Source organism: Elephas maximus, chromosome 6 (genome assembly GCF_024166365.1).
Source record: "Elephas maximus indicus isolate mEleMax1 chromosome 6, mEleMax1 primary haplotype, whole genome shotgun sequence".
Taxonomy (NCBI): domain Eukaryota; kingdom Metazoa; phylum Chordata; class Mammalia; order Proboscidea; family Elephantidae; genus Elephas; species Elephas maximus.
Window position 1 is genome coordinate 17,759,486 of NC_064824.1, and position 144,179 is coordinate 17,903,664.

The following is a 144,179-nucleotide window of genomic DNA, read 5'->3' on the forward strand; positions in this document are numbered from 1 at the left end:
CCTAATGTTGAACCATCCTTACATATCTGGTATGAATCCCACTTGGTCATGGTATATTATTTTCTTTATATCTCACTGAATTCTGTTGGCTAGAATTTTGTTGAGAAGAGCTCGGTTGCTAACCAAAAGGTCAGCCATTCAAACTCACCAGCCCCTCCTTGGAAATCCTGCAGTACATTTCTACTCTGTCCTATAGAGTTGCTATGAGTCAGAACTGACTGAATGGCAATGGGTTTGTTGTTATATTCATGAGTTATTGGTCGATAATTTTTTTGTGGTGTCTTTGCCTGGTTTTGGTACCAGGGTTATGCAGGCTTCATGGAGTGAATTTGCAAATATCCATTCCTTTTCTATGTTCTAAAATAGTTTGAGTAGTACTGGTGCGAGGTCTTCTCTGAATGTTTGGTAGAATTCTCCAGTGAAGCCATGTGGGCCTAGACTTTTTTTGTTGTTGCTGGGAGTTTTTTCTGTTGTTGTTGTTTTGTATTTTTACCTTTTCAATTTCTTCTCTTGTTATGGGTTCAGATTTTCTGCCTCAGTTTGTGTTAGTTTAGGTACATAGTGTGTTTTCAGAAATTTGTCCATTTCCTCTAGGTTTTCAAATTTGTTGGAGTGCAGTTCTTCACAGTACTTTATGATCCATTTCATTTCAGTTGGGTCTGTTTTAACATCCCCCATTTCATTTCTTATTTGAGTCATTTGCTTCCTCAGCTGTTTTTCTTTTGTCAATTTGGGCAATGGTTTGTCAATTTTGTCAATCCTTTCAAAGAACCAACTTTTGGTTTTGTTGATTTTTTTCTATTGTTTTTCTATTCTCTATTTCTGCTCTGATCTTTATTACTTCCTTTCTTATGGTAGCTGTAGGCTACTTTGCTGTTCTCTATTTGCATTGTGTAGCTAATGGTTTGATTTCATCCCTTTCTTTTTTTGATGTTTGCATCTATTGCTATAAATTGACGTAGGAGCACTGCCTTTTCTGTGTCTCAAAGGTTTTGGTATGATGGGTTTTCAATCCCATTTGATTCTAGGAATTTTTTTATTCTATCTTTGAATTCCTTTAATATCTAGTGGTGTTTAAACAAGGTGTTATTTAGCTTCCACATTTTTTATTTTTTCCTTGTTCTACCTGTTATTAATTTCTACTTTTGTGGCATTGTGATGGGCAACCCTGGTGGCGTAGTGGTTAAGTGCTACGGCTGCTAACCAAAGGGTCGGCAGTTCGAATCCACCAGGTGCTCCTTGGAAACTCTATAGGGCAGTTCTACTCTGTCCTATAGGGTCGCTATGAGTCGGAATCGACTCGATGGCACTGGGTTTCTGGGATGGCATTGTGATAAGGAAGATGCTCTCAATGTTTAGGATTTTGGTCAGGGTTGTTTTTTGGCCTAAGATGTGATCTATTCTGTGGAATGTTCCATGTTTGTTTTAAAAAAATGTACACTTTGCTGCTATTGGGTGGCGTGTTTTATATACGCCTATGAAATCAACCATATTGACCTCATAAAAAATAAATAAATAATTAATTAAAAAAAAATTTTATGAGGTCAATATGGTTGATTTCGGTCTTTAGATCTTCTGTATCTTTGCTGAGTTTGTTTCTACATGTTCTGTCCTTTACTGAGAGTAGTGTGTTGAAGTCACCTACTGTTATTATGGAACTGTCAATTTCTCTTTTCAATGCTGTTAGAGTTCATGTATTTTGGAGCCTTGTCGTTGGGTGCATAGATATTATGGTTATGTCATCATGGTGGTTGTCCCTATAATTATATAATGTCCTTGTCTTTTATGGAGAATTTTGTCTTGAAGTCTATTTTATCTGAGATTAATATTGCCACTACTGCTCTATTTTTGGTTGCTGCTCATTTTTTCCACCCTTTGATTTTTAATATACTTATGTCTTTGTGTCTAAGGTGTGTCCTTGTAGGCAGCCATTTATATTCAGTGTGATTATTGACAGGTGTGAGTTTATTGCACTCTTTTTGTGGTTCTGACTTTTCTTTGTTCTTCTTACTCTCCTATGTCGCGTTCCTTTTGTTTGTGAAATTTCTTTTAGGTTCTTTCGTTATTGTAGGTTTTGTGTTTACTGAGACTTTACACCAGGCACTCCTTGGAAACTCTATGGGGCACTTCCACTCTGTCCTATAGTGTCACTGAGTCGGAATCGACTCGATGGCACTGGGTTTTTTTTTTTTTTTTTTAGGTTTGTTAACTTTCTTTGTGGTTAACTTGAAATTTACCCTCATCTTCCTAAGTATGAACCAGTCTTTTATTACTTGATATGACCTTGACTTTTGCTCCATTTGAGCACTGTATACCTATACCATGTATTCCTACCTTCATTGTTCTGATGCCATCATTCACAGATTGACCTCCCGGGTTCCCTGTTCTAAGCCTTTTAGTTTCATTTTATCCTGGAGAGTTCATTACCTAGGTGAGTATCTGGCTGATGCTCTCTTATGTCCTAGACTCAGGTTGCTGTCTGATGTTTCATTCTCCAAACTACTCTCTTTAATAATTCTTTTAAGTTTGGCTTTGACAAATTCCCTTAACTTCTGTTTATCTGGAAATGTCCTAATTTCACCATCATATCTGAGACAGAATTCTGCAGGATATATTATTCCTGGTTGGCAATTTTTTCCTTTCAAAGTTTAATATATGTCATCCCATTGCCTTCTTGCCGGCATGGTTTCTGCTGAGTAATCAGTTTAGTCTTATTGTTTTCCCTTTGTATGTGAATTTCATTTTTCTTGAGCTGCTCTCAGGATTCTTTGTTTTTGGTTTTGGCAAGTGTGATTATGGAAATAATAAATGTTATACTAGAGATAAATGAAATAGAGACTAGAAAAACAGAATTATCAAAACCAAAAGTTGGCTCTTTGAAAATATCAATAAAATTGACAAACCTTTAGCTAGACTGACAATGAAAATGATAGAGAAGACACAAATAGTTAAAAATACAAATGAAAATGTGGACATTATAACTGACCCTACATAAATAAAAAGGATACTACAAAGTTACTCAGGTGGGATATGCTCGAGGTCATATTTTGGCTCTCGTGGACTTGCTCTGATTTTCTTCAGTTTCAGCTTGAACTTGCATATGAGCAATTGATGGTCTGTTCCACAATCAGCCCCTGGCCTTGTTCTGACTGATGATATTGAGCTTGTCCATTGTCTCTTTCCATAGATGTAGTCAATTTGATGCCTGTGTGCTTCATCTGGTGAGGTCCATGTATATAGTCATTGTTTATGTTGGTGAAAGAAGGAATCTGAAGTGAAAAAGCTGTTGGTCTTGCAAAATTCTATCATTCAATCTCTGGCATTGTTTCTATCACCAAGGCCATATTTTCCAACTACTGATTCCTCTTCTTTGTTTCCAACTTTCACATTCCAATCACCAGTAGTTATCAATGCATCCTGATTGCATGTTTGATCAATTTCAGACTGCAGCAGCTGATAAAATCAATTCATCAATTGCTCATATGCAAGTCGAAGCTGAAACTGAAGAAAATCAGAGCAAGTCCACAAGAGCCAAAATATGACCTTGAGTATATCCCACCTGAATTTAGAGACCATCTCAAGAATAGATTTGACCAAAGACCAGAGAAGCTGAGGAATGACATCAAGGACATCATACATGAAGAACTAAGAGGTCACTGAAAAGACAGGAAAGAAAAAAAAGGACCAAGATGGATGTCAAAGGAGACTCTGAAACTTGCTCACGAATGCCGAGCACCTAAAGCAAAAGGAAGAAATGATGAAGTAAAAAAACTGAACAGAAGATTTCAAAGGGCGGCTTGAGAAGACAAAGTAAAGTGTTATAATGACACGTGCAAAGAACTGGAGATAGAAAACCAAAAGGGAAGAACACGCTCGGCATTTCTCAAGCTGAAAGAACTGAAGATAAAATTCAAGGCTTGAGTTGCGATAGTGAAAGATTCTATGGGGAAAATATTAAACGATGCAGGAAGCATCAAAAGAAGATGGAAGGAATACCCAGAGTCATTACACCAAAAAGAATTAGTCAATGTTCAACTATTTCAAGAGGTAGCATATGATCAGGAACTGATGGTACTGAAGGAAGAAGTCCAAGCTTCTCTGAAGGCACTGGTGAGAAACAAGGCTCCAGAATTGACAGAATATCAACTGCAATGTTTCAACAAACAGATGCAGCACTGGAGGTGCTTGCTTGTCTATGCCAAAAAACATGGAGGACAGCTTCCTGGCCAACTGATTGGAAAAGATCCATATTTGTGCCTATTCCCAAGAAAGGTGATCAAACTGAATGTGGAAATTATAGGACAATATCATTAACATCACATGTAAGCAAAATTTTGCTGAACATCATTCAAAAACAGCTGCAACTGCCAGAAATTCAAGCTGGTTTCAGAAGAGGACATGGAACCAGGGATATCATTGCTGATGTCAGATGGATCCTGGATGAAAGCAGAGAATACCAGAGGATGTTTACCTGTTTTATTGACTATGCAAAGGCATTCGATTGTGTGGATCATGACAAATTATGGATAACATTGTGAAGAATGGGAATTCCAGAACACTTAATTGTGCTTGTGAGGAACCTTTACATAGATCAAGAGGCAGTTGTTTGGACAGAACAAGGGAATACCGATTGGTTTAAAATCAGGAAAGGTATGCATCAGGGTTGTATCCTTTCACCATACCTATTCACTCTGTATGCTGAGCAAATAATACCAGAAGCTGGACTATACAAAGAAGAACGGGACATCAGGATTGGAAGAAGACTCATTAACCTGCGTTATGCCGATGATACGACCTTGCTTGCTGAAAGTGAAAACGACTTGAAGCACTTACTAAGGAAGATCAAAGACCTTCAGTATGGATTGCATCTCAACATAAAGAAAACAAAAATTCTCACAACTGGACCAATGAGCAACATCATGATAAATGGAGAAAAGATTGAAGTTGTCAAGGATTTCATTTTATTTGGATCCACAATCAACAGCCATGGAAGCAGCAATCAAGAAATCAAACAATGCACTGCATTGGGCAAATGTGCTGCAAAGGACCTCTTTAAAGTGTTGAAAAGCAAAGATGTCACCTTGAAGACTAAGGTGTGCCTGACCCAAGCCATGGTATTTACAATCACATCATATGCATGTGAAAGCTGGACAATGAATAAGGAAGACTGAAGAATTGAAACCTTTGAATTGTGGTGCTGGTGAAGAATATTGAATATACCATGAACTGCCAAAAGAATGAAGAAATCTGTCTTGGAAGAAGTACAACCAGAATGCTCCTTTGAAGCAAGGATGGCGAGACTGCATCTTACATACTTTGGACATGTTGTCATGAGGGATCAGTCGCTTGGCAAAGGACAGGGTCAGCGGAAAAGAGGAAGACCCTCAACAAGGTGGACTGACAAAGTGGCTGCAATAATGAGCTCAAGCCTAACAACGATGGTAGTGATGGTGCAGGACTGGGCAGTGTTTCATTCTATTATGCATAGGGTCACTATGAGTTGGAACTGACTTGACAGCATCTAACAGTAACAACAACAAAGTTACAAAAGGAAACTACAAACCAACATTCCTTATGCATAGTGATGCAAAAACCTTCCACAAAATATTAGCATAACAAATTCAGTGACATATTAAAACAATTATACACCATAACCAAATTGGATTTACCCCTAGAATGCAAGAAAGTTTGAACATATGAAAATGTAATACACCATATTAATAGGATAAAAAACAAAAATATGATCACCTCCATTGATGTAAAACATCTGACAAAATTCAACATACTTTTATGATTAAAAAAAAAAAAGACTCAATGGTCAACAATTACTTTAAAACAAAGATGAGGAATGAAAGGGAGCAGGAAATCAACTGAATGGAAATGGAACAACCAGAACTGAAATAATGAGAATGTTCATGCATCGTGATGAATGTAACCAATGTCACTGAACAATTTGTGTAGAAACTGTTGAATGAGAACCTAAACTGCTGTGTAAACCTTCACCAAAAACACATTAAAAAAAAAAAAAAATACCTCAGTAAACTAGGAAAGGGAATTTCCTCAACAAGATAAAGACCACATATAAAAAACCTACAGCTAACTTAGTGCTTGAAAGCTTTCCCCCTAAAATCAGAAACATGATAAAGATGCCCATTTTCACCCCTTCTATTTTTTTTTTTTAATTCAACATAGTACCAGAAATTCTAGCCAGGGCCAATTAGGCAAGAAAAAGGAATAAAAGGTATCCAAATTGGAATGGAAGAAGTAAAATTATTTTTTTCAGAGATGACATAATTTTATATGTAGAAATCTCTTAAGAATATATTTTTAAAAAAAACAAAAATGATACTGTTAGAGCTAGTAAATGACTTCAGAAAATTGCAGGACAAAAAATCAGTTGTATTCTAGCACTGAACAATCCAAAAGTGAAATTAGGAAAACAATTGCTTTCCTAATTTTGAAAAATTATAAAATACTTAGAAATAAATTTATCCAAGGAAATAGAGGACTTGTACACTAAAAACTATAAAACACTGATGAAAAAAATTAAAGACCTAAGTAAATGGAAAGGTATCCCATGTTCATGGGTTGGAAGTCTTAATACTGTTAAAATGACAATAGTACCCAAAGTGATCTACGTGTTTGATGTAATCTCTATCAAAATCCCAATGGCATTTTTAAAAGAAATATATAAACCCATCCTAAAATTCATATGGAATTTCATAAGACTCAGAACAACCAAAACAATCTTTAAAAGGAACAAAATTGGAGGACCCACACACCCCAACTTAAAAACTTACTACAAAGCTACAGTAATCAAAACAGTCTCTTAGACCGTGAAATAGAACTAAATAAAGAGCCCAGAAATAAACCCTAACATGTATGTCAATTGATTTTCAACAAGTGTGCCAAGACTATTCAGTAAGGACAGTCTTTTCAACATATGGTCCAGTGTGCAAGAGAATGAAGTCAGATCCTTACCTTATACCATATACAAAAAACAAAAAAAACTAGAGGGGTCAATAATCTAAATTTAAGAAGTAAAATTATAAAATTCTTAGAACAAATGAAAATCTTCATGACCTTATATTTAGCAATGGATTCTTAAACATGACACCAAAAACTTCTTTTATGGGAATGAATATTGTACCTGATTGGGGAATTTCCCCATCTAGCATTATGAAGTAGAAAGCATGTAAGCCCATTCTCAAGCCAATTCTTGACTGGACATGCTAAATGGGAATCACTTGAGTTGCTGAACCCACAGATTATTAATTTCAAACAGCCTGGTACATAAAAATTATCCACATAATAGTCCTGTGTGGAGCATAGACTTTGCCTTATGCCAAAAGCCTGTGAGCACTACCCAGGCACAACCGCTGGGATTTGGGATCAGAAAAATTCCATTTGAGAGACAATTACCAGCAGATGGAAAGACTCTGAGGAAGGTAAAAACCAATGAGCTCAGTGGACTGAATTGTATACTGATTGCCCCTACATTTGGATTTTTACTGACTCATGGGCAACAGCCAAGAGCTGGGCTGTAGGTAGTATCAAGACAATGAAAATCTGGCCTATTCATGAGATCCCTGTGTGAAACACAGCCCTGTGGAAATCTGAAGAATGCATTAAAATAGGACATGTCAGTGCTCCTCAGAAGAGCTATTTTCCAGGATCGGGATTTATTGAGGCCAGCAAGTAGATACCCTGGTATGCTTGCTTGAGGTGACTCTCTGGATCCTCCATGGGAAGAATGGAAATCGGGGGACATAAAGCAATGCAGAGATGGGCCAAATCTAGACATATTCCTGTAGCATCCTCTAAGGCATGAAAGGCCAGTACAAGCTGTGCTATATGCCAACAAGAAAGAGACTACAGATACTTATGGGGCAGATTCCCAGGGGAAAGGCCCTGCACATTAACTGGCAAGTCACACTGATGCTAGTAGGCTCAGGCGGCTACACTTATTCCGGACTAGGCTTTGCTTGCCCAGTGGTGGTAGATGCTCAGGGTTCTATAAAAGGGGCTGAACGAAAGATCCTCCATCAATTTGGACTTAGTAGTATCTATTCAGATCAGGGAACATTCTTATTCTCAAACAGGCAATTGACACACTGGCTGTCTAAATGGGGAGATAAAGAAATGAAGGGGTGGCTTACATGACTTCTCAAGCATGTACTTGAGAACATGAGGGGGTACAAGGGAGGATCCCTACTAGATTCCTCTCTTCCTGGTGGATCTGGGGAAGAGGGAGTGGGGAAGAATGCTGGGATGGCTGTACAGTTCTTCCCCGTATCATTTCAGATTTTTTTTGTTTTTCCTACCTGGTACAGTGGTCCTAAGACCAGGGTTGAAACTGTAATTGAAGCAGGGACTATTCCTAAGGAACCATAATTACTGATGAGTGAACTGAGGGGAAGGCACTTACCGGACTGACATTGCTGCTGGGAATCTAGGTCAGTGCAGTGGCTGAACCTAACGTCCTTCCAAAGGTGCGAAACTTTTCACAACGGGATGAACAGGTAAGTTACGCGATGAGGGAAATCAACAGAAATACTTCCAGAGGCTCAGGGCAAGAGAATATCGTCTCTTAGCTCCTTACACCAGATGCCTGAAAAGGTGAAGCTGACTTCTGCTTGGGCAACCTAACACGATCAGATGGAAGCCTGCAGTAGACTAGAGCGTCCTTGCCCTAGAAAGAATTTTTGCCATATGATATGACAGACTGATGTTAATCGCTAATGACTGGTTGTGGACGCTAGTAATATGCCAGTAGTTTTTGACTTTTTTACAGGTTATGGTATAACGCTGGCACTGTTAAATACTGACGTTGATGGTCAAATGTATGGGGAGGAGACGGGAGAGTAACCCTCCCAATGTTAGGTACGTGTAAGAAAACCATAGTCAAAGGCCTGAGGTAGACTGTGGGGTAAAGGATCTAGTTTTACCCTAAGTTAGCCTTTGTCCCTGGTTCCTGAGAAATTGGAGTAATTGGGGTGTTTGATCTGGGACTTCCAGACCATACCTGAAGATTTGTGCTGGCGAGTAGGCAGTGACCAAAACAGAAAAGACTCCACTGGGAGGCTCTTATCAACTAGCCTCAGGAGGCATGATGACAGCCTATCATACAAGGCTGGCCGGTAAACATCCTAAAAACTCTGAACACGGAAGCTAAGAGCTTCCTGGTTGGTGACAGTATCTGCTCTCAGGAGGGTAGCGGGTCACTTGGAACATGGAAGCCCCACATTGGGAACCCTCCCAGGCCTTGCTCTATGCATCTCTTCACCTGAATCTTTTGGCTATAATGAATCTGTAGTCATAAGTATGGTATGCTCTCCATGAGTTCTGTGAGATGTTCCTGCAAATCATCAAACCCAAAAGGATAGAGGGAGTCAACAGGCCAAAAAGTAAAGGTGTCCCATGGACTCACAAGCTTGCAGCTGGCATCTTGAAGTAGTAGTGGGAAACCATCCCCAAATTTGTGGCCAGCAGATCCAAAGGCTGGGGTGTCATGTGGGCTCCCCAAACTTGTGGCTGGCATCTGCAGGCAGTCTGAAGGTCGGTATCCTTTTAAACTTGGGAGCTCTGACCTGGCTCCGGGTGGCTAGAGTCAGAGGGTGCCAAAGGGGTAGCTGGTGATAAGAATGAACACATGGGAAGGGGGGGACCAGGTCAATTCCCAAATTTTGGGAATTGGATTCATGCTGATCCTTACCACATATTACCCAAAATAACTGAAAACAGGAACTCAAATAGATACTTGTATAACAATGTTCATTGCAGCACTATTCACAACAGCCAAAAAGGGAAACAAGCCAAGTACCCATAAACAGAATAAACAAAATATAGGTCTATCCATACAATGGAATCTTATTCAGTCAAAAAAAGTTTTGATACATGCTACTGCATGGATGAACCTTGAAAACATTATGCTATGTGAAATAAGCCAAAAACATACAAGTACAAATATTGTATGATATTTAGAGATAGGTACCATTGACTCCAACTCATGGTGACCTTATGCACAACAGAATGAAACGCTTTCCTTCTGTGCCATTCACAATCACCAGCATGTTTGAGCTCACTGTTAAAGGAACTGTGCCAATCCGTTTCACCAGGGGTCTCCCTTGCCCTCGTTGGACCTCTCCTTCACCAAACATGAAGTCCTCCTCCAGGGATTGATCCCTCCTGATGATGTGTCTAAAGCAAGCAAATTAGATCAATAACATTTTCATTAGCTAATCTTCAGATGTACACCACCAGGTCTTCCTAGTCTTAGTTTGGAAGCTCTGTTGCAACTTGTCCACCACGTGATCCTACTGGTACATGAAATACTGATGGCACAGCTTCCAGCTTCACAGCAACATGTGAGCCACCTCAGGATGACAGACTGACAGACGGGTGGTGGATGAGGCATTTAGAATAGGCAGATTAGGTTGCCAGGGGCTGGGGGAAGGCAGGAATGAGGAGTGATTGTTCAAGGACTATAGAGTTTCTGTTTGGAATGATGAAAAAATTTTAATAGGTGGTGGCATTTACATAATATTGTGAATGTACTTCATGTCACTGAATTGTACACTTAAAAATGGTTAACATGGTAATTTGCATGTTAAGTTTTTTTGTTACAATAAAACAAAACAAGAAGGTTCTCCTAAAAAATAAAGCTTGAAATAAAATTGTCAAAGACAGAAACAAAATACAAATTCAGGTTCCCAAAGATACCGGAGAAGTTACTGGACCCAAACTGCCAAGTAGAACTGGTCGAGGAAAATACTGTTAGTTTCCTAAGAGTAATCATAGAAGTCTGACGACCACATGCGACCCACATGTTCTCATGGAAACTGTAACTATTACATACACATGGCATAAGAAAAATACAATGTTTTTTGATATCAGATATAAACCCAAGTTTCACTTACTACCTGTGTGCTCTTGAGTAAACCATTTAGCTTCTGAGCCTCAGTTCCACCAAGTGTAACTTGTGATGATAATGCTTACCTTTTACAGAGCCATTGTAAGAATTTAAAGAGTGATTTTTTTCTGATGTGATAATACATCCCCTAACACTTAACAGGTCCTCAATAAATGTATTCTTACTGTCTATAATACAGTAGAAAAGGTTGGTGGTGTGTTACTACAAAAGACAACAGAAGTCACAATGAAACATGCCTTAAAGTTAACAATTATTTAATATATTAACATTGTCACTTATAAACATAAAATTTACATATAGAGGAAAAAGACAGGTTCTGTGGACACAAGAGAATACTAAAGATAGGCAAGCAATCACCAAAAAAAAAAAAAAATCTCTGGGGTCAAAATAGAACTACTTTCCATGCCTGTGTCTACATAAACTAGGGAAGGAAAAAGAAAAATTACATAGAATCAAAATTGACATCAAAAATAAACTTGGATCATTTTATAGGAATTTCTCTCTATGATCCAGATGGCCATCTTGGGCCCTGGACAGCATAAAATAGAAAGATCTAGCCTGTTTCATGAATGATGATCTAAGACATAGCCATAGGTCTCCCCGTTTTTCTTTAACATCCAAGATCCTGAAGTCAATGCAAGGAATTGAAAGAACAGAACTTTAAAAAAAAAAAAAATCAGCTCCAGATGTGTAAAATATCAATGGCCAACTTCTTCCAGGCACAGATTATTTAAAAGTATACATGGAAGTAAAATGCTACTGAAACCCTGGCAAAAAGTTTCTTTCAACTCACTCATGTTTTGATTTGGGATTACCTAAGTGAAGCAATGTAAACTAAGGAAGTCATTAGAAACTGATGTTATCAAAATATTGGCCAGGAAAATAAAATATCTGAACCTATGTATTGTATCAAGTATGAATTTCATACTAGGATCCAATCACGAACTGCTGACCTATTGGTTAGCAGCCGTAGCACTTTAACCACTACACCACCACGGTTTCCATCAAATCGCTAGTGACAGTGAATTTCCAGGCTCCAGCGTGGTTGGCTGATGGGACTGGCCCCACTGGGGACAATGACTGGGGTCGGGGTCACACACATGTATACAAAGCTCCAGTCCACAGCTCCCCGCTTCAGTCAAGAGGGCAGCCAGGGGAACCCAGGGAGCCTGCCTTCTTCACTAGAGAATCTCAGTAGTCTAACTCAGCATTCTGTAATTCACAGCAACTCCCACCCAGTAACTCCAAATTCAAAATTAACACTTTGCTGTAACATTAAAAACTGTTCAATATTTTGTAAGTAAAGCATATAACTTAATAATGCTTGTACAATCTGAACAAAGCATTCTTATTGCATAGTATCTAAAATCCTAAAAACAACCATAAGCAGCATTTCCACTTATTAGATCTGGCAATTTTCTACATCAATTATCCAAAGAAGTTTACAGTTAGGTATACTTCCTTTCAGCTGGAAATAGACTCTCCAGGGTCAATAAGTCCACAAGAATTGGCTAGGAAAACAGATCTGTGGTCACCAGTAGGTTCACTTAGTGTCTGGTTTCATACGGGGTTCCGTTTAAGTCTGCCTCAGACATGGAGCCAGCTGACCAGTATGAACTAAAAAGCATATTAACTAGCTAGGCAAAATAAAAATAGAATTTGTGCTCGCTGGAGTGTATCTTATGGAAAATAGGACTGTATAGAGGGTACAAGCAGGAAAGTTCACTGTGCTAAAATGTAAACCTACATGTTCTAAAGTATGCAGGACGAGAAACTGGGACCATTAGGAAGCTTTAGAAAGCCACATGGATTAAGAGATAAAGAGCAGGATGTGGGTTCTCCAGAGGATCACACAAGTCAGGGCTCAAAATTAAATGTTTGAAGCATCTCTGTCACATCTGAAGGGAAACCAAGTGCTACAGCTGCTAACCAAAAGGTCGGCAGTTCGAATCCACCAGGTGCTCCTTGAAAACTCTATGGGGCAGTCCTACTCTGTCCTACAGGGTCGCTATGAGTCAGAATCGACTCGATGGCAACGGGTTTTTTTGTTTTAATTACATTTGAGTCAGGAACAAAGACAATGCTGGCAAAGTGTCTGAAGTTTAGTGTCCTGGTCAGGTTGAAAGAGATCTTGAGTAGGTCACTCATGTCCCTAGACTGCATTTCCCATCTATAAAAGGAGATGCTTGAGCGTGACCACAGGGGTTCCCCAGGCAAGTTTGCGTGTTCTCCCCGGGGCCCCCAACACTCTACATTTTCACACACAGCCACATTTTCACACACTTGCACAGGACAGGGAATCCACTCTTTCGGCATCTTCAGAAGGGCTGAAAATAGCACCCAGTGCTTAGTACAATCCCTCAGAGACAGCTGAAATAGTAATACTATAACTACGACTCTCGTTCCATCTTACTCGTCACTCTTTTAATATTGTTCTCTCAACAAGTAGAAAAATAAACTGTAAGTCAGCTTAAAAACCAACCAAACCAGCTGCTGTCGCATCCATTCCAACTGACAGGTGACCCCATAGGATAGAGTAGAACTGCCCCACACTGATTTCAAAAAGCAGCTGGTGGATTTGAAACGCCAACCTTCTGGTTAGCAGCCGAGCTCTCTTAGCCACTCTGCCACCAGGGCTCCTAAGTAGGCTTAAACCAAAAACCGAACCAAACCCACTGCTGTCAAGTTTATTCTGAATCATAACGACCCAATAAGACAGAGCAGAACTGCCTCATAGAGTTTCCAAGTGCCTCGTGGATTTAAATTGCCAACCTTTTCGTTAGCAGCCACCCTCTTAACCACTATGCTACCAGGGTTTCCCAAGTAGGCTTAAGTATCAATAAAAACACCCAAAAACAGGCACTAAAAACATTTAATGTCTCTGAAGGAAGCAAATCTACCTCCACACACTTAATGGCTATTTTGCATTCTTCAAGTTTTATATGATAAAGCCCTAAAACTGTGAGGTTCAAATCAATTCCTAATTTGAAATGTTTTCCAATGATCACTACCAAAAACAAACAAAAAGAATAAAGTAAGGTAAATAACAGGCTTTTGGGTTAGCCAGTTTTTTAAGCATCATTTAAAAAAAGAGGGGGTTCCCCCAATAACATGTCTTCAAATTAGAGCCCAGTCATTCTGAAGCAGTCAACCTTGTTGGAGGCCTGTCGAGCTCAGGGGGTAGGTCATGAGGGTATCACACCACTGCCTTGGGGAGCTACCTGGAAACCACTGGTACCTTGCTTACCAGCCCACAACTCCTAAAGTACCATGCGGTCAGTTGGGGTGTGAATCTAAAAGAAGCTGCAGTTTTCTGTGCCCCATCATCCACTTACTCACATCACCGTATTACTAGCGTAACATTAAAGCACTACACTTAACTCTAAAAAAGAAACGTCTTTCAAAACAGGTAAGACGAAATAAGGTATTCCAATCTAAGAGTCCCATAAGGAAACTCCTGGAATGGGTAAGTGCCCCCAGTGGGTCCATGTTTTAACTAAACAGCATATTTCAAACCCTTTTCTGTGGTACTTACATGGATTAGTTACAAATATGATGTCACTATTTTCTAAGGAACTATTAAAAATATTTATCACAAACAGAAATGGCCTGCAAATTATTATTGCACACAGAGTATCAGAAGCTATGCACATAAAGATCTCAAGGACTCTAGAAGACCCAGAACAGAGACCCTAAGGCCATGCCTGTGGCTGCTCCAGCCAGCATGCCCAGGGCCACATCACTGTCGTCAGCTCTGTAGCGCTCACGGATGATGACTTGGTTGCCCAACTGTGGACCATAAAGCCCTAAAAAAGAAGGAAAACAAAAGATTTCAGAGAATCAGTTTGTGAAGCTCAACATTTACCCAAAAAGATAATTCACACAACGGAGAACACTAAGATGCCTGAATATTTTGTTTCCTTTCTGTGAGTAATCAGAATCATTTCCCCATTGCATTTACATCCTTCCACCTATAGCTTTGCTCAGCTGTTACCTATCTACCTCTGAAGGGTGGCAGGATGACTGTAGTGGGTACTCCCCACTCTCCTCTACCACAGGCTAAGGTCTCAGTATTTGGCCTTGTAAGGAGAACACCTCCATTTACAGGACCACACTAAGAGAAAATCAAGATTCTCTGCTCTCCAAGGTCCAAAGTCCTTAACACCGCAAAGAGCAGAATCCTAATGAAGCTGCAAAAACTCCAGACTCCAATCTCCACTTCAGCCCTCCACAACTACCTTTTTAGAGTGGACAGAGATGGTAAGAGCATGGGAGATACAGAGACTGCGGACAATGGGAAAGTCAAGAGTTCCCATCGAAGGCCTAAAAATCAAAAACTCTTTTAAGAAACTAATTAGTGTCTTTGTATTTATTCAAATCAATTTTTTAATTAAACCAAAAATCTGCTAATATAACTTGCTCTTCATTTTCAATCACTACGTGTCTTTATAGAGTAACTATGTTAAAGGAGAAAACGTCTAAAAGAGCATATTTCAAAATAATTTAATATTTAATTTGCATGCTAAAGTTTTTGTTTAAAGTTCATACCTACCAAGGAAGAAATATTAAGTAAATAAAAGCTGGAAATTTATTAAGTTTGTTCTCATCTGTGTTTCTGAGCTATACTGACTAGTAGCTAATTAGCTTTCAAATTGCTCATATATTAATAGTGTTAACTTTCCTCCTTGATTCCCTATTCCTTTATCAGTTCAACCCTAGAAGAGCTGGAAACTAATCCAGTAGGAATGTGTACATGTAGATGAAGAATGGAAGTGACATCAAAAGTGATAACATTTTTAAGTGCTTTCCACCAATCTAAGCATTTAAAGCATTATATGAATTTACATGTATTGAATCACTTCACAATAACCCTATGAGGTGAGTACATATCCCCATTTTACAGATGGGCACACTGAGGCACAGAAAGGTGAGGTAACTTGCCCTAGGTCATACAGCTGGTTAAGGACAATACAGGCATTCAAACCCAGGACTCTAAATACAGAGTCGGTTCATAACCACTGGAAAAAAAAAAAGCAAACCCATTGCCACTGAGTCGATTCCAACTCATAGCGACCCTATGAGACAGAGTAGAAGTACCCCATACAGTTTCCAAGGAGCACCTGGTGGATTTGAACTGCTGACTTTGTGGTTAAACAGCTGTAGCTCTTAACCACTGTGCCACCAGGGTTTCCCCTTAGTGTAACAGTAATTATTACATAAATGGTGAAAATCTGAATGCAAAAACGGAAGATACTGTTTCTATGACAATTCGGTTAGCTACTCTGGGCAAGACTAAATAAAGGCAGGTCACTTACTAATTACTATCAAACCAGGCTGAGGAGCCCTGGTGGCACAGTGGTTAAAGCACTTGGCTGCTAACTGAAAGATCGGCGGTTTGAACCTACCAGCATCTCCATGAGAAAAAGATGTCGCAGTCTGCGTCTATAAAGATTTACAGCCTTGAAAACCCGGTAGGGCAGTTCTACTCTGTCCTGTAGGGCCACTAAGAGTTGAATCAACTCAATGGCAGCAGGTTTATCAAACCAGGGAATTGAGAAAACTGTAAAAGACGGAGATAGGAGGAACTAGACAAAATCTAGACATCTGCTCGTGAACTGCTTCACAAGTGTTACTAAATTCTCACCGTACTTTTTAGGAAACCAGCCCTGGAAACTGCAATGCAATGATGTGTCATGAGTATGGTCTCTACATGACAGACATAAAGGACTCCAAATGATCCAACTCAAGGCAAAGACCTCAATTCCACAGCAAAAGACAGGTGAATGGATGTCTGCCTACATACACACATTAGAACAGGATACTTAAGATGAATTGACACAGGAGCCACGACAATGACCTCAAACATACCAATGATCACAAAGATGACACAGGCCCAGGAGACATTTTGTTCTGTTATACACAAGGTCGCTATGAGTCAGAGCCAAGTCGGCAGCAACAACCACAACACTCTTTATACTCTTTAAACTGGCTGACCAACCACTGGTCACAATCATACTGAAGAGAAGGCTTTCAGCACCAGCTCCATGCATGAGGAGGACCTCTATGAACAGCAACAGACAGGAAAACAACAATACATGAAGGGAGGACACCATGAAGTTGGCAAAGCACTATGATATGGTAGCTTAGGAATCTTAAGCAAAGCACCAACCTGGTTGTCAACACAATGCTGCTGTGGGACAACCACTAACTGACTCAGCCCTTCCCACTGCAAGCATTATCTGCTGCCTGGTCATCACACTAGGGCTGGACAACCACTGACTCGGCCCCTTCAGTAGTTAGTACACCTGCTGTTCAGTCACAACACTGACCAGGACAACCACAGACTCAGCCTCTTCTGCATAAGTACATCTGCTGGTCAATCACAAAACAGACTAGGACAGCCACCAACTCAGCCCCTCCCGCAGTAAGTACACTGGCCGGTCAGTCACAACACGGACTGGGACAACCACCAACTCAGCCCCTCCCGCAGTAAGTACACCGGCCGGTCAGTCACAACACGGACTGGGACAACCACCAACTCAGCCCCTCCCGCAGTAAGTACACCAGCCGGTCAGTCACAACACGGACTGGGACAGCCACCAACTCAGTCCCTCCCACAGTAAGTACACTGGCCGGTCAGTCACAACACGGACTGGGACAGCCACCAACTCAGCCCCTCCCACAGTAAGTACACCGGCCGGTCAGTCACAACACGGACCGGGACAACCACCAACTCAGCCCCTCCCGCAGTAAGTACACCGGCCGGTCAGTCACAACACGGACTGGGACAGCCACCAACTCAGTCCCTCCCACAGTAAGTACACTGGCTGGTCAGTCACAACACGGACTGGGACAGCCACCAACTCAGCCCCTCCCACAGTAAGTACACCGGCCGGTCAGTCACAACATGGACTAGGACAGCCACCAACTCAGCCACTTCTGTAGTTAGTACACCTGCTGTTCAGTCGCAACACTGACCAGGACAACCACCGACTCAGCCACTTCTGTAGTTAGTACACCTGCTGTTCAGTCACAACACTGACCAGGACAGCCACCGACTCAGCCACTTCTGTAGTTAGTACACCTGCTGTTCAGTCGCAACACTGACCAGGACAACCACCGACTCAGCCACTTCTGTAGTTAGTACACCTGCTGTTCAGTCGCAACACTGACCAGGACAACCACCGACTCAGCCACTTCTGTAGTTAGTACACCTGCTGTTCAGTCACAACACTGACCAGGACAGCCACCGACTCAGCCACTTCTGTAGTTAGTACATCTGCTGTTCAGTCGCAATACTGACCAGGACAGCCACCGACTCAGCCACTTCTGTAGTTAGTACACCTGCTGTTCAGTCGCAACACTGACCAGGACAGCCACCGACTCAGCCACTTCTGTAGTTAGTACACCTGCTGTTCAGTCGCAACACTGACCAGGACAGCCACCGACTCAGCCACTTCTGTAGTTAGTACACCTGCTGTTCAGTCACAACACTGACCAGGACAGCCACCGACTCAGCCACTTCTGTAGTTAGTACACCTGCTGTTCAGTCACAACACTGACCAGGACAGCCACCGACTCAGCCACTCGTTCAGTAAGTATTCCAAGGTGCTTCCCATGAGAGTGCTATCTCTTCTTTTACAAGGAATGTCATGGGCAAGGATGGAATTTGATTTACAGAAACTCCCTTTACAATCCTCATGTAATACTTCTGCTCTTCTAGGCAATAAGGAACTGCTGTGAGTCCCACATCTCAATTCAATAGATTGGGGGCTGAAAAGAGGGTCATTTCTGCAATTTGGTAAGGCTAGGGCTTAAAATTCACCACCAAATCACGGTCGCAAAGATAAGTAGGCGAATGAAAATGATTCATACAGGGGAAATATAACTAGTAAAGAATTATACAGAAGATGCTTATCCTTGTCAGTAATAATAGACATGTAAACTAAAGCAACTCTGATTCCACATTAGGCCTAATAAATTTATCAAGACTTTTAGAGCAGAACAACAATCAATCTTTATGAGACTACAGAGAAACCAGCCAAAACAGACAAGAGTAACTACAAAGACAGCCATCTAACAGTGTGACTCTGGGGAAAGCCAAATCCAAAGCCCTATGGCAGCCTCCCTGGCTTCCCTGCGGCAGTAGTTATCAGCCACGATCCCACCTTTCTGGTAGGTAACAGGTTCTTCTTCCACAGCTTCTGTGTTAAGGCACTGCACTAGTTTTGCTCACAGCCCCTGGACAATTCCTCTTCTTCCAGGTCCTCCTCAAATCCTCAATCTCTCCATTGACTTTGGGTCTCTTGTACCCTCCAGAACTGTCCTGATCCCAGTCTGTTCACCAGTTCATTCCACTGTATGGCTCTGCTCTTTAATCCATGAGTCACATGGCTCCAGTCCTCCTAGCTCTAGCTGCCAGCTCCTACCCTAAGGCCATCATTCTCCCACACCTTCCACGCAGACCTCCCCTTGCCCAGCGAAGCAAGTTACACAGTCCCTGTTACTCACACCTATAATTTGTTCCATATGAGGCGAAGAATGGGAAAAGCATGCATCAAAAACCTGGAATAAATGTAAGCCCTTTTCAGACCTCTACTCACTTGTGAAATAAGAACATTACCTCTGCAGTGAAAATTTTTGAAGGATGTTACCAAAAGGAAAAAACAGAAGAAAGGTTACCTCTTTTCCCTTAAAATTGGCCTTTTATTTTGGTTGCTTCTTAATACAAGTGAATCTCAGCAAGCATAAATTATCTTCTTCTGGGGAACTAATCTGTATACAATGTTGAAATTTTAAGAAATCAAGCCTACTCTAGGTTTGTAAAGCAATGTGAATTAAAAATGCTTTTAAGAATAAAAACACAATAGCAGAATGACTTGTAGTCTATAACCGGAAAACTTAACTAACTTATCCTTACCCAAAAAATACAAATTCTTAAAAGTCCCACTGGTCTACACACTAAATGAAAACAAACAAATGAGCAGAAGCTAGGCTTGAGTTACCTGCATATGGATACTGGTAGGGTGCAGCATAAGCCTGCCCGTTAGCAGCATAGACAAAGTGAGTTCCTGGAGGGTACACACCATTATACGGTCCATACCCATATGCCTGCTGAAAAGAAACATGCCCATTAGAAATACAATTTTGAAACCTCTGGTAATGTATTAATACCTGCTGTCTAAGTTTGAGTCAATAAATTTTTACAGCTAATAAGAAAAATAAAATAAAGAACATGAGACAGTGCAGTTATGGTTTCTGTCATTTGTTTTTATTCTTTGTTTTGTCTTAAGATTTAAAAAGAAATCCTATAATTCAAGTCTACTTTCAGGCTGTGAAATGAAGAAGGCAGAAAGGTACAACAAAAATACCAGTGGCAAAATTCCAGTATCACAGCAACATGCAAGCCACCACAGTATGACAAACTGACAGACTAAACACTAAAAAATAATACAAAGCAGCAGACTCAAAAACATTATAGATAAATCAAAAAGGAATTCTAAAACATGTTCTCACAGAAAGGCAAGTAAAAGAACACACAGAGATGGAAAATAGGAAAGAAAACAAAAAATAAAATGGCAGACTTAAGCTTAACATATGAAAAATTACATTAAATGTAAATGATGTAAATATACCAATTACAAGAGATTGGTAGAATGGAAGGAAAAAAAACCACAGTCTAACTATATCCTCTCCACAAGAAACTCACCTAAAATGCAATGATATATGTAGACTGAAAGAAAAGCATGAAAACAGATATTTTATGCAAACATTAATAAAAAGAAAGTAGGAGGGCTATCGGAGTAGACTTCAGAACAAAGAAAAGTACCAGAGACAGAGAGTGACATTACATAAAGATAAAAGGGTCAATCCCCCAAGAAAACATAAATGTGCATATACCAAATGACAGAGCTACAAAATATGTGAAGCAAAAACTGATAAAACTGAAAAGAGAAATAACAGACAAATCTACAATTATGCAGGAGATGTCAACACTCTCATCATAACAACTAGACAGGATATCAGCAAGGATATAGATGAACTCAACATCTGTAGAACACTCGAGACAACAAAAGCAGAATACAGATACTTTCAAGCATCCACAGTACATATTCCAATATACAAAGTATTATGGGCCATAAAACAAACTTTAACAACTGAAAAGGACTGAAATCTTGTAGAGTATGTTCTCTGACCACAATGGAATCACACTAGAAATCAGTAACAGAAAGATAATGGTACAATCTTCTAACATCTGGAAGCTTAACAACATCCTTTTAATAATCCACGGGACAAAAGAGTAAGCCTCAAAGGAAATTAAAAAAAAAAAAATTGAACTAAATGAAAATAAAAATCCAACATGTCAAAATTTGTGGGATCCAGCTAAAGCAGTAATGAGATGGAATATTATAGGACAAGATGCTTATATTAGAAAGGAGGAAGATTCTCAAATCAATAATCTAAGCTCCCACACCTCAGGAAATCAGAAAAAGAACAAATTGAACCCAAAGCAAGCAGAAGGAAAGAGAACCAGAAATCGAATGAAACTGAACAACAGAAAACAGCCCCCAAAAAATGAATGAAATAAAAACCTGTTCGAAAAGATCAATAAAATTGACAAACCCCTGGCAAAACTTTCAAAAAAAAAAAAAGGCAAAATACATTTCAGGCACTTCCTGGGTTACAAGCATGATTTGTATCTAAGTGTGTCTTAAAGCTGAGTTAGTAGGTAAGTCAGAATAAAAGAAAAAAAAAATTCTTATTTAGCCTTACTTCAGTGCAAGAAAAGGCTCGAAGCCTTTTCAAGGATTTAAAAGGTGCACAGGCAGCAACTGAAGGTGATTGTGATGAAGAATTTGTTGCAAGTAAGGGTTGGTTTAGCTGTTTCAAAGTAAGGGGCAAATTTACATGTGAGTTGTCCGTAAGTCAGACACCCGTCCGTAGCCCAGGGACTACCTGTACCAGTATCAGGAATGAATGAAATACGGGATATCACCATAGACCCTGTAGACATCACAAGGATAATAAGGGAAAACTAAGAACAATTCTACAAACACAAATTTGATAACTTATATGAAAAGGACCAATCCCTCAAGAAGTACAAACTAATACCTGACACTCGATATGAAATAGATAATTTAAATAGTCCTCTATTAAGAAAACTGAATTTGCAATTAAAATTTTCTCCAAAAAGAAAATCTCCAGGCCCAGACAGTTTCACTGGAGAACTCTACTAAATGTTTAAGAATTAACCCCAAAATTCTACAATCTCTTACAGAAAACAGAAGACCAAGGAACATTTCCCAACTATAACGCCAATCTTACCTAATATCTAAACCAGAACAAGATATCACCAAAAAAAAAAAAACAACTATAGAACAATATTCCTCATTAGTACTGATGCAAAAATTCTCAACAAATATTAGCAAATAGAATTCAGTAATGTACATCAACATCATTGGCCATAAGGAAAATGAAAATCAAAACCACAAAGAGATACCACTGCATGCCCACCATGATGGGTGAAATTGGAACCCACATAGACTGCTGGTGGAAATGTAAAATGTTACAAAAAAAAAAAAAGAATTCAGCAATTTGTAAAAATAATTATATGCCATAACTAAGTAAGATTTTATTTCAGTAATACAAGGCTGGTTCAATGTTTGAAGACCAATCAATGTAATCCATCATACAAAGAGGCTAAATAAAAAAATCACAATCATATCAACTGATGCAGAAAAAATATTTGACAAAATCCAACATCTATTCATGATTTAAAAAAAAAAAAAGGCCTCTCAGAAAACTAGGAATACAGTTAACTGATAAAGAATATCTACAAAAACCGTGAAGCTAGCGTCTTACTTAATGCCACACTTAATGCTGAAAGACTAAATGCTTTTCCTTTAAGATCAGGAAAAAGGCAAGGATGTCCACTCTCTCTACTGCTATGCTATTCAACATAGTACTGCAAATTCAAGCTAGGGCATTAAGGAAAAGGAATTAGAAGGCATACAGACAAGAAATGAAGGAATGCCCCTGTTTGCAGATGACATGACTGCCTACATAGAAAATTCCAAGGAATCTACTTGAGTTTATCAAGTTTGCATGATACAAGATTAACATAAAGTTAGAATTTTGTTCTACATATTTCTCCAGCTCTGTCCAGGACCCTCTATTGTGATCCCTGTCACAGCAGTTGGTGGTGGTAGCTGGGCACCATCTAGTTAAGTTGGACTCAGTCTGGTGGAGGCTGTGGTAGTTATGCTCCATTACTTAATTTATTTCACCCAAGATCCATCTGACATCAGCAGTGGTATCCCTGGTTCCTCCTCCTCTTCTACTCTAACTCACAAAAAAGGTCAGACTTACTGGTCTGACAGAGACTGGAGAAACGCTGAGAGTATGGTCCCTGGATACCCTTTTAACTCAGTACTGAAGACACTCCTGAGGTTCACCCTTCAGCCAAAGATTAGACAGGCCCATAAAACAAGTAATAATACAATAATACGAAACTAAATGGGCACACCAGTCCCAGAGCAAAGACCAGAAGGCAGGACGGGACAAGAAAGCTGGACCAACGGACAAGGTCGAGAAGGGGAAAGTGTTGACACATTGTTGCACTGGCAACCAATGTCACAAAACAATATGTGTAAAAATGAAAGCAATATAAAAATACATAAGTTATATTTCATTTTCAATAGCCTCATATGCATGCAAAAGCTGGACGATAAATAAGGAAGACTGAAGAAGAACTGACACCTTTGAATTACAGTGTTGGCGAAGAATATTGGATACTGAATTGAATTTTGTAGTTTTCATTATATAGGTCCTGTGTAAGTTTTGTTAGATTTATACCTATTTTTTTTTTGAGTGATTGTAAAGGGTGTTGAATTTTTAGTTTGTGTTCATTGCTGGGATTATTGTTGTTAGGTGCTGTTGAGTCGGTTCCGACTCACAGAGACCTTGTGTACAACAAAAGGAAGCACTGCCTGGTCCTGAGCCATGCCTATAATTGTTGTTATGCTTGAGCCCATTGTTGCAGCCACTGTGTCAATCCACCTCGTTGAGGATCTTCCTCTTTTCAGCTGACCCTGTACTCTGCCAAGCGTGATGTCTTTCTCCAGGGACCTATCCCTCCTGACAACATGTCCAAAGTATGTAAGATGCAGTCTCACCATCCTTGCTTCTAAGGAGCATTCTGGTTGTGCTTCTCCCAACACAGATTTATTCATTCTTTTGGCAGTCCATGGTATATTCAATATTCTTCGCCAACACCAGAGTTCAAAGGCATCAACTCCTCTTCAGTCTTCCCTATTCACTGTCCAGCTTTCACATGGACATGATGCAACTGAAAACACCATGGCTTCAGTCAGGAACACTTTAGTCTTCAAGGTGACATCTTAGCTTTTCAACACTTCAAAGAGGTCCTTTTGCAGCAGATTTGCCCAATGCAACGCGTCTTTTGATTTCTTGACTGTTGCTTCCGTGGCTGTTGATTGTGGATCCAAGTAAAATGAAATCCTTGACAACTTCAGCCTTTTCTCCGTTTATCATGGTTGCTTATTGGTCCAGTTGTGAGGATTTTTGTTTTCTTTATGTTGAGGCGCAATCCACACTGAAAGCTGTGCTCTTTGATCTTCATCAGTAAGTGCTTCAAGTCCTCTCCACTTTCAGCAAGCAAGGTTGTGTCATCTGCATAATACAGGTTGTTAATGAGTCTTCCTCCAATCCTGATGCCCTGTTCTTCTTCATATAGTCCAGCTTCTTGGGTTATTTGCTCAGCATACAGATTGAATAGGTATGGTCAAAGGATACAACCCTGAAACACACCTTTCCTGACTTTAAACCAATTGATATCCCCTTGTTATGTCCAAACAACTACCTCTTGATCTATGTAAAGGTTCCTCATGAGCACAATTAAGTAATCCCATTCTTCACAATGTTATCCATAATTTGTATGATCCACACAGTCAAATGCCTTTGCACAGTCAATAAAACACAGGTAAAAATCTTTCTGGTATTCTCTGCTTTCAGCCAGGATCCATCTGACATCAGCAATGATATCCCTGGTTCCTCCTCCTCTTCTGAATCTGGCCTGGATTTCTGGCAGTTTCCTGTCGATATATTACTACAGCTGCTTTTGAATGATCTTCAGCAAAATTTTGCTTGCACGTGATAATAATGATATTAACTTCCACGTTTGGATGGATCACCTTTCTTGGGAACAGGCATAAATATGGATCTCTTCCAATCCACTGGCCAGGTATCTGTTCCAAATTTCTTGGCATAGACAAGTGAGCACTTCCAACACTGCATCCATTTGTTCAAACATCTCAATTGGTATTCTATCAATTCCTGAAGCCTTGTTTTTCGCCAGTGCCTTCAGAGCAGCTTGGACTTCTTCCTTCAGTACCACTAGTTCCTAATCATATGCTACCTCTTAAAATGGTTAAGCGTCAACAAATTCTTTTTAGTATAATGACTGTGTATTCCTTCCATCTTCTTCCAATGCTTCCTGAGTCATTTAATATTTCCCCATAAAATCCTTCACTATTGCAACTTGAGACCTGAGTTTTTTCTTTAGTTCTTTCAGCTTGAGAAATGCTAAGTGTGTTCTTCCCTTTTGGTTTTCTATCTCCAGCTCTTTGCACATGTCATTATAATACTCTACTTTGTCTTCTCAAGCCACCTTTTGAAATCTTCTGTTCAGTGCTTTTACTTTACCATTTCTTCTTTTTGCTTTAGCTGCTCAATATTCAAGAGCAAGTTTCAGAGTCTCTTCTGACATCCATTTTGGTCTTTTCTTCCTTTCTTGTTTTTTTTTAATGATCTCTTGCTTTCTTCATAGATGATGTCCTTGATGTCATTCCACAACTCGTCTAGTCTTTGGTCATTAGCGTTCAACACATCAAATCTATTCTCGAGATGGTCTCTAAATTCAGGTGGGATATACTCAAGGTCATGCTTTGGCTCTTGTAAACTTGCTCTAATTTTCTTCAGCTTCAATTTGAGCTTGCATATGAGCAACTGATGGTCTGTTCCACAGTCGGCCCCTGGTCTTGTTCTGACTAATATTGACCTTCCCCATCATCTCTTTCCACAGATGTAGTCAATTTGATTCCTGTGAATTCCATCTGGCGAGGTCCATGTGTATAGTTGCCATTTATGTTGGTGAAAAAAGGTTATTTGCAATGAAGAAATTGTTGGTCTTGCAAAATTCGATCATGCGATCTCCAGCGTTGTTTCTATCACCAAGACCATATTTTTCAACTACCAAGCCTATTTCTTTGTTTCCAACTTTCGCAATCCAATCACCAGTAATTATCAATGCACCCTGATTGCATGTTCAATCAATTTCAGACTGCGGAAGCTGGTAAAAAATCTTCAATTTCTTCATCTTTGGTGTGGTTGGTGTGTAAATTTGAATAATAGTCATATTAACTGGTCTTCCTTGTAGGCGTATGGATATTATCCTATCACTGACAGCGCTGTACTTCAGGGCAGATCTTGAAACGATCTTTTTGACTATGAATACAATGCTATTCCTCTTCAAGTTGTCACCCCTGGCATAACAGAGCATATGATTGCTCGATTCAAAATGGTCAATACCAGTTCATTTCAGCTCACTAATGCCTAGGATATCAATGTTTATGCATTCCATTTCATTTTTTATGATTTCTAATTTTCCTAGATTCATACTTCGTACATTCCAGGTTCCAATTATTAATGGATATTTGAAGCTGTTTCTTCTCATTTTGAGTCGTCCCACATCAGCAAATGGAGGTCCCGAAAGCTTGACTCCATCCATGTCATTAAAGTCGACTCTACTTTGAGGAGGCAGCTCTTCCCCAGCTGTCTTTTGAGTACCTTCCAATCTGGGGGGGTCATCTTCCAACGCTATATCAGACAATGTTCCGCTGCTATTCATAGGGTTTTCACCAGTTAATTCTTTTCAGAAGTACACTGCCAGGTCCTACCTCCTAGTCTGTCTTAATCTAGAAGCTCAGCTGAAACCTGTCCGTCATGGATAATCCTCCTAGTGTCTGAACACTGGTGGCATAGCTTCCAGCATCATAGCAACACACAAGCCCCCACAGTACGACAAACTGATGGACACATGGGGGCAGTAGCCATTAGGAAAATGCAAATTAAGACCACAATGAGATATCACTATATACCTATTAAAGCAACTAAAATAAAAAATAAGGATACCACCAAACATTATTGAGGATGCAATGAAACTGGGTGACTCACACACTACTGGCAGCAAAGTAAAATGGTAGTCACTCTAGTAAGTTTTTTTTGTCAGCTTTTTAAAAATATAAACATACCCTTACCATAACCAAAAAAGCCAAACCCACTGCCGTTGAGTCAATTCTGACTCCTAGTGACCCTACAGGACAGAGGAGAACTGCTCCACAGGGTTTCCAAGGAACGCCTGGTGGATTCAAACTGCTGAACTTTTGGTCAGCAGCCATAGCACTTAACCACTACGCCACCAGGGTTTCTTACCATAAAAAAAAAAAAAAAAAAAAAAAATTTTTTTTTTTTTTTTACCATACCACCCAGTAATTACACTTTCAGACACTTATTCCAGGGAAACAAAACCTTATGTTTGTCCAACAACCTGAATATAATTTTCATAGAAGATTTATTGGTAATAGCCCAAAACTGGAAACAACCAAAATATCCCTCAAAAAGTGAATGCATAAACATAGCGCAATACATCTATAGCATGGCATACTTACTACTCAGCAATAAAAAGAAACAGACCTATTGATACTTGAAACAACTTGGATGAATCTCAAAGGCGTTAAAACCAAAAAAAAAAAAAGAACAAAGCCGGTGCCGTCGAGTCGATTCCGACTCATAGCGACCCTATAGGACAGAGTAGAACTGCCCCACAGAGTTTCCAAGGAGCACCTGGCGGATTCAAACTGCCAACCCTTTGGTTAGCAGCCGTAGCACTTAACCACTACACCACCAGGGTTTCCTCTACGGCATTATGATGGGTGAAAACGGGCCAAACTCAAAATGTCACATGCTGTTAGATTCCATTTATACAACATTGTTGAAATGATAAAATTATAAGATGGAGCACAGATTAGTGGTTCGCAGAGGTTAGGGATAGGGATAGAGGGTGAGCCTATAAAAGCTCTTAGTAGGAGGGAAGTCTCGATGAAACAATTCTATGTCATAATTGCGGTGAGTACACACAGATGTACTCATGTGATAAAATGACACAGAACTAAACACAAACGTGTTACCAATTTCAAATTCCTGCTTTGGATATTATCTAAGATGCAACAATTGAGGAAACTGGGTGAAGAGTACATGGGATCTTCCTACGCTATCTTTACTTCCTGTGAATATATAATTATTTCAAAATTAAACGTTAAAAACAAAGCAGGAAGCCTCACATAACAGAGACTTTTCTACACGGCACTGGATAACTGGCACCTCTAAGTAGAAGCCACTCCAAGATATATGGTATATAAATTTTTAAATAATTGCTCAAGTCCATGCATATGATTCTTAAAATAATCTTTTGAGGTAAGTTGGGCAGATAACCCTATTTTACAATGTGTAGACTGGGACTCAGAGAACTTCAGCGACTTGCCCAAGGCAAGGACTTGAAATCAAGGTCTCTTGGCTCCAAGTTCATTAACGTCATAATTGATCACTTATACACCCATGAAAAGGGTGGCCCTGACAACTTTTTAACCTTAGGCTTTTAGACTGGATTTAATTTCATGGCCATTTTCTGGTACCTTTTTTTGTTTGTTTTTATTGTGCTTTAGGGGAAAGTTTACAGAGCAACTTAGCTTCCTATTCCATAGTCTGTACATAAAGTACTGCATGTCATTGGCTTCATTCCCCACAACATGTCAGCACTCTCCCCATTTCGGTCCTACGTTCCCTGTTTCCTTTCATCCTGGTTTTTTACCCCTTCCTGCCTTCTCATCTTTGCTTTTGGACAAATGTTGCCCTTCTAATCTCATATAATTGATTGTTCTAAGAAGCATGTCCCTCTTGAGTGTTATTGTTTATTTTACTGTTTGGTTGAATATGGCATATAATTTTTTAAAGGTTGATTTTCTGCAATAAAAACTGCATTTTTTCTGATTATAAAGAGAATTCAAAAAGTATAAACTATAAATCATCAAAATCTCATTATCCAAAGCAATTATCATTAACATGATTCATTTTTAAGTCTATCTTAAAAGTAAAATGTGCTGAACATAAACAAGAGTATAAAACAGTTTATTTCATTAAAGCAAAAGATTATAAGGAAAAAATCTCTAAAGAAGAAAGGGCTTTAGAGAACACTGCTAATTTCTGATGCTGGCTCAAGGTAAAAAGAACAGCAGCAGCAGAAAGGCCTCAATTTTCCCTCATGTGGATCGGGACACCCAGATGTCTTCCCTACCTCAGGGGTTGGTGCAGCACAGGCTGTGTAAGGAGGTGGAGATGAAGTCACAGACATTTCATTGTATATGACTTCTGAGCCAGCATAAGCCTGTATGAGACAGGAGAGAAATTATGAGAGGTGAGCTGCCACACAGCAACTATAGGTTCAAAGACGTGATGTATACTTCCTTTTTATTTAGCAAATAAAAAATTAAAGAACATAGAGCTTAATCTTCCAACAGCAAATATAACAGCTCTCTTAGAAGTAGTGAAAGGTGGAAGAAAAACTCCCACTAATACAATGAAGCCTCTAATACCACTCTGGTGTCCTCTGAATTCAGGGTTGCTTTGGACCCCAGGATGGCTAGAACTCTCGCTGCCCAGGATTGCCTGTCTTGCTACCACTGTTACTCAACGTCTTTTAAAGGATGTTAGACCACTCTCAACAACAGTTCTGTTCACAAATGAAAATCCTACAATCTGAAATGGAGCAGTCAGGGATATGTTCTAGACAGTCTTGTTATTTACATTACAGAAAAAAAATGTTGAACATATTTAATGTCACTGAACTGTACATGTATTGTTGAAATGGCACATGTTTGTTACCTATATGTCCACCACAATTAAAAAAAAATAGACAAGGTAACGTCTTGCAGAAGAGAATATTTTAACTAACAAAAGCTGATTAAATAAAAGGTAAAAAAATCCCTTCAATAAATTACTAACCAATGGAAAAGAAGCACACTTAATGTCTTTTTTAAAAAAATCTCCATTAAAAAAAAAGTCTTGGGAGCTCACCTCTAACTATATGGATCATTAATACCAATTTCATCCAAGAAGGGGATCTGCATGAAAGAAAAGGTCACTGGAGCTGGAGAGTAATAAGTCTTGGTCTACCGAGTGGGAAACACTGGCATTTGAGTATTATGCTTTTTTACTTTCTTTTCTCAAAAATGCAAATTCTTTTGTTGCTACAATTTTTTTCTTTTCCTACCAAAGATATAAAGGGAAAAATAATTCTGAAGAATGAAAATGTTGACCACGGAGGCAATTCTGCCTTGATTCCCTGAAAGCCGCAAAGAAATCATTATTAGCCTCTGCAACTGGGGTTTACTGTCTCAGTGACCTGAAGTCAAAAGCAGGACTAGAGAGAATAAAAAAAAAAAAAAATTTTTACAAGTCTCAAAAATATTTATTTCACAAGAATAAGATGCTACGCATACAAAAAACCCTGGAGTCCTTTTCTAAGAGCCCAGGTAGCACAATGGTCAAGCACTCAGCTGCTAGCCAAAAAGTCAACAGTTCAAACCTACCAGCCACTCCTCAGGAGAAAGATGTGGCAATCTACTTCCGTAAAGGTTATGGCCTTTAAATCCCTATGGGGCAGTTCTACTCTGTCCTTTAGGGTCACTATGAGTCAGAATACACTCAATGGCAATTTTTTTTTTTTTTTTTTTTAGTTAGCCCTTTTTCTGAGCCTTCACTACAAACCACAGCAGAATTCAAAGTGTTGCAAAGTTTAGTGAGATACAAACACTTCTAGAACACAACACTGGAACCAGCATACCTGTGTGAGAATGGCTCCTCCCGACAAACTGTTTGGCAAATCCAGCTTGGTACTGTCAGTGAAGGGTTCTCTGCTCAGCTCTGCCTAACCATCCATGGCTGGATGAACAAAAACCACAGATCTTTCCCAGTTCCCTGTCCCAAATTCCTATTCTGTTACATGAAGACTACATGAAAACATTATTGATTGCCATTAGCATATCACCAACATGCAACTAACTTACTGTATTTGTCCTGGAATCCTGGAGTGTAAATTTCCAGGCCCTAGAGGAATGAAAAAGCAAAAGGTATTTTACTCGAGGCAATCTACCATCCATCTCAATGATTCTCAAACCTGGATTGGCATCAGAATTCCTGAAAAACCTTTTTTGAAGAACAGGTCTTCAGGTCTCTTCCCAAGACCTATTCAATTCAACACATTTGATACACGTACTATGAATAAATTATACATATATACTACATACATATATAGTATAAACCCGTTGCCATAGAGTCAGTTCTGACTCATACTGACCCTATGTATCATATAACACACAATAATTAAAATAATTAAAAATATTTAAAATAACTGAAAAATATAAAATGTACTGCACTTAACTGTACACAACTTGCTTTGTCAGTTCATGCCAAGCACGCAGCTCTCTTTCATTCTTTTTAAGGGCTACATAACGCTCCACGACATGAGATTTATACTGTCAGCAATTTTTTGCAATTAAAAATAATGTGGCTAAACCACTTAATGGAAGGACCCAGGAAGAGAATTGAATCAATGGGAGGAAGAATCAGCAAAATAGAAGACAACACCTTTGAAATAACTCAGTATGAGAAAAAACAGAAAAAAAGACTGAAGAAAGAAGAAAGCCTACAAGTTCAAAGAAAACAACAAAACACTACTGCAAGAAAACAGGAGACCTACGTCAATTCTACCCGAAGTGATCTACACAGACAATGCAATCCCATTCCAAATTCTAAGAGCATTCTTAACAAGAGGGAGAAAAAAATCATCAACTTTATACAGAAACGGAAAAGCACCCAGAAAAGTAAAGCATTACTGATGAAGAACAACAAAGTGGGAGGTCTCACACTACCTGGTTTCAGAGCCTATTATGTAGCCAAAGTAGCATGGTACTGGTCAACAACAAACACACCAGTGGAACAGAATTGAGAACCCAAACATAAATTCATCCACCATGAGCAGTTGCTGTTTGATAAAGGCCCAAAGTCCGTTAAATGGGGAAAAGACAGTCTCTTTAACAAATGGCGCTGGCATAACTGGATATCCATCTGTAAAACAATGAAATAAGATCCATACCTCATACCATACACAAAAACTAACAGACTTAAATATAAAATCTAAAATGATAATGATCATGGAATAAAAAATAGGAGGCCTAAGACATGGCATAAATAGGATACAAACCATAAGTAACAATGTACAAACGCCAGAAGAGAAAGTAGAACTGCCCCATAGGATTTCCAAGGAGCAGCTGGTGATTAGGAGTACAGATCTTCTGGTTAGCAGCTGTAGCTCTTAAACAATAAATCACCAGGACTCTAGATATCTGGAAGCTACTAAAAATTAAACACTTATGTTCATCAAAAAACTTCATCAAAAGAGTAAAAATATTGGGGAAAAAAATTGGCTATGACATACCTGACAAGAGTCTAATCTCTAAAATCTGCAAGATACTGTAATACCTCAATAACAAAAAGACAAATAATTAAAAAGTGGGCAAAGAAATGGATCAAAGGCCTAAATATAAAGCCCAAAACTATGAAGTTCACAGAAGAAAAAATAGGATCAACGCTAGAGGCCCTAATACCTGGTACTAACAGGATACAAATCATAACCAACAACACACAAGCTCTAGAGGATAAGCTAGGTAACTGGGATCTTCTAAAAATTAAATGCTTATGCTCATCAAAAGACTTCACCAAAAAAGTAAGAAGACTGGGGAAAAAAATTTTGGCTATTACAAATCAGAGAAAGGTCTAATCTCTAAAATCTACAAGAAAATCCAATACCTCTACAACAAAAAAACAAATAATCCAATTAAAAAATGGGCAAAGGAAATGAACAGACACTTCACCAAAGAAGACATTCAAGTAGCCGACAGACACATGAGGTAATGCTCACAATCTCTAGCCATTAGAGAAATGCAAATCAAAACCACAATGAGCTACCACCTCATCCTGGCATTACTGGCACAAATCAATAAAACAGAAAATAAAAAATGTTGGAAAGGCTGCAGGGAGATCAGGACTCACACGCACTGCTGGTGGGGATGCAAAATGATACAATCATTTTAGAGAATGAAACGGTGCTTCCTTAGAAAGCTGGAAATAGAAATACCATATGATCCAGCAATCCCACTCCTAGGAATATATCCTAGAGAAATGAGCCATCACACGAATAGATATATGTACACCCATGTTCACTGCAGCATTGTTCACAATAGCAAAAAGGTGGAAACAACCTAGATGCCCATCAACAGATGAATGGATAACTGTGGTACATACACACAATGGACTATTACACAATGATAAAGAACAACGATGAATCTGTGAAGCATCACATAACACGGATGCACCTGGAGGACATTATGCTGAGTGAAATAAGTCAACCACAAAAGGACAAATATTGTATGAGACAACTACTATAAAACTCATGAAAATGTTTACATACAAAAAGAAATAATCTTTGATGGTTACAGGAAGGCGTGGGGATGGAAAAACACTTAATAGACAATAGATAAGTAGTAACTGAGATGAAGAGTAAGACAGTACAAAATACTGGGGAAGCCAGCATAGCCTATACAAGGCAGGGCCATGGTAGCTCCATAGACACACCCAAACTCCCTGATGGACTGAACTGCTGGGTTAAGGGCTGTGGGGACCATGGTCTCAGGGAACATCTAGCTCAATTGGCATAGCAGAGTTTATAAAGAAAATGTTCTACATTCTACTTTGGTGAGGGGCGTCTGGTGTCTTAAAAGCCTGTGAGTGGCCATCTAGGACATTCCATTGGTCTCACCCCTTCGCGAGCAAGGATGAATGAAGAAAGCTAAAGACATAAGGGAAAGATTAGTCCAAAGGACTAATGGAGCACATCTGCCACGGCCTCCACCAGGCTGAGTCCAGTACAATGAGATGGTGTCTGGCTACCATCACTGACTGCCCTGACGGGGATCACAATACAGGGTCCCTGACAGAGCCGGAGAAAAATGTAGAACAAAATTCTGACTCAAAAAGAAAGGCCAGACTTGCTGGCCTGACAGAGTCTGGAGAAACCCTGGGAGTATGGACCCCGGACACCCTTTCGGCTCAGTAATGAGGCCACTCCTGAGGTTCACCCTTCAGCCAAAGATTGAACAGACCCATGGAACAAAACAAGACTAAAGGGGCGAACAAGCCCTGGGGCAGGGACTGGAAAATAGGAGCGAACAGGAAAGCTCATAAGAACAATGTGTGTACTAACTGATGAGAAGCTAGTTTGTTCTGTAAATCTTCATCTGAAGTTCAATAAAAAATAAAAAGATTTCAATAAATAAAAAATGGGCAAAGGTTGTGAACAGACACTTCACCAAAGAAAATGTTCAGGAGGATAACAGACATATGAGGAAATGCTCATGATCACTAGCCATTAACCCGGAAAAACCCAGTGCCATCGAGTCAATTCCGACTCATAGCGACCCTACAGGACAGAGTAGAACTGCCCCACAGAGTTTCCAAGGAGCGCCTGGTGGATTCAGACTGCCAACCCTTTGGTTAGCAGCCATAGCACTTAACCACTACACCACCAGGGTTTCCCACTAGCCATTAGAGAAATCCAAATCAAAATTACATTAAGATACCATCTCACCCCGACAATACTGGCAGCGCTAATCCAAAAAACAGAAAATAACAAATGTTGGAGAGGCTGTGGAGAGATGCGAACACTTACGCACTGCTAGTGAGAATGTAAAATGGTACAACCACTTTGGACAACAATATAGTGCTTCCTTAAAGAGCTAAAAATAGAAATACTGTAAGATCCAGCAACCCTACTCCTAGGAATATATCCTGGAGAAATAAAAGCCATCATACTAATAGACATATGCACACCAATGTTCACTGCAGGACTATTCACAATGGCAAAAAGATAGAAACAGCCTAAATGCCCAACAGATGAGTGAGTAAACAAACTATGGTACATATGAAAAATGGAATGCTATGCAACAATAAAGAGCAATGATGATCCGCAAAACATCTCACAACATGGATGAATCTGGAGGCCATTATGCTGACAGAAATAAGTCAGTCACAAAAGTACAAACACTGTATGAGACCACTATTATAAGAACTCAGGAAAAGGTTTACACGTAGAAAAAACATTATTTGATGGTTATGGGGGTGGGGAGGGGGTAGGGAGAGGAAATCACTAAATAGATAATAGACAAGTGTCAACTTAGGCCAAGGGAAGGACGACACACAATATAGGGGAAGTCTGCCCAACTGGACCAAAGCAAAAGCACTGAAGTTTCCTAGACACATCCAAACACTCTGAGGGACTGAGTAGCTGGGGTTAGCTGCTGGGGACCATAGTCTTGGGGGACTTCTACGTCAACTGGCATAACATAGTTCATAAAAAAATGTTCTACATCCCGCTTTGGTAAGCAGCACCTGGGGGTCTTAAAAGCTCGTGAGCGGCCATCTAAGATACATCTATTGGTCCCATCCCATCCATAGCAAAGGAGAATGAAAAAAACTAAAGACACAGGAAAATATTAGCCCAAAGGACTAAAGGACCTAGTGAAACAGAGACTACACCAGCCTGAAACATGAAGAACTAGATGGTGCCCAGCTACTATCAACAACTGCTCTGACAGGGATCATGACAGACAGTCCCAGACAGAGCAGGAGAAAAATGTAGAACAGGATTCGAATTCATGAAAAAAGACCAGACTTACTGATCTTTCAGAGGCTGGAGCTACCCACAAGATTATAGCCCCCAGGCACTCTGCTAACCCAGGACTGAAACCATTCCCGAAGCTCACTTTTCAAAGAGTAGATAAGCCTATAAAACAAAAAATAACACGTGAGGAATGTGCTTCTTAGCTCAATCAAACATATGAGACCAAATGGTCAATTCCTGTCCAAAAGCACGATGAGAAGGCATGAAGGGACAGGAAGGAGCTGGACAAGAAATTAACTTGAGCTGTAAAGTTTTACCTAAAGCACAATAAAATCTTTTTTAAAAAGAAAGCCTACGAGTTTTGTGAATATCATCAAAAGGAATAATATATGCATATTAGCAATTCCAAGGGGGGAAGAGAGTGAAAATAGGTACAAAGAGAAGTTTAGAATAAATAATGGCAGAAAACATCCAAAATGTCATGAAAGAAAAGAAGATTTTCATCTAAGAAGCTCAATGAACTCCATATAGGATAGACCTCAAGAGAAATTCACCAAGACATATCATAATCAAAATTTCCAGATTCAAAGACAAAGAAAGAATCTTGAGAGCAATTTTAGAAAAGCAAAATATCACCTACAAAGGGGTCTCAGTAAAATTAACTGCTGATTTCTCATTAGAAACTACACAGGCAAGAAGACAATAGGATGACATATACAAAGTCCTGAAAGAAAAGAACAGACAACCAAGAATTGTATACTCAGCAAAACTGTCATTCAAAAATGAGGGCAAAATTAGGATATTACCAGATAAAACAGAAATTAAGGGAATTTGTAACAACCAGACAAACCCTACAAGAAATACCAAAGGGAGTTCTTCAGAAAGAAAACCAATGACATCACCCAACAACCACAGGTAAACACCATGACAGTCAACTAAATATATATAAAGGTAAAATAGAGTTAAAAACTGATTACAGGGAATCCGAGATACAAGGTTGTAATCAACGAAAACATCTAAACAAAAGGGGGAATGAATGGTGTAGATATACGATTTCCACATGTTGAGAAATTTAAGGTGTTTCAAGATCCAGCAGATTGTTTTAAATGTAGAATATTATATGTAAACCTCATGGTAAACACAAAGAAAATTAATAAATCTACTCATCAAGATAAAGAATAAAAACAAAAAGACTCAATAAACACAAAACCAAAAATAATATGTGAAAGGAAAAAATCTACATAAAAAGAACTCAGCACAGAAAGTAAAGAATAAAGAAACCATTAGCATCACAAAAAAGTATAACAAAATGGCTATACTAAATCTTTCCCTATCAATAATTACACTGAATATAAATGGATTAAATGTTTCAGTCAAGAGACAGACAATGGCAGAATGGATAAAAAAAACATGACCCATACATACGTTGTCTGTAAGAGACACACCTTACGCACAAACGCATGAATAGGTTAAAAGTCAAAGGATGGAAAAAAAATACACCAAGCACACAGTAGCCAGAAGCCAAAAGAGAGCAGGAGTGGCAATATCTGACAGAACAGACTTCAAGTCAAAAGTTATAAGAGACAAAGAAGGACATTATATAATAATAAAAGGTTCAATTCACCAAGAAGATAATATAATTATAAATATTTACACGCTCAACATCAGAGCCCCTAATTTTATAATGCAAACTCTAATGAAAAAAATACACAGATTTACAATAACGGTAGACGACCTTAATACACCACTTTTGATGATGGGCAGACCAACTAGAAAGAAAATTAATACAGAAATACAGACCTGAATAACACTATTAACCAAATGGACCTAAAATACATACACAGGATACACGCCCTTCTCCAATGCACACGGCCCATTCTCCAGAAGAGACCATATCTTGGGTCCAAAACAAATCTCAATAAATCTTTAAAAATTGAAATCATACAAAGCGTCTTCTCTGACTATAATAGTATGAAGCTAGAAATCAGTAACAGTTAAGAATACGGAAAAAAAATACATGAAAGCTAAATAAGACGCTACTAAAAAGCTATTGTGTCACAGAAAAATCATAAGAAAAATTCAAAAATATGTACAATCAAACCAAAATGAAAACAAAGTATACCAATATCTTTGGGATGTAAAAAAAGCAGTGCTCAGCAAATTTATTATTTATTATTAACGCAGCAATAAATGCCTACATTAAAAAAGAAGATCCAAAATCAGTAACTTACCCCAACAACTTGAACAAACAGAAAAGGAAGAGCAAAAGAAGACCAAAGCTACCAGAAAAAAAGGGCATAATAAAGATCAGAGCAGAAATAAATATAACAGAAGAACAACAGAATCGACAAGATCAAAAGTTGGTTCTTTGAAAAGATTAATAAGAAGACAAACCACTGGCTAGACTGACAAAAAAAAAAAATTAGAAGAAGCAAATAACCAAGACTAAAAAATGAAATTAGAGATATTACAACTGATATAAAGAGGATCATAACAGAATACTATAAAAAATCGAATTCTGAAAATGTGAAAACCTAAATGAAACGGACAAATTCCTAGAAAACCACTACCTACCTAAACTAACACAAATAAAAGTAGAAAACCTGAACAAACTCATAACAAAAGAAGAAACTGAAGATGTCATCAAAAAAAGTCCTGACAAAAAAAGAAGCCCTGGCCCACATGGGGAATTAACCATTAACTATTCATAAAAGAGCTCACACCAATCCTACTCGATCTCTTCCGAAACACAGAAGAAGAAGGAATATTCTCTAACTAATCCTATAAAGCCAGCATCACCCTGATACCAAAGCAGGTAAAGACATTACAAGAAAAGAAGATTACAGACCCATATCCCCCATGAATACAGAGAAAAAAAAAAATCTCAACAAAATTCTAGCAAACAGAATTCAACAACATATTAAGCAAATTATACACCATTACCAAGTGAGATTCATACCAGGAATGCAAGGGGGGTTCAACATTTGAAAAATGAATCAATCAAATTCACCACATAAATAAAAGAAAAAAACCACATGATCATCTTATTGATGCAGAAAATGCATTTGATAGAATCCAACACCCTTTCCGGACAAAAACTCTCAGCAAAATATGAACAGAAAGGAAATCCCTCAACATAATTAAGGGCATATATGGAAAACCAAAAGCCAGCATTATACTTAATAGATAAAGACTGAAAGCCTTCCCGTTGAGAATGAGAATGAGACAAGGATGCCCACTGTCACCACGCATATTCCATATTGTACTGGAAGTTCTAGCCAGAGCAATAAGGCAAGAAAGAAAATAAAAGGTACCCAAATTGGAAAGCAGCAAGTAAAACTATCTCTCTTCGCAGATGACATGATCCTATACATGAAAAATCCCAAAGACTCCACAAAAATGCTGCTGAATCTAACAAATTTAGCAATGTTTCAGGATAGAAGATTCATACAAAAAAATCAGTTGAGTTCCTTTACACTAACAAGGTAAAATCTGAAAAGGAAATCAAGGAAACAACACCATTTACAATAACACCAAAAAAGATAAAATACTTAGGAATAAACCAGGGATGTAAACGACTTATACAATGAAAGTTATAAAGTACTACTTCAAGAGAGTAAAAGACACTTACATCAATGGAAGGGCATTCAGTGTTCGTGGACAAGACGATGTAATATTTTTTAAATGTGAATACTATCTAATCTAAAAGCAATCTATTGATGCTAGGGAGTCTCAATCCAAATTCCAACAACATTCTTTAGCAAAATGGAAAAACTAACCACCAACTTTATACGGAAAGGAAAGAGGTCACAAATAGCTGAAGCAATTCTGAAGAAGAACAAAGTAGGAGGCCCCACGTTCCCCAATATCAGTACATACTATAAAAACAATCTCAAAGACACTTCAGGAATAGGAACAGGCAAACCAGGCCTGAGCTCAGGCCCCACGTAGGTGAGGAATGTGCCACCTCTTTAGGGGCAGAAACCGGCTTTGGGCTCTGAGTAACCAGCAGGGGGCGCCAGATCCCCATGCTCCCATCCAAATCCCAGAGAAGGCAGGGTGGCAGCTGGGCCTGGGGAAGTGATTCAGCCTTGGAGAAGTCTTTTCCTGGTTCCTACCCTGAAAGTGGTTGAAAACTATTATCAGTTGGTTCCCTCTGTGGAACTGCATTGGACAGGGTAAGAACCAATCCTGTTCATTTTAAACCCTGATCTTCAAATATTAAAATACTGTTTGCACACTTATAAGGGCCAAGTAAGATGAGGACTGAGAATAGACCGATAGACCCAACAATGTGACAGCTACACTAATCAAAAGAGCCTAGCACTGGTTCGACGACAGATACATAGACCAGTGGAACAGAATCAGAAATCCACAAATAAATCCATCCATCTATTGGCAGCTGCTTTCTGACAAGGGGTCAAAGTCCATTCAACGAGGAAGAAAGAGTCTCCTCAACAAATGATACTGGCAAAATTGGATATCCAGTCACAGAAAAATAAAACAGGATGAATATCTCACACCATACAAAAAAACTAACTCAAAATGGATCAAAGACCTATATGTTAAAGCTAAAACTTTATAGTTCTTAGAAAAAAAAGATAGGGACAAAATTATGGGACCTAAGTTTTTGTAAAGGTAGATAAACACAACTACAAATGTAGGAACAGAAGAAATTAGATAATGGAGAACTCTTAAAATTAAATACGCTCATCAAAAGAGTAAAAAGACAACTACAGACTGGGAAAAAATCTTTAGGAATGACATATCCAAAAGGGGGGGGAAAAAAAAAACAACCCTGCCATCAAGTCAATTCCGGCTCATAACAACCCATAGTACAAAGTAAAACTGCCCCCTAGAGTTTCCAAGGAGCAGCTCATGGATTTGAACTGGCAACCTTTTGTTTAGCAGCCGAGCTCTTAACTACTGTACCACCAGGGCTCCAATAAGGGTCTAATTTCCAGAATACATATAAAACTTCAACAACTCAACAACAAAATGACACCTAAATTAAAAAACAGGCAAAGGACATGAACAGACACTTCATCAAAGAGGGCATTCAAGCAGCCAACAAACACATGAAAATTTGCTCTAAACCATTAGCCAGTAAAGAGATGGAAATCAAAAGTTCAAGGAGATACCCTCACCTCGGCTAAAATGGCAAGGAAAGAAAAAAAACACACACAGAGAAAGCAACAAATGTGGGAAGATTGTGCTCCTCATGCGTTACTGGTGGTACTGTAAAATGGTACAACTGCTATGGAAAACAGTAGTGATTCCTAAAAAAATAAAAAACAGAGCTAACTGATGATGCACCGATTTCACTTCTTGGTATATACCCTCGAGATCTAACAGAAGAGACACAAACAGACACATGCACACCTAGGTTCATTGTAGCACTACTCACAATAGCAAAAAGATGAAAACAATCTAAGTACCTATCAGTGGATGAATGGATAAAGAAAATACATACAATGAAATACTACATAGCCATAAAGAATGACGAGTACCCAAAAGATCTTAGAAAATGAGAAGAAACAGCTGCAAACACCCATTAATAATTGGAATATGGAATGTTCGAAGTATGAATCTAGGAAAATTGGAAATCATAAAAAAATGAAATGGAATGCATAAACATCGATATCCTAGGCATTAGTGAGCTGAAATGGACTGGTATTGGCCATTTTGAATCAGACAATCATACGGTCTACTATGCCAGGAATGACGACTTGAAGAGGAATGGTGCTGCATTCATCGTCAAAAAGAACATTTCAAGATCCATCCTGAAGTACAACACTGTCAGTGATAGGATAATATTTATACACCGACAAGGAAGACCGGTTAACACGACTATTATTCAAATTTACACACCAACCACTGAGGCCAAAGATGAAGAAACTGAATTTGAAGGGTGGCTCGAGAAGACAAAGTATTATAATGACATGTGCAAAGCGCCAGAGATAGAAAACCAAAAGGGAAGAGAACATACTCAGCATTTCTCAGGCTGAAAGAACTAAAGAAAAAATACAAGCCTCCAGTCACAATAGTGAAGGATTCTATAGGGCAAGTATTAAATGACGCAGAAAGCATCAAAAGAAGATGAAAGGAATACACAGAGTCAACATACCAAAAAGAATCTGTCAACGTTCAACCATCTGAAGAGAGAGCATATGATCAGGAAACCGATGGTACTGAAGGAAAAACTCCAAGCTGCACTGAAGGCATTGGCGAAAAACAAGGCTCCACCGATGGAGTATCAGTTGAGGTGTTTCAACAAAGGGATGTAGCGCTGAAAGCGTTCGCTTTTCTATGCCAAGAAATTTGGAAGACAGCTACATGGCCATCCTACCGGAAGAGATCCATATTGCCTATTCCCAAGTAAGGCAATCCAACCAAATGCAGAAATTATCGAACAATATCATCAATATCACATATAAGCAAAATTTTGCAGAAGATTATTCAAAAGTGGCTGCAGCAGTGTATCAGCAGGGAACTGCCAGAAATTCAAGCTGGATTCGGAAGAGGACACAGAACCAGGGTTATCATTGCTGATGTCAGATGGATCCTGGCTGAAAGCAGAGAATACCAGATGTTTACCTGTGTTTTATTGACTATGCAAAGGCATTCAACTGTGTGGATCATAACAAATTATGGCTAACACTGCAGAGAATGGGAATTCCAGAACACTTAATTGTGCTCATGAGGAACCTATACATAGATTAAGAGGCAGTTGTTCAAACAGAACAAGGGGATACTGTGTGGTTTAAAGTAAGGAAAGGCGTGCATCAGGGTTGTGTCCTTTCAACATACCTATTCGATCTGTATGCTGAGCAAATAATCCAAGAAGCTGGACTATATGAAGAATGGGGCATCAGGATTGGAGGAAGACTTGTGTTGTACAGATGACACAACCTCACTTGCTGAAAGTGAAAAGGATTTGAAGCACTTACTGAGGAAGATCAAAAACCACAGCCTTCAGTATGGCTTACACATCAACATAAAGAAAACAAAAATCCTCACAACTGGACCAATGAGCAACATCATGATAAACGGAGAAAAGACTGAAGTTGTCAAGGATTCCATTTTACTTGGATCCACAATCAACAGCCATGGAAGCAGCAGTCAAGAATCAAACAACGCATTGCATTGGGCAAATCTGCTGTAAAGGACCTCGTTAAAGTGTTGAAAAGCAAAGATGTCACCTGACCTAAGCCATGGTATTTTCCATCGTCTCATATGCATGCAAAAAGATGGGCAATGAATAAGGAAGACTGAAGAAGAATTGACGCCTTTTATTTGTGGTGTTGGCAAAGACTACTGAATATGCCATGGACTGCCAAAAGAAAAAACAAATTTGTCTTGGAAGAAGAACAACCGGAATGCTCCTTAGAAGCAAGGATGGTGAGACTGTGCCTTATATACTTTGGACATGTTGTCAGGAGGGATCGGTCCCTGGAGAAGGACATCACGCTCAGTAAAGTACACGGTCAGCAGAAAAGAGGAAGACCCTCAACGAGATGGATTGACACAGTGGTTGCAACAATGGGCTCAAGCATAACGATTGTGAGCATGGGACAAGACAAGGCAGTGTTTCCTTCTGTGGTATGCAGGGCTGCTGTGAGTCAGAACCAACTCAACTGCACCTAACAACAACAAAATAAAACCAAAAAAAAAAAAAGCCAAACCCATTGCCGTCGAGTCGATTCCAACTCATAGGCACCCTACATGACAGTAGAACTGCCCCACAGGGTTTCAAGGAGCATCTGGTGGATTCAAACTGCCAACCTTTTGGTTAGCTCTTAACTACTATGCCACCAAGGTACAACAAATATATGTGTGTGTGTGTTCATATACATGGGTGTGTGTATTACAGATACAGATCACAGAAAGTGATATTTCTTAGATACAACCAATCACCTCACGGGATTAGTTTTCTTGGTTTGAAGACTTAGGGTCATAGTCTCATGTGACAACTCAGTCAACTGGCATACAGTTCATAAAGTTTATGTTCTCCATCCTAGTCCAGTGAGTAGCATCTGGGGTCTTAAAAGCTTGCGAGAAGCCATCTAAGATACAACTACTGGTCTCTACTCATCTGGAGTAAAAGAGAAAGAAGGAAACCCAAGACTGAGAAAAGAAACCAGTCTACAGGACTGACTGTCTACATGATCCACAGACTCCTGTACCCTGAGACCAGAAGAACTAGATGGTGTCCAGCTACCACTACCAAACTTTCTGATCAAGGACCACAATAGATGGAAGCTGATAAAAAAAAAGGGGGGGGGGGAGAAAAATGTGGAACGGAATTTCAGATTTTCAAATACTCCAGATTTAATGGACCCACTGAAACAGTAGGAATCCCTGAGATTATTACCCTGACATATTCTTTAAGCTTTGAATCAAAACTATTCCCTCAAGTTACCTTTTAGCTAAACAGTAGGTTAGCTCATAAAATAACATCACCCTTCAGTACTGCATTCTTTTCCAAAACCGTCTATGAGACCACATGGTCAACAAATACTCTAAGGCATAAATGAAAAGGTTGGGGGCCTGTAAGACTAGATCTTAACTGGAAAGGAACAAGAATGGACATAATGAGAATGTTGATAAAACGTGAATAACGTAACCAATATTACTGAACAATCTGTGTAGAAACCGTTGAACCGGTAACTGCTTAGCTGTGTACACTTGTATTGAAAGCACTAATATTTTAAAAAATAATAATGCTGCTATAAACACCCTAACTACCCTGCATCCTTATATAAACAGGGCTTTGGTGATACAGTGGTTAACAGCTCGGCTGCTAACCAAATGATCGGCAGTTCCAATCCACCAACTGCTCCTTGGAAACCTTATGGGGCAATTCTACTCTGCCCTATAGGATTGCTATGAGGACAAATTCCAAAGAGTGAACCTGCTAGGTCAAGAGGTATTATAAACTATTATTTATTTCAATGCGTACTGCCAAATTGCCCTTAAAGAAGGTCGTAACAAATTATACTCCTACCAACTTTCTCCTATACGGTCAGAAAAGCAAGATACTTAAATCTTACAAATCTTCTAAACAGACAGGCAAGTAGTCGTCTCCATGGGTTTCACCCTCTCCCTCTCACTTTTCTTACTGATTCCAACCCTCTTCTCTCATTTTGACCAATTCTTTTCTTTATAAATTCTTTATCAATTCCTTATTTATAATTTTCATTTTTCTATCTCAAGCTGAAAGCTTAGGTCATTTATGTCCAAATTTTGTTTTTCTAATGAACTCATTTAAGTTTCAAAATTCCCCAGCAGATTTTATATGTGGTATACCATTGCCATTCATTTTGCTAAAGGATATCATATTGGATTATTGTATCTAATTAAAATTTAAACTAAATTTAATTTTTCTTGTGACGAGTTCATGATCAATTTTTGGTATATTCCATCAGCATTTGGGGAGAATGTTTTGTTAGGAAGAAAATGCTATACAGCTAAAACCAAGCCTATTAATTACTTAAATATTTTACAGCTTATTTATTTCCATTTGACCTAATTTTAAAAGAGATGACACTATGTCTTTGGCTGTGGTCCTGTCAAACCGTCCTTTCATTTTGAAAAGGTTTTGCTTTACACCTTCAGATACTATGAAAACATGTAACAGTTCATGACAGTTATACTTTATCAATATAAAGTACTGCTCCTTCTAGTTAATGTTTCATCCCTTAAATTCTATTTTGTCTAATATTAATAATGCTACCCATGGAGCCCTGCTGGCGTAGTGGTTAAGAGCTTAGGCTGCTAACCAAAAGGTCAGCAGTTCGAATCCACCAGCCGCTCTTTGCAACTATGGGGCAGTTTTACTGCGTCCTAAAGGGTTGCTGCTATAAGTTGGAATTGACTCGATGGCATACACCACCACCCATGATTTATTATGTGGTAACTTTTGTATCTTCCCTGTGAACCACTTGACTAAAAAAGATAAATGTCTATTATTTTCAAAAATCAAGCAATAAAAATAAGGAAACAAAAAGTGCCCTGACATCCCATCTCATTTAATCTACATCGCTAAGATTTGTCCAGAATGGTTCATGAGCTCTTATCTTTTATGTTTCAGACCATCTGCCTAATGGTCTTTAAACTTTAATAACTCAAGTGGGTATAATTTGAAAAGCTGAACTTTGTTCCTCATAAACTTTGTAGAAAATGCTGTTACTCCTCCTGACACTATAAGAAACATACCTATCACCCCTAAAAGTTTCCTCATGCCCCTTTATAATCTTCTCTCTCCCTCACTCTCTCAGCCCTACCTCCCAAACAAGTAATCACTGGACTGTTTTCTATATTAGAGATTATCTTGTATTTTCTAGAGTTTTACACAAATGGAAGCAAGTTTTGACTGGTTTCTTTCACTCAGTCTAATTCATCTAAGATCCATTCACATTGCTGCATGTCTCAATAGTTCATTCCTTTTTATTGCTAAGTAGTATGCAGTTGTATGAACATACTATAATTTGTTTTTCCACCTGTTAATGGGCATTTCAGTTGTTTTCAGTTTGGAGCTATTACAAATAAAGCTGCTGCGAACATTCGTGAACAAGCTTTATATGGATGTATGTTTTATTTTCTCTGGCGCAAAGAAAAGGGAACCATTTGGAACATACTGTAGGTGTATGTATAACTTTTTTTTTTTAAACTCCCAAACTGTTTTCCAAAGTAGTTGTACCAGTTTATATTCCCACAAGCTGTGTTTCAGAGTCCAACTAGCTCCACATTCTTGCCAAACCGTGGGATGGCGGGTCTTGTAAGTTTTAGATATTCTGATAGCATGCAGGAGTTTTCATTTTCAAGTATCTAATGACGCTGAGCATCTTTCCATGGGTTTATTTTTGCCATTTTTATACCCTCTTCGAAGTATTTGTTATAATCTTTTTGCCCATTGTTCGATGGTTAGTTTTCTCATTACTGAATTTTGGGAGTTCATTACAAGTACTTTATCAGATAAATATTTTGCAAACATTTTCTCCCAGTCTTTTCATTCTCTTAACAGGCTCTTCTGAAGAAGAGATTTGTGGGGGAAGGGAGGTATATTAGGTTGTATTTTATTTTTAACTTTTTATTTTGAAATCATTATAGATTCACAGGACATTTCAAAGCTAGTAGAGAGAGGTCCATGTACTTTTCACTCAGTTCCGCCACTGGTTACATCTTACATAACTATTCTACAATATCAAAATCAGGAAACTGACATTGATAAAAAGCATATTATTCTTGCCACTTTATCACGTGTAGATTCATATAACCACGGTCACAGAATACAGAACTATTCCATCACTACAAAGATCTCCCACGAGCAGACTATGTACCCCATCCTTCCGTACCCCACCATTTCTAACCCCTGGTAACTACTAATCTCTATAATTTTTGCAAAATTTTTCATTTTTTTATGACATCCAATTTGTAAATGTTTTTCTTTTATGGATGGTCCTTCTGGTATCACATGCAATAAAACTTTGCCATAATCCAAGGTCACAATGATTTTCTGTTTTGTTCTGAAAGTTCTATAGCTTTAAGTTTGGTATTTGGGTCTAAGAATCATTTTTATTTAATTTTTGTATATGATGCCTGGTTTGAATCAGAGTTCTTTCTTCTTTCTGCACGTGAGCATCCATCCAACTGTTCAGCACCACTTGTTGAAAAGACTGACCTTTCTACACGGAACTGTCTTTGTATCTTTATCAAATATCTGTTGTCCAATAAATGCAGGGGTCTACATCTGGACTCTTTATCCTGTTCCATTGGTATACTTAACTATCTTTATCAAAAACAACATACGTTGATTGCTGTAGCTGTATAAGAACTCTTGAAGCCAGGTAGTGTTAGCTCTCCAACTTTCTTCTTATTCAAAGTTGTTAAGGTTGCTATAGGTCCTTTTCACTTCCAATTAAATCCATGGAAATTATAAACCAATTTACCAAATTCTTAACAACAACAAAAAAAAGGCCTGGGGTTTGGATGGGAAAACTACCATCTTAATATTGAGTCTTGCAATCCATAATCAAGGAATTTATTTAGGCCTTCTTTGATCTCTCTCAGTAATGTCCTACAGGTTTCAGTGTACAGGTCTTGGGTGTCTTTCCTCTGATTCATCCTTAAAGTATTTCATTATTTTCTGATGCTGTAGTAACTGGTTGTTTTTTTTAACATATCAATTTCCAAATATTATTTAAAAAAAAACCAAACCCGCTGCCATCGAGTTGATTCTGACTTATAGCGACCCTACAGGATATAGTAGAACTGCCCCATAGAGTTTCCAAGGAGCGCCTGGTGGATTCAAACTGCCAGCCTTTTGGTTAGCAGCCATAGCTCTTAACCACTGTGCCACCAGGGTTTCCTAATGTTATTAGTATATACAAATACTTGATTTTTGTATACTGAACTTGTACTTTGAAACCTTGTTAAACTCACTTAAAATTTCTAGTAGCTTTTTGTAGATTCCATTGGATTTCATACACAGACCATGAGGTCATCCGTGAACAAAAACAGCCTACTTCTTTTGCAATCTGGTTCTTTTTCTTTATTGTACTGGCGGTATCATCTAGTACAATGTTGAATACATCCATGTTGGTAGAGTGGACATCTCTGTCTTATTCCTAGCCAAGTATGATGATGGCCTTTATCAAACTGAGGAAGTTACTTTTTATTCTCAGTTTGCTGAAAGAGTTTTTATCAAGAATGTATGTTGAATTTTGTTAAATGTTTTTTCTGAGTCTACTGAAACGATCATAGAGCTTTTTTTAGTTTCTAAATACAATGAATTACACTGATTTTTCCCTGTACACATTTAAAAAATCCGCTGAGTAATAATGACTACATTTTTATATATATACACATATACACGTTGTTGACAGCAGCAGGTTTACACGTTGTTGTTATTAGCTGCCATCAAGCTGGCTCTGACTCATGGCGACCCAATGTATAACAAAGCATAATCTTACCTGGTCCTGCATCATCTTCATAATCCTTGATGTTCGAGTTCATCGTTGTGGCCACTGTGTATTCTGAGTGCCTTCCAACCAAGGTGGCTCAGGGCTCATCTTCCAGCACTGTACTGAACAATATTCTGTTGTGATCCCTACACAGCGTTTACACTGGCTAATTTCCAAAGTAGATCGTCAGGCCCTTCTTCCTAGTCTTACTCTGGATGCTCTGCTAAAACTTGTCCTCTATGGGTAACCCTGATGGTATTTGAAATACCAGTAACTTTCAACATCATAGCAACACACAAGCCATCATACTGACAATCTGATAGGTGGTGGTATGTGTATATACACACACACACACACACACCCCAATGGGTAAATATATACTTAGAAGCTCCAGCGGTGCAGTGGTTAAAGTGCTCAACTGCTAACCGAAAGGTCAGTGGTTCGAACCCAACAGCCACTCTGTGAGAGAAAAATGTGTCAGTCTGCTTTTGTGAAGATTTACAGCCTTGGAAACCCTATGGGGCAGTTCTACTCTGTCCTATAGGGTCACTGTGAGTCAGAATCGACTCGACGGCAGTGGGTTTGGTTAGGTTTTGGAAATACGTACTTGGAATTTGATTTGCTATATTTTTGTGCAGAACTTCTACAATTATGTTCATGAAGGATGTTGGTCTTTAGTTTTATTTTAATGTATTTGTTGAGTTGTGTTACCAGAGTAATGTTAGCTTCACAGAATGAGTTGGGAAGTGGTCACTCCTCTTCACTTTCTCAGAACACTTTATGGAGAACTGGTATTTCTTTCTTAAATATTTGGTAGAATTCAGTGTTGAAACTATCTGGTCCTGGAGTTTCTTTTTGAGAAGGTTTTTTAACTAAAAATGTAATTACATTATTAAGATTTAGGGTTATTTGGGTATTATTTCTCTCCTTGAGTGAGCTTTAAGTTTGTGTCTTTGAAGAAATTCGTCCTTTGCATTCAAATTTATAACTTTCCTTACCCTTTTAATATCTATAGAATCTGTAGTTATATTACCTCTCCCATTCCTGATATTGGCAGTTTCTGTCTTCTCTTTTTTTTGCCTGGCTAAAGATTTACAAATTTTACTGATTTTCTCTAAGAACAACGTTTTGGTCTCACTGTCTCTCTTTTCAGTTTTCGGTTTCATTGATTTCCACTCTGATCTTTATTATTTGCTTCCTACTGCTTGCTTTGGATTTAATTTGCTCTTTATCTACTTTCTTAAGGAGTCAGTTAATATCATTGAGCTCTTTTACCTTTTCTAACATATGCATTTGTGGCTATAAATTTCCTTCTAAGTACAACTTAAGCTGTATCCTACAAATTTTGATATGGTGCACTTTCATTTTCATCCAGTTCAAAAGGCTTCCCAATTTTCCTTTGATGCACGGATTCAAGGGTGTTAGAAGTTCAGTTTTTTTCCCGTCAAATATTTGGGGATTTTCCAAGTATCTTTGTTAATTATTTCTCATTTAACTCTATTTTGATTAGAGAACATACTTTGTGACTTGAATTGTTAAATTTATTGTGATTTGTTTTATGGTTCAGAATATGATCTATCTTGATAAATGTTCCATGTGCACTTAAAAATAACATATTCTGCAGTCCCTGGATAGTGCTCCATAAATGTTAATTAGGTCAAGTTTGTTGATAGTGTTTTCAAGTCATCTACATTCTTGCCGGTTTTCTGTCTATTTGTTCCGTCGATGACTGACAGACAGGTATTGAACTCTGACTGTAAAAGAGGATTTGTATGTTTCTCCTTGCAATTAGAGCTGAGTTGTTGCAGGTATTTTGAAGCTTGGTTCTTGGGTGCATAAACATCTGTCATCTCTTGATGAATGGACCTTTATCATGATCTAAGACCTTTATTCCTGAATAACTTTCTTTGCTCTGAAGCCTCCCTATGTTTTGTATTAGTACAGCCACTCCAGCTCTCATTTTACTAGTGATAACATGGTTTCTTTTTTTCATTCTTTTAAACCTTTTTGTATCTTTTTTAAAAATTATCTTTCTTAGACGAAACATCAAATTCAGTCTTGCTTTTTATCCAAACTACCTCTGCCATTTAATTGGGGTCTTTGGACCATTTAGATTTAATGTGATAAGTGATACAGGTGTAAGTCTCTCATCTTATTTTTTTATTTGATCCATCTTTGTTCTCCTTTTCCATCTTTTTTTAATTCACTGGTATTTTTTTTTATGATTCCACTTTATCTCTTTTGTTGACCTACTACCTATAACTCTTGGTTTTGTTATTTCATTATTTGCTTTAGAGTTTGTAATATATAGCTTTAACTTACCACAGTCTCTCTTTGAGTGAAGTTATACCACTTCATAATAGTACAAGAGCCTTTCAATAGTATACTTCCACTTTTCCCCTCCTGACCTTTGTGTTACTGTTGTCATGTATTTTATTTTTACATGTTATAAATTCTACACAATTTTTATTATTTCTGTTTCAACATTCAATTATCTTTTCAAGAGATTTAAGGAATAAGAAAAATATATACTTACTCTTGTGATTGCCTTTTTTATTGTGGTGAAATATATATAACAAAAAGTCTGCCATTTTAACCATTTTTAAGTTTACAGTTCAGTGACATTAATTTCAGTACTCACCTCTCCTGACAGCTCCTGGTAACCACTAATAAACTTTTGTCTCCATGCATTTGACTATTCTAGATATTTCATGTAAGTGAGATCATGAAATATTTGTCCTTTTACATCTGTCTTGGTTTCTTAGTGCTGCTATAACAGAAATACCACAAGTGGGTGGCTTTAATGAACATATATTTATTTTCTCACAGCTCAGGAAGCTGGAAGACCAAATCCAGGGTGCTCGCTCTAGGGGAAGGCTCTCACTGTCTGCTCTGGGGGAAAATTCTTGTCTTAGTGTCTTCCTTGGAGATCGCCACATGGCATCTATATTTCCCCCATTCATGCTTGCTTTCTTCTGGACCTAATCTGCTCTTTTTATATCCCAAAAGTGATTGGCTTAAAACACATGCTACACTGATATGGCCTTGGTAACATAACAAAGAAAACCCTCTTCTCAAATGGGATCACATCCGCACATATACCCAAAAAAACCAAACCCCTTCCTGTCCAGTCGACTCCGACTCACAGTAACCCTGGAGTACAGAGTAGTACTGCCCCATGGGGTTTCCAAGGCTGTGATTTTCACAGAAGCAGAATGCCCCATCTTTCTCCTGTGGAGCAGCTGGTGGATTCCAACAGCCAAGCACTTAATCACTGCACCACCAGTGCTCCTCATCCACATATACAGGGCTCCTTACCGACATATATACAGGGCTTAGGATTCCAACACATATTTTGGAGGAACACAATTCAACCCATAACAGTGTCTGACTTATTTCACTCAGCATAGTGTTTTTAAGGTTCATCCATATCATAGTATTTATCAGAATTTCATTTCTCCTTTATGACTGAATAATATTCTATGGCATGTATATACCTTATTTTATCTATTCATCTGTTGACGGAACTTATTTTTTTTTTCCCCACCCTTTAACTATTGTGAATAATGCTGCAATGAACATCTGTATCCATGTATCTGGGTATATGCCCAGGATTGCATCAGGGTCGTGTCTTCTCACCATACCTATTCAATGTACATCCCAGTGCCGTCGAGTCGGTTCCAACTATACTGGGCAAATAATCCGAGAAAGTGGACTATATGAAGAAGAATGTGACATCAGGATTGGAGGACGATTCATTAACAACCTGTGATATGCAGATGACACAACCTTGCTTGCCAAAAGTGATGAAGACTAGAAGTACTTACTGATGATGATCAAAGACTACGTACGGCCTTCAGTATGGATCATACCTCAACATAAAAAAAAATCCTCACAACTGGACCAATAAGCAACAATATGATAAACAGAGAAAAGACTGGAGTAGTCAAGGATTTTATTTTACTTGGATCCTCCATCAATGCCCATGGAAGTAGCAATCAAGAAATTAAACAACATATTGCATGGGGCAAATCTGCTGCAAAAGACCTCTTTAAAATCTTCAAAAGCAAAGATGTCACTTTGATGACAAGGTGTGCCTGACCAAGCTATCGTCTTCTCAGTGGCCTCATTTGCATGCAAAAGCTGGACAATGAAAAAAAGGCGACTGAGAATTGACACATTTAAATTACGGTGTTAGTAAAAAATATATTGAGTATACCACGGACTGTCAGAAGAATGAACAAATCTTCCTTGGAGGAAGTACAGCCAAAATGCTCCTTAGAAGCAAGGATAGCTAGACTTTGTCTCACTTACTTTGCACATGTAATCAGGAGGGACTGTCCCTGAAAAAGGACATCATGCTTGGTGGAGGGTCAGTGAGAAAAAGGCCCTCAGTAAGACGGCCTGACATGGTGCCTGTAACAACGGGCTCAAACACACCCACCACTGTGAGGACGGTGCAGGACTAGGCAAGGTATCGTTCTGTCGTACAGAGGACTGCCATGAGTCAGAGCCAACTTGAGGGAACCTAACAACACACACGTAGGAGTGGAATTGCTGGATTATACAGTAATTCTGTTTAACTTCTTGAGAAACTGCCCAACTACTGCAGTTACTATTTTTGATGCTCTTCATTCCTTTGTGTAGATTCACGTTTCCATCTGGTATCATCTTCCTTCTGCCTGAAAAGCTTCCTTTAACATTTTGTGTACTGCAGGTCTGCTGCTGATGAACTCCTCCAGCTTCTGGATGTCTGAAAGTCTGCAATTTGCCTTCATTTCTCAAAAGATATTTCCGCTCATCATAGAATTCTAGATGGAGTGTTCTTCTTACTGCACTTTAAAGATGCTGTTCCCCCGTTTTCTTGCTTCTCCATTTACAGCGAGAAGCCTATTTTCTTTAACTTTGTTCCTCTGTACGTAATGTTGTTTTTTTCTGGCTGCTTTAAGGATTTTTTTCACTGGGTTAATCACTAGCTTTGAGTAATTTTATCTGATTTACCTTGATGTGGTTTTCTTCGTGTTTCTTGCGCTTAGGATAGGTTGAACTTCTTGGTTTTGCGGTTTTATAATTTAACAAATTTGGAATATTTTTAGCCATTATTTCTTCAAATACATTTTCTGTCCCCCCTTCCTCCTTCTTCAGGGACTTCAATTACATATTTTCAGGCTGCTTTAAGGTGTCCCACTGTTCACTGACACTTTTTTTTTAAATCTCTCTCTGTTTTAATTCAAGTAGTTGGTATTGCTATGTCTTCAGGTTCACTAACCTCTTCTTCAACGTCTGCTCTGTCTTGAACCCCATTCACAGCGGTTTTTTTTTTTTACTTCACACACTTTGTAGTTTTTATTTTGTCACAGTTTTATTTGGGTTTTTATACCTTCGATGTCTCTACCTTACCGAACATATGGAATATAGTTAAGACCACTTTAAATGACCTTTTCTGCTAATCAAATATTTGTATCACATTGACTTGTGTCTTAGTTTCCTAACGCTGCTGTAACTCAAATCCCACAGGTGGGTGGCTTTAAAGGGCAGATATTTATTTTCTCATCGGTCTGGAGGCTGTAAGTCCAAATTAGAGTCTCAGCCATGTAGATCCCTTCTTTATAGGTAGTCCTAGGGTTTACTCGGTTCCCTGGCTTATAGAGAATCCTCATACAGATCTGTCTTTCCCCCATTTTTATGTGTCTATCTAATCTACTCTTTTTATAATCCATAAGTAATTAAGTTTAAGACACACCCTACACTGGTATGGCCTCATTAACATAACAAAACCGTATTTCTAAACAGGATTATAACCACAGGTATAAGGGTCAGGATTCCAACACATATTTTGGGGGAAACACAATTCACAACAGGTGGGTTTCAACTGGTTGATTTTTCTAATTATGTGCCATATTTTCCTGCTTTTGCATTCCTGGTAATCTCTGATCAGATAACAAACACTGTCAATTTTAACTTGTTGGGTGCTGGGTATTTTTGTATTCCTATAAATTTTCTTGATCTTTGTCCTGAGGTGCAGTTAAATTATTTGGAACTCTTTGATACTTTTGAGTCTTGCTTTTAAGATTTATCCAGCAAGACCAAAGTGTTTAGTTAAAAAGAAAAATTTAGGGCCTAAGTATTCCCCACTATTGAGAAGACTGAAAAGTACTCCACCCAATGCCATGGGAATTATGAGGCTTTTCACTGTAGCTAGTGAGAACAGTCATATTCGCAGTCCCATGTGAGCTACGGGCACTCTTTCTTCTAAATCTCCCAGATGGTTCTTTCCGAGCCTTGGGCAGTTTCTCTGCCAGCACAGGCCACTAAAACCTCAAGACAAGCCCTCTATAGATCTTTCTCTGTGCGTTTCTTTCCTCCCCAGTACTCTTATTATGCAAATTCCAGTCACCTTAGGCTCCCTGGATTTTCAGGCCCATCATATCAACCCAGGGAGAATGTCAGGCTCTATGCGAGTTCTCCCACCCTGCACCACAACCTGTAAACTCTCTCAAAACAGAGCTGGGGCAATCAGGGGGTTAATCTGCTTTGTTTCCTTTCTCTCAGGGATCACCATTCTTCACTGCCCTGAGAACTATTTTCACATACAGGTAGTCCCCAATTTATAACGTATTCAAGTTATGATGAACCACACTTAAAACCGTGTTTTCTTCATTTGTATATCTTACCGTTAGTAATATGTACTATATATTAAAAAAAAAAAAAAAAAACCCATTGCCATCAAGTCAATTCTCATTCATGGTGACCCTAAAGGACAGAGAAGAACTGTCCCATAGGGTTTCCAAGGAGTGGCTGGTGGATTCAAACTGCCAACCGTTTGGTTAGCAGCTGAGCTCTTTAACCACTGGGCCATTAGGGGTAATAAGTCCTGTAGATGGAAGTCACACACACACAAAAAAGATCCCTAATAAAAAAAAAATTGCATGAGTCTGTGAAGGAAGGACATCAAGTGCTGCCCACCCTCGCCTTGGAAAGTCAAATCCCACCACTTCTACCTGTAGCCAGCAGAAAAGTCCAGTACATGCACAATTAGTCACAGAGGAATAGCCATACGCCAGTCCTACAAAGTGAAGTGAAGGAATCCAGCCCCAAGAGTGCTGTCATCTGGGGAAGGCTATAATCAAATCCACAGGAGACATAGGGAGGGACCCTCACACACGAGTAAACTCAACCACCTTAGGGAAAACCAGCCAGAGTAAGCACCCACAGACTTAAAACTTTCCAAAACAACTACAACTTGTAGAAGAAGACCAGAATCAGATACTATCTAACAGAGAAAAATCCTCAGAAACAACTACTGACTCAATGATGAAAGAGCCAAAAAAACCAGAGTGCTCTCTAGTGGACTTAGGAGAAGATAGTGGAGGTAAAGCTAAAAAAAAAAAATTCCCTGAAACACAGTAAACTCTGAACTCCAGAATATCACGGTAAGATATTAAAATGCCCCACATTCGACAAAAAATAATAAACCATATAAGTTCAAAAGAGAAGATGGCTCAAACAAAACAAAAAGATGAACAACCAGAAACTTCTCCTAGGGAGACCAGGATAATGAAAAAGTAGAACACTTCCAGACAATAATGTTAAATATGCTTAAAGAAAGCAAAGAACACACAGAAAACAACTAATGGAGATCAGGAAACAAAGTGAGATACAAAATGAGAAACTCAATAAGGAGACTGGAAACATTAAAAAAAAAAGCCTGCAAATACAAAAGATACACAAACTTAAAAGAGAAGAAACACAACAAGGTCCACTCTGTGACAAATGGTAATAAAGTTCTTAAAAACCAAAAATGAAGAGAGAATTCTGGAATCAGTAAGAAAAAAGCACAATATAGCATATCAAAGGCCCACCGTAAGAATTAGCGTGAATTTTTCCCCAGAAATCCTGGAGGCCAAAAGACAATGAAGCAACATATATAAAATATTGAAGGAAAATAACCGCCAATGATGAATTCTTCACCCAGCTAAGCTGTCATTCAAAAATGAGAGAAATCAAGATATTCCCAAATAACCAGAAGCTCTGGGAATTTGCCAATACATGACCAGCTATCCAAGTGGGAAGGAAAGAACATTAAACAAATACTCAAATCTATACACAGGAAATTAAAACAATTTTTTTGAAAGACAGAGAGCTCTTCAAAAAAGTAACAGCACAGGCAAATAGAAGGACCAAGTACACAATATTTTCAGGGAATATACTCAGTAGTTAAGTTCCATAAGCAATACACTATCAAGTGAGTAAGAAATAAGTACAAATTAAACCTATCCGATAAAGAGTGTACAACAGTGTAAATGGAGACTCTCCAACAAAATTCTAGCCAACAGAATCATACACCTTGATAAAGTGGGATTCATACCAGGATTATGGGGTGGTTGAACATTAGGAAATCAATTAATGTAATTCACCACATAAATAAAACAAAGGAAAAGAACCACATGATCATCTCAATCAATGCAGAAAAAGCATCTGATAAAATCCAACACCCTTTCCTGATAGAAAAAAATGTCAGCGAAAGAGGAACAGAAAATTTTTCAATATGATTACGGGAATATATGCAAAACCAACAGCCAACATTATTTTCACTGAAGAAAGACTGAGAGACTTCTACTTGAGAAGAGGAACAAGACAAGGATGGCCAGTGTCACCACTCTTATTCAATACTGTACTAGAAGTCCTAGCCAGAGCAATAAAACAAGAAAAAGAAATAAAATGCATCCAAATCAGAAAGAAGTTAATCTCTTATTTGCAGATGACAGGATCCTTTAACAACAATATTCTAAAGATTTCATAAGAAAACTGCTGAAATAAACAGAATTCAGCAATGTTGCAGAGTACAAGATCAACACACAAAAATCACCTGAGTTCCTTTACACTAACAGAATATTCTGAAAAGGAAATTAAAAAAAATACTATTTACAGTAGTCCCCAATATGATAAAATGCCTACAAATTAACTAAACCAAGGACAAAAAAGATACATACAAGGAAAATTATAAAAAAAAAAAAAAAAAAAACTACTGTAAGAAATTAAAAAGGCCTAGAAAATATCCATTTAAACATTCTTTATTTCGTGTGCCGGTCAGTTATTTTGCTGAAAGGTGACCTCAGGGGACAGTTTTTAGATCAAGATTTAAAGAATATCTCAGGGTGACAGTCTCAGGGTGTCCCCTAGTTTCAGCTAGTCCAAAAAGTCCAAACTTTTTACAGTTTGTTCTTTAAAAAGATCAATAAAATTGACAAACTTTTAGCTAAACCAACAAAGGAAAAAAAACAGAGAAAAGATGAAAATAACCAAGACAAAAAATGAAAGAGAAGACATTACAACTGATCAGACAGAAATAAAGAGAATTGTGACAAAATATTATGAATAATGTACAGCAACGAACTGCATAGCCTTGATGAAATGGACAAATTCTTAGAGGCACACAACCTACCTAAACTGACTCAGGAAGAAACAGAAGATCTCAAGACACCCATAGCAAGTGAAGCAAATGAATCCGTGATCAAGAACCTCCCAACACAAAAATATCCTAGACCAGATGACTTCACTGGGGAATTCTACCAAACATTTAGAGAAGAACTGACACCAACCACGAATGCCAAAGATGAAGAAATTGAACATTTTTACCAACTTCTGTAGTCTGAAATTGATCAAACATGCAATCGAGATGCATTGATAAATTACTGGTGACTGGAATGCGAAAGTCAGAAAAAAAGAAGGAAAAGCAGCTGAAAAATATGGCCTTGGTGATAGAAATGACACCAGAGATCATATGATAGAATTTTGCAACACCAATGACTTATCCATTGGAAATATACCTTTTTTCAGCAACAAAAACAGCAACTATACAAGTGGACCTCACTAGAGAGAAAACATATGAATCAAATCAACTACATCTGTGGAAAGAGATGACAGAAAAGTTCAATATCATCAGTCAGAACAAGGCCAGGGTCCAACTGCAGAACAGATTATCAATTGCTCATATGCAAGTTCAAGCTGAAACTGAAGAAAATTAAAACAAGTCCACGAGAGCCAAAAAATGGCCTTGAGTATATCCCTCCTAAATTTGCAGACCATCTCAAGAAAAGATTTGATGCACTGAACACTAATGACTGAAGACCGGACGAGTTGTGGGATGACATCATACGTGAAGAAAATAACAAGTCATTAAAAAGACAAGAAAGGACCAAAATGGATGTCAGAAGAGACTCTGAAATTTGCTCTTGAATGTATAGTAGCTAAAGTGAAAGGAAGAAATGATGATGTTGAACAGAAGATTTCAAAGGGCAGCTCGAGAAGAAAAATATTATAATGAAATGTGCAAAGACCTAGAATTAGAAAACCAAAAGGGAAGAACATGCTCAGCATTTCGCAAGCTAGAAGAACTGCAGAAAAAATTCAAGCCTCAATTAGCAATTCTGAAGGATTCTAAGGGCAAAATATTATATGACACAGGAAGCACAAAAAGCAGATGAAAGGAATATACAGAGTCACTGTACCAAAATAATTGGTAAAGGTTCAACCATTTTAGGAGGCAGCATATGATCCAGAACTGATGGTATTGAAGCAATAAGTCCAAGTTGCACTGAAGGCATTGGTGAAAAATTCAAGGCTCCAGGAATTGATGAACTATCAATTGACATGTTTCAACAATCGGATGCAGCACTGGAGGTGCTTACTCCGTCTATGTCAAGAAATTTAGAACACTGCTACCTGGCCACTCATCAACAGCCTGCCATATGCAGATGACACAACCTTGCATTATGCAAGCAAAGAGGACCTGAAGCACTTATTGATGAAGATCAAAGACTACAGCCTTCAGTATAGATTACACCTCAACATAAAGAAAACAAAAATCCTCACAACTGGACCAATAAGTAACATCGTGATAAATGGAGAAAAGGATGACACTGTCAAGGGTTTCATTTTATTTGGATCTACAATCAACAGCCATGGAAACTTCTATCAGGAAATCAAACAACATATTGCACTGGGCAAAATCTGCTATAAAAGTTCCTCTTTAAAGTATAAAAAAGCAAAGATGTCACTTTGAGGACTAAGGTGCGCCTGACCCAAGCCATGATGTTTTCAATCACCTCATATGCTGCGAAAGCTGGACAACGAATAAGGAGGAGCAAAGAACAATTAATGCCTTTGCATTATGGTGTTGGCAAAGAATACTGAATATACCATGGGCTGCCAGAAAAATGAACAAGTCTGTCTTGGAAGAAATACAGCCAGAATGCTCCTTGGAAGTGAGGATGGCAAGGCTTTGTCTCACATAGTTTGGACATGTTATCAGAAGGGACCAGTCCCTGGAGAAAGTCATCATGCTTGGTAAAGTAGAGGGTCAGCGAAAACGAGGAAGACCCACAATGAGATGAATTCACACAGTGGCTGCAACAATGGGCTCAAATGTAACAACAAAGTGAGGATGGCACAGGACGGGCAGTGTTTCGTTCTGTTGCACATAGGGTTGCTCTGAGTCAGAACTGACTCGACGGTACCTAACAACAACAATAGCATCTAAGAGAATAAAATATCTAAGAATAAATTTAACTGGGGATGTGGAAGACTTATACAACGAAAATTGTAAAACACTGCTGAAAGAGGTTAAAGAAGACTAAAATAAGTAGAAAGATGTTAATATTGTCTTAGTTATCTAGTGCCGATATAACAGAAATACACGTGGATGGCTTTAACTAAAAGAAATTTATTCTCTCACAGTCTAGTAGGCTAGAAGTCCAAATTAAGGATACCAGCTCCCGGGGAAGGCTATATCTCAACAAAGATTGGCTTAAGATACAACCTCATTTTGTAGATTTATTCCTGCCTTATTAGCATAAATGCTGCTAATCCCACCTCATTAACATCACAGAAGCAGGATTCATAACATACAAGAAAACCACATCAGAAGACAAAATGGTAGACAATCACACAATACTGGGAATCATGGCCTAGCCAAGTTGACACATTTTGGGGGAACACAATTCAATCAATGACAGATGTCAATACTCTCCAAAGTGATCTGTAGATTCTACACTATCCCGATCTAATTTCCAACAGCCTTGTTTACAGAAATGGAAAAACCAATCCTCGACTTCATGTGAAACAGCGGAGGCCCAGAATAGCTAAAGCAATATTGAAACAGAAGAACAAAGTAGAAGGATTCACACTTCTTGATTTTAAAACATATTATACAGCTACTGGTACTTGTGTAACAATAGAAACATAGACCAATGGAATAGAACTGAGAGCCCAGAAATAAATCCACACATCCATGGTCAACTGATTGTTGACAAGGGTGCTAAGTCCATTCAGTGGGGAGAGTCTCTTCAATAAACGGTATTAGGAAAATTGAATTTCCACATGGAGAAAAATGACACTGAATACATGTCTCACACAATACATAAAAATAAATTCAAAGTGGATTAAGTACTTAAATATGAAAACTAAAACCATAAAATTCTTAGAAGAAAATGCTGGGGCAACACTGTCGGGCCTAGTTTTTAACAACCAAATCTATTGCCACTGAGTCAATTCCGACTCGTAGCGACCCTATGGGACAGAGTAGAACTCCCCACAGAGTTTCCAAGGAGTGCCTGGTGGATTCAAACTGCCAGCCTTTTGGTAAGCAGCCATAGTACTTAACCACTACACCGCCACTGTTTCCAACAATGAAATATCTAAATATAATAAGAAAAGCACAAACAGTAAAATACAAAATGAATAAACAGGACCTCATAAAAATTAAAAACTTGTTCATCAAAAAGGCTTTAAGAAAAATGTGAAAAGACAAGCTACTGACTGGAAGAATATTTTCAGAAACCATATATCCGATAAGAATCTAATAACCAAAATATATATAAACCGTCAACAACTTAACAACAAAAAAACAACCCAATCATAAAATGGGCAAAGGAACTGAATAGATACTTTACCAAAGAGGACATTCGAATGGCCACCAAACAAGCTCAGCGTCATTAGCCATCAGAGAGATGCAAATCAAAACCATAATGACACACCATTTCATTTCCACTAGGATCCCTAAGATCAAAAGCTGGCAAGGATATGGGTGAAGAGAATCCTTATCCATCACTGGTGGGAATGCAAAATGTACAGCTGTTGTGGAAAACAGTGTGGCGGTTCCTCAAAAAACTGAAAACAGAACTATCATACGCCCCAGCAATTGTAATCCCAGCTATACATCCAAAAGGCTTGAAAGCAGAGACTCAAAGACATGTACACCAATGTTCATGGCAGCACATTTCACAACAGTCAAAAGGTGGAAACAACTTAAACGCCCATCGACGGATGAATGGATAAACAAAATGTGGTACATACATACAATGGAATACTACGCAAGTAGTTAAGAGCAATGAAGTCATGGTACATGCTACAATACGAAAGAAGCTTGAAGGTGCTAGGCTGAGTGAAATAATTCAATCATAAAAGGAAAAATATTGTATAACCTCACTTATTTAAAGGGCAAGAAAAGGTAAACGTATAGAGATCAAAGTTTATTAGCGGTTACCAGAGGCAGGAAGGAGGGGAAAAAAAGGGGGTTATTGCTTACGAAATACTGAGGTTCGCTTTACGGTGATGAAAAAATTGCACTGATTAAGGATAGGGTTGCACAGCTGATTACTTTTAAGTTGCACACCTGTAAAAAGTTGAACTGCCAAAAGTTCTATGTTAGATATATATACGTACGTATGTATATATACACATATACATTACGTGTCTGTGTATATATGTGTGTGTATATACATGAGTAGCTGCTGACGCTGCTTATTTATAAACAAATACCTCATGGGATTTGGTTCCTTGGTTCAGAGGTTTAGGGTCATGGTTTCATGGGATATCCCAGTTCATTGACCAAATAATGTTTTTAGCGCTTCTGTTCTACATCCTAGTTCAGGCATAGTGCCTGGCGCCTTAAAAGCTTGCAAGCTGCCATCCGAGATACAACTGGTCTCTATCCACCCAGAACGACAGAGGAAGGAGAGAGGAAAGTCAGGAATAGAAGGAGAAAATGAACTGTGTGGCTAATTCCCTCCACAAATAACTGCCTCCTTTGCCATGAGACCAGAACTGGATAGTGCCCGGCTACCATTAGTGAATATTTTGATCAAAGATTCTACGGAAGAATCCTGATCCAATGGAGGAAAATGCAGAATAATTTCACAGTCTCATGAAATACAGACTTTCTGGAGCCATGCAGGCTGGAAGAGCCTCTGAAATAAGGCCCTGAGACAATCTTCAAAATTGAAACCTTACACCAGAAACATCCTCTGAAGTCTTCTCTAAGCCACACAACAGTTCAGCTTAACCAGGAAAGAATGTCTGCCTTGAGCATTGGGCTCTTTTAACATCTATCTATATGGAGTCAAACTGACAATGACAACTTAAAAAATTAGATAGGAAACATAGGTGCAACAAGTTTACGTTAATGGTAGAGTAACAACTTGGAAATGGAGAGTGAGAATGGTTGCACAAAAAAAATGAAACAAGATCCATACTTCACACCATATACAAAAATTAATTCCAAATAGATCAAAGATGTAAATATAAAACCAATAACTATAAAGATCACTGAAGAAAAAATAGGATCCACGCTAGAGGCCCTAATACATGGCATTAACAGGATACAAACCATAACCAGTAACACAAAAACTCCAGAAGATAAGCTAGATAACAGCAATCATCTAAAAAGTAAACACTTATGCTCATCAAAAGACTTCACTAAAAGAGTAAAAAGAGAACCTACAGACCAGGAGAAAATCTTTGGCTATGACAAATTCGACAAAGGTCTAATCTCTAAAATCTACAGGAAAATTCAACACCTCTTTATCATAAAAAGACAAATAACCCAACTTAAAAGTGGGCAAAGGAAATGAAGAGACACTTCACCAGAGAAGACATTCAAGCACCTAACAGACACATGAGGAAATGCTTGCAATCACTAAAAAAAATTTTTTTTTTTTTACTAGCCATTAAAAAAAAAAAAAAAAAAGCAAATCAAAATACCACAATGAGGTACCATCTCACCCTGGCATTACTGGCACAAAACAAAAAAACAGAAAATAACAAATGCTGAAGAGGCTGCAGGGAGACCGGAACTCTTATGTACTGCTGGTGGAAATGCAAAACTGCACACTCGTTTTGGAAAATGATATGGCGCTTCCTCAAAAAGCTAGAAATAGAAATATACAATCCAGCAATTCCATTCCTAGGAATATATCCTAGAGAAGTAAGAGCTATCACACGAATAGACATATGCACACCCGCGTGCACTGCAGCATTATTCACGATAGCAAAAAGATGGAAACAACCTAGGTGCCCATCAACAGATGAATGGATAAACAAACTACTATACATACACACGATGGAATAATAAGCAAAGATAAAGAACAATGATGCTTTGCAGATTCAACATGGATGAACCTGGAAGGCATTATGCTGAGTGAAAAAAGTCAATCAAAAAAGGACAAATATTACATGAGACCACTACCATAAGAACTCATGAAAAGATTTACACACAAAAAGAAACAATCTTTGATGGTTATGAGGGAGGAGAGAGGATGGGAGATAGGGAGGGAAAAATGCTAAATAGACAATAGGTAAGTGGTAACTTTGGTAAAGGGTAATGCAGTACACAGTACTCGTGAAGTCAGCATAACATCACAAAGGCAAAGTCATGGAAGCTCCATAGACACATCCTAACTCCCTGAGGGACCAAATTACTGGGCTGAGGGCTGTGGGAACCACGGTCTCAGGGAACATCTAGCTCAACTGGCATAATATAGTTTATAAAGAAAATGTTCTACATCCTACTTTGGTGAGTAGCGTCTGGGGTCTTAAAAGCTTGTGAGTGGCCACTGAAGATACTCCACTGGCCCCACCCTATCCGGAGCAAGCGAGAATGAAGAAAACTAAAGATACAAGTGAAAGATTAGTCCAAAGGACTAACAGACCACAATTATCACAGCCGCCACCAGATGAGTTCAGCACAACTTGATGGTGCCTGGCTACCACCACCGACTGCCCTGACAGGGATCACGATAGATGGTCCCGGACATGGCTGGAAAAAAATGTAGAACAAAATTCTAACTCAAAAAAAAAAAAAGGACCAGACTTACCTGGCTGACAGAGACTGAAGAAACCCCAAAAGTATGGGCCCTAGATAGACACCCTTTGGCTCAGTAATGAATGAAGTCACTCCTGAGGCTTACTCTTCAGCCAAAGATTAGACAGGCCCATGAAACAAAAACAGACTAAATAGGCACATCAGCCCAGGGGCAAGGATGAGAAAGCAGGAGGGGACAAGAAAGCTGGTAATGGGAAACCTAAGGTCGAGAAGGGGAGAGTGTTGACATGTCACAGGGCTGGTAACCAATGTCACAAAAAAAATGGGTATTAATTGTTTAATGAGAAGCTAGTTTGCTCTGTAAACCTTCATCTAAAGTACAGTAAAAAAAAAAAGGAGCATCACCAGGAAAAAAAAAAAACGGTTGCACAACTTGAAGAACGTAATCAATGTCGCTGCATTGTGCCTGCAGAAATTGCTGAACTGGTGTACGTTCTGCTGTGTATATTCTCAACAACATCAATAAAACAAATTATTTAAAAAAGTACCTTTTCTCATATGGCAAGGAATCAATAACCTATGTATAGTAGTTAGCTCAGTGCCTCGTTTAAATAAGTGCTCGGTATGTTTATTAAATAGTTAATAATATAATAATAAAGTAGTAATAAAATTGCTACTTTATAAAAGTAGGAAATTGTCTTGGTAAATGGTCACTTCTCTGTCAGTCTTTAGAAGTCACACCTCTTCTAGAACCCAGCATTTAAAATTCATTAATAGAAATCAGAATAACGTAACGAAGAAGCTTAATCTGGAGTTTAAAATAAACCCTACAGTTTAATAAGGAATAAATGTTTCTATTGAGGATAAGCAAATATCTGAAATGCGGGGGCAGGTCTGCAGGATTTTGTGAAAATGCCACATAAATATGAATATGTTAGTAATCTCTGCTATTGAATTCTCATGAGGTCCAGGGTCAACTCAGTAATATACACACAAAAAAATGTGGACACAAAAAAATCCAAATTTCCTTTCAATCAGTGGTTTTGAGGTTCTGCTCCAGCACCAATGCCAATCTTAATAAACTAAAAATAGTTGGATTTTCCTCCTTGCATTTCCCTTCCTCTTCCTTAGACACGGCAGAAAAGAGTAAGGACCATAAAAGGAAGGAAAAGGCTGCACAAAACACATGTCGGTACACTTTAACAAAGTGAAGTAGAAGCGCCTTTTAAAAAGACATTTACATTTAAAAAAAACGAGATTTAAGAAAATGTTCACTGTTCCCATTATCCAGTCTGTACCTAGTAAAATGAAAATAAAAGTACAAAGTGACCGTATACTATTGCCTTTTGCTATTCTAAGTATAATAGAATTCTGCCCAAGGAAGTCCTGGTGAGGCAGAAACTAGAATCAGGGTTACTGGAGATGGAAAAGACCCTCTTCAATTCCTTCCATCCATTCTCTTTGAATCCCTTAATCTGCTGCCTGAAGGAAAACTCTTATTCCCATTCTTCCCCCTTCTTGGAAAAGAAAATATAATTGGAAATTAAAACAGAAAAAAAAAAAAATTAGACACATAAGAAACCAGAACTTACAAACAATCATCTGTGCTTTCTGCACAAAGATTGACAGTTTTCCCATCTCGGCAAACAATCTGCAGCATACAGTCTTTTGAATTCCCATCTGGAGGCTGAATATCTATGAAAAATAAACAGAATAAAGGAATACTTTTATTGTTTTTTCCTAAGGATACTGGGATTGTTAAGGTTGTGCATCAAATTGGCTGGGCCATGATTCTCAGAGGTTTGGCAGTTATGGAGTTTGGCAGTTGTATGATGATGTGATCACTTCCATGATGATTTGATATAATGTGATCGCCTCCATGATGGGATGCCAAGGGAGTTTCCCTGCTTGTGTGGCTTGCATCAAATGTAAGTGGACATTCTGGCAAGGCTTGTGGACTTCTGCTTGCTCTGTGAGCCTGCAGCTGGCCCCCGTTCATCTGACCTCCAGCTCTTGGAACTTGAGCTAGCAGCTTACCTGCAGTCTGGCTTGCCAACCTTGGGACTCATTGATCTTCGCAGCCTGTGAGCAAGAGCCCTGCTGTCTGACCTGCCGATCCTGGATTTGCCAGCCCATGCAGTTACGTGATCAGGAGAAGCCTCTATCCTGACCCATGGACTTGGGACGTTTCTGCCTCTACAATCATATGAGCCATTTCCTTGATATAAATCTCTCTATATACATATTTATATACTTTACTGGTTTTGCTTCTCTAGAGAACCCAGCCTAAAAGATATCTTTTACAAACTATAACACCTAACATCATTCACAAGCAAAGGAATAGGCTGAACAAATCTAGCACTACATCTGGGAAAGAACTCTTGGCCAGAGCCAAGAAGACAGAAAGGAAACAGGTATGCACACTTACACGACACAGCCACAAAAACTTCCAAACTGAGAGCTACCAGAACTGGATGCAAGGCTGTGGCTCCCAGGGACTTGCCCAATACATAAATCAACTGTCTTTGTTTTCTGACTAAGACTTCACAGGTGTCACCAACTCTAATTCAAATGTAGGCTGAGTATACCTAATAGAATACAAAGGAAAGGTGACTGTGGTCTGTAGTTTGTGGAAAGTAACAAGTACTTCTGAGCTTCATAATTACAGTAAGTCCCTGGGTTAGGAAAGTAGGATTTAGGGGCAACTGGTACTTGTCCTGTGATGTCATGTAAACTTGCCCTCACTTTGAAACGATTGAATGAACCCCTACTTGCAACAAATTCTTCAACATAGTCACCTTCATTTGCTGCACATATAGCTTTTCAATCACTGAAAAGGCTTTCAGCCTTTTCTTGCACAAAAGTAAGCTAAATAAGAACTGTCTGCACCTGTTCAGACTTACCTACAAATTCGACTTAAAGACACACTTAGGGACAGATCTCCTTCGGAACCTGAAGACTGCCTGTATGTAAACATCTTTGTTCCACTCTACAGAATTAAACACATGAATCACAACTATTCTAGTCAACCTTCTTGCAGGAAGAACAAGTAGTTCATTTCAGTACCTCTTCTAGACCCAATCCACACACCACGATGTACAGAACAGCCCAGATATTAGAAGAAAATGCCTCCTCACAACTAAAGTGTTACAAAGCATCAAGTGACAGAGGAGTTACTGCTTTAATTCACAGGAAGCATCAAACCAGTTCACAGCTTTAATGAAAATGAAAGACAGATTTTTTAAATACCCCTATGGACTAAAAGATAAGCAAAACAATATCTGAGGCTAGGTTAGACAGACATTTCAAAAGCTGGTCAATGGAGACTTGTGTTTCAAGAAGTAATATGTAGGGGCAGGATGTTACAAAGATCAATGGCTGCTATAAGCAAATACCTCACTTGAAACTCCCGATTCCAATTAGCAGCAGAGGTAGTAAAACATCAGGGAATCTGCGTAAACCATTTATTAGAAATAGAAATGTCTTATGTTTGTTCAAATCTATTCCTTCAAAATCAATATGATGGATATCGTCAAGAAACCAAGACATCATGGATTTTAAGAAACTGACAAGGGCCCTCATCAAACAGATGCTAGTTATTGAGTCATAAAATCAGTACTTTCTAGGGTAGACACTTATCTCTTAGGGTTTCCAACATTCTGATCCTTAATTCTCTACCACCTTCTCCATGAGGGAGGAAGGGACATGGACTGGTAAGTCTAACTCAGATGAGAAAGTTAATTTTCCCCAAACCATATGGTTCCTGATCTAAATGCCCAGGTTCCCCCTGTGGTTAGCCCTTCACAGATAGAAGCCTTCTTTGGTGTGTTAATAAAAGCAGAACGGGTTACAGAAGAAGATCCAGCTCCCATCATGAATAGTGGAGGGTAGGTGACAGAAGGTGGAAAAAGACAGACTTCCTTACCCTGACACTCATGCCCCATTCGGATATTGGTGCAGTCCACTGGCATGTGGATTTCATCCTCAACTCTCTGTCGAGTCTGGTCATCATAATAGATCAGATGGCCATCTGACCACAGGTCAAACCAATTCTTCTTCCAGCGCCTCAAAATAGTACCTGAAAAAAATGAGAAAGTTTGGCTTTAGAACAAAAGAACAAGGACCCTGTCCTCTAATGCAAGCTAACAGAAACAAAGGAAACTCCTCTGGCCCATAAGTATACCTGCATAGAGCCCATGCTCAGAATCCAGCACCCAGAATCCAATGCCCAGAGCAGTCAATCAGAATGGAAGTGTAAGCAAACTACAAGACATGCCAACCCATGCTGTGACAGGGCTGCTTTCAGCACATACCAGAGACACTGAGAACACAGCCAACCAGCTTAATCGAGAATTTGGGCTGAGGAGAAAGCAAGTCCCAAAACATTTTTTAAGAAAAAGAAACGTTAAGTTCAAAACAACCTTGGTTTTGAGCTCGTAAAACATGTTAACATTTAATTCCCCATATGAAATATCTAAATTTTCCCAGTAGTATCTAAATTTGCCACATTTGCCAGAAAATGCTGGACTATATGCAAATACCTACCAATAACACTTTCCTGTTTTAGTAAAATATCTTTCCCTTTTCTTTAAGGACTTTCACATATACTGTTTCTCAACATTCCTCCCTCACAGCAAGCCCACAGCATGGGAGGTGTCTCCCTTCCTAAAGCAGATACAGAAAGGGAGTCAGACACTGAATAAATTAACAGAGCAGGACACCAGACCTCAGCAGGACCCTGACCCCATCTAGTGTACATGCCACTACCTCACAATCTTCTGCAAGTCTGATAGAATGCATCCTTTTGTTTGTGATCTTGGGCCAGGCATTCAGCTTTATTAAGTTGTAAATTCTTAGTCTGCCAGAGAGTAAAAACACTGCAGTGGACTAAGAGACCAGTTTTAGGCCAGGCGTCACAGCATCTCTATTACACACATATACTATCCAATGCTTTACACACCAGGCTTTTGTTCCTATAGATCCCACTCTGCTTAGCCAATGTGCACAAATTCCATCATGCTCACTAGTATTATCAGCCAAATAAGCAACATCAGCCTCCTTAATTTCTTTTTCCATTACCAGGAACTCTCCTCATAGGAGAGGCACCCACAGCACTTGCCCAGACTGACCGATAAGTGACACGCAGCATCCACATGACTGGCAGTGCCCAAGGTGGGCAGGAAATACCAAACAGAACCACCCAAATAGACAGACGGAATCACTGGGTTGGAGGCTTCTACCTAAGTATCTGTCACCTGCTATCGAAGCCTTGGCTGGAGATTCCCAAATTGGGCTGCCTTCCAGAGATCGGATACTGGATCCTAGTGGTCTACGTGGCAAGGGAAGGAAAAAGAGTGCTGGGGGGTCACTCTGTTCACATGTAACCACATATTATCTCTCTGCTGCTCTGCATCTCAGTGATTGTAATACACTCCACCCTGATCTTATTTTATTGTGGTATCTCTGATTTCATCAGAGAGAGAAAATTAACCCACACATCTGGCGATAAAGATATGGAATAAGTCTTCTGAACTTTTCAAACAGCCATGAACTCAGACGCTGGGAAAGTCTGTACCGTTTATTTAAAGAATATCAACTTCATGTACATCACTATGCTAGGCACTGATGGAGAAAACACAATAGTCTAAGTGGTCCTTGCTCACTTACGTCACATCTGGCTATGTGGGAAGAAAAAAATCTTGACCCCAAACAATGGTACAGTAGGTCCTAAGGAGAAAACCAGAGGACATCTGAAGGGCCGGCAAAGGAGAGCACACACTTAAGGCCTGAGCAAGGCTCCCCACACACCCTGACCATTTTGGGGAGATTGGGACATCAAACCCAAGACAAGGAAACTTACACAAAGATCGGCACTAGACTCCTACATGCCAGGACTTTCTTTTTAAACTCCATATTACAACAGCTATATCTGGTCAAAGAAGAGCAGGGTTAACAACGACCTGAGAGAATACGTGGTTCAGCCCCAAGTCTAGGGATGTAGTTATGGGAAAAGTGGGCCTGAGTTTAAATGTGGATGGTTTATCACCCATTGTTTACACTTAGACAAGTTATCTAATATCATTTAACTTCAATTTCTTGAACTAGAAAACTGGGATAATGCCACCTACCAAACAGGGCTGCTGTGAGAATTAAATAAAAAAAGTATATGTAAAGTCTTCACAACAGGAACACAAACATGTTTCACAAACAACAGTTCTTACAACCCATCTAAGGCAGACAGTCCATTTTTCATTGCTAGTCTCAACTGTAGCTAAGTTCTGAAGTTATCCCTTGAATATAAATTTGTGTCTCTGAACAATAAACAGTATATACTACAGCTCAGTTTTTTCCTAGTGTTAATAGGTGTAGTAATCATTTTTCCCTTAATTCTGCTCTTTTCAGGACAGCAGACTGATCTGCTTACTCTTCCCTTAATAAACACAGCTGGTTATTCCTGCTTTAAAACAGACCATTTAGAAGGGCAGCCTCAGAGATAAGCAGACAGTACATGAAAGACAGGCCCACAGAAATACCTCTAAGAAAGCGGATCTCAAGCCCACTAATAGAGAAACTAGTCTCTGGAGTCCTTTTGGAGATGCAAAACAGAAAACAGGTATGGTTTTAGATAAACTCATTACCTCAAGTCACATCTTCATCTCTATAATTAGACTCTAGTATTTCAGACTGAGTCACTGCTCAATCCTCAGATAAAGCAGGTATTTCCCACACCCAAAGAGACCAATACCTCCATGCCAGTATGTTAACTAGGCATGGTTAGAATCAAGCAGAGCCTCTGGTCAGCCATTAATAATAAAGTTAGTGAGGAAAAAGAAGCACACCCAAGGAGGAGTTCCCTGGGTGGGTGGAAAAAGACAGTTCATAGAGCTCTAAAAATCTCCAGGAGGAAACTTAGGCCACCAACATTAATAAGACTTTACTACAGGTATGCACCGCATAATGTCCATTTGGGCAATGTCCAACTGCATGTATGTCTGTGGTCCCAAAAGTTTATAAGAGTTCAGAAATCCCAATCCGAGAACAGGACACAGCAGAGTACTTTGCTAAGTACTATCTGTCTCTCACTAGCTCTCCGGTCCCACATCAGCCCTGGCCCTGGGGTGGCAGGTGGAGGGAGTCCCAGTACCCATTTGCAGCTGCCTGTCATATAGCACTCACCTCAGATAGAGAACACTCAGATGCTAGCGGGGCCACCAAAGGGGATGCCCCGCAAGGCTGCTGCCCTATTCAGCCAGGGTGCCCTGCATGTCAGGCGCAGCCCTGTAGCTGCAATTCCTCCTGTGATGGCGGAGCTGAGCAGTCCTGGCTGCGGTGGTGGTGGGAGAAGCAGGAAAGGCAGCCAGGGAAGGAGGAGGCAGAGGAGGGAAGGCTGGACTGAAAGAGTTTAAAGCCCAGTGGAGGGCGGAGAGAGCAGGCAGGGAGGACGGAAAGGAAAGGGGCTAGCAGCAGGCCTGGATGCAGGCAACTACATGCCACTGCAACGTCTAGGCATGGCTCTCAGAGACCAGGTGGCAACCATGTAGGACCCACGGCAGCAGAGCCAAAGTTTTTGCTCAGTCCCTTGGTGCAGTGGTGGTAACGCAGGTCCTGGACTCACCTGGTCACCATCCTGCATACCTCTCTCCTGTTTGCACAACAGCCAAATCACATAATGGCCTATTTCAAAGAATGTCTCATGGACATTAAGCAACGCACACCTGTATCTGCTTTTACATGTGGTTTGTTTCAGCAAATGGAAGTAAATATGTACCCTAAGGTGATACTAAAAAACCAAAGCAAGGTGCTCAAGTCCCATACTCACTCTGCCGTAGCAACCATCCACTCTTCACGAACGCCATCTCTTGACCTACAGGAGAAGAAACACCCAGTTTCAAAATTACACCCAGAAAAAAAATTACCCATTTGGTCCATGTCCCAATCCTCATCCCTTCCAGTGGCAGCTGAGAAACAGCCCAAAGTCATTTTACTCATTGGTCACCTGGCATGTACTGAATACCTCCTCAGTGAGCCCCAAAGACCCCTGGCCCCACCTCCCATCCTAGCTTTAGCCTAAGCACCCTGTCCACATTAGGAGCCTACCTCCACTCAACAGACATAAAACAGCCCCAGGAACACTAAGATTTAGCTCTGTCAAGGACTTACGCTTCTTGTGACATGCCTGTGTTCTGGGTCCAATTGCCTCTCAGCTTTATCCCTGACATACCCAGTCAGGTGTGCACTAGTGCCAGTAGGTTGAGTGGCCAGGTTATGAACGAAAACCAGAAGTAATGACAAAAAAAGTTTGATAAACTGAACTACATACAACTAAAAATCTTTTGTAAAGCAAAGAAACGAAAAAGGTTAAACAGACCAGTGACAAACTAAGAAAAAATATTTACAACCATATGGCAGCAATGAACTAATTTACTCCACTTAATGAAGCTCACATATATCATAAAGAAAAGGCAAAGGAAATAACTGGGCAATTTACAGGAAAGCAACACAAATGGCCCATTAACTTGTAAAAGATACTCAAGCTCTCTCTCAAATCAACAGACAAAAATTAAAACAAGAAGCTAACAGTTTTACCTATCAGAGGGACACATTACCAGTATTCCTGTCCTCTCCTGCCTTCTCATCCTTGCCCATGGGCTGAGGGTGAACCTCAGAAGTGACTTTAGTAGTAAGTTAAAAGGGTGTCCAAGGGCCATACTCTCAAGGTTTCTCCCATCTCTTTCAGGCCAGTAAGTCTGGTCTTTTTTTGTGAGTTAGAATTTTGTTCTACATTTTTTTCCAGCTCTGTCCAGGACCCTTGACTGTGATACCTGTCATAACAGTTGGTGGTGGTATCTGGGCACCATCTAGCTGTGCTGGACTCAGATTGGTGAAGGCTGTGGTAGGTGTATTCCATTAGTCCTTTGGACTAATCTCTCCCTTGTATCTTTGGTTTTCTTCATTCTCCCTTGCTACAGATGGGGTGAGACCACTGAAGCATCTCAGATGGCCACTCACAAGCTTTTAAGACCCTAGACACTACTTACCAAAGGAGGATGTAGAACATTTTCTTTATAAACCATGTTAATACCAATTGAGCTAGATATTCCCAGTTGAATGTTACCGAAATTAAGTTGCTATGAATTTAAACTAAGTTGTTATACATTTAAGATATTAAATATAACCTTCACAGTAATCACAAAGAAAATATCTAAAAAATATATACACAAAAGGAAAGGAGAAGGGAATCAAAGTGGTTCACTACAAAACATGGCTTTGAACCAGTTCGAGCCGGTTCAGCCATGGCCAACAAAGCACAACAGAAGAGACTTGAAGTTTTATAATCCAGCAGATTCAGCATGGTACCCAGAATGCAAAAAATCACAGGTCGAAGCTCTGAAATGGAAGACTTGGAAGAGATGTACGGAGCTCTTTGAGGAGCCTGATGCATGAGACTGCAGAAGAGTGGCACACATTTCAAAGCAGTCTGGTCAGCCACCATCTTTGAGTGGCGAAGTGCTGTTTCAGACTGTGCCCAAAATCTGAGGGCAGGAGATTTGGTTGCTATGCAGTGTGTACACTGCCCTTGTTCTCTAAGAGGGAGATTAAGTTTATAGCGGGGCTTCAACCTGTAATTTTTACTATTCCAGTAATCTTTCTGGTTCACCATAACTTTAAAAATTCAGGTCTATCCCGGTGACGCTTCTTCAGCCATAACTGAGACGAGCATGAACCAATTCACAGTCCTGCTACAAAAACTCAACTAAACACAAATGATGGCAGTACTGGAGAAAATCAGAGACAAAGAAGGTATAAGACACACAAAAACAAATAGCAAAATAGTGGAAGTAAGTCTTTCCTTATCAATAATTACCTTAAATGCAAATAGTTCAAACTCGCCAGTCAAAAAGCAGAGTGGTAGAATAGATTTAAAAAACATGATTCACCTATATGTTGTCTAAAAGAGACACATTTTAGGCCTAAACAGGTCGAAAGTGAAAGGATGGAAAAAATATTCCATGCAAATAATAACCAAAAGAGAGCTGGGGGGGGCTATATTTATATCAGACAAAATAGACTTTCAGTCAAAATCTTTTAAAAGAGACAAAGGAGGAGATTTTATAATGATAAAAGGATCAATTCATCAAGAAGATACTTGTTGTTGTTGTTGTTAGGTGCCGTTGAGTCGGTTCCAACTCATAGCGACCCTATGCACAACAGAATGAAACACTGCCCAGTCCTGCGCCATCCTTAAAATCGTTGCTATGCTTGAGCTCATTGTTGCAGCCACTGTGTCAGTCCACCTTGTTGAGGGTCTTCCTCTTTTCCGCTGACCCTGTACCCTGCCAAGCATGATGTCCTTCTCCAGGGACTCATCCCTCCTGACAACATGTCCAAAGTATGTAAGACGCAGTCTTGCCATCCTTGCCTCTATGCAGCATTCTGGCCTCACTTCTTCCAAGACAGATTTGTTCGTTCTTTTGGCAGTCCATGGTATATTCAATATTCTTCACCAACACCACAATTCAAAGGCGTCAACTCTTCTTCAGTCTTCCTTATTCACTGTCCAGCTTTCACATGCATATGATGCGACTGAAAATACCATGGCTTGGGTCAGGCATACCTTAGTCTTCAGGGTGACATCTTTGCTCTTCAACACTTTGAAGAGGTCCTTTGCAGCAGATTTGCCCAATGCAACGCGTCTTTTGATTTCTTGACTGCTGCTTCCATGGCTGTTGATTGTGGATCCAAGTAAAATGAAATCCTTAACAACTTCAATCTTTTCTCCGTTTATTATTATGTTGCTCAAGAAAATACAACAATTATAAATACATATGCACCTAACATGAGAGCCTCAAAACATATAAAGCAAACACTGACAGAATTAAAGGAACAGTCCTACAATAGTTGGAGATGTCAATACATTGCTTTTAATAATAAACAAAACACCCAGAAAGAAGATAAAGGAGAAGAGATTTAAAAAGGTTCACTACAAAAACTTCAACTGAACATGTAAGAAGCCATTTTTGGAGGAAATAAGGGGCAAAAAAAAAAAAAAAAAGGGTATAAGACACACAGAAAACAAACAGTAAAATGGCAGATGTCCTTCCTTATTGGTATGGTAACAGCTTTAAATGTAATAGATTAAACTATCCAATCAAAATGCAGAGAATGGCAAAATGGATATTTAAAAAATGACCCATCTATATGCTGTCTGCAAACCCTGGTGGCACAGTGGTTAAGAGCTCCGGCTGCTAACCAAAAGGTTGGCAGTTCAAATGCACCAGGCACTCCTTAGAAACCATATGGGCCAGTTCTACTTTGTCCTATAGGGTTGCTAAAAGTCAGAATCGACTCAATGACAATGGGTTTTTTTGGTTTTACATACTCTCTACAACAGATACATCTTAAGCCCAAAGAAAGTGAATGTGAGGGTGTCATGGGAACCCTCAAGCTTGAGGCTGACATCTGAAGTCTTAGGCAGGCCTGGCAGTCTAGAGGACTGTACCCTTTAACTTGTGAGGTCTGACCTAGCTCCAGGTGGTTAGAGTTATAGGAAGAAGTGTTGCATTTGCCAGAGGTGTGAGAACAGAAGTGGAACAGGACTGAATAAAATTAGATTGGATTGATTTCTTCTTCGCATTCTTCTCCAGTGCACGTGGATTATTCTCCAGGGCAGATTACGTGTTAGGTGACAAAACAAGTCTCAGTACATTTCAGAAGATTAAAATCAGACAAAGCATCTTCCCCAACCACAATGTAAATGAAATTAGAAATCAGTAACAGAAGAAAAACTGGAAAACTCAACATTCACAAATTTGTGGAAATTAAGCAACACAGTGTTAAATAAATAATGCGTCAAAGAAAAAAAATCACAAGAGATACTAGCAAATACCTAGAAATGAATAAAAATGAAAGCAGAACCTATCAAAATGTATGGGATGCAGCAAAGGCAGTGAGTGTTTAGAAGGAAATTTATAAGAGTAAACTCCTAGTTAAAACAAGAAAACCCTCAAATCACTAACCTAACTTTACACCTTGAGAAACTAGTAAAAGAACAAACTAACAAAGTTACTGGATAGAAGAAAATAAAGATTAGAGCAGAAAGAAATACAACTAGGAACAGAAAACCAACAGAGAGAATCAACAAAACCAAAAGTTGGTTCTTTTGAAGAATAAATAAAATTGACAAACCTTTAGCTGAACTGACAAGAAAAGGCACAAACTCAGAAATGAATGTGGTACCACTACTACTAGTTATGCAGAAATAAAAAGGATTGTAAGAGGATACTATGAATAATTATACACCAAAATATTAAGTAACCTAGAAGAAATGGATAAATGCCTAGAAACACACAAATTACTTAAATTAACTCAAGAAGAAATAGAAAATCTCAGCCCACTTTTGAATTGGTAATCAAAACCTTCCCAACAACAACCAAAAAAAAAGTCCAGGGACTAGCTGGCTTTACTGATAAATTCTACCAAAAATTTAAAGAAGTACTAACACCATTCCTCCCTGAGCTCTTCAAAAAATTAATAAATAAAAGAGAAAGGAACACTTCATAACTCATCTTCTGAAGCCAATGTCACCCTGACAGAAAGCCAGATAAAGACACCAAAGAGAAGAAAACTACAGTCCATTAGTTCTTACAAATACAGATGCTAAAAATTCTCAAAACATACTAGCAAACCCAATCCAACAGCATATTAAAACGATTACACACCGTGATCAAGTGAGATTTATCCTAGGAATCCAAGGGAGGCTTAACATAAGAAAACAATCAACATGATACACCAAATTAATAGAAAAAGAGGAAATCAACCACATTATCATTTCAATAGATGCAGAAAAAGCGTTTGACCAAAAAAAAAAAAAAAGCATTTTTTATGACAAAAAAACTAGAAATGGAAAGGAGAGCCCTAATAGCATTTACAAAAACACCACTACTAACATCATAATAATCAAAGACTGGAAGCTTTCTCCCTAAGATCATAAACAAAGTAAGAATGCCTGCTTTAACCACTGCTATTCAATACTGTACTAGAATTAAGCAAGAAAAACAAATAAAAGACATCCAAATCAGAAAAGAAGTAAAATTTTCTCTATTTGCAGATGACATGACACTATATAGAAAATTCCAAAGAATCTACAATCTAGAGCTAATAAACAAACTTAGCAAAGCTGCATGGTACAAGATCAATACACAAAACTCAACTGTATTTCTATACACCAGCAACGAGCAACCTAAAATGACATTTAAGAAAGCAATCCCATTCACAATAGCCGCTAAAAGAATAAAAACTTAACCGTGGAGGTAAAAGAGTTGTACAAACAAAACTACAAAATATTCTGAAAGAAATTAAAGGAGATCTAAAAAAGACATCCCAACAGCAGCCCCTGAGAAGTTAAAATACTTAGGATTAAATCTTACCAGAGACATAAAAGACGTATACAAAGAAAACTACAAAACACTACTGCAAGAAACCAAAAGAGACCTACATAAGTGGAAAAACATACCTTGCTCATGGATAGGAAGTCTTAACATTGTAAAAATGTCTATTCTACAAAAAGTAATCTATACATACAATGCAATTCCAATCCAAATTCCAACGACATTTTTTAATGAGATGGAGAGACAAATCACCAACTTCATACGGAAGGGAAAGGGGCCCCAGATAAGTTTAGCATTACTGAAAAAGAAGAACAAAGTGGGAGGCCTCACTCTACCTGATTTTAGAACCGATTATACTGCCACAGTAGTCAAAACAGCCTGGTGCTGGTACACCAACAGATACATAGACCAATGGAACAAAATTGAGAATCTAGACATAAATCCATCCACATATGAGCAGCTGCTATTTGACAAAGGCCCAAAGTCAGTTAAATGGTGAAAAGACAGTCTCTTTAACAAATGGTGCTGGCATAACTGGATATCCATCTGCAAAAAAAAGAAACAAGACCCATACCTCACACCATTCACAAAAACTAACTCCAAATGTATCAAAGACCTAAATATAAAATCTAAAACGATAAAGATTATGGAAGAAAAAATAGAGACAATGCTAGGAGCCCTAATACATGGCATAAACAGTATACAAAACATTACTAACAATGCACAAACACCAGAAGAGAAACTAGATACCTGGGAGCTCCTAAAAATCAAACACCTATGCTCATCCAAAGGCCTCACAAAGGGAGGGAAAAAGGTTTTAGCTATGACATTTCCGATCAGCATCTGACCTCTAAAATCTACACGACACCGCAAAAACTCAACTACAAAAACAGAAATAGCCCAATTAAAAAATGGGCAAAGGATATGAATAGGCACTTCACTAAAGAAGACATTCAGGTACCTAACAGACCCATGAAGAAATGCTCACAATCATTAGCTATTAGAGAAATGCAAATTAAAGCTACAGTGAGATTCCATCTCACTCCAACAAGGCTGCCATTAATTCAAAAAGCACAAAATAATAAATGTTGGAGAGGTTGTGGAGAGACTGGAGCACTTATATACTGCTAATGGGAATGTAAAATGGTACAGTCACTTTAGAAATTGATTTGGCACTTCCTTAAAAAGCTAGAAATAGAACTACTATACGATCCAGCAATCTAACTCCTTGGAATATATCCTAGAGAAATAAGAGCCTTTACACGAACAGATATATGCACACCCATGTTCACTGCAGCACTGTTTACAATAGCGAAAAGATGGAAGCAACCAAGGTGCCCATTAATGGATGAATGGATAAATAAATTCTGGTATAGTCACACAATGGAATACTATGCATTGCTAAAGAACAATGTTGAATCCAGGAAACATTTCATAACATGGAGGAATCTGGAAGGCGTTATGGTGAGTGAAATTAGTCAGTTGCAAAAGGACAAATATTGTATGAGACCACTATTATAAGAACTCGACAAACAGTTTAAACAGAGAAGAAAATATTCTTTGATGGTTACAAGAGTGGGGAGGGAGGGAGAGGGGTATTCGCTAATTAGATAGTAGATAAGAACTATTTTATGTAAGGGGAAAGACAACACAGAATACAGAAGAGGTCAGCACAGCTGGACTAAACCAAAAGAAAAGAAGTTTCCTGAATAAACTGAATGTTTCGAAGGCCAGTGTAGTAGGGGTAGGGGTTTAGGGACCATGGTTTCAGGGGACATCTAGGTCAACTGGCATAATAAAATCTATTAAGAAAACATTCTGCATCCCACTTTGGAAAGTGGCATCTGGGGTCTTAAACACTATCAAGTGGCCATCTAAGATGCATCAACTGGTCTCAACCCACCTGGAGCAAAGGAGAATGAAGAATATCAAAGACACAAGGTAATTATGAGCCCAAGAGACAGAAAGGGCCACATAAACCAGAGAATACATCAGCCTGAAACCAGAACAACTAGATGGTGCCCGGCTACAACCGATGACTGCCCTGACAGGGAACACAAAGGAGAACCCCTGAGGCAGCAGGAGAGCAGTGGGATGCAGACCTCAAATTCTTGTAAAAAGACCAGACTTAATGGTCTGACTGAGGCTAGGAGGACTCTAGAGGTCATGGTCCCCAAGATCTGCTGTTAGCCCAAGACAGGAACCATTCCCAAAGTCAACTCTTCAGACAGGGATTGCACTGAACTATGGAGAATGATACTGGTGAGGAGTGAGCTTCTTGGATCAAGTAGATACATGAGACGACGTGAGCAGCTCCTGTCTGGAGGAGAGATGAGAGGGCAAAGGGGGTCAAAAGCTGGCCGAATGGACACGAAAAAAGAGTGGAGAGAAGGTGTGCGCTGTCTCATTAGGGGGAAAGCAACTAGGAGTATATGGCAAGGTGTATATAAATTTCTGTATGAGAGACTGACTTGATTTGTACACTTCCACTTAAAGCACACACACAAAAAAAGGTATTACTGCAGGTGGGTGAAGGACCAGAGAACACTAGTGACTTAATATTGGTTGATCTCAGTAAAAAGGGGGGGGCACCAAACCCGTTGCCATTGGGTCAATCCTGACTCAAAGTGACCCTATAGGACAGAGTAGAACTGCCCCATAGCTTTTCAAGGAGCAGCTGGTGGATTTAAACTGCCAACCATTTGGTTAGCAGCCACAGCACTTAACCACTGGATCGGAAGGGTCCAATCAATCTGTTAAGATTAGCCAGTGGTTGATCTTCTATTCTTCTCCTTCCTCTTCTCTTTATAAGCCTCATTGTAACTAGCTTACTTCCAGCCATTTGCTTTTTTTGGAATCAGAATGGTCTCCCTAAATGCATATATAATAACTGCTGGGAATAAATCTTGTGATTCAATTTCTTTGAGTTTAATTATATTTAACACCTCCATCCTCCCAGGTAACAATAGGAATACCATTCAGAATAGAATCTGTCCTTTCTGTATCACTGATGTACACATTTCATACATTCAGTTCTTCATATTATTAGAAAATTAGTTAACAATGTGCTAACACCCTTAATTCTGAGTTCTTTTGTGAAGCCTCCTTCAATAAGAATTTCCTGACCACCTACGAAGTGCCAAACATTGTGTTTTCTGCCAGGAAGATACTGCAACACAATCATGATTCCCACCCTCAGGGAGATTGGGGATGGGGGGGTACCAACCCCATTGCCTTAGAGTCGATCCCAACTCACAGCTGGACCCTACAGGACAGAGCAGAACTGCCCCCTAGGGTTTCCAAGGAGCAAACTGCAGACCTTTATGATTAGCAGCTGGGCTCTTAACCATTACACCACCAGGGCTCAAAGCAGGGGAGTTAACAGATCACTGCAATGCACAATGCCAAGCGCAGAATGACAAGCGGATCTAGGTACAGCCAGAAGTCTCTCCCCAAACCCCATCCCCAATCGCTATTCAGCATTGTAGCTTAGGGTTAGGAGCTTGCTGAACCCAGGCAACACTGTGAACCAGTCACAGGAGCATTTTCCTGCACCAGTAAGCCCTTCAGCAGACGCGGCCCTGCATTGAGTGCAAGAGGGGCCCCGGGAGAGGGGCCCCTGGGCAGCTAGACGGTGGATAGGGTGGAGGGTGCCAGCACTCACTGCTCCGCAGAGATGGAATCCACAGCCCACTCTCTCGATATGACCCTGAAGGAAGAGGAAGAAGAGATTCGGAGCCCGGAACTGCAGAACGGCCACTCGCATATGCAGAAAGTGCAAATCTGCTCAGAGGGTGGATCAGATGGGTACCGGCCCTATTTGAGGTGGCCATATATTTTTCTGATAAGTGGGAAGTTTCGATGGAGCAACTGAAGGCCTTCTACCAGGGAGTTCTAAGGATTAATTATGAAACTGTCCTATCCCTGGAATTCCCACTCCCTAAGCTGAATATGATCACTTGGCTGGAAGGCGAGGAAGAATCTCAGAAACCTAAGGAATGGCAGCTCCAAGGAGGAACTTTTGCAGAAAATGAAGATCCTGATGTGACGGCTCCAGGTTGTGCAGGCCCAGTGAAAGACGCCTCCCAGTTTCCTCAGCCTTCACACCTGGAGGGCTCTGGCCTCCATCAGCCTCAGGACCTCAGCTGTACAAGCGGAGCGAGGGGTACCCCTTCCACATGGCCATGGGCTTCCCCGGGTATGACCTCTCGGCTGACAATATCGCTGGAAAGTTTCAGTGCAGCCGGGGCACGCGCCACAGTTACGACTGACAAGTAAATGGTGGTGGAATGTGCCAAGGGCACCAACAACTTCCAGGCTGCCAAGTAGTTCGGAGTGTTGCCAAAAAATATCTGAGACTGGCGCATAGTAAAGCTGCAGCTTCAAAATGCCCTCGTCGTGCAGTCGGCGTTGGGGGTGAGGGGAGTGGGGAAGGGGGTGGAATGGCACAAACGGGAAATTTGGACCAGCTGTGATAGATATGTCACATACATGCAGCCAGAGGGGACCCTACCACCAGGGAGGCAATGCAGCTGAAAGCTCTCGAAATTGCCCAGGAAATGAACGTTCGAGAGAAAGCGTTCAAAGCAAGCTTGGGTTGGTGTTGAAGAGTAAGAAGGTATGATCTGTCTTTGAAGCATAAGTGCCTGTGCCACAGCACCTCCCTTAAGCCCTGATGGAGAAGCCGGTCACTTACCAGCTGAGTGTCCTAGCCCTCCAGAGGGAAAGTGAGGGCAAGTGAATGCAGACAGACTCCAATTTGTTCAGAGCTACCATCACAGGTGACTTTGGGCAACTGGGGGAAAAGCCCATATTGGTCAAGACTCCAGGCAAGGAAAAACTGAAAATCACAGTAATGCTTGGTGTCTTGGCGGAAAGGAGGAAGTTATCTCTACACAGCATTTTGAGGGGGACACACATCCCCCCTGGGAAATTCCCCAGTGGAATGGAAATCCCCTACCACTGGTACAGACAGATGACCAAGGACTTGATGCAGGACTGGCTGGAAGTAGTGTGGATAGGGAGGACTGGTGCGGTGCCCAAGCAGCGAGGGATGCTGATCCTGAACGGCTTCTGGGGCCATGCCACCGACTCCGTGAAGAGCTCCATGGAAAACATGAACACCAACACAGTTATCATTCCAGGGGGCCTGACCTCGCAGCTTCAGGTGCTGGATGTGGTGGCCTACAGACCCTTGAATGACAGTATGCAGGTCCAGTACTCCAACTGGCTGCTGGCAAGAAACTTGGCACTGAACCCCACCAGGTATGCCAAGAAGCCACCCCACAGCCTCTTTGTGGAATGGGTTATGGTGGCGTGGAATAGCACCTCAAGTGAGTCCATCATGCAAGGGTTCAAGAAGTGCCACATCTCTAGCAAACTGGAAGATGAAGATGACATCTTATGAGAAATCGAAAGGGAAATGCCAGGAGAATGGGAACCATCAAAAGGACGTGATGCTGAAAGCATGTCTGCGCAAATGAAGGAAACGTTAAGCAAGAGGAACTGTGATTGCAACAGCTGGAGACGGAAATCCTCTAGAAGAGTCCTGGCTGTGTGACTGCAGAGGAAAAAGCAGAAAAAGGCCATGATGTCCCCAAAAGCCTGACTCTGGACAGCAACTTGTCCCACAGTACCCTGGGGACACAGCCCAACCCTACACACGTGAGGTGTCACACACATCTAGGACACTTGATCATCAGAGAGATGACTGGAGAAAAAACTGCTTCTGCCCCATTTCTTGGTTTGGAGATGACTCCACGTGCCCATCAAAAGGAACCTGTAAATATAAACGAATACAGGAGTTTCCTGGAAAAGAGACTGATCAGCACCAACAAGGGACTCATTGACAACACAACTCTACTGGTGTCCTCTGTGCAGAATACCCCAAGTCAGTGTTTTACTCTGCCTTCGAAAATGCTTCCAAGAGTAGAACCTGTGTTCACACAGGTCAAGGCTACAGAGGCTTTTTAGAAATGCTGAGTCACTTATACACACCAGCGACTTACACATTTCCTCTTTTGGAAAAACAAGATACTAACGATAACAGCAAAATTAAGACACACTGGCCTGGTGCCAGCAGATGGCTCTTCTACAGACAAACTGGGTTAGTGCGCAAGACAGAGATTAAAATAAACTATGCTGTTTTATTTATCGCCCCAATCTGCTCGGCAGCTAGACTTATTTAAGGTCTTGTTTAATGCCCCCTCTCCCTTTTTTCATTATTATTATATTTAAGGAGAGAGCAGCATTTAGCAATCTCAGTTCTGTTTTTCAGGCTGCCTTTTTTTTTTTTTTTTATGAAGCAGTCACCATAAATTATCTACTGTCTACCTGGTATAAAGCCCAATGACTCATCTGATACTTGTGTGGTTAATTTCTTTAATAATGCTATCCCAAGGGCAGTGGGAGGGCTTGGACCTTAGCCACAACTATTTCAGGACTTCTATCTTCTACCCTGCTGAATACAGGTCAAGGGAGGGGGCACTGAATCTTTACACTATAGTAATTTGCCTTCCCACATAAGAGTTATCAAAACATTCCTTCAAAACTATCTGCTACAGAAATGTGCCAGAATCTCAAAGACAAAGCCATTGCTAGAAATGTCATTCCAATATCAAATCTGGATAACTGGTTACCGTAACCACTTCTTCCTGTAGACTCAGCCCATCTTGGTATCATAAGCTGTTCTTGGCATCGTGAAACACCAATCTCTACTCAGGTCCTCATTTCCCTGTTAATGATTCATCTTTCTGATATTTTTTAAACAAGTTACCCACCCCCCCAACAAAGGAATAAATTTCACTTCATTTCTAGTATCTGAATAACTTCCCATATTTGAATTGTTTCCCCATTTGCTTTTACCTGTATTATATCCTTTATCATTTCAGGTGGCCTCTAAACCCAGCTACTTTCCAATCCAGAAGTTTCCATTCCCTCCAATTCTACTTAATCCTCCACTGTCCCAGTTCCTGGTCCTTTCCTCCATATGTCTTACTTCACTTGCTTTGGGAGCTTAAAGGATTTTACAAGACCAGGGTCCTGCACTGGAGCCATAGTTATCCTGCCCAGAAGAGTAGAAAATGGGCTGTTTCATTCCTCCAACTCCTTCAGTTTCCTCATCAGCTGACAGATGAGGCTTTACAGGTTGCATAGCTCTGGAACTTTCTAAAGTAATGACTCTATTGTCAGGGTTTTTCTGGGCTGATTCGCCACTGACTTAATTATGACCTACATGCCTTACAAAGCCCCAGTACAACTATTTGCAGAATGGCTATTAACCTGGAGTTACTACAGCACATACTGAGACACAGTTGTAGTCCCCAATAGATAGGAACTCACCCCAACAATAAACTTGGATAATAAAGAAAAAATATATATTATATATTAAAGGCCAGTTAACAGTTTTTTTTTTTTTTTTTAACAGTTTACTGTCCCAGCTCAGGACCTAATTTCTCCTGTGACTGGTGAAGTCACTTCCTGCACTGGTAATGGTTCCCTCAGGGTCCAAGTGAGAGCATAGAACATTCCTCCTTTCAGTTGTAAGCACTCTGCCCTCTGCTGGTGGCTACACCTTGTCCTAGTCAAACCAAACCAGACTCTCTGTGGCCCAGTCTATTCTGACTCACGGAGACTCTACACGACAGAGTAGAACTGCCCCACACGGCTTCCAAGGTGCGGGTGGTGGATTCGAACTGCCAACCTTTCGGTAAGCAGCCAAGCTCTTAATCACTGCCCCACCAGGGGTCCAGTCAAACCAGAGGCAAGAAAAAAAAAAAAAAAGTGGAAGATTCTCAGGCACCAGAAGTCAGTGGCATTTTGAATGAACATGTTCCCTGAGATTTTTTGACAATTTGACTGTCTCATCTCATTTCTTTCCTCCAACCATCCTGAAAATCCCGAAATTTACTATTCACTCGTTTTTTGTGAATCGCTCTATATTTCAGATTTGAAATTAAAAAAAAAAAAAAACTAGGCCAAGGAGAAATAAAAATCCCTGACCTCCGGAGTTCTCCATCTAGTTGGGTGAGAGACTAAACCGTGAAAAAGGAAAACCACATAAAGCCACGTACAACAAAGCATCAAAAACTAAAGATACTGTCAAAAGCAAGTGGAAGGCAGCGGACAGGCCTCCTGGAGAAGCGCGGTGGGATTCACGCGCGAGCTCAAAGCGTCAAAGACATTCTCCTCCTCCCCAGAGCTGCGACCTCCGGGCGGGAAAGAGGAGAAAAAAGGAGCCCGTAATGCCCTCGACCTCGGCAGCCGCAGCAGGGGCTGAGCCGGCTGCCGGCGCTGGAGCCCGGGAACCAGGAGACCCCAGAGGGCGGGAGGGCGGCCGGGCCCGCGGACGGCACTCGGACAAAGGAGGCGGCGCAGGAGCCCCGCGTCTGGACGTCGGGAGCGCAAACGAGCGCCCAGCGGTCAAGGAGGAGCAGGGCTGGGGCTGCAGGGGCCGCGCGGGGGGTGGGGTCCGGACGGGCGTGGGCGGCTCTAAGGGAGAGGACGTGGAGGGTACCAGCGCCGGACCGGAGGCCGGGGGGGCGGGCCGGGAGGGGACCGAGGGCGAAGGCACGCTGGAGGGTCCACTCGGAGGGGCGCGGGCCGGACGCCTGGGCGGCCGGCCCAAGGGTTGCAGGGCGCGGGGTCGCCACGACCGGGGCGGGGGGACAGTCACCTGAAACCACGCCCAAACGCCGCTCTCCGAACCAGGGCCTGCTGGCAAAACGACGCGTCTCTAGCTCCCGAACTGCTGTGAGAGAAACAGCTGAGCCGAACGGCGAACATCCTGGGCGGCCGCCTGCGTCACGCGCACGCACATGCGCCTGGCGTTGCGAGAGGACACTCTGGGAGTTGTAGTTGCTGGCGGGAGAACTTGGGGTTGTTGGAAGAGAGCTTGGAGGGAGGGGGTGGAGCACGGGCTACCGGGTTAGGAGCTTTCTCCATCTCTTCTTTTTTTAAAAAAAAATATAATTTTATTTATTTTATTATTGCAAAACATGCACCAGTTACATTTTCTACGTGTACCATTTAGTGACATTAATTATATTCTAGTTCTGCAACCCTTCTCACCCTCCTTTGCTGCCCTGTGGTGGTACCTACGCCTTGTCCTAGTCAAACTTGACCAAATCAAACCAAACACTTTGCGGTCCAGTTGATTTTGACTTATAGCGACCCTACAGGAAAGAGTAGAGCTGTCCCATACAGTTTCCAAGAAGTGGCTAGTGGATTCAAACTGCCAACCTTTTGGTTAGCAGCCAAGCTCTTAACCACTACCCCACCAGGGCTCCTGTCAAACCATAGCCAAGGAAAAAAAAAAAGTGAAAGATTCTCAGGCACCAGGAGTCAATGGCGTTTTGAATTAACATGTTCCCCGACATTTTTTGACCATGTGACCATTCCACCTCATTTCTTTCCTCCATCCATCCTGAAAAACTAGAAAGTTACTGTTCGCTCATTTTTGTGAATCGCTCAATATTTGAGATTTAAAATTAAAAAAAAAAAAAAAAACTAGGCCAAGGAGAAATAAAAATCCCTGACCTCCGGAGTTCTCCATCTAGTTGGGTGAGCAACTCAAACGTGAAAAAGGAAAACCACGTAAAGTCACGTACAGCAAAGCATCAAAAATTGTTAACATAAATTTAATAAAGTAAATTCAATGCCCCCTAAGGTTCCTATCTAATCTTTACTGTTACTGTTACCTATTTGATCTCATATACATAGTTGATAAAAAGCATAATGCTCAAGGCAAACATTTTTTACTAAGTTAAGCTAAACTATTGTTTGACTTTAGGAAGACTTTAGGGAATATTTTTGGTTTAAGGTTTAAAGATTATCTCAGGGCAATAGTTTCATGAATTTATCCAACTTTCATGGCTCCGGAAGTCCAGAGCCCATGAGAATTTGAAATTCTCTTCTGCGTTTTCCCCTTTTTGATCAGAACTCATCTATGGAACATCAAACTTTTAGGTAATGGTAGCTGGCACCATTCAGTTCTTCTGGTCTCATGGCAAAGCAGGCAGTTGTTCATGGAGGCAATTAGCCACACATTCCACATCCTCCTTTTCCTGACTCTCCTTCTTCTGTTGGTCCAGGTGAATAGAGACCAATTGTTGTGCCTTGGATGGCCACTAGCAAGACCCCAGGCACTAGGCATTGAACTAGGTACGAGGTAGAACAGAAGTACTAAACACGTTATTAGGCCAATTAACTGAGATGTCCCATGAAACCACGACCCTAAAACTCTAAAGCAAGGAAACGAATCCCATGAGGTTTTGGGATATCCGTAAGTAGCCTCAGGAGCTACTCTTTTTTTTTTTTTTGGTCATTGTTGTAAATATATCTATCACACAACGTTTGCCAATTCAGCTTTTTACAGGTTTATAATTTATTGACCCATAAAAACCCATTGCCATCGAGTTGATTCCGACTCATAATTTATTGACAGCAATTAAAATAATTGGCTGTGCAACCATACCCTTAATCAATGTGATATTTTTTATCACTGTTAACCCCCTCTTTACCCTTCCCTCCTACTCTGGTAACCATTAATAAACTTTGTGGTCTACAGTTTAGCCTTTTCTTGTCTTTTTGTATAAGCGAGGTCATATAATATTTATCCTTTTGTGATTGACTTATTTCATTCAACATAATGTCTTCCAGCTCCAAGCATGTATCAAGACGTCCTTTCTTCTACGGGCTCTGTAGTATTCCATTGTACGTATGTGTCACGTTTTGCTTATCCATTCATCTGTTGATGGGCACTTATGTTGTTTCCACCTTTTGGTTATTGTGAATAGTGCTGGAATGAATATTGGTGTACAAGCCTCTGTTTGAGTCTCTCCTTTCAAGTTTTTTGGGTATATACCTAGGAGAATTGCTAGGTCATACCGTAGTTCTATTTTTAGTTTTGTAAGGAACCACAACACTGCTTTCCACAATGGCTGTACCATTTTGCATTCCCACCAACAATGGGTAAGAGTTCTAATTTATCAATTTCCTTGCCAACATTTATATTCTGCTTATTTTTGTTTGTTTCTTTGTTTTATCTTAGCCATCCTACTGTTGTTGTTGTTAGGTGCCATCAAGTCACTTCCAACTCATAGCAACTCTGTGTAAAACTTAGAATGAAACACAGCCCGGTCATGCGCCATTCTCATAATCATTGTTATGCTTGACCCCATCATTGCAGCCACTGTATCAGTCCATCTCATTGAGGGTCTTTCTCTTTTTCCCTGAGTCCCTACTTTACCAAGCATGATGTCCTTTTCCTGGCACTAATCTCTACTGACAACATGTCCAAACTATGTGAGACTAGTCTCACCACTCTTGCTTCTAAGAATTCTGGTTGTGCTTCTTCTAAGACAGATTCGTTCATTCTTTTGGTAGTCCATGGTAAATTCCATAATCTTCGCCAACACCACAATTCAAGGGCATCAATTCTTCTTCTGTCCTTCTTATTCATCATCCAGCTTTGGCATGCATATGAGGCAACTGAAAACACCATGTCTTGGGTCAGGCTCACCTTAGTCTTCAAGGTGACGTCTTTGCTTTTCAAGACTTTAAAGAGTCTTTAGCAGCAGATTTTCCCAATGCAATGCTTCATTTGATTTCTTGACTGCTATTTTCATGGATGTTAGTTGTGGATGCAAGTAAAATGAAATCCTTGACAACTTCAATCTTTTCTCCATTTATCTTGATGTTGCTTATTGGTCCAGTTGTGAGGATTTTTGTTTCCTTTATGTTGAAGTGTAATCATACTGAAGGCTGTGGTCTTTGATCTTCATTAGTAAGTGCTTCAAGCCCTCTTCAATTTCAGCAAGCAAGGTTGTGTCGTCAGCATAATGCAGATTGTTAACGAGTCTTCCTCCAATTCTGATGCCACGTTCTTCTTCATATAGTCCAGCTTCTCCGATTACTTGCTCAGCATAGATTGAATAAGTATGGTGAAAGGATAAAATTCTGATGCACACTTTTCATGACTTTAAACGAAACATTACCCTCTTGTTCTTTTTGGATAACTGCCTCTTGATCTCAGGTTACTCATGAGAACAATTAAGTGTTCTGGAATCTCCATTCTTCACAATCTGAAGAATGAGAATTCCAGAACACTTAGCCATCCTAGCGGGAGTGAAATGGTATCTCATTACGGTTTTGATTTGCATCTGTCTGGTGGCTAATGAATATGAGCACCTCTTCATGTGTTTGGTGGTCATTTGAATGTCCTTTTTGGTAAAATGTCCATTCAAGTCCTTTGCCCATTTTATAATTATGTTGCTTGTCTTTTTGTTGTTAAGTTGTTGAAGGTTTATATATATTTTGGTTATTAGGTTCTTGTAGGATATATGGTTTCCAAAGATATTCTCCCAGTTAGTATCTTGTCTTTGCTATTTTGGTAAAGTTTTTTTATGAACAAAATATTTTATTTTTATTAGGTTCCATTTATTTATTTTGTCTTTTGCTGTTTGGGTTTTTGTTATTATATTTGATAATCCGTTATTAAAAGCTAGGCCCAATAGCATTGCCACTGCTTTTTCTGCTGAGAATTTTATGACTTTAGCTTGTACATTTAGGTTTTTAATTCATTTTGAGGTTGTTTTTGTGCCTCCATTTCTTCTCGTGTACAGGCTCAATTTTCAACTACAAAGGAATTGTTAGTACCTAGAAAACTCATTTAGACTACTTTTCTTAGTCATCTAGTGCTGCTATAACAGAAATACTGCAAGTGGATGGCTTTAACAAACAGAAGTTTTTTCTCTTACATTCCAGTAGGCTAAAAGTCCGAATTCAGGGCACTGGCTCCAGGGGAAGGCTTTCCCTCTCTGTCACCTCTGGAGGAAGGTACTTGTCATCAATCTTCCTCCAGACTAGTAGCTTCTCAGTAGAGGGACCCCAGGTTTAAAGGACACACTCTGCTGCTGGCACTGCTTTCTTGGTGGTATGAGGTTCCCCACTCTGTGCTCACTTCCCTTTCCCTTTATCTCTTGTAAGATAAAAGGTGGTGTACGCCACACCCCAGGGAAACTCCCTTTATATTGGATAAGGGTTGTGACCTGATGAAGGGTGCTACAACCCAGCTAATTCTCCTTAACATAATCTAACCTTGCCTCATTAACCACAGGCAGAAATTAGGATTTACAACACACAGGAAAATTGTATTAATCACAAAATGGAGGACAGCCACAAAATACTGGGAATCATGGCCCAGGCAAAGTGACACACATATTTTGGGGGGACACAGTTCAATCCATGACAATGCCTCATATACTTTGGACATGCTATCAGGAGGGATCAGTCCCTGGAGAAGGACATCATGCTTGGTAAAGTAGAGGGTCAGTGAAAAACAGGAAGACCCTCAACAAGATAGATTGACACAGTGGCTAAAACAGTGGGCTCAAATATAACAACGCCTGTGAGAATGGCACAGGACCAGGCAGTGTTTCATTCTGTTGTACATAGGGTCATTATGAGTCGGAACTGCCTCTACAGTACCTAACAACAAACAACAACAACCTTCACGTAGGGTCATGGTTTCATGGGACATCACAGTTAACTGGCCTAATATTGTTGCCAGTACTTCTGTTCTACTTCCTAGTTCATTGCCTGGGGTCTTAAAAGCTTGCAAATGGCCGGCCAACATACAACAATGGATCTCCATTCACATGGAGCATAATAGGAAGAAGGAGAGTCAGAAATCAGAGGAAGAAATGGAATGTTTGTCTGGTCGGCTCCATAAATAACTACTTCCTTTGCCACGAGAGCAGAAGAACCAGATGGTGCCTGGCTACCATTACTGAACATTTTGGTCAAAGATTGTATAGAAGAATCCTGATCAAAACGGGGAAATGCAGAACACAGCCCTTGAAACTATTGCTCTGAGATAATCTTTAAGCTTTAAACCTTAAACCAAAATTGTTCCCTGACAGCTTTTTTTTTTTTAATTGTTGCACTTTAGACGAAGGTTTACAGAGAAAATTAGTTTCTCATTAAACAATTAACATACATATTGTTTTGTGACGCTGGTTGCCAATCCCACTGTGTGTCAACACTCCCCCCTTCTTGACCTTGGATTTCTCATTTCCCTTCGTCCAGCTTTCCTGTCCACTCCTGCCTTCTCATCCTTGCCCGTGGGCTGTTGTACCCAATAATTTCATATACATGGTTGATTTACTTGTATTATGGTTTCTTTTCTGGACCTGTCTAATCTTTGGCCTAAGGGTGAACCTCAGGAGTGACTTCAATACTGAGTTAAAAGGGTGTTCTCTCAGGGTTTCTCCAGTCTCTGTCAGACCAGTAAGTCTGGTCTTTTGTGAGTTAGAATTCTGTACTACATTTTTCTCCAGCTCTGTCTGGGACACTCTATTGTGATTCCTGTCAGGGCAGTCAGTGGTGGTAGCCAAGCACCATCTAGTTATGCTGGGCTCAGTCTGATGGACACTGCAATAGTTGTGGTCCATTAGTCCTTTGGAATAATCTCTCCCTTATATCTTTCGTTTTCTTCATTCTCCCTTGCTCCAGATGAGGTCGGAACAGTAGAGTATCTTAGATGGCTGCTCACAAGCTTTTAAGACCTAGACACTTAAAGTGTTACTATTGTTGCTAGGTGCCGTCGAGTCGGTTCCAACTCATAGAGACCCTATGCACAACAGAACAAAACACTGCCTGGTCCTGAGCCATCCTTACAATCGTTGTTACGCTTAAGCTCATTGTTGCAGCCACTCTGTCAATCCACCTTGTTGAGGGTCTTCCTCTTTTCCACTGACCCTGTACTCTGCCAAGCATGATGTTCTTCTCCACAGACTGATCCCTCCTGACAACATGTCCAAAGTATGTAAGACACAATCTCGCCATTCTTGCTTCTAAGGAGCATTCTGGCTGTACTTTTAGACAGATTTGTTTGTTCTTTCGGCAGTCCATGGGATATTCAATATTCTTTGCCAACACCACAATTCAAAGGTGTCAGTTCTTCTTCGGTCTCATTCATTGTCCAGCTTTCACATGCATGTGATGCGATTGAAAATACCATGGCTAGGGTCAGGCGCACCTTAGCCTTCAAGGTGACATCTTTGCTCTTCAACACTTTAAAGAGGTCCTTTGCAGCAGATTTACCCAATGCAATGAGTCTTTTGATTTCTTGACTGCTGCTTCCATGGCTGTTGATTGCGGATCCAAGTAAAATGAAATCCTTGACAACTTCAGTCTTTCCTCTGTTTATCATGATGTTGCTTACTGGTCCAGTTGTGAGGATACTTTCTTATGTTGAGGTGCAATCCATACTGAAGGGTGTGGTCTTTGATCTTCATTAGTAAGTGCTTCAAGTCCCCTTCACTTTCAGCAAGCAAGGTTGTGTCATCTGCATAAGGCAGGTTGTCAGTGAGTCTTCTTCCAAACCTGATGCCCCGTTCTTCTTCACATAGTCCAGCTTCTCATATTATTTGCTCAGCATACAGATTGAATAGGTATGGTGAAAGAATACAACCCCGATGCACACCTTTCCTGACTTTAAACCAATCAGTATCCCATTGTTCTGTCCAAACAACTGCCTCTTCATCTATGTAAAGGTTCCTCATGAGCACAATCAAGTGTTCTGGAATTCCCATTCTTTGCAACGTTATCCATAATTTGTTATGATCCACACAGTTGAATGCCTTTGTATAGGCAATAAAACACAGGTAGACATCCTTCTGGTATTCTCTGCTTTCAGCCAGGATCCATCTGACATCAGCAATGATATCCCTGGTTCCACGTCCTCTTCTGAAAAAAAAAAAAAAAAAAAGCCAGCCTGAATTTCTGGCAGTTCCCTGTCAATATACTGCTGCAGCCATTTTTGGATGATCTTCAGCAAAATTTTGCTTGCGTGTCATATTAATGATATTGTTCTGTAATTTCCACATTCGGTTGGATTGCCTTTCTTGGGAATAGGCATAAATATGGGTCTTTCTTTTCCAATAAGTTGGCCAGGAAGCTCTCTTCCATATTTCTTGGCATAGATGAGTGAGCACCTCCAGAGCTGCATCTGTTTGTTGAAGCATCTCAATTGATATTCCATCAATTCCAGGAGCCTTGTTTTTCGCTGATGCCTTCAGAGTAGCTTGGACTTCTTCCTTCAGTACCATCGGTTCCTGATCATATGCCACCTCTTGAAATGGTTGAACATCGACTAATTCTTTTTGGTATAATGATTCTGTGTATTCCTTCCATCTTCTTTTGATCCTTCCTGCGTCATTTAATATATTCCCCATAGAATCCTTCACTATTGGAACTCAAGGCTTGAATTTTTTCTTCAGTTCTTTCAGCTTGAGAGACACCTAGTGTGTTCTTCCCTTTTGGTTTTCCATCTCCAGCTCTTTGCACCAAAAAAAAAAAAACAAAAAACAAAAAACCCCACTGCTGTTGAGTTGATTCTGACTCATAGTGACCCTATAGGACAGAGTAGAACTGCCCCGTAGAGTTTCCAAGGAGCGCCTGGCAGATTTGAACTGCCAACCTGTTGGTTAGCAACCATAGCACTTAACCATTATGCTACCAGGGTTTCCACTCTTTGCACATGTCATTATAATACTTTACTTGGTCTTCTCGAAACACCCTTTGAAATCTTCTGTTCAGTTCCTTTTACTTCATCAATTCTTCCTTTTGATTTAGCTGCTCGACGTTCGAGAGCAAGTTTCAGAGTCTCCTCTGACATCCATCTTTGTCTTTTCTTTCCTTCCTGTCTTTTCAACGACCTCTTGCCTTCTTCATGTATGATGTCCTTGGTGTCATTCCACAACTTGTCTGGTCTTCGGTCACTAGTGTTCAGTGCATCAAATCTATTTTTCAGATAGTCTCTAAATTCAGGTGGGATATACTCAAGGTCATATTTTGGCTCTTGTGGACTTGCTCTGATTTTCTTCAGTTTCAGCTTGAACTTGCATATGAGCAATTGATGGTCTGTTCTACAGTTGGCCCCTGGCCTTGTTCTGACTGATGATATTGAGCTTTTCCGTTGTCTCTTCCTACAGATGTAGTCAATTTGATTTCTGTGCATTCGACTGTGTGGATCATAACAAATTATGGATAACGTTGCAAAGAATGGGAATTCCAGAACACTTGATTGTGCTCATGAGGAACCTTTACATAGATGAAGAGGCAGTTGTTTGGACAGAACAATGGGATACTGATTGGTTTAAAGTCAGGAAAGGTGTGCATCGGGGTTGTATTCTTTCACCATACCTATTCAATCTGTATGCTGAGCAAATAATATGAGAAGCTGGACTATGTGAAGAAGAACGGGGCATCAGGTTTGGAAGAAGACTCACTGACAACCTGCCTTATGCAGATGACACAACCTTGCTTGCTGAAAGTGAAGGGGACTTGAAGCACTTACTAATGAAGATCAAAGACCACACCCTTCAGTATGGATTGCACCTCAACATAAGAAAGTATCCTCACAACTGGACCAGTAAGCAACATCATGATAAACAGAGGAAAGACTGAAGTTGTCAAGGATTTCATTTTACTTGGATCCGCAATCAACAGCCATGGAAGCAGCAGTCAAGAAATCAAAAGACTCATTGCATTGGGTAAATCTGCTGCAAAGGACCTCTTTAAAGTGTTGAAGAGCAAAGATGTCACCTTGAAGGCTAAGGTGCACCTGACCCTAGCCATGGTATTTTCAATCGCATCACATGCATGTGAAAGCTGGACAATGAATGAGACCGAAGAAGAACTGACACCTTTGAATTGTGGTGTTGGCAAAGAATATTGAATATCCCATGGACTGCCGAAAGAACAAACAAATCTGTCTAAAAGTACAGCCAGAATGCTCCTTAGAAGCAAGAATGGCGAGATTGTGTCTTACATACTTTGGACATGTTGTCAGGAGGGATCAGTCTGTGGAGAAGAACATCATGCTTGGCAGAGTACAGGGTCAGTGGAAAAGAGGAAGACCCTCAACAAGGTGGATTGACAGAGTGGCTGCAACAATGAGCTTAAGCGTAACAACGATTGTAAGGATGGCTCAGGACCAGGCAGTGTTTTGTTCTGTTGTGCATAGGGTCTCTATGAGTTGGAACCGACTCGACGGCACCTAACAACAACAACAATAACAGCTGTCTCCAAGCCATCAATTAGTTATTATATTTATTTATTTAATGTTTGCTTACTGTGTCCTAGCTTCTTGTTTTGGTAGCCCTTATAGGCTGGTTGTGTGAGCTAGTTTAATTATTGGTGTCTTTGAAGCTCTCACATCCTGTCTCCAGGTGGCTAGAGCTGTTACGAGGTATGTGAGCCCATGAGTCCATTTACTTTTTTGTGTGAATTCAGCTCTTGTGTCCAAGTTGTCAGGCACCAAGTGTGTGGTATAGGCTCTCGCCTACAGTCCTAGATCCCCAGGGGTGATTGGAGTAGGCACAGGTATCTGGCTGCAGTAAGAGGTCATGACTTGATCAAGGCAGGGGGTGACTGATGCCCCTGAGTGTCTGGGAGGAAGGCATGTCCTTGCTCCCTACAGCACGTCATTAGGTAGGTTTTGCAGCTGGACTATGGGCACCCAACACTGTTGGCCATAAGGACTGGGAGTCACCACTTATTCTTGGACCCCTGACACGGGTGGCTCAGTGGAGTGGGAGGAGCCACCAGTTCTCAGGTCCCTGATGTTGGTAGGTGAGGACCTTACTTAATGGGCAGGGCAATGTCAAATGTCATGAATTTGCCACTCTCCCCTATAGCAGATATAGATGAAAATATGCTTCAGGTATATATCCTGTTACACCGTGCTAATGAAGGCCTATGCTGTTGAAATGGCCCCACAGAAGTCTATGCAGGGATGAAAGGCATTCAAAGTCTGTGGACCCCTTACGCATGTGCCTAGGCAAAGGGGTGTGCCTGCACTTAAGGGATCTGGCAGATTATTTTTTCCTATTTGATAATTTATTCCCTCTCCAAGCCTGGAGAACGGCTCAGGAGGTGTAATGGGCACTACTACCAGCCCAGGGAGTACAGCAATCACTGAAGCCAGACCGGGACCCAGAGCAGAGTTGGGAGGGGGCAGGTAAATGGGAGAGAAGCACTTCCCAAAAGGTTTTTTTTTTTTTATCTGCACAGTAGGTTGGATGCTTGTACTTACGTTTCATTGATTGAGCATCATTTCCTGCTGGTTCTGGGAACTTGAGCAGACTCTGCACTGCTTGGTCTCTCCCAATGTGGAAAATGCATCCTCAGCACCACTGCTTGTATCACCGCATGCGCCAATGATCCAGCCTGCAGGGTGCGGATGCTGGCCAGGCCTGGTAGCTCCTCGCTGCTTCTGAACTATCTCTCCCTCCCCCTACTGCTCAGTCCAATTCCTCAACTTTGTCTTTGTTATTCAGGGCTCCTAGATTGTCATATATAATTGATTCACTTGTTTTTTCAGGTCTTTGTTGTTGTTGTAAGAGGGACCACATGTAGCATCTGACTATTCTGCCATCTTGGCCCCCCTCACAGTATTTTTTAAAAACAGATAAAACCCTCTGATTTAATCAAGTAGAATGAGAGAAAGTATATAGTAGTTTCCATTTCCTGCAGTGAATTGGTAAAATGCCCCTTCTTATAACAAAAGTTTTACTTAGCAAAACTACATTGCTTTTGCCTTCTTGTACTTGAACGGGAGAGACACTGCATTCTTTCTTTGTTAACAGATGTGTGGAAGGCACAGTCACATCTGGGTAATCTAAAGTTCTTATTCAGAACATCTAAAACACTGGTGGATACAAGTACTTGAAAGGGAGAAATTTTATATTCTTTTCATATTCAGAGAACCCATAAGAAACGTTATCAGGCATGTACGCCAGTGTTTTTAAAAAACAGATAAAACCTTCTGACTTAATAAAGTAGAATGAAAGAAACAGTATTTTGGCTTCTCTTTCATGCAGTGAATTGGGAACATGCCTGATCTTGTAATAAAAGGTTTTCTTAAGAAAATTACATTGTTCTTGCTATCCTGTACTTTAATGGGAGAAACTCAGATTGTTTTGTCACTCGGATTGTGTAAGGCACATCCAAGTCCCAGTAAACAAAAGTGCATATTGAAAACATCTAAAACACTGGTGGATTCACACTTGAAAGGGAGAAACTTTACATTCTTTTCCCATTTAAAGAATGTATAAGAAATGTTTTCAGGCATGTACAGTGTTTTTCAAAAACAGATAAAATGCTCTGACTTTATCAAGTAGAATGAGCGAAACTGTATTTTTGTTTCTCTTTCATGCAATGATATGAGAACATTCACCTCTAGGTAACACAAGATTTACTTAGCGAAGCTACATCACTTTTTCCTTCCTGTACTTGAAAGGAAGAAACATTGCATTGTTTACTTGTTCAGAGATTGAGTAAGGCACATTCACATCTGGGAAACCCAAAGTGCATACTGAAAACATCTAAAACCCTGTTGGTTACATGTACTTGAAAGGCAGAAACAAATTCTTTTCCCATTTGGAGAATGTATAAGAAACATTCTTGGGCATGTTCACACAGTACTTTTTAAAAAATTACTATTGTGGTTTAAGTGAAAGTTTACAGTCCAAGTTAGTTTCTCATACAAGAATTTATATACACGTTGTTATGTGACCCTAGTTGCTCTCCCTATAATGTAAAAGCACATTACTTCTTTTCACCCTGTATATCCTTTGTCCATTCAACCAGCTCCTGTCCCTTTCTGCCTTCTCATCTCACCTCTGGACAGGAGGTGCTCATTTAGTCTCATGTATCTACTTGAGCTAAGAAGCACACTCTTCACAAGTATCATTTTATGTCTTATAGTGCAGTCTAATCTTTGTCTAATAAGTTGGCTCCAGGAATGGTTTCAATTCTGGGCTAACAGAGAGTCCAGGGGCCATGTATTCTGGGGTCTCTTCATTCTCATTCAGACCATTAAGTCTGGTCTTTTTACTACAATTTGAGTTCTGCACCCCACTTTTCTTCTGCTACATCAGGGACTCTCTGTTGTGTTCCCTGTCAGGACAGTCATTGGTGGTAGCTGGCCACTATCTAGTTCTTCTGGTCTCAGGCTGATGGAGTCTCTGGTTTATGTGGCTCTTTTTATATCCTGGGCTCGTATTTTCCTTGTATCTTTAGTGATCTTCATTCTCCTTTGCTTCGGGTGGACTGGGACCAATTGATGCATCATTGTTGACCTTTCGGTTCTTGTAACACAACAGTTACTTAGCAAAAGCTTTTACTGTCCTGTACTTGAATGGGAGAAACTCTGCACCATTTTCTCCTTCAGAGAATGTAAAAGGCACATTCAAGTCCTGGTAACCCAAAGTTCCTATTGAAAACATATAAACCATGGTGAATTCCAGTACTTGAAAGGGAGAAACTTTACATTCTTTTCCCATTCAGAGAATTTATAGGAAACTTTCTCAGGCATGTACACACAGTGTTTTATTAAAACAGTTAAAACTCTCTGACTTAATCAAGTAAAATGAGAGAAATTTATTTTCCTTTCTCTTTCATGCAATAAATTGGAAACATGCACCTCTACGTAACACAAGATTTACTTTGAAACACTGCATTGTTTTCACATTCAGAGATTGTACACAGCATATTTGCATATAGGTAATACATAGCACATACTGAAAACTTCTAAAACTCTATTGGCTTCTCATACTTGAAAAGGAGAAACTACATTTTTTTCCCATTCACAAAATGTATAAGAAACATTCTCATGCAGGAACACACTGTGTTTTTAAAAAACAGATAAAACCCTTGAACTTAATGAAGTAGAATGAGAGAAACTGTATTTTGGTTTCTGCTTCATGACATGGATTGGGAACATGCACCTCTAGGTAACACAAGTTTCGCTTAGTAAAATTACATCGCTTTTGCCTGTCTGTACTCGAACAGAAGAGAGTCTGCAGTGTTTTCTCATTCACAGATTGTGTAAGGTACATTCAAGTCCCAGTAACCCAAAGTGTGTATAGGAAACATCTAAAAAACTTTTGGCTTCACATACATGAAAGGCAGAACATTACATTCTTTTCCCTTTCAGATAATGTATAAGAAACATTCTTGGGCATATATGCAAAATGTTTTATAAAAATGGATAAAACCTTCAGACTTAATCAAGTAGAATGAAAGCAAGTGTGTCTTCTTTCATGCAAGGAATTGGAAACCTGCACTTTTAGGTACCAAAACTTTACATAACAAAACCACATGGCTTTTACCTTCCTGTTATTGAATGGAAAATACTCTGCATTGTTTTCTCCTTCAGAGGATGTAAAAGGCATATTCAAATCCCAGTAACCCAAAGTTTCCATTGAAAACATCTAAACCTGTGGTGGATTCAAGTGCTCAAAAGGGGGAAACTTTACATTCCTTTTCCTTTCAGAGAAAGTATAAGAAACATTCTCAGGCATGCACCCACAGTGTTTTTTAAAAACTGATAAAACCCTCTAACTTCATCAACTAGAATGAGAGAAACTGTGTTTTGGTTTCTCTTTCATTCAAGGAATTGGGAACATGCACCTTTAGGTAACAAAAGGTTTACATAGCAAAACTACATAACTTTTGCCTTCCAGTGCTTGAGCAAGAGAAACTCTGCATTTTTTTCTCCTTCAGAGACAGTAAAAGGCATATTCAAGTCCCATTAACTCAAAGTGCATTTTAAGATCACCTAAAATCCTGGTGGATTCAAGTACCTGAAAGAGAGAAACTTTACATTATTTCCCATTCAGAGAAAGTGTAAGAAACATTCTCGAGCACGTACCCACAGTGACTTTTAAAAACAGATAAAACCCTTTGACTTTACCAAGGAGGATGAGAGAAACTGTATTTTGGTTTCTATTTCATGCAATGAATTGGGAACATGCATATCTAGGTAACACAAGGTTTACTTTGGAAAACTACATCACTTTTGCCTTCCCGTACTTGAATGGGAGAAACTCTTCATTGTTTTCTCGGTCACAGATTGTGTAAGGCACATTCAAGTCCTTTTAACCCAAAGTGCATATTGAAAACATCTAAAAGTCTGTTTTCTTCACATACGTGAAATGGTGAAATTTTATGTTTTTACCATTCAGAGATTGTATAAGAAACGTTCTCAGGTGTGCATGCACAGTGATTTTTAAAAATAGATAAAACCCTCTGACTTAAGAAGAATGAGTGAAATTGTATTTTGGTTTCTGTTTCATGCAGTGAATTGGGAACCTGGCTATTCTTGTAACACAAGGTTTACTTAGCAAAACTACATTGCTTTTGCTGTCGTGCACATGAACTGGAGAAAGTCTTCATTGTTTTCTCCTTCAGAGGCTGTTAACAGGCACGTTCAAATCACAGTAACACAAATTTCCTATAGGAAACATCTAAAATCCTGGTAGATTCAAGTACTTGAATGGGAGAAACTTTACATTCTTTTCCCAGTAAGAGAATGTATAAGAAATGCTCTAAGGCATGTATGCACATGTTTTTTAAAAACAGATGAAACCCACTAATCTAATCAACTGGAACGAGAGAAACTGTATTTTGGTTTCTCGTTCATGTAGTGAATTGGGAACATTCATGTTCTAGTAACACAAAGTTTATTTAGCACAACTACATTGCTTTTGCTCTCCTGAGCTTGAACAGAAGAATACTCTGCATTGTTTTCACCTTCAGAGAATGTGAAAGGCATATTCAATTCCCGTTACGAATTTTCTATTGAACATATCTAAAACCATGCCTGCTTAATGTACTTGCATGGGAGAAACTTTACAGCTTTTTTCCAGTAAGAGAATACATAAGAGGGGCAGAGCCAAGATGGAGGAATAGACAGATGCCTCCAGTGAGCCCTCTTTGCAACAAAGACCCGAAAAAAACAAGTGAAACCAGTATATTTGTGACAAGCTGGGAGCCCTGAGCATCAAAGGCAGCTTAGACAACAAACTGAGGGGCGGGGGAGGAAGAGACTGTTCAGAAGTGGAGAGGAGTTACTGGACCTGAACCGCAGGGAGCCCTCAGGCACCATTCCCAGAGCGGCGGTGGTAGTGGCGGCAGGCTGGTACTAGCATTCAGCCACAGTTTCCCCAGGGAGAAGCAGCCAGCCACACAGTCTACTCACACCTCCGGAACCTGAGGAGAATAGTGCTCTTGGCAAAAGCTAAGTACTTCCATACATTTTACCGCACCCCCCCACCCGCAACCTGGCTTCAGCGGCTGAATCCCTGGGCCAGAGATAGACCCTGGTGAGCACCTAGAGCCATCCTCCCGTCCTTAGGGTAGGAAAAAATTTGCAACTGGGGGGAAAAGATAATTTGCTAGCTCCATTAACCAGGGGAGCTCAGGACAGAAGCAGCTCCTGTCCAGGCATAAATTTTCCATGGACCTTGAGCACCTTTCCCTTCTGCATGGACCTGTGTGGGCCTATTTTGGGAGAATAGGCCCTTGTTGGCACACTCCAACCATTTCAGCTGTGCGGTGGAGAGGCGGATGTTTCACATTTGACATTTCTTTCCTATTAAACAGGATCCTCATCTACCCACATAGGGACCTAAGGACTGGTACCTCCACTCAGGAAACCCAGCCTCCCACAACAAGGGTCCAAAGATAACTGGTACATCCCAGTCCTTACAACCAAAAAATTTGGGTGCCCATGGTCCCCCTGCAGAGCCCACCCACCAGCATATTCTAGGGAACGGAGACGTGTTTTCCTCAGAGACACTCGGGGGTCAGTTCTCAGCCTCCTCCCTTGTTTAGAGCATGACTCCCTGCTGCAATCAGATACCAGTATATACACCAATCACCCCTGCCCCTCTAAGAGTGTAGGACAGAGCCTGTACCACACACTTGATATCAGCTACCTGGAAACCTGAGCTGAATTCATACAAGAAAACTGAATGGACTCCTAGACTGATATACCTGAGAATAGCTCTAGCCAGCTAGGGACAGGACACCAGAGCTCCAAAGGCAAAAATAATGAAGCTAGCTCACTCAAGCAATCCATAGGGGTATACCAAAACAAAACAAAGCAAGGAGCTATGACACAGTAAGCAAGCATAAACTAATACAATAACTTATAGATGGCTCAGAGACAATAGTCAATATTGAGTCACATAAAGAAACCGGCCATGATCACCTCAACAGGCTCTCAAAACGAAGAATCGAGGGATCTTCTAGATGAAAGTGCATTCCTGGAATTACCAGATGCAGAATACAAAAGTTTAATATACAGAACCATTCAGGACATCAGGAAGGAAATAAGGCAATATGCAGAACAAGCCAAGGAACACATAGATAAAGCAACTGAAGAAATTAGAAAGATTATTCAGGAACATAATGAAAAGTTTAATAAGCTGGAAAAATCCATAGACAGCAATCAGAAATTCAGAACAATAACAATAAAATTACAGAAGTAGACAACTCAATAGAAAGTCAGAGGAGCAGAATTGAGCAAGTAGAAGCTAGAATTTCTGAACTCGAAGATAAATCACTTGGCACTAATATATTTGAAGAAAAATCAGACAAAAGAATTAAAAAAAATGAAGAAACCTTAAGAATCATGTGGGACTCTATCAAGAGAAATAACCTACGAGTGATTGGAGTACCAGAACAGGGAGGGATAACAGAAAATACACAGAAAATTGTCAAAGATTTGTTGGCAGAAAACTTCCCTGATATTGTGAAAGATGAGAAGATATCTATCCAAGATGCTCATCGAACTCCACATAAGGCAGATGTTAAAAGAAAGTCACCAAGACATGTTATAATCAAGCTTGCTAAAACCAAAGATAAAGAGAGAATTATAAGAGCAACGAGGGATAAACGAAAAGTCACCTATGAAGGAGAGCCAATAAGAATAAGCTCAGACTACTCGGCAGAAACCATGCAGGCAAGAAGGCAATGGGATGACATATTTTTAAAAACTGAAGGAAAACAATTGCCTGCCAAGAATCATATATCCACCAAAAACTGTCTCTTAAATATGAAGGTGAAATTAAGACATTTCCAGATAAACACAAGTTGAGGGAATTTGTAAAAACTGAACCAAAACTACATGAAATACTAAAGGGAGTTCTTTGGTTAGAAAATCAATAATATCAGGTATCAACCCAAGACTAGAACACTGGGCAGAGCAACCAGAAGTCAACTCAGACAGGGAAATCCAAAAAAACAAAGCAAGATTATAAAAAAAAAAAAGCCCAAAACAGGGTAACAGCGATGTTATTATATAAAAGAAGATAACATTAAAATAATAAAGAGGCACTAAGATATGTAATCATTCACCTTCCATATGGAGAGGAAGATATAACAATACAAAGAAATAAAAGTTAGTTTTAAATTTAGAAAAATAGGGGTAAATAATAGGGTAACCATAAAGGAGACAAACTATCCTACTCATCAAAATAAAATACAAGGGAAAGATACAGACTCAGCAGAAACAAAATCAACAACAACAAATATGAGGAAAGGACAATATATAAAGAAAATCTACTCAGCACATAAAATCAAGTGGGAACTTTGAAATGTGGCATCTGGGGTCTTAAATGCTAACAAGCAGCCATCTAAGATGCATCAATTGGTCTCAACCCACCTCGATCAAAGAAGAATGAAGAACACCAAGGTCACACGACAACTAAGAGCCCAAGAGACAGAAAGGGCCATATGAACCAGAGACCTACATCATCCTGAGACCAGAAGAACTAGTTGGTGCCCTGCCACAACTGATGACTGCCCTGACAGGGAGCACAACAGAGAACCCCTGAGGGAGCAGGAGATCAGTGGGATGCAGACCCCAAATTCTCACAAAAAGACCATACTTAATGGTCTGACTGAGACTAGAGGAATCCCGGCGGTCATGGTCCCCAAACCTTCTGTTGGCACAGGACAGGAACCATTCCCGAAGACAACTCATCAGACATGAAAGGGACTGGACAGTGGGTGGGAGAGAGATGCTGATGAAGAGTGAGCTATTTGTATCAGGTGGACACTTGAGACTGTGTTGGCATCTCCTGTCTGGTGGGGGGATGGGAGGATAGAGAGAGTTGGAAGCTGGCAAAATTGTCACGAAAGGAGAGACTGGAAGGGCTGACTCATTAGTGGGAGAGCAAGTGGGAGTACGGAGTAAGGTGTATATAAACTTATATGTGACAGTTTGACTTGATTTGTAAACGTTCACTTGAAGCTCAATAAAAGTTAACAACAAAAAAAATCAAGTGGGAAAAAGAAACTGTCAACGCACAAAAAAAGACATCAAAATGATAGCACTAAATTCATACCTATCCATAATTACCCTGAATGTAAATGAACTAAATGCACCAATAAAGAGACAGAGAGTGGCAGAATGGATTAAAACAAGATCCGTCTATATGCTGCCTACAACAGACACATCTTAGACTTAGAGACACAAACTAAAACTCAAAGGATAGAAAAAAATATATCAAGCAAACAACAATCAAAAAAGAGCACCCAATGACAGGGCTGCAAGATACATAAAACAAAGTCTATCACCATTGAAAAGTGAGATAGACAGCTCCACAATAACAGTAGGAGACTTTTCAACACACCACTTCGGTGAAGGACAGGACATCCAGAAAGAAGCTCAATAAAGACACGGAAGATCTAAATGCCACAATCAACCAACTTGACCTCGTAGACATATACAGAACACTCCACCCAAGAGCAACCAACTATACTTTCTTTTCTAGTGCACATGGAACATTCTCTAGAATAGACCACATATTAGGTCATAAAGCAAGCCTTAGCAGAATCCAAAACATTGAAATATTACAAAGCATCTTCTCTGACCATAAGGCCATAAAAGTGGAAATCAATAACAGGAAAAGCAGGGAAAAGAAATCAAACACATGGAAACAGAACAATACCCTGCTCAAAAAAGACTGGATTATAGAAAACATTAAGGATGGAATAAAGAAATTCAGAGAATCCAATGAGAATGAAAACACTTCCTGTCAGAACCTTTGAGACACAGCAAAAGTGGTGCTCAGAGGCCAATTTACATCAATAAATGCACACATCCAAAAAGAAGAAAGGGTCAAAATTGAGGAATTATACCTATAACTTGAACAAATAGAGAGCAACAAAAGAAACCCACAGGCACCAGAAGAAAACAACAAAAATTAGAGCTGAACTAAATGAAATAGAAAACAGAAAAACAATTGAAAGAATTAACAAGACCAAAAGCTGTTTTTTTGAAAAAAATCAACAAAATTGATAAACCACTGGCCAAAGTGACAAAAGAAAAACAGGAGAGGAAGCAAATAACCCGAATAAGAAATGAGATGGGTGATATTACAACAGACCCAACTGAAATTAAAAGAATCCTATCAGATTACTATGAAAAACTATACTCTAACAAATTTGAAAACCTAAAAAGAAATGGATGAATTCCTAGAAACACACTACCTACCTAAACTAACACAAACAGAGGTAGAACAACTAAATAGACCCATAACGAAAGAGATTGAAAAGGTAATCAAAAAACTCCCAACAAAAAAAAGCCCTGGTTCACTGCAGAGTTCTACCAAACTTTCAGAGAAGAGTTAACACCACTGCTGCTAAAGGTATTTTAGAGCATAGAAAAGGACGGAATACTACCAAACCCATTCTATGAAGCCACCATATCCCTGATACCAAAACCAGGTAAAGACACCACAAGAAAAGAAAATTATAGACCTATATCCCTCATGAACGTAGATGCACAAATCCTCAAAAAAATTCTAGCCAATAGAATTCAACAACATATCAAAAAAATAATTCACCATGACCAAGTGGAATTCATACCAGGTATGCAGGGATGGTTCAACATTAGAAAAACAATTAATGTAATCTACCACATAAATAAAACAAAAGACAAGAATCACATGATTTTATCAATTGATGCAGAAAAGGCATTTGACAAAGTTCAACACCCATTCATGATAAAAACTCTCAGCAAAATAGGAATAGAAGGAAATTCCTGAACATAATAAAGGGCATTTATACAAAGCCAACAGCCAACATCACCTTAAATGGAGAGAGCCTGAAAACATTCCCACTGAGATCAGGAACTAGGCAAGGATGCCCTTCATCACCACTCTTATTCAACATTGTGCTGGAAGTCCTAGCCAGAGCAGTTAGGCTACATAAAGAAATAAAGGGCATCCAGATTGGCAAGGAGGAAGTAACAGTATCTCTATTTGCAGATGACATGATCTTATACACAGAAAACCCTAAGGAATCCTCCAGAAAACTACTGAAACTAATACAAGAGTTCAGCAGAGTATTGGGATACAAGATAAACATACAAAAATCAGTTGGATTCCTCTACACCAACAAAAAGAACATTGAAGAGGAAATCACCAAATCAATGCCATTTACAGTAGCCCCCAAGAAGATAAAATACTTTGGAAAAAATCTTACCAGACATGTAAAAGCCTTACACAAAGAAAACTACAGTACACTTCTGCAAGAAACCAAAAGAGACTTACATTAAGTGGAAGAACATACCTTGCTTGTGGATAGGAAGACTTAATATTATAAAAATGTCTATTCTACTGAAAGCGATCTATACATTTAATGCAATTCCGATCCAAATCCCAATGACATTCTTTAAGGAAACGGAGAAAGAAATCACCAACTTCATATGGAAGGGAAAGAGGCCCCGGATAAATAAGGCATTACTGAAAAAGAAGAACAAAGTGGGAGGCCTTACTTTACCTGATTTTAGAACCTATTATACTGCCACAGCAGTCAAAACAGCCTGGCACTGGTACAACAACAGATACATCAACCAATGGAACAGAATTGAGAATCCAGACATAAATCCATCCACATATGAGCAGTTGCTATTTGACAAAGGCCCCGAAACAGTTAAATCGGGAAAAGGCAGTCTTTTTAACAAATGGTGCTGGCATGACTGGATATCCATCTGGAAAAAAAATGAAACAGGACCCATACCTCACACCAGGCACAAAAGCTAACTCAAAATGGATCAAAGACCTAAATATAAAATCTAAAATGGTAAAGATCATGGAAGAAAAAATAGGGACAATGTTAGGAGCCCTAAAACATGGCATAAACAGTATACAAAACATTATAAAGAATGTAGAAGAAAAACTAGATAACCGGGGGCTCCTAAAAATCAAACACTTATGCTCATCCAACGACTTCACCAAAAGAGTAAAAAGGCTACCTACAGACTGGGAAAAAACTTTTAGCTACGACATTTCTGATCAGTGCCTGATCTCTAAAATCTACATGATACTGCAAAAACTCAACTACAAAAAGACAAATAACACAATTAAAAAATGAGCAGAAGATATGAACAGACACTTCACAAAAGAGGACATTCAGGTAGCTAACAGATACATGAGGAAATGTTCACCATCATTAGCCATTAGAGAAATGCAAATCTGAACTACAATGAGATTTCATCTCACGCCAACAAGGCTGGCATTAATCCAAAAAACACAAAATAATAAATGTTGGAGAGGCTGTGGAGAGATTGGAACACTTCTACACTGCTGGTGGGAATGTCAAATGGTACAACCACTTTGGAAATCAATTTAGCGCTTCTTTGAAAAGCTAGAAACAGAACTACCATATGATCCAGCAATCCCACTCCTTGGAATATACCCTAGAGAAATAAGAGCCTTTACACGAACAGATATATGTACACCCATGTTTACTGCAGCACCGTTTAGAATAGCAAAAAGATGGAAGCATCCAAGGTGCCCATTAAAGGATGAATGGATAAATAAATTATGGTATATTCACACAATGGAATACTCTGCATCGATAAAGAACAGTGAGGAATCTATGAAACATTTCATAACATGGAGGAACATGGAAGGCATTATGCTGAATGAAATTAGTTGCAAAAGGACAAATATTGTATAAGACCATTATTATAAGAACTTGAGAAATAGTTTAAACTGAGAAGAAAACATTCTTTTGTGATTATGAGGTGGGGGAGGGAGGGAGAGTGAGAGAGGGGCTTTCACTAATTAGAAAGTAGGTAAGAACTACTTTAGTTGAAGGGAAAGACAGCACACAATATAGGGGAGGTCAGCACGACTGGACTAAACCAAAAGCAAAGAAGTTTCCTGAATAAACTGAATACTTCGAAGGCCAGTGTAGCAGGGGCAGGGATCGGGGGCCATGGCTTCAGGGGATATCTAAGTCAATTGGCATAATAAAATCTATTAAGAAAACATTCTGCATCCCACTTTGAAGAGTGGCATCTGGGGTCTTAAACACTAGCAAGCAGCCACCTAAGGTGCATCAATTGGTCTCAACCCACCTGGATCAAAGGAGAATGAAGAACACCAAGGACACAAGGTGATTACCAGCCCAGGAGACAGTAAGGGCCACAAGAACCAGAGACTACATCATCCTGAGACCAGAAGAACTAGATGGTGCCTGGCTACAACCGATGACTTCCCTGACAGGGAACACAACAGAGGACCCCTGAAGGAGCAGGAGAGCAGTGGGATACAGACCCCAAATTCTCATAAGACCAGACTTAATGGTCTGACGGAGACAAGAAGGATCCTGGTAGTCATGGCTCCCAGACCTTCTGTTGGCCCAGGACAGGAACCATTCCCGAAGCCAACTCTTCAGACATGGATTGGACTGGACAATGGGTTGGAGAGGGGTGCTGGTGAGGAGTGAGCTTCTTGGATCAGGTGGACACTTGAGACTATGTTGGCATCTCCTGCCTGGAGGGGAGATGAGAGGGCGGAGGGGGTTAGAAGCTGGCGAAATGGACACACAAAGAGAGAGTGGAGGGAGAGAGTGGGCTGTCTCACTAGGGAGAGAGTCCTTGGGAGTGTGTAGCAAGGTTTATATGGGTTTTTGTGTGAGAGACTGACTTGATCTGTAAATTTTCACTGAAAGCACAATAAAAATTATTTAAAAAAAAGAAAAAGAAATTCCTAATGCCTAGTATAGTGCCTGTTACATAGTAGCTGTTCGATAAACTTTGTTGGATGCCAATAATTGTCATAAGACCCTGGATCAGTGTCATGGATTGAACTGTATCCCCCAAAATATGTGTCAACTTGATTAGGCCATGATTCCTAGTGTCATGTGGTTGTCCTCCGTTTTGTGAATGTAATTTTATGTTAAAGAGGATTAGGGTGGGATTGTAACACCATTACCCAGATCACATTCCTGATCCAGTGTAAAGGGAATTTCCCTGGGGTGTGGCCTGCACCACCTTTTATCTCTCAAGAGATAAAAGAGAGAAGCGAGAAGAAAGACAGAGGGACCTCATACCACCAAGAAAGAAGCACCAGGAGCACACTGTGTCCTTTGGACCTGGAGTTCCTTCGAGGAGAAGCTCCTAGTCCAGGGGAAGATTGACGAGAAGGACCTTCCTCTAGAGCTGACACAGACAGAAAGCCTTCTCCTGGAGCTGATGCCCTGAATTTGGACTTGTAGCCTACTAGACTGTGAGAAAATAAATTTCTCTTTGTTAAAGCTACCCACTTTCTGTTATAGCAGCACTAGATGACTAAGACAATAGGTTATATCTCTGGAGTCATGTTCTCTTGTTTGTCAAATGAACTGGTTTTCTTAGATTATTTTTAAGATCTCATTAAGGTATAAGACATTTCATTTAATGGATCAAATAGTTTCTTATACCAATATATTACATCATAATTTGTAGAGAATTTTCTGTAACTTTTAATTTTTCAAAAATTCCATCCTATGGTCTACAGAAGTAGAAATAATATTATTTGACTTCTGATAATTCTTTATTTAGAAAATATGATCACTATATGTATGCTTCTCAATGGCAACATATACAATTTTGTTGACAAAGCATTCATTTCAGGCCCTCAAACTTAAAATAAAGTTCTCACAGCTGCAACTAGAAATAGGCCTGGGAATTACCATCCTCGAATTGATTTGGGTTTCAATAAGACAAAGTATCATGGTAGCTTGATAGAAAACTTCAAAACCTATTTGTCTGTATTAAAAAGTTAAGGGGAAGGACTGTTTCCCACAAGAAAAATATTTCTTTGGAACTAGGTAAGATTGGTTTTATAAAGAACATGGCAGTAATGTAGTGGAGTTTAGGATTATATACATGAAAATCTATGAAAGAAAAGCAAAATGCTATGCAAAGTAATTGCTAAACTTGTGAATTGTAATTGATTTTTTCCAAATGGAAATAATTTGTAATTGCGAATATAAGTAATCTGTGTACGTTGCTTTTTAAAAATAATATATCTTAAAAAAACACACAAACAAAAGTAAAAATTACAGGTAAAATGCATACTCTCACAACCCACAGATACCTACTGCTAACATTTTGGTCCACATCCTTCCAGTCCATTTTTCTCTAAGTATACACATATATTTTACATATTGAGCTCATAATGTTTTATAACCTTCTGTTTCACTTTAAAATAAAGCTAGCATGAAAAATACCATAAAAAAAAGAATATATAAGAAACATTCTCAGGCATGTATGCACATGTTTTCTATAAACAGATAAAACCCCGTAATCTAATCAACTAGAATGTGAGAAACTGTATTTTGGTTACCTTTGCAACATGAGTTTTCCGTAGCAAAACTTAAGTGCTTTTGTCGCCGTGTACTTGAGCAGGGGAAACGGTGCCTTGTTTTCTCCTTCAGAGAGTGTGAAAGGCACCTTCAACTCCCATTAACACAAAGATCATATTGAAAACATCTAAAACCCTGAAAGCTTCACATGTTTGAAAGGCAGAAACTTTACATTTTTTTCACCTTCAGGGAATGTATAAGACAGTTTCTCAGGCATGTATACAGAGTGTTTGAAAAACACGTAAAACACTCTCAATCAACTAAAATTAGAGAAACTATTTTGTTTTCTCTTTCATGTAGTGAATTGGGAACATGCACGTTGTTGTAACACAAAGTTTACTTAGAAAATCTACGTCATTATTGCCATCCCATACTTGAACAGGAGAAACCGTGCATGGTTTTTTTGCTCAGAGATTGTGTAAGGCACATTCAAGTCTGAGTAAGACAAACCGCATGTGGAAAACATCTAAACCCCGGGTAGATTCACATACTTAAAAGGGAGAAACTTTACATTCTTTTCCTGTTCAGAGAATGTATAAGACACATTCTTGGGTATGTACACACAGTGTTTTTGAAAGACAGATAATACCCTATGATCTAATCAACTAAAATGGAAGAAACTGTATTTTGGTTTCTCTTCCATGCAGTGAATTAGGAATATGCTTGTTCTTGTAACACAAGGTTTCCTTAGCAAAACTGGTGTTTTTGCTGTTCTGTATTTCAGCAAGAGAGACTCTACCTTGTTTTCTCCTTCAGAAAATGTGAAAGACACCTTCAACTCCTGTCAAGCCAAACTTCCTACTGAACGCAGCTAAAACCCAGACAGCTTAATGTACTTGAACGGGAGAAAGTTTACATTCTTTTCACATTAAGAGAATGTACAAGAAATGTTCTCAGGCATGTACACAACTGTTTTTTAAAAACAGATACAACTATCCGATCTAATCAACTAGAAGAAGAGAAACTGTATTTTGGTTTCTCTTTCATGCTGTGAATTGGGAACAACCACGTTCTCTAGTAACGAAAGGTTTACTTAGCACAACTACATTGCTGTTGTCATCCTGTGCTTGAAAAGGAGAATATTTTGCGTTGTTTTCTCCTTCAGAGAATGTGAAAGGCACATTCAAGTCCCGATCGCTTAAAGTTCCTATTGAAATCATCTAAAACTCTGGAAGCTTCATATGCTTGTAAGGGAGAAACTTTAATTCTTTTCTTCTTCTCTCTTAAGTTGGAGGCTGGCCATGGTGATTAAAATGATTCACCAATGCCCTCACAGACACCTGCAAGTTCTCTTGGACTTTATTCTTCCTTGATTTCTTTGCAGCCTTTGCTAATGTACTGCCTCTTCCTTCTTAACCTTCCTCCATGAGATACTGACTTCTTGATTTTTTTTTTCTTTCTCTTTACCTTTCCTCCTCTCACACTTTTGTTGCTCCTTCTTCCCTCCCTCCTTCCTTCTCTCTGTCTCTTCCTCCATGGCTTGACGGAGCGGTGGGGGCAGTGCAGTGCAGGGGTCAGGGATGGATGCAAACAGCCTTGCAGGAATCCTGACTCTGCCATTTGCAAGGGATTGACATTGGATCTATACATAAGCCCGCTCTGTCTCAGTTTCCTAGTCGTACAGTTATTGTCAGGACTGAATGAGGGATAATTTGTAAAGTGCTTGACATATTGCCTGGCACATAGCATGTGATGAGTAAGTAATAACTATTACTATTATCAGTTTATAGGCTGTCTTGACCTTTTCATCTGATCCTTGATTTATTCGGTACCCAGTCTCTTCCTGTACATAAGCTTGTTTGAGATTGGCTATTAACCTAAAGTTTGGTGCTTGAAACACGACCAGCAGTACCTCAACAGAAAGGCTGGGCGTCCTCTTCCATAATGATTACAGCCAAGAAAACCCTGTGGAGCAATTCTACCCAGTAACACATGGGGCTACCATTATCAGAATTGACTGACAGCAACAGGTTTGTTTTTTTTGTTTGTTTTAAGCCTGTTAAGGGCAGTCATCTTGTCTTCTCAACCCTACATGCCGTCTCCTTGCTGGGCCCACAGAGGCCCTCCTTGGGTATTTACTGGTAGACTGACAATAACAAGAGCAAGATTCCTGGCCAGGCTGACACAGAGATGATCTAGTGGAGGAGGAGGTGCCCATGCTGTTCCTCCCCTCCCCCAGCAGGGCCCTTGTCTGCACAACTGCTGCTGCTGCTCCCAGCAGCTGCCTCCTCCTAGCTCAAGCCTCAGTGCAACATCTGGCAGGACCCCCACCCCCGCCCCTCTCCCAACTTCTCCTCCCCACCTACCCTTCCAACAGGACTGCCAGTATCCACCTACTCAGGCTAGAGGCTTCTGGTGATAGGAAGAGGGCGCCTGGCCTGCACAGGGTGGACCCCAGGGGTGGCACATGACAGGGTAAAAGGAACAAATGCTTGGTCCTGCTAGAAGTGCCTGCACAGGCTGACCTGGGCTCTGGCCTGGGCAGACAGAGTCTGCCGAGCACAGGCAGTGTGATGTTGGAGGTGCAGCTGGCCTGAACTCTGTCTGAGAGCTTCATGGTCTCCCAGGAGCCCCTGGGTCCCCTGAAGGTAGGCGGGTGGAGACACATGCCCAGACATCTCAGAAGGCGTGGCCATTGTCACTCCAGGCTCAGAGAGGCCAGGCAGGGCATTGCCAGTCTGGAGTGTGCCCAGCCATCCCACCCCACTCCACCTTCCTCATCCGGGGTTACCTGCAGCCTGGCGGGGGGAGGGCAGGTGGGGAGGATGGAAGACAAGAGGCATTGCACTTAACTGTGTGCCAAGTGCCCCTGCTTCCAGTCCCTCTCCTGTCACTTTCGCCACCAATCTGTTTAAAACTCCATTGCCATCAAGCCAATTCCAACTCATAGTGACACTATAGGACAGAATAGAGTTTCTGAGGAGAAGCTGGTGGATTCAAACTGCCCAGCTTTTGGTTAGCAGTCATAGCTCTTAACCACTGTGCCACCAGGGTGTTGGATTTTATCAAATGCTTTTTCTACATCCATTGAGATGATCATTTGATTCTTTTCCTTTGTTCTATTGATGTGGTATATTACATTGACTGATTTTTTAATGGTAAGCCATCCCTGGATTCCTGGAATGAGCCCCACTTGGCCATGGCGTATGATTCCTTTAATATGCTGTTGGATTCTGTTTGCTAGTATTTTGTTGAGGGTTTTTACATCTATATTCATAAAAGATATTGGCCTATAGTTTTCTTTTCTTTTGGGGGAGAAATTTTATTGAGGCCTTCCCTCCCCCGGCCCACTATTTTTTTTCCTTTTTCTGTATTTTAGATAAAAGTTTACAGAACAAAGCAGTTTCTCATTAAACAGTTAATACATCTGTTGTTTTGTGACATTGGTTGCCAACCCCACAACATGTCAACACTCCTTCTCCAACTTGGGTTTCCTATTGCCAGCTTTCCTGTCCCCTCCTATCTTCTCATCCTTGCCCCTGGGCTGGTGTGCCCATTTAGTCTCATTTTGTTTTATGGGCTTATTTAATGTCTGGCTGAAGGGTGAACCTCAGGAGTGACTTCAGTACTGAGTTAAAAGGGTGTCCAGGGATCACGCTCTCAGGGTTTCTCCAGTCTCTGTCAGACCAGTAAGTCTGGTCTTTTTTTGTGAGTTAGAATTTTGTTCTACATTTTTCTCCAGTTCTGTCCAGGACCCTCTACTGTGATCCCTGTCAAAGCAGTCATTGGTGGTAGACGGGCATCATCTAGTTGTGCTGGACTCAGTCTGATGGCCTATCACCACCGACTGCTTTGACAGGGATCACAGCTGCAGGATCCAGTGCAAGCAAAAAGCCCCTGAGCCTTGCCAGAAAGTCCCCTCATATTCAACGCACGCCACATGCCCAAGGAAACCCCCTTTTAACTGATTGGCTACTCAAGGAAGATCCCATCACGGAGGTTATCACAACATCATGCAACTGCCAAACCACTGAGAATCATAGCCCAGGGAAGTTGACACACAACCTAAACCATCACAGGAATATTACTTCTTCTATATACCTTTTGGAAGAGTTTAAATAGTACTGCTGTCGATTCTTCTCTAAATGTGAATTTAGATTCCCCAGTGAAGCCATCTGGTCCAGGACATTTTTTCTTTTTTTGAGGGTGGGTGTCGATCACGAATTTAATGTCTTCACTTGTTATGGGTCTGTGGAGACTTTCTATGTTCTCTTGAGTCATTTTGGGTAGGATGTTTGCTTCTAAGAATCTCTCCATTTCATCTAAGTCATCCAGTTTGTTGCCACATAGTTGCTGATAATATTCTGTCATAATTCTCTGTATTTCTATCAGGTCAGTTGTAATGTCCCCTCTTCCATTTTTTATTTTGGTTATTTGCATCTTTTCTCTTGTAAGTTTAGCTAAAGATTTGTCAATTTTACTGATCTTTTCAAAGAACCAACTTCTGGTGTTATTGATTCCATAGTTTTTCTGTTTTATTTCTCCTCTGATTTTTGTTATTTCCTTTCTTCTGGTAGGTTTAGGCTTAGGTTCCCTTAGTTTCTCTTTCTAGTTCCTGGAGTTGTCGAGTTAGGCTATTAATCTGAGATTTTTCTTTTTTATGTAGGCATTTATTGCTATAAATTTCCCTCTGAGTACTTCCTTTGTTGAATCCTATAAGTTTTGCTATGTTGTACTTTCATTTTCATTTGACTCTAAGAAATTTGTGATTTCTTTTTTGATTTCTTCCTGACCCAATAGTAGTTTAATAGTGTGTTGCTTAATTTCCATATGTTTGTGTATTTTCAGTTTTTTTTTTTTTTTCCTGTTATTGATTTCTAGTTTCACTCTGTTGTGGTCAGAGAAAATACTTTGTATGATTTCAGTCCTGTTAAATTTATCAACACTTGGCTTTGTGACCTAAAATATGGTCCATCCTAGAGAATGAGCCATGTGCGCTGGAGTAGAAGGTATATTGTGCTGTTTTGGGGTGAAGTGTTCTTTATATGCCTGTTAAATCTGGTTGGTTTACATTTTCATTCAGGTCCTCTGTTTTCTTGTTGACCTTTCCAGATGTTCTATCCAATATTGAAAATAGTGTATTGAAGTCTTCAACTATTATTGTAGTACCATCTATTTCTCCCTTCAATTCTATTAGTATTTGCTTTATATATTTATGTGCCCCAATGTTAGGTGCATATATATTGATGATTGTTAAATCTGCCTGATTAATGGACCCTTTTATAACTATATAATGTCCATCTTTATCTCTTCTGACAGATTTTGTCTTAAACTCTTTGTCTGATATTAAGATTGCCATGCCAGCTATCTTTTCGTTATTACTTGCATGGAGTATTTTTTCCATCTTTTCTCTTTCAACCTATTTTTGTCCTTGGGTTTAAGGTGTGTCTCTTGTAAACAGCATACAGTTGGATCATGTTATTTTTATCCATTCTGTCACTCTCTGCCTCTTGACTGGAGCATTTAGTCCGTTTACATTCACTGTAATTACTAATAAGTGACTTATGTCTGCCATTTTGTTGTTTTTTGTGTGACTTATGCCTTCTTTGTCTTTATCCTTTAGTACTGCTTGATTTTGTGTTTTGTTGGCTTATTGTAGTGAGCCTTTTTTGTACCCTTCTCCTTTCCTTTCGTGTATTTCTTAAAATATATTTTCTTAGTGGTTACCACGAATATTACATTTAAGAGCTTGTATTTATAACATTCTAGGGTAAGTTGGTACCAACTTGACTTCAACAACACAAGAAATTCTATATCTATACCATTTCTGTCTCCCCCCTTTGTTGTTATCACTAATTATGACTATATTTCATGTACCCTGTATCAAAATTTTACCCTTGCCTTTTATATATTTGTTATTAAAAAAACACAAATAAAACATTTAGAATTATCAAGCATGAATACTTTATTATTAGCCCTTACACTCGTCCATGCATTTCCTTTTATTAGGGATCTTTCTTTTTATGTACAGCTTTGATTGACTTTCTAGTGTCTTTTCCCTTCCTTCTACAGAACTCCCACTAGTATTTTTGGTAAGGCCAGCCTGGTGAATATGAACTTTCTCAACTTCTGTGTGCCTGAGAATGTTTTAATTTCACCTCATTCTTGACGGACAGTTTCACTGGGTATCATAGTCTTGATTGACAGTTTTGTTTTTGTTTTTCTTTCAGCACTTTAAATATATCGCTCCATTGCCTTTTGGCCTCTAATGTTTCTGAACAAAAACTGGCACTTAATCATACTCAAGATCCTTCGTATGTGACTGCTTCTGTCTTACTGCTTTCAGAATTCTCTATCTTTACTATTTGAGAGGCTATGATGTTTCTTGGTGTAGATCTTTTGGGGTTTACCCTGCTTGGAGTTCTTTGAGCTTCTTGGATTTGTAGACTCATGTCCTTCATTAGACCGGGGAAATTTTCTGTCATTATGTCTACAAGTATCCTTTCTGTCCCTTTCTCTCCCTTATCTCCTTCTGGAATTCCCATGACGTGTATATCAGGTCCCTTGTTGTTATCCCGTAATTCCATTAAACAATGCTCCGCCTTCTTGAGCCTCTGTTCTTACTGCTCTTCAGTATCTGTAATTATAACTATCTGTCATGGATTGAACTATGTCCACCCAAAAATGTGTGTGTCAACTTGGCTGGGCCAGGATTCCTGGTATTGTGTGATTTTCCTGTATGTTGTAAATCCTGCCTCTATGATGTTAACGAGGGAGGTTGGGTGGCAGTTGTGTTAGTGAGGCAGGACTCAGTCTACAAGATTGGATTGTGTCCTGAGGCAATCTCTTAAGATATAAAAGAAAGAACCAAGCAGAGAGACAGGGGAACCTCATACCACCAAGAGAGCAGCACAAGGAGCAGAGCACGTCCTTTGGACTGGGGGTCTCTGGGTCCGAGAAGCTCCTCAACCAGGGGAAGCTTGAGGGCAAGGGCCTTCTTCCAGAGCTGACAGACAGAGAAAACCTTCCCCTGGAGCCGACACCCTGAATTTGGACTTGTAACCTACTATATTGTGAGAAAATAAATTTCTCTTTGTTAAAGCCATCCACTTGTGGTATTTCTGTTAAAGCAGCACTAGACACTATCTTATCCTTTAATTAGTCAATTCTCTCTTATGCCTCATTAAATATGTTGGTAAGTCCTTCTATTGTATTTCTCATTTCAGTTATCGTCCCCTTCACTTGCAATATCTCTTTTTTCAGATCTTCGTTTTGTTCTACCCTTGTTTTCTTTATTTCTTTTACATCTTTGTCTACGTTTTCCACTTGTTCTTTAATTATGTTTAGTGTTGTTGTATTGTATTCTTCCTTTTTTTTTTTTTCATTAGTTGGTCATCTGTAGATGCACTTTCACTCCTTTTGCAGTGTTCATTTTGATGGGCCATTGTTTCTCTGTTCTGTGTGTCTTGCGATTTTTTTGTTGGAGCATTAGAATTTTCAAGGGTGTTAACTTTCTCAGTTTTCCCAGTATTTGGTGTTTTGCCTACACGACTTTCTGCAAGTAACTCTTAGATGGGCAGAGCCTTTGGTTTTTGCTTACCTTTTCCTCTCCCTCTCTGTGAACTCCTTCTTCCCTTCAGTTTAATTGGGATTCAAAAGTTCCAGATCTCATTTTTCAATTTTCAATCTCTCCCAAACACACCAGAGAATACGCTGTAGTCAGTGTGTCCACCAGTGGGCACTGCCACTCAGACAAGATATTGTATACTAATCAATCTGTCCACCAAGGGGCACAGTCCCCTTACTCTAGGTATTACTCCCTCCCCTTCTCTGTTTCTGCAATCACATTTTTAGTCAGAAAACCCATGCCCAACGAGCCCCATTTGGGACTGGGTGTTGCTGTCTGGTTTTGACCAAGGTTTCCTTCCCTGCTCTGTGGGGACTGCTTATATATGAGCTGGCATTCAGGGGAAGCACAAACAGACTTTCCTCCATTTCAGGAGGAGAAGGGGCTGGCTTTCCCCAGAAGGACCTCTGAAAGATTTGTCTGGTTACATTCAGAGCCCTAGTGACCCAGTGGTTGTTGGGGGTGCAGTTTCCACTTAGGTGACCCATCTCTTGCCTCCACCGTAGGGAACCTTCTTCTGTAGGAGCTTGTATCAGTCCAGCAGCTGACAGTGACCTGTTGGGGGAGCGGTAGTCACATTGCAAATGGACCCCCACGATCATCTGCCTTGTTGCTATCAGAGCCCACCCTGTAGTATGTTGGCTGTGGCTGGAGCCTCCACTCAAGATGCCTGCTTCCTAGCACAAAACAGCCTCAGTCGGCAGTCCTCAGCACCAACTGTAACAGGGAGAAGACAAACCCAAACTGATCCCCAGGGGGGTCTGTCCTGTTGGTTTCAGAGGCCTGAGCTATGGGGAACACCGGGAGGCAGGCAGAGTGCTGATTACAGGAGCAGACTCCACTGTGAGGGCCTTCTGTAGTAGTTTGCAACTGCCTGGCAACTAAGAATTACCAGATCGGGGAGGAGGTGTCACACTTTGGTCAGATCCCCATGGAGGTCTGCCTTGTTGCTATCAAAGTTCCCTGGTAGATTGGTGCCTGTGAATGCAGCCTCCACTCAAGACTTCTACTTCCAAATACAGCAGCCTCAGTCAGCAGTCCTCACCACCAACTGAAAGGGGGAACAGGCAAACCTGACCTGACTCCCTGAGACATCCGTCGTGTTAGTTTCAGAGGCCTGAGCTACAGGGTTCGCAGGCAGGCAGGTGGAGTGTTGACTGTGGGAACAGACTCCACTGCACAGGCCTTCTACAGCAATTTACAATAGGCTTACAGCTGAAGTGTTTGGGTGAGGGAGGAACCTGCATACTCCTGGGGAGGTCTGCCTTGTTGATTTTAGGGAAGAAGCTTGGGGTCCGGCCTCTTTGTACAGACAGGGGCTGTGGCAGTTAGGGAAGCAGGCTCTGGGGCCACTACCCCAGTTCACAGTAGCCGATGGCCCGCATGGCTGGGGGAGGGCTAGGGATGGCAAAGAAGCAATTTTCCTATCATATATGACTCATTGATTTGTTGATTCTTGCCTGTTTGCAGTTCCCTGCTACTTTCCTCTGCTCCTCAATTCAGAGTCTCCCAAAGCTGAGCACCATTTCCATGTATTTCTTGTTGTATTTGTGCAGGAGCGTGAGAATGATGGTTTCTTTATGCCTCCATCTTCCCATAATTCGTGATCCATAGGGTTTTCGTTGGCTGATTTTCGGAAGTAGATTGCCAGGACTTTCTTCCTAGTCTTCTTTAGTCTGAAAGCTTTGATGGACCCTGCTCAGCATCATAGCAACACACAAGCCTCCAAGTATACGTGAGGTACATTGGCCAGGAACTGAACCCAGGTCTTCCACATGGAAAGCGAGAATTCTCTCTCTGTACCGCCTCTGCCTCTCCCACTGTTTAGAGACCAGTACAGCTCCTTGGACAAGCCACTTCAACTTGCTGAGGCCCATTCCAATGACAGCTGTTGCTATTCACAAGGGAGTGGCATGTGGGGTCTCCAACACCAGCATCTTCCAGCTAATTCATGTGCCCCCTTTTTGGAAAGTCTGTTTTGGGTCATGACCAAGTGCTGAGGCATCAATCGCTCACCACCGTGATGGTCGCTTCAGCTCAGTCATGGTTCACACTCCACATCTCCCTCCTCTCCCCTATTCATCATCTGAGGAGCCCTGGTGGTGCAGGGGTTTAAAGCACTTGGCTACTAACCGAAAGTTCAGTGGTTTGGACCCACCAGCCACTCCATGGGAGAAAGATGTGGCAGTCTGCTTCTGTAAAGATTTATGGCCTTGGAAACCCTGTGCGGCAGTTCTGCTCTGTCCTACAGGGTTGCTATGAGTTGGAATTGACTTGATGGCAATAAATTTGGGTTTTTTGGACTCATCATCTGGCTAAAGTCTCAAGAATTTCATTTCCTGGAGGAAATTTACTTGCATTTTCCACTTAACACTTACAGAAATTTGATCACTTGCCATCTCCTGTCTTCCTTGCAGAACAGAAAGGTTGTCAGCCCTGCTCCTCTCTAAAATACTGCCTTTCCCCATAAATCCAGGAGAACTGGGAGAGAGGGGGGCTTTGAGTGTCCACAGAGAGTGGGGTCCTTTAAATATGCCTCTGACTACAAACTGGAGTATTCAATCACTGTTATGAAGTAAATTGTGCCCCCCTCCCAAAACAATACGTGGAAGTCAGGAGTGGATTAACCAGTAAGCAAGGTACACACAGACTTACAGTAAGTAAGATATGCATAGGCTTAATTGTGTTTACTTACTAATTTGTAGTGCACAATTCCACATGTTTCACCACACCTTTTGTGTGGTGAAAAACAGGTGAAATTGTGCACTAAAACTAAAACCAGACCCAGTGCCATCGAGTCGATTCTGACTCATAGTGACCCTATAGGACAGAGTAGAACTGCCCCACAGAGTTTCCAAGGAGCACCTGGCAGATTCGAACTGCTGACCCTTTGGTTAGCAGCCATACACTTAACCACTACGCCACCAGGGTTTCCAACAGACTAGTAAATAAGTACAAGTAAACCTGTGCCTACCTTGATTTTTGGGTAATCAGTTCCTGGTTAAATCAGTACCTGGGAATGTGACCTTGGTCTTTGAAGATGTTATCATTTAACATGAGGTCATACTGGAGTAGGGTGGGTCCTAATCCAATATTACTGGCATTCTTATGAAAAAGGAAAAGAGAAACAAAGACAGGCAGAGGGAAGATGGCTATGTGAAGACAGAGGTAGACATTTGGAGTGATGCATCTACGAGTCAAGGAATGCCAAGGACCTCTGTCCATCACTAGAAGTTAAGACAGAAGCATGGAACAGATTCTCCTTCAGAGCCTCTAGAACACCGAAATAATACATTTCTGTTCTTATAAACCACCCAGTTTGTGGTACTTTGTCATGACAATCCTAGGGAAGTAATTGTGTTTTATTGACTATGCAAAGGCATTCTACTGTGTGGACCATTAGAAATTATGGATAACATTGCAAAGAATGGGAATCACAGAACACTTAATTGTGCTCGTGAGGAACCTGTACATAGATCAGCAAAAAAAAAAAAAGGAAGACCTTCGATAAGATGGATTGACACAGTGGCTGCAAAGATGGGCTCAAGCATAACAATTGTGAGGGTTATGCAGGACAGTGTTTTGTTCTGTAGTACATGGGGTTGTTATGAGTCGGAATGGACTCAACAGCACCGAGCAACAACAGGGAAGTAATGCAATCCCTATTAATGGGAGCTTACAGACGGCAGGCGTGATGAAGAATGATGACGAGGATGTACGTGCTGGAGGACCAATGGACAGCGCACGTGTCCCACAAGTTGTCCTCTCCTCCTCATCTCAGTAGAACAGAGAGATTAAGGGCTTTGGAGCCAGATGCCTGGGTTCCGGTCCTGCTCCACTAGCTGCATGACTTGGAGCAACTCATTTCATCACTCTGTGCTTCTGATATCATAGTTCTGCCTGCCTCGCAGGGTGACTGTAAAGATTAAATCAGTTAGTGCATTGAGCACAGTAAGCCCTCAAGAATAAATAATAATTTATTATTACTATTGTTATCAGGTCTTTGTCATCTCTCCCAGACAGCTGTATCAGCCTTCTTCTGGTACCGGCCTCATCCATTGTCCACCCAGAAACCCCAGGACTCTTTCTAAAGGAACTCTCTGAAAAGTACATCTATGTCCTGTCCCTCAGCCTTACACCACCTCCTCCCCGCACCCCCTCCCCGGCCCTACTTGCCCCTCAGTTTCATCTCCTGCCTCTGGACTCTCCCCGTTTCATACTCAGGTCTTCCCGAGCTTCTTGTAGACCCCTGAGCTCCCACATTGCTCTGCTGTCTGGCCTTCATATCTTTGCTTGTGCTACTCACTCTTCCTGTCATGCCCTTTCCTACCCTGCCCCTCTGATGAACTCTTCTTTGAATTTCACATTCTTGCTTTAGTATTGTCTCTTCTGGGTGGGGATGTCTCTCTTGATGTGCCCCAGACCCCATCCCTCTCTCTTCTGATGGATCTCTGTGCCTTGAGTGTGGTCCTGTCACTGCACAGTTCACACTGCAGGCATCCCTGAGTGAGTCTGTCCCCTCTAACAGTAGGGAACCTCTGAAGGCAGGACCAAAGCCAGCGTGGTATTCAGAGGGCTGAGACAGAGGAGGAGCTCAGGAAATGACAGTTAGACATAAGATGTGTGATGTGAGTCAAACCTATAGCCCGTCCATCAGGACTTAACTCCTCCAGACACAAACAACCTGGGGGACATAGGAGTGGGCCTTATCTCATGGGCAGTCCTTAACCAGAGCAAAACCTCAGGGCACTGTCTCTAAGATCCCTTTCCAACTCAGCAACTGCATGATGGTTGACTCCAAAATAGACATTGAGACTCTCCCTGAATGAGCTTGTATTTCAGATCCTGTGCACTAGAACTCACCAGGACTCTCCAAATTAAACTCAGGTTAAAGCATTAAGGTCTAAGTAGCATATAAGTGTCTCCCCCTACAATGTAGCCCCCATAGATGCATCCCAAGCTCACTGTTTCACTTGCCTCGTTGCTACTTGGTCCATTGTCACAGAGCTGCTTACCCAGCACTCAAGGCCTGGCATCACCTGGCACCCCCCACCTCCAGGCTGCCCAGCATCATCCTTCCCCACCTCTAAATGGTTGTTCCTGCTGTTACCCATCTTTGCCTGGAATGACTAGCTCTAGCCATCTCTTCCTGTCCTCAAGGTCCTCAAGGAGGAGTAGATTTTACTGATCACTATTACGTACTATTATATACCAGACCCCTCAAGAGGCACTTTACCTCTGGTCCCTCAGGGCTGCTCTCTGGATCCTTCCTTGCCTAACCTGGTCCCCTAGACTGCTCCCTCACCCTCAAGCAGATCAACCCCCACACCTCAGGCCTTAAGGCATCCCCCTCCAGGCTCTCTGGAGCCAACCAGTCTCCCAGATAAATGGAGCCCTTCAATCAGATCCATCAGTGAGCAGCTTTTCATGCTAAGCCAGCACTGTCCCAAGAAATATGATGCCAGCCACATATGTCCTTCTGAATTTTCCAGTGGCCACATTTAGAAGGTAAAAATAAACTGGCAAAAATCACCCGAGTAATATATTTTATGGAGCCCTCGTGGTTAAGAGTTCAGCTGTTAACCAAAAGTTGGCAGTTCGAATCTACCAGCTGCTCCTTGGATACCCTATGGAGCAGCTCTACTCTGTCCTGTAGGGTCGCTATGAATTGGAATCAGTTTGACTGCAATGGGTAACATATTTTATTTAACTGAACGTGTCCAGAATATTATTTCAACATGTAATCAACATAAACAATTTTTTAAATTGTGCTTTAAGTGAACGTTTACAATTCAAGTCAGTTTCTCACACAAAAACTTATACACACACTGTTATGTGACCCTAGTTGCTCTTCCTATAATGTGACAGCACTCTCCTCCTCTCCACCCATGTCCATTCATCCAGCTCCTGTCCCCCTCTGCCTTCTCATCTCGCCTCCAGACGGGAGCTCCCCACATAGTCTCAGTAATCAACATAAACAATTATTAATGACATATTTTACTTTTTTTTTTTTTGAAACCCAGTGTGTATTTTACACCTCGAGCACATCCATATTTGGACTAACCACATTTAAGACTCAACAGCCGAACCTGGCTAGTGGTTATGGTACTGAACAGTGCAGGTCTAGACTTGCTGTAATTCTCCTGGATTCAGGGCATTGCCTTTATGATGAAGATGTGAGTATTGGTGTTTTGGGTTGAGAGGCCTCAGGAAAGTTACCTCTGCCAGAAATCCCACCATCTACAACTTTTTCCCCTGCCACTTGCTATTTGTGTAAGCCTCAGTTTCCTCCTCTTTAAAGGATATCAATAATACCGCCTACTACTTACTACATATGGCTGTTGTTAGCTGTTAGCTGCTACAGCATGTGCCTGCGTGTGCACGCGGTGTCTGTGTGTGGGCACACACGTGTATATGCATGAAGGGCTGTCCTTGTCAGGTGGATGAGGTTTAAAATAGTTCCCTAGTTTATTCATTCAACCAATACTCATTGCATGCCCACTACATGCCAGATACATTTCTATGTGTTGGGGATACACCATGGAACAAGACGGACACACTCCCTGTCCACTGAGTGGACACGTAACAGTGGAAGTTTCCAAGCCTAGAGATTTGGCTCACTTCCCTCCACCCCAGATAGAGGCATTCTGAGCACCCCTGGAGGTTCCACACCTGGTAAGGGGAGAGGAGATTCCAGAAAGGCTGGAGAAGCGCCAACCCTCACCACTGCCTTTCAGATTGTAATACGGAGAAAGGTACATTAGGTGGTGCTATTTGCCCACGTTCAGCTTTCAGCCTTCTGCCTCTTTTTGTTCCAGACCGCTAAACCCTCAAACTCTCCCAGAAGCTTTCCAAGACTATCTTAGAACCCAGAGTCCGCAGTTCCCAGGCTCCCTTGACTCCAAGCCACAGAATGCTGATATCTCTAGCCCCTTATGTTCCCAAATTCTGGGCCCCCAGACACTGTAGATTCCCATACCCTCAAACCATCCCCAAAACTCAGAGCCTTAAGACTCTGACTCCCAGGCATCCCCAGTCTCCAAATCCTCCAAACCCTCAGAAATCCTCAGACCAAGATCTCCCATAACCCCAAATTTCCCAGAATTCTAGAACCTCCAGCATCCCTGAACTCTAATCCTTGGGCCCTCCCATATCCCTCAGACCCTCCTAACCCCCAAGATCCTCAGACCTCTAGACTCTACAAACCCCTACAAACTGCCCCCCAGTCTTTGGATCATTTTAGATTCCTTAGACCAAAGATCTCTCCAGAACCATCTGACCCTCAAGACCCCCTGAGCCCCAAGACCCACAGACCTCTAGACCTCCAGGCCCCTCCAGATCGCCAGTCTTCAAACCCTTCCCAGGCTGTTCAGATCCCCCGGGGTCCCTACACCAATATCCAGGTCTCCTGACTGCTGCCACTTCCCAACAGAGGTTCTCTAGGAGAGGTTTATGCTGGGGGCAGTGGGTGCTGAACACCCTCTGAATCGGAAAATGAGGCCCCTCCCTCCACTTGGGGAGGACCACGCCACTAAACTCACAAATATCATCACTGCAGGGATCCCCATCTTGCACAGGTGAGCAAAGTTAGGCCCAGAGAAGGGGAGAAACTCTCTTAAGGTCCCCAGCATGTGAGTAGCTGGAACCCAGGCCCCAATTCCTGGGCTCACACAGTTATGGGTACGCAGTAAGTGCTCAACCAATGTTTTCCATTATTGCCATGACAATTTTCCTCTGGCTAAATCGCCCATGTCCCCGGCTTAGCCCAGGCTGATCTCTCCAGGGCTGATGTGGGACCATTCTATCTTCCAGGGGCTGAACAATTGGAATACCTCCCAATTCAGCAGCATCTGCAAGTTTAATTAATAAGCTGTTTGTCTTCCAGGCTGGTCAATTAATAAAGGTGTCAGGGAGAACACGGGCCTATAAAGCTCCCTGCAGTGCCCTGAAAATGCCCCTCCTTCTGCACCAGGGGACTGGCCATTTATCAGAGGCATGGGGAGGGACGTGACCCAGAGAGGGGGGCAAGGGAGAAAGAAGGAGAGAGATAATGCTGGGAGTTCAGAGGAGTCACCATGCAGACATCTTGCCCTTATCCCGCTGTTCGGCCAGCAGGCACCAAACCCCTGCCCTGTGCAGGAACTGTGCCACAAGCAGGACTCAACCTGCTCTCCAGGAGCTTAATATCCCACACAGGAGCCAGACGTTGAACAAACACATCACACGGCAAGTCATTTCATCAGAGCTGTGAGAAGCAGGACAGATATGGTGTGCAAGCTGAAGCTGCCTTTCCAGTGCTGAAATTAACCAGACAAATCACTCAGCAACCAGAACCGGCCATGCACCTCCACCCAGAGAAAACGAGTTGTTAATTCACCAAAGTAGACAAAGTCTCTGCTCTGGGTGATGACTTCTTGCCAGTTTGTCTAAGCTGGAGTTTTGCAGTCACAGTCTCCCCAAAATCTAATGAATTCTGGTTTTTCGGGAAGCTGCTCAAATGGTGGGAATAGTAAGACAGGATGGTATTGCACCATTTTGCCCTGGAGCTTAAGGCCTGGGCTCAGAGACATGTAACGATGGAAACAGACTCCCCTAGCCCAACACATGCCTTTTACAGGTGAGGAAACTGAGGCACAAAGAGGTGAGATGTGATTTGTCTAAGTATACCTAGTGAGTAGGAACCTTGGTGGTGCAGTGGTTAAGCACTCAGCTGCTAACCAAAAGGTTGGTGGTTCGATCCACCAGCCACTCTGCGGGAGAAAGATGTGGCAGTCTGCTTCCACTAAGATTACAGCTTAGACAATACTGGGGAAGCCAGCACAACTTGTCCAAGGCAGGGTCATGGTAGCTCCATAGATACATACAAACTCCCTGAGGGACCAAATTGCTGGGCTGAGGGCTACGGGGACCATGATCTTGGGGAACAACTAGCTCAATTGGCATAACAGTTTATAAAGAATATGTTCTACCTTCTACTTTGGTCAGTAGTATCTGGGGTCTTAAAAGCCTGTTGGCAGCCATCTAGGACACTCCACTGGTCTCACTCCTTCGGGAACAAGGATGAATGAAGAAAACTAAAGATACAAGTGAAAGATTAGTCCAAAGGACTAAAGGACCACATCTATCACAACCTCCACCAGACTGAGTCCAGTAAAACTAGATGGGTGCCCAGCTACCACACTGACTGCTCTGACAGGGATCACAATCAACAGAGGTCCCCGGGCAGAGCTGGAGAAAAATGTAGAACAAAATTCTAACTAAAAAGAAAGACCAGACTTGCTGGCCTGACAGAGACTGGAGAAACCCTGAGAGTATGGCCCCAGGACACCCTTTCAGCTCAGTAATGACGTCACTACTGAGGTTCACCCTTCAGCCAAAGACTGAACAGGCCCATGGAACAAAACGAGACTAAAGGGGCACACCAACCCTGGGGCAGTGACTGGAAGGCAAGAGGGAACAGGAAAGCGGTAATAGGGGACCCAGGGTTGAGAAGGGAGAGTGTTGACATGTTGTGGGGTTGTTAACCAACGTTACAGAATAATGTGTGTACTAATCGTTTGATGAGAAACTAGTTTGTTCTGTAAACCTTCATCTAAAGTACAATCAAGAAAAAAAAGATTACAGCCTAGGAAACCCTATGCGGCAGTTCTATCCTATAGGGTTGCTATAAGTCAGAATTGACTCAACAGGAATGAGTTCATTTTTCTTGTTTGTTTACCCAGTGAGTTAGAAGCACAGTCAGGACTAGATGTCACCCTAGGTTCTCTCCACTGTACCAAACAGCACCCCAGAGCCCCATTATAATACCCTGTCTGTCCCCTGGGAATAACCATCTAACCCTGGGCTTCTTAATCTGACATACATCCAAGGGGGAACCCAGGGGTGTGTCCCAACAGGTGTGAAACCCTGGAACACACACACACATATTCAGGGAGATACATCCCCTTAGCCCAATTAAAAGGGAAACCTCCCAAAGCACCAACCACCCACATGATCTGGGAGACTCTTTTTCATTGTCACTCTCTCCTCAAACTCCCAACAACTTTCTCCAAACTCTTAGCTAATGGCTTTGCTTCTTATTACACCAAGAAAAGACCAATCTGAGGAAGACAGCCTTCCCAAACCCAAAACTAAACCCATTGCTATCTAGCTGATTCTGACTCATGGCGACCCTATAAGACAGAGTAGAACTGCCCCATAGGGTTTCCATAGAGCAGCTGGTAGATTTGAACTGCTGACATTTTGGTTTGCAGCCAAGCCCTTAACCACTGCGCCACCAAGGCTCCTACTCACTGGGTATAGTCCAACTATATCCTCTACTCTCCCTGCTGTTAGAATGTATGCACTGTCCCTGCTCCCACCTAAGACCCGCCCTCCCTCTGTGCCCCAGATCATGGCCCCTGACATGAGATCTGCCACTCTCCTGCCCTGGGAAGGCCACCTTGGTCTCTGTCTTGGTCATCTAGTGCTGCTGTAACAGAAATACCACAAGTGGATGGCTTTAACAAAGAGAAGTGTATTTCTTCACAGTAAAGTAGGCTAAAAGGCTAAATTCAGGGTGTCAGCTCCAGGGGAAGGCCTTCTCCCTCTGTAGGCCTTCTCATCCATTTTCCCCCAGACTAGGAGCTGCTCTCCACAGGGACGCCGAGTCCAAAGTACTTGCTCTGCTCCCAGCACTGCTTTCTTGGTGGTATGAGGTCCCCCACTCTCTGCTAGCTTCTTTCTTTTTTATCTCAAGAGATTGCCTCAAGACATCAACCAATCTTTCAGATTTGAGTCCTGCCTCACTAACACAATTGTCACTCATCCTTCCTCATTAACATCATAGAGGCAGGATTTACAACATATAGGAAAATCACGCAATACCAGGAATCATGGCCCAGCCCAAATGATACACACATTTTTGGGGAAACATACTTCAGTCCATGACAGTCTCCTTTGTGGGCTCCTCATGTCCTATCCTGGTGGTAATTCTCAGGGTTCAGTCAGGGTGTGTCTTCTCTTTTCTGTCCTTGGATGAGCCCACCCAGTCCATGGCTTTTCATGTGGTTATAAGCAGATGGTTCCTAAAGGTATGCCCCCAGCCCAGTCTCATGTGGCCTCTGTGGGCTTACATAGGTACACTTGGACAGCACCTGTCTCTGGCCCACATGAGGTATGGAATGAAGTGGAAACTGCTCAGCACCCATGCATGCACCCCCGGGAGTGTGGAGAAAGTTAACACTCACAGGGCCCTGCTTGAGGGGTGGGGGCAGGAGGAGAGGGCAGATGAATTCTCCCGCTTTCATCTCCCTCCCCACCCTGACCCTGCAATGATTCTGAGATGTATTTCATGATACTCTTCAGGAGCCCTCTCCGATTCAAGCACCCAGTCACCCAGGGGGCCAACCCACCCAAGGCAGACCTCCCCTGACAGTCAATTCAAGCACCAGTCACTCAGGGGGCTAACCCACCCAAGGCAGACCTCCCCTGACAGTCGCTGTCAGCTCCAGAGCCCACCACGGGTAGGCGAAGATTCTGCCAGGCCTGCATCTTGGCCTCACAGCTCCCCCTGCCCAGGTGATAATTCTGTCTTCATTTCTCAGGGCTGCTGTAACAAAGTACCACAACCCCAGTGACGTAAAACAACAAGAATGTATTCCCTCACAATTCTGTAGGCCAGAAGTCCGAGATCAAGGTGTTGGCAGCTCTGTGTTCTCTCTCAAGACTCTAGGGAGGATCTTTCTTTGCTTTTTCCTAGTTTCTGGGGGCTCCTGACAATCCTTGGTGTTCCTTGGCTTGTAGATGCATCAGTCCAATCTCCACCTCCATCTTCACATGAACATCTACGCCCTATGTCTCTCTCTCTCTTAGTCTCCTCCTTTTTTATAACGACACCACTCATACTGGATTAGGATCCACTCTATTCTAGCATGACCTCATGTGAACTGACAGCTTCAAACACTCTTTCTAAACAAGGTCACATTCACAGGGACTAGGACTATTATTATTATTTTATTATCAGGTGTTGTCAAGTCAGTTCTGATTCATAGCGACCCTATATCAACAGAACAAAACAATGCCTGGTCCTGCACAATCAATACGCTTGAGCCCACTGTTGCAGTCACTGTGTCAGTCCATCTCATTGAGGGTCTTCATCTTTTTCACTGACCCTCTACTTTACCAAGCATCATGTTCTTCTCCAGGATCTGATCCCTCCTGATAACATCCAAAGTATGTGAGACGAAGTCTCGCCATCCTTGCTTCTAAGGAGCATTCGGACTGTACTTCTTCCAAGACAGATTTGTTCATTCCTGGCAGTCCACGGTATATTCAATATTCTTCCTTAACGCCATAATTCAAAGGCATCAATTCCTCTTTGGTCTTCCTCATTCATTGTGCAGCTTTCACATGCATATGAGGCAATTGAAAATAATATGGCTTGGGTCAGGTGCACTTTAGTCGTCAAAGTGACATCTTTGCTTTTTAACAGTTTAAAGAGGTCTTTAGCAGGAGATTTGCCCAATGCAAATCCATTGTTTGATTTCTTGACTGCTGTTTCCATGGTTGTTGATTGAGGATCTGAGTAAAACGAAATCCTTCACAACTTCAGTATTTTCTACATTTGTCACGATGTTGCTATTGGTCCAGTTGTGACTATTTTTGTTTTCTTTATGTTGAGCTGTAATCCACACTGAAGGCTGTAGTCTTTGATCCTTGTCAGTAAGTGCTTCAAGTCCTATTCATTTTCAGCAAGGAAGGTTGTGTCATCTGCATATCATAGGTTTTCCACCAATCCTGATGCCACGTTCTTCTTCATATAGTCCAGCTTCTCAGGTTATCTGCTTAGCATATGGATTGAATAAGTGAGTTGAAAGGATACAGCCCTGATGCACACCTTTCCTGATTTTAAACCAGGCAGTATCCCCTTGTTCTGTTTGAATGACTGTCTCTTACTGTATGTACAGATTCCTTATGAGCACAATTAATTGTTCTGGAATTCTCATTCTTCAAAATGTTATTCATAATTTGTTAGGACCCACACAGTCATATGCCTTTGCATAGTCAATAAAACACAGGTAAACATCTTTCTGGTATTCTCTGCTTTCAGCCGAGATCCATCTGACATCAGCAATGATATCCCTTGTTCCACATTCTCTACTGAATCCGGCATGAATTTCTGGCAGTTCCCAGTTGATGTACTGCTGCTACCACTTTTGAATTATCTCCAGCAAAATTTTACTTGTATGGGATATGAATGATATTGTTTGATAATTTCCACATTCTGTTGAATCACCTCTCTTTGGAATGGGAACAAATATGGATCTCTTCCAGTCAGTAGGCCAGGTAGCTGTCTTCCAAATTTCTTGGCATAGACAAGTGAGTGCCTCCAGTGCTGCATCCATTTGTTGAAACATCTCAGTTGGTATTCCATCAATTCCTGGAGCCTTGTTTTTCGCCATTCCCTTCAGTGCAGCTTCGACGTCTTCCTTCAATACCATCAGTTCTTGATCATATGCTACCTCCTGATATAGTTGAGTGTCGACCAATTCTTTTTGGTACAATGACTCTGTATTCTTCCATCATCATCTTCTTCTTCTTTTTTAATTTTACTGTGCTTCAGGTGAAAGTTTACAGCACAAATTAGTTTCTCATTAAAAAATTTATATACTAGCACTCTTCCCCTTTCCCTTTACACTTCAGGTTCCCTGTGTCCATTCATCCAATTTTCCTGTCCCTTCTTCCCTTCTTTTGTTTTTGGGTGGGTGTTCCCCTTTTGATCTAGTATACTTGATTGAACTAAGAAGCACATTCCTGACCTATGTTATTGTTTGTTTTATAGGTCTGTCTAATCTTTGGCTGAAAGGTGGGCTTTGGGAGTGGCTTCAGTTCTGAGTTAGCAGGGTCCCCAGGTGTGATAGTCTTGGGGGTTCCTCCAGTCTCTGTCAGACCAGTAAGTCTGGTCTTTTTTTGTGAATTTGAATTTTGTTCTACATTTTTCTCCTGCTCTCTCTGGGACCCTCTATTTTGATCCCTGTCAGAGAAGTTGATGGTGGTAGCCAGGCACCATTTAGTTCTTCTGGCTCAGGCTGTGTGGAGGCTGTGCTTCATGTGGTCCATTAATATTTTGAACAAATATTTTCTTTGTATCTTTGGTTTTCTTCATTCTCCTTTGCTCCAAACATGATGGGACTAATAGATGTATCTTAGATGGTGGCTTGCAAGCTTTTAAGACCCCAGATGCTACTTACCAAAGTAGGATGCAGAACATTTTCTTTATGAACTATGCTATGCCAGTTGACCTAGACATCCCCTGAAACCATGGTCCCCAGCCCTCAGTCCCAGTAATTCAGTTCCTCAAGATATTTGGATGTGTCTAGGAAGCTTCTGTGACTTTGCCTTGGTCAAGCTGTGCTGACTTCCCCTATACTGTGTGTTATATTTCCCTTCAATAAAGTTAACTTTTATCTATTACCTAGTCAGTGATTTCCCCTCTCTAGCCCTCCCCTTCCTCATAACCATGAAAGATTGTTTTTTTCTGTGTGATAAAACTTTTCTTGGGTTTTTATAATAGTGGTTTCATATAATATTTGTAATTTTGTGATTGACTTACTTTACTCAGCATAATGCCTTCCAGATTCATCCATGTTGTGAGATGTTTTGAAGAGTCCTCTTTGTTCTTTATCATTTATAGTATTCCATTGTGTGTATGTACCATAATCTGTTTATCCATTCATCTGTTGACAGACACTTAGGTTGTTTTCCTTCTATCTTCTTTTAATGCGTCCTACTTCATTCAGTGTTTTGCCCATACAGTCCTTCAACATTGCAGCTCAAGGCTTGAAATTTTTCTTCAGTTCTTTCGGCTTGAGAAATGCCTAGCATATTCTTCCCTTTTGGTTTGCTTTCAGGACATTCAGTTGCTGATGTGGCATGATTCAAAATGAGAAGAAACAGCTACAAACATCCATTAATAATTAGAACATTGAATGTACAAAGTATGAATATAGGAAAATTGGAAGTTGTCAGAAATGAAATGGAAGGCATAAAGATCAATATCCTAGCATTACTGAGCTGAAATGGACTGGTATTGGCCGTTTTGAATTAGGCAGTCGTATGGTCTACCATGCCAGGAATGACAAATTGAAGAGGAATGGTGTCACATTCACAGTTAAAAAGAACATTTCAAGATCTATCCTGAAGTGTAATGCTGTCAGTGATAGGATAATGTCATGGATTGAAGTGTGTCCCCCCAAAATTTCTGTCAACTTGACTAGGCTATGATTCCCAGTGTTGTGTGATTGTCCACCACTTTGTCATCTGATGTGATTTTCCTGTGTGTTGTAAATCCTGCATCTATGATGTTAATGAGGCAGGATTAGACGCAGTTATGTTAATGAGGCAGGACTCCATCTACAAGATTAGGTTGTGTCTTAAATCAATCTCTTAAGATATAAAGGAGAGAAGTGAGCATAGAGACAGGGGAATACCACCAAGAAACAAGAGCCAGGATAATAAAATATCCGTTGGACCCAGGATCCCTGTGCTGCAAAGCTCCTCAACCAGAGGAAGATTGATGACATGGATCCTCTTCCAGAGCCAACAGAGAGAGAAAGCCTTCCATTGGAGCTGGCACCCTGAATTTGGACTTCTAGCCTCCTAGACTATGAGAGAATAAATTTCCGTTTGTTAAAATCATCCACTTGTGGTATTTCTGTTATAGCAGCCCTAGATAACTAAGACAGATAATAACCATACGCCTACAGACCAGTTAATACGACTATTATTCAAATTTACACACCAAACACTAAGGCCAAAGATGAAGAAATTGATTTTACCAATGTCTGCAGTCTGAAACTGATCAAATACATAATCGAAATGTATGGATAATTACTGGTGATTGGAATGAGAAAGGCAGAAACAAAGAAGGATCAGCAGTTGGAAAATATGGCTTGGGTGATAGAAAAAACACTGGAGATCACATGATAGAATTTTCAAGACCAAACACTTATTCTCGACTACTTCTGTGGAAGCAAACAATGGAGAAGCTCGTGATTATCAGTCAGAACAAGGCCAGGGGCCAACTGTGGAACAGACCATCCACTTCTCAAATGCAAGTTTAAGTTGAAGCTGGAGAAATTAGAACAAGTCCACAAGAGACAAAGTACGACCTTGAGTATATCCCACCGAAATTTAGAGACAATCTCAAGAATAAACTCGACCCGTTGAACACTAATGACCACAGATCAGACAAGTTGTGGGATGACATCAACATATACGTGAAGTACATGTACGTGAAGAAAGCAAAAGATCATTAAAAAGACACGAAAAAAAAGAGAAGACCAATATGAATGTCAGAAGAGACTCTGAAGCTTACTTTTGAAGGTAGAGTAGCTAAAGTGAATGGAAGAAGTGATGAAGTAAAAGAGCTGAACAGGAAACTTTAAAGGGCAGCTCGAGAAGACAAAGTAAATTATTATAATGAAATGTGCAAAGACCTGGGGTTAGGGCTACAGCATATCTTTTTTGGGGGACACAATTCAATCTATTACACTCCCCAATACCCTTTTTCACCTCTAACTTCATCTTAGTTATCTGCTTCTTGTAGAAGCCCACCTAAGGCACAGTGTGTTAAGAAGTTCGGGAAAGTGAGGATGTCGGTAAAATGAATACAGGGGGAGAGGAAGAACTGAGCATTGCTGCTGGGGATGGGGAAATAACTGAAGATAATATTTAATGCCCTAATAGTCTTAGTGGGGGCCTGCTTGGTTGTGTCCATAGAGGAGGGAGGCCAGGCCTTTACCAACTGGAATTTGAGGATATGTGAGACCCCAGAAGTGGGAGGGAGGCTGGGATGCAGGGTGGGAGGCTCCCCTTACATGGCCCAAGCATAGCCTGACAGAGAAAAAGCAGGGCAAAGGTTGCAGGATGCCTCTGGATCCTGCCTGAGAGCACAGAGTTGCTCCTCCCATCTTAAAGATGAGGACATTGAGGCTCCCAGACATGATGGGACTTGTCCAATTGTTGGGGTGGGTTTGGAATCCAGGTCTCTCCAAAAAGAACCCTGTGGGTCTCAAATCAAACGAGATGACCCCAGATCACGTGTTTCTCTCTGCTTCTCCAGGACCAGTCTCACAGCAAAAGGTCATCTCTGGGGCCTGAGGTCCACATCCTCTCCACGGCTGGGATGTCAGCCTAGCCTCTCTGGGCCAGCAGGGTGCCTGTAACTGGGTAAAGACCAAGTCAACTCTACGTGCATTTGCTCAGTGCTGGCTTTGTGCCAGCCGGGTGAGGGGCACGATGGGGAGGGAAACAAGGCTCCTGTTCCAAGGAGTCCTTGAGCCTGGGGGTGACAGACAAGTGAATATGATATAGGGAAGAAACAGGGACTGAGCCCCTAAACAAGGAGCCCTGCATCATCTGCAACTTACAACTTACTTACAAAAATTATGTGCTTGGCTGATAACACAAAACCCCTATCCTTGAATGTGTGATAGAGAAAGAACAAATAGTGTACTCTCTTGAAAGATGTTTTTCAAAGGAACCAGCCCTGGAACGTGCACAGACATCAGCAAGGTGCCCGATGGATGACTACTGCCTGATGGGTCCCAGGAAACCTATGAGTAAAGGTGGCACAATTATCCTAAACTATAAGAGCTGCGACCTCCCTGACTCTAACGAGTCAGTTGTTTAGAGTGGCTTAGTCCTTCACTGACTCGTTTTGCTTGACTCAAGCAAAATAAAGCTTGCTGAAGATAAAGCTTGTCTTTCGCATGTATTCTTACTCAGGAAAAGACAAGGACCTTTTGTATCAGATTGGCAATTGGTAACAAACACACAGGTGCTTTGCCATACCCGACACAGGTGCCATATCCAGGGACCCTGAGGCCACAAACTGGGGAGGCCTGAGAGGGCTTTTCTGAGGAGGGGATGCTCACCCTGAGTTATGAAGGATGAGCAGGAGCTGACCAGCCAGGGCTGAGGGGCAGCTTCCAGACAGGTAAATTAGGATAAGCCAAGGCCAGAGTGCAGGAAGTAAGTACCTGTCGCCAGGCCTGGAAGGTTGGGATGGAGGTGGGGTCTAAGGCTGAAGGCCAAGTTTTGACTTGGTGGTAGCAGGGAGGGGGTTGATTGTGAACATGGGCAAAGCTGGGAAGGGTTCAGATTTGTGTCTGGGAGGCTCATACAGGCTATCTGCAGGATGGATAGGCTTTAATGGGGGCAAGAAGGCAGGCAGGGAGCCTAGCAGGTACAGAAGCCTGAAGTGAGGCTGAGGGCCAGGAGAGGAAATGATCAAGGGAGACACAGGCCTAGGGAGGGGGCGGTGCTGGGGAGTGAGCTGGGCTAGTGTCCTGGCTTGGGTGGCTCCAAACACAGAAGTGTGGAAGATGACTTCTTGTTCTAGAAAAAGAAGAGGGAGTGCAAAGCAGACTTAGGACCTCTCAGTTTTAGCATTAGCCACCATCTTTTTTGGTTAAGAATAGATATTGGCAAGTGGCTGGGGAAAGTAAGATTTAACCTCCCAAGCAAGCAGCCCGGGAAGGATGGGGCAAGACAAGCTTCCACGGGCTCATTTGCATTTCAAACAGTCCGTTTGTTTTATCTCCTAATTAGCATACTCACCCTCAGCTGAAAAGGAGTCCATTAAAGGAGACTCTTCCTCAGGCCCAGCTCTGCCTTTAAATATTTTTAAAGTGCATGATTAATACACTTCCCTGGTGCAGACTGGGACTGGGCTCGGGGTCAGGGGGCAGGTAAATGAAAGAAAATGGTTGTTCGCGGCAGTCCTGGCTGATTAATCACTGTCTCTTTTCTGTAATCAGGCAGATGGCAGCAGCTGCAGCAGGCTCTCGTGGGGAATGGGAAACTGTGGGCAGGACAGAGTAGGGATTGGAGGGGACCTCGGGTTGTGTCAGCATCTGCTCCAGGGTTCTGGGGACAGACCTTGGGCCCAATCCCAAACTTTGGACCCCACCTCTTCCGCACTCTGGGACAATCCCCAACTTCAAGAGACAGTGACTGCTGTGGGAAGACACAGGACATCCTCCTCTGGCAATTTTCAGGACGTAGGACTTCAATTTTAGGCATAGCCTGGGGGGAGCAGGTACAGTGAAATATCTGTACATACATTGCCTTGAAGTCTCACAACAACCCCTATTTTCTGGAGAGGAACCTGAGGCCTCACCCAGGTTGCACGGCAGACATGCGCCCTGCCCCCTGCTGGTCTTACCCCAAAGCTGCCCCTGTCCCTCTCACTTCACTCCAGGTTTCCTTTGAATGTGGCCTCATTTGGAAACATGGTCTTTCAAGATGTTATTAGTTAACATGAGGCCATACTAGAGTTGGGTGGATCCTGATCCAATATGAGTGGTGACCTTATAAAAAGAGACACAGAGACAAAAAGACACCGGAGAGAAGATGCCACATGAAGATGGAGGCAGAGATTGGAGTGATGCACGTACAAGCCAAGGATGCCAAAGGGTCACCAGCCGTCACCAGAAGCTGGCAGAAGCATGGAAGAGATTCTCCCTCAGAGCCCACAGAAGGAATAAACATAGTTTGACACTCTGGTTTTGGATTTTGGACTTCTAGCCTCCAGAATGGTGGGGTGATAAATTTCTGTTCTTACAAGCCATCCACTTTGTGGTGCTTTGTTCCAACAGCCTTAGGGGTCTAATAGAGGCACCCAGTGTGGATATTAAAGGGTGGGAGAAGGCTGGGCAGAGAGTGTCATTGCATTATGGATGGTAGTATAAGCCCTTAGAATGGGTGAGAGTACCAAGCAAGTGGGAGTAGACAGGAAAGTGGGTGACAGGCCGAGCCAGGGCCTCTGACATGCAGCCGTCAAAGAGACAAGAGGAATGGGTGAGGGGACCTGGAGGAAGGTCCATGAGGCAGAAGGACAACCAAAAAAGTCGCTATGCTTGTGGGGAGGTTTGCTCTTTAGCAAACTTTAATAGCAAGTAATTTGAAATTACAGTAAACAGCAATCATTAAAATCAGACCCAGAGACTGACTTGCAAGCCATAAGCTTTTCTAAAGCCCAAGAAAGGAAGTCTCTTTCAGGCCCCTCTTCAAGGTCCCCCCAATGGGATATTCTCTGTGTTCTCCTATTCAGATGTAAATGCTTCCCATTCTAACAAGCAGAGATCAAGCCACTCCCTCCAGGAAGCCTTCCCTGAATACTCCAGCCCCAGAGCTCACCTTCTGGCTTTTCCATTTCATCCTTGGGCCCTACTTCGAATCCCAGATCTTCAGTTACACAACCCGTGCTGACCCGTGCCCTTAGCACTCCCCTTGGCAAGTCCCTTCTCAGACCTCGTCCTTCATCAAGGCTGGGATGAAGATCTCAAGACACACAGATGCGTCCACTCTGAAACCTTCTGTGTGGCTTGGGACAAGATGCGCTCCTTCTCGGGTCTCATTTTTCTCCTCTGCAAAATGTGGAGGATGGATGGACAGTCGAGGGTTTTTGGATAGTTTAGGGACGGAAATCAGGGCTGCGGGTGGGGGTGGGGGGTGGATTGAAATGCGGAAGCCGAGAGATGGAGGGGAGGGCTGTGAGGCGCCCACTTGAGACCCCTCCTGCCCCTGTAGTGCAGCCCGGCCACAGTGATGATGCTGCAGCACCACACCCTAGCCTCACCCGGGGGCGCTGTCGGGCTTCGGAGCCCGTTTCCCCACCTCCTAGTTTGGGGATTAAATATCATGCGGTTTTGAACAATTTTCAAACAGATTTCGGAGCAATCGCTTTGAGAAGTTCAGTGTGGCCTTAGTTGTGAATTTCAGAACTAACTTGGGAATCTGGGAAGGTTCCAGCCAGAGGCTAGCCGCTCCTGTTGAAGTTCCAGTCTGTCTCTCAACGTGTAGGCAGGGACCCGGGCAGGCAGTGGGTGGCCCTGCCTCGGCTGAGGTCTTCTTGCCACGTTTGATAAGCGCGGGAGGAATGACAAAGCACCGTCCTCCGTCCTGCCCCGTGGGCTGACCGTGAACCCTAGCAGAGCCAGAGCGGAACGGGCAGCTTTGGTGAAAGATTTAGTGAGTTTGGGAGACAAATAAGGCGGATCTCAGGTCTAGCCACGGGATTGTGGGCGCGAGCGAGGGGGGCGGGGACGGGGAGGCGGGGGCTCTTCACACTGTTTACTCCAGGCTCTCAAATAAGTGCTTACAGACATTTTCACTCATTGTTCAACAAAAGTGAGTAGCGATTTGTAGAGGCATGAATTGGGCACATATTCATCTTTCTATTTACCTTTGTCCTGTGAATTTCCCCAGAGTGTGTGAATAGCTTGGTCTGGATTTCCTAGCCAAGTCGGTAGCCCTTCGACATTTGCATGAAATGAAATCTTCCAGCACAAGTACACTAAAAAGTGGTTGTCCTCCGTTACAGAAACACAGGGCACTATGGATGGGGCAGCTGAGGGTCATTTCCTGATTCCAAGCAGCCTTGAGCTCTACTGTAGACCTATACGGCTCCAGGTTCAAGTTGCTGAAGCTAGCCAGATGTCAGTTTTCTCATCTGTGAAACTGGGAATAATAGTTACTATAGAAGCCCTGCTATTTATGCAGTTCTCAGTGGCTAATTCTTCTCAGAAGTAGACAGCCAGGTCCTTCTTCCTAGTCTGTCTTAGTCTGGAAGCTCAGCTGAAACCCATCCGCCGTGGGTGACCCTGCTGGGATTTGAATACCGGTGGCATAGCTTCCAGCATCACAGCAACATGCAAGCCCCCGCAGTACTACAAACTGACAGACATGTGACGGGACAGACAAGGAGGGATTAACACAATGGCTGCAACAATGGGCTGAAGCACAACAACGATTGTGAGGATGGTGCAGGACCAGGCAGTGTTTCATTGTGTTGTACCCAGGGTCAGTATGAGTTGGAACCGACTTGACGGTACCTAACAACAACAACAACAACAACATAGGAGCCGTGGTGTGCTGTGGTTAAGTGTTCGGCTGCTAACCAAAGATTGATGGTTCGAACCCACTGCTCCATAAGAGAAAGATGTGGCAATCTGCTTCGGTGAAGATTACAGGCTGGAAATCCTGTGAGGCAGTTCTACTCTGCTCTATAGTGTTGCTGTGAGTTGGAATGGACTTGATGGGAATGGGTTTTACCCTGTAGATTACTGTGAACATTAAAAGAGATTATGCCTATAGCACTTTTATGACAGTGCTGGGCACTCACTAATCTTTGGTAGCATTAGTTTTTGCTGTTACTATTAATTGAGTACTAATGCTTTACATTCATTCTCTGTAACCTCAAGAGGCCACTATGGTTTAGAAGGGTTAAGTGAGCTGCCCACGTGGCACAGCTGTGCCAAGGATGGGGCCAGGACCCACCCAAGGCTGTAAAGTGCCTCTATGTTCAACAAATTCTGGACACTGTAGCAGATTGTCCTTTGAGGAAAGAAGTCAGAAATCCAAAGCCAAGCTTTGAATTCTGCTAGCCCAGGGCAGCAGGGGACATGGTGTGTTGGGCCTGGCTCTGGGCTGGCAGTGGACAGCAAAACAGCCCCAACCACAGCCCAGGCAACTGGGCTTCTCCTCAGAAAAGTGCTTGTGCCATTAAGTCCTTTACCAGACTCAAACCCACAAGGTCCTGACAGAGGAGGGGTGGGTCCTTGGCTCTGCCTAGGGGCCATTTTCCCAGAAGACTAACAATTCACACTGTCAGAAGGTTCTAGTGATCAGATGCCTCCTCTAGACCACAAGTGAGACCCCCAGGGGAGAGGAAGATCTGGAGGGCTGGGGAGAGCAGTGGAGGGGATGCGAGGATGAGTGAGATGGAGAAGAGAAAGTTGGAAGGAAGGAACTGGCAGGCAAAGCACGGAAACGGAATGAAGGCTGTAGGAGACCCCAGAGAGGCTAGTGTGGCAGAAGAGAGGGATGGGTGCCTGTTGCAAGAGGAGACATGATGGAGGACTTATCTTGCAGAGAAGAGAAGGGACTGCCAGGTCATGGAAGAATTCACAGAGTTTAGACTTGATCTGATAACAGTAGGGAACCATGGCAGGTTCTTGAGCAAGGGAGTCATCAAAGGAAGCTTGAGGGGGTGGGTGGACCTTGGGGATGGGCTGAGGAAAGGAAGAGAGATGAAAGAGATCAGTTATTGATACAAGTCTTTGTGTCCATGCATGACTGTCCTTTCATTCACTTAACCCCTGGTTCCAGTTCATTTACTAGATTAACCTTAGAAACTAACTTTAAAAGTCACATTTTTCAATGACGTGAGAAAATGCTTACAGTCTGAGTGAAAAATCAAGGAGCAGTTGAGCAGGACATTACAATCTCAATGTAAGAAAGTGTGTGGATCTGTTTGCTGGGACATGGCTGCTCAGATTACTTTATGATGGAGTGCTCTCTCTCTCTCTTTTTTTTTCTCTTTCTTTGCCAAGTATTTTCCTTCAGCTCTTGGGAGGGCTTTCCACTTTAGCCCTCCCTGACCTTTGGTAAGAAGAGCTTGTTAGTGGTCACAGTTATTTAGGTTCTGGATTTTGTTGCCTTCAAAGTCCAGCAGGAAGGAAGAGACAGAAGGTCAGGAGAAGTAGGAGTTGAGAGCCTTCCCCCAAACAAAGGGGAAAGTCCCTGGGGCTGGGTTGGGTGGGGGGAGTCAGTGGGCCCCCAAAGCCTCATGGGAGCAGAAGATGCCAACACCAATGGCTGCAAGGGGTTTCAAGGATGATTGCACAGGGGCTAGAGTTTCCCACCTTCCCTGAGATGACCTGTGGTCCTCCCATATTGGTCAGCTTGGACTGACTCTAATTCAATCCAAGCCAGTTTGTTAAAATATGGTCAAGCTTTGATTCAATATTCTCAGAAAAATGCTTCATTGATAAAGGAAGATTTTTATAGTCAGAAATTAGATATATCTCCCAGAGAACCTACTGTGTTCTTTGTTCCATGAACTCATAGTGAATTATGAAGTATTGTTAAGGACTTTCTAGACTTATGAAAGGACCCTTATAAATATGCTAAAGAATTTAAAATCCTTATTGATGCTTACCAGCGTGGGTTACTAGATTTATATGAATCCTGGGAATGCACAGCTATGGTTGGAACATGCTGGTTTGAGAGATCCTCAGGCTAGCCTTGCTTTAGATACCAACAAAGCAGCTGAAAATCTCTTCTGGGAGGCCTGGAACAAGGGGAAAGAGTTGCTTGATGTCCTCAGTGAGTCATTTCCCTGTGCAGTTGATTGGACAAAGATCCATTCATGCATAGAAAATAAAGATGAGAGTGTACATGATTATCAAAATTGGTTATTTTAGAAATTTACCAAACATTTGGATTTAGATCCTTTAACTCCAGGGGCCTCAGGAGCTTTAACACAGTGTTTATTTCTGGCCTTTATCCTGAGCTTTAAACCTCAGTGAAAAGGCATAGACTGGATGGGAGAATTGCTCCTATTGCCAAACTAACTGGATTAACTCACGAACTTGCTCAAAGTATGGAAACAAAACAAGCTGCTAAGGCAAATAAGTTGGTGGATTTGCAATTAGAACAGCTGCTGTCCTCTAATTATAATAAATTTAAAGCTTGTGGGTGTACTAGACCAGGGGCACTAAATCAGTCTGTCATCACTGTAAGAAACCTGGATATTTTAAGAAAGACTCCATAAAATTAAGGAATAAATTGAGCAATATGTTGTGAGATAATGCCCTGGTAAAAGTAGAATGAAAGGCCTCCAGGAACAAAATGGGGGATTTTCTGATGGTGGTCTTAAATTATCAAGGGGAAACTGTAATTCAAGTAAATGGAGAACCTTGAAGGTTTTTTAATTGATACAGGTATTACCCTATCAGCCATTAATCCCACGTGTTTACAAAAGCCCTGGAGTACAAAAACCTCTAAAGTAGTGAGGGT

General features: G+C 41.0%; 1 protein-coding gene across 2 annotated transcripts; it reads right to left on the bottom strand.

Annotated features, from left to right (window-relative positions):
* Nucleotides 1-10,780: 10,780 nt before the first annotated feature.
* On the bottom strand, nt 10,781-87,055 carry PLEKHB2 (pleckstrin homology domain containing B2). Of its 2 annotated transcripts, none has more exons than XM_049889137.1 (8): nt 86,934-87,055; nt 72,691-72,735; nt 68,797-68,949; nt 66,464-66,566; nt 31,135-31,174; nt 29,364-29,453; nt 19,939-20,044; nt 10,781-14,739 (listed from the first exon to the last, which is right to left on the bottom strand). In XM_049889137.1, the coding sequence occupies exons 2-8, from the start codon at nt 72,725-72,727 to the stop codon at nt 14,603-14,605; spliced, it is 666 nt and encodes a 221-aa protein (XP_049745094.1). In that variant the 5' UTR covers nt 72,728-72,735; nt 86,934-87,055; the 3' UTR covers nt 10,781-14,602. The 2 variants fall into 2 exon arrangements, with proteins under 2 accessions (XP_049745094.1, XP_049745093.1); XM_049889136.1 differs by having other exon boundaries at nt 19,939-20,047.
* Between the last annotated feature and the right edge of the window lie 57,124 nt (nt 87,056-144,179).

What these genes read in the sequence shown, in the direction of transcription:
- PLEKHB2 (XM_049889136.1), bottom strand. Translation starts at nt 72,727, where the DNA reads ATGGCGTTCGTGAAGAGTGGATGGTTGCTACGGCAGA. An exon ending in AGGATTCCAGGACAAATACA is followed by an intron (nt 29,454 to 31,134) that starts GTAAGTTAGTTG and finishes TGTCTCATACAG; the next exon opens with GCTTATGCTGGCTCAGAAGT. An exon ending in CTACCAGTATCCATATGCAG is followed by an intron (nt 14,740 to 19,938) that starts GTAACTCAAGCC and finishes CTTCTTTTTTAG; the next exon opens with GGCTTTATGGTCCACAGTTG.